General features: G+C 43.6%; 1 pseudogene; it reads left to right on the top strand.

The window, feature by feature from the left end:
• The first annotated feature begins 42,664 nt into the window (after positions 1–42,664).
• Positions 42,665–42,773, top strand: LOC137384601 (U2 spliceosomal RNA; annotated as a pseudogene).
• Positions 42,774–144,179: the final 101,406 nt, after the last annotated feature.

Raw genomic sequence — 144,179 nt, 5'->3', positions numbered from 1 at the left:
CACAAAGCAGGCCATGCCCCCAGATTGAACTAATCAACATGGTGAGTTTCCACTAATGGTGCCTCTTTGGGGTCTTTGAGGAGGCTTTTCAAATTGAGCTCAATTTTTCAGCACAAAGGCACTAGAAGGCACCTTCTTAAAAGCATTTAAATATCAAAACAATTAATGTATTAAGAACACCAATAAAACTATGGTACAGTATCATGTTTTTCAGTCATTTATTGTGATTTAAAATCATGTAATTGACAGGTGATGGACTAGATACTTTAATGAAAAATGCTTATGTTATGTGATAAACCCATTTCTGATTATAGTATTAAAACTGCTGCTGGTTATTACTCTTAAAAAATGCATCAACGAATATTTTTTAATGCAAGGGTAAAATGCAAAAACAATCAAGTTCTAAAATGCTGCCTTAAGGCACTGGTTCACACAAGATTTTATGTTTGGGGCTATGCAAATGAGTATGAGCGGAAACTTGAACTTTAGGCCAGAATTTTATGGCCACCCGCAGGAGCGGGCTGAAGGCGGGGGATGTGTTCGTAAAATTGAGTGGGAGGGAGGGGGGGTGCCGTTCCCGTCGCCTTCCCGCCCCCACTGCAATTTTACGAGGGGCGGCGTCAGCAAGAAACGGCCCACTCGCCTCAGGTTAATTAAAAGTATTTTACCAGCGGTGGACGGGCAGCTCAGGCCCTTCAGGAGGCCACCCATAAAAACCTTTCGGCCTCCTCGTGGGCTGGGGGGGCCCTGCTGATCGGGCACCCTGTGCCACATGGAGGGCCTCCTATGGCCCAATCGCCCCCATTGAAATATATTACCCCCCCCCCCCCTTTATGGCCAGTGGGTGGGGCCTCCTGCCCGATGTAAAATTCCAGCCACAGCTTCACCAGAAAACCAGTGCAATTACTCAAAACTGTGCTAGTTTTCTGAATTGAATTTTTTGCTCCAGTCTCCATGCAAACTCATTCACATATTGCTGAATGTAACATCTTCCATGAACCAGTGCAATCAAGCAATGTTTTTGAATGTAATTGTGTTTGCTTCCTTTGCTTGCATTAAAAAATTTCCTTTACATATTGAAGAGTGGTTACCTGGTGTTGGTTTAGGATAACTGAAAATGGATTTATCAAAGATGGAAACAGTTTGGATATACCTGTCTAGTCTGCTGTGATTCAGTTGGTAGCACCCTTGTGTCTGCAACCAGAACGTTGTGGGTTCAAAGTCCCACTCTAGAGACTTGATCACAAAACTCTAAATGAGCATTCCGGTGCAGTACTGAAGGAGTTGCTGCTTTTTAAATGAGACATTAAACCAAAGCGCCACCTGCTCTCTCAGGTGGATATAAAAGATCCCATGGCATTATTTTGAAGAAGAGGAGGGGAGATATCCCTGGTGTCCTGGCCAATATTTATCCTTCAATCAACACACTAAACAATCAGATTATCTGGCCATTATCACATTGCCGTTTGTGGGAGTTTGCTGTGCGCAAATTGACTGTTGTGTTTCCTACATTACAACAGTGACTACACTCCAAAAATACTTAATTTGCTGTAAAGCAGTTTGAGATGTCCTGGGGTCATAAAAGGCTCTCTATAAATGCCAGTCTTTTTTCCTTTCCCCATCTGTGACTAACCGGATTTTAAATAACTGAAAATGACTTTAAAAACTAGTTTTAGTGTTGCACAGTAGTCGATTCCATCGTCATTTTTTTAACATTTATAAGCTATAGCATCCTTACACCGAAGGGAAAATGTTTAATTTTAGGAGCCTTCTCAAAGGCCTAAAAACAGGCACAATTAGTGGAAACCCACTATGGTGGTTAATTTGATATGGGATGTGGGTAGTTTTGTGGGTGAAGCTGGCTTCCATATACCAGCCCAAAAGCTCAGTTTGTACAGAACATAATTTCCGTTTGATGTTCCTCGATCTTTTGTGAGGATTTGGCCAATTTTGGTTGAATTGCACTGATAAAACCAGCACCACCTAGTGAGAATTCTATGCCAGTATCATTTTTAATAGATATGCAATAGTGTGTGATGATTTACCCTTTGCCAACAACAAATTCAAGAGTGTTATATCTCTATAAACCTGAGGGGTAGCATTGGATGCATCGCAATCTCCCTTTAGCTGATGTTGCTGTTATAATTGCTTAATATGATGGGGCTCCTTTCACATGACATAGAGTAGATATCAAAATGAACTGTGGTGATTGGAGCAGTAACTGGAGAATACAAGCTCAAAGTGGAAAGCTGAAATGGAAACAGAGCAGAATTTTTCTTTCTCTTTCCAGATGCTATCCTATCTGCCGCGTATTTTCTGCTTATTCTGATGGACCTGCTGTGTATTTTTGGCATATTGTCCCAAAGGTATTTGTTTTTGCTTGCGTGCTTATCAAAGAAACATCAATATGTAAAAACGCTGAACAAGAAATGTATGATTCACAAAGAATTTTCCCTGTATAGTTAAATAGTTTGACATTCTTTGCAAGGCCCTGTTACTGACAATTTTTCCTTCGTGATGAATACCTAATATAGGTAACCATTTAACATTACATTCACAATGATTAAAGGTTATGGTTAATGCTTAATTGTCATCAAAGGCCTCATCCATTGGTGCATTAGTGCTGACAATGGTCCGGAATTGGATTATTTCCTCTATAAATAATGGGAATGCATTAATCTCTAAACTAACTGAGAGACACACTGAAATGATGAAATTTGATCTTATTCATTACTTATACATGCTTTTGAAGTTTACTTTTTTGTGCACTAAAAATAGCTCACAGATTTTTTGATCAAAATTTCCCTCTTGGCCTTTGTGATATTTTCCATTATTAAGATCTGTGCCACAATAGCAACTTTCAGAGTTTCGAGACAAGATGTGCTTTTTTTTGTGTAAAATTCTGTCGTGGACATCACTTATGTTCCATGGATCGGAATGCTCACAAAAATAAATTTGAAAATAAGTCTATGAGAAGACTGGGTAAGTGTAAATGTAAGGACAATTAATCTCTGTAATTTAGATAAGCTGACAAAAGTCTGTCTGATTTCAAACATCGGGATGGATTTTATTCCGACGACTGGGGCGCTGGCAGCACGCCAAAAGGTGGGGGGTAGACCCCACTTTGGCCCTCCGTCGGGCTCTCATTGCTATTTCACGGCGAGCAGCCAATTAACTGCCAGCTGTTGGAAACATCGTCCTTTCCCAAAGGAAGGTCGCCAAGTCTGCAGTATCGGCAGCGCCACCGAGAGGGGTGGCCACTGCTGCTACTGCAGGAGGCCCTGCAGTACTGAAGAATGGAGGAGACCCCAGGAGAGCTGAGTAGGGTTGGACACGCTGGGCCATTCAGGCAGGCCCTGGCGATGGGATGAGGAGGGTGTTAGTGTGGGTGTGGATGTCTTCATTGGGTGGGGGGGTGGCCATCGCTGCTGGGGGGGGGGGGTGGTTCCTACGGGGGTCCAAGGGAGACTTGGTTCCCGCTTGGAGGCTGCCAGGCCTTACTTGACGATGTCTCCACACAGCAGTGGGCCCCTCCATCTTCAATAAAACTGAAACAAAGGCAGGAAGAGGCCAATAAATGGCCACTAATTGGCTAATTAAGGGTCTCAATTGGCCTGGGGCGGGAAGGCTGTCCTCGGCCTTCCCATCCCTGGACAAAATGGCAGGGAGCCCGAGCAGCATCGGGAACAGTGCCCCCCACCCTTTGTTTGCCCCACTGCCTTCGTGCTTGTCTCCAAGGGCAGAATAAAATCCTGCCCATTGTATCTGTGTTATACATTAATATGATTACGGTACATACAGTGCCTGTAATGTTATTTGATCCATGTTAACCATATGACACACTAAGGACCAATCAGATTCCAACGCTGGTTCATACAAGCACTGAACTGTGAGACAGCCACAGAAGCACATTTTTCTACTTTAGTTCATCTGTTTCTGAGTTTATTTGGAATGCTTTTCCCTGTTAGCTCTGTCATATGGCCATGGCCAGACCCGCTGTGGCCAATTTCCCTACCACCCTCTTTTCTTTCAAGGTTTTCTCTCTGCAAATAGTTCAACACCGATAGCATTATACTTCATGTATCCTTCTGATATGGTATTATTTTATGGTCTGTTTGGGAGTTCTCATGCTTTTCTTTACATGTCAGCCATGGCTCAGTTGGTAGCACTCTCATCTCAGTCAGAAGGTTCTGGGCTCAAGCTCCACTTGGGATACTTGAGCATGTAATCTGGGCTGACAATTCAGTGCAATACTGAGGGAGTACTGCGCTGTTGGAGGTGCTGTTTAATGGAGTCATAGAGTTATACAGCACAGAAATAGGCCCTTCAGCCCATTGTGTCCATGCCAACCATCAAGCACCTATCTATTCAAATCCCATTTTCCAACACTTGGCCCATAGCCTTGCATTCTATGGCATTTCAAGTGCTCATCTAAATACTTCTTAAATGTTGTGACGGTTCCTGCATCTACCACCTCTTCAGGCAGTGCATTCCACATTCCAACCACCCTCTAGGTGAAAGAAATTTCCTCAAATCCCCTCTAAACCTCCTGCCCCTTACCTTAAATCTATGCCCCCTGGTTATTGACTTCTCCGCTAAGGGAAAAAGTTTCTTCCTATCTAACCTATCAATGCCTCTCATAATTTTGTATACCTCAATCATGTCCCCCCTCAGCCTTCTCTGCTCTAAGGAAAACAACCCTAGCCTTTTCAGTCTCTCTTCATAGCTGAAATGCTCCAGTCCAGGCAACATCCTGGTGAATCTCCTCTGCATCCTCTCCAGTGCAATCACATCCTTCCTCTCGTGTGGTGCCCAGAATTGTACACAGCACTCCAGCTGTGGCCTAACTAACGTTTTATACAGCTCCATCATAATCTCCCTGCTCTTATATTCTATGCCTCGGCTGATAAAGGCAAGTATCCCATATGCCTTCCTAACCACCTTATCTACCTGTGCTGCTGCCTTCAGTGGTCTATGGACAAGTACACAAAGGTCCCTCTGACCCTCTGTACTTCCTAGGGCCCTACCATCCATTGTATATTCCCTTTCCTTGTTAGTCCTCCCAAAATGCATCACCTCACACTTCTCAGGATTAAATTCCATTTGCCACTGCTCTGCCCATCTTACCAGCCCATCTATATCGTCCTGTAATCTCAGGCTTTCCTCCTCACTATTTATGACATCACCAATTTTCGTGTCATCTGCAAACTTACTTATCATACCTCCTATATTCACCTCTAAATCATTAATGTACACTACAAACAGCAAGGGTCCCAGCACCGATCCCTGTGGTACACCACTGGTCATAGGCTTCCACTCGCAAAAATAACCCTCGGCCATCACCCTCTGCCTCCGGTCACTAAGCCAATTTTGGATCCAATTTGCCAAATTACCCTGGATCCCAAGGGCTCTTACCTTCTTAACCAATCTCCCATACGGGACCTTATCAAAAACCTTACTGAAGTCCATGTAGACTACATCAACTGCTTTACCCTCATCTACATATCTAGTCACCTCGTCGAAAAATTCAATCAAGTTAGTTAGACACGATCTCCCCCTGACAAAGCCATGCTGACTATCCCTGATTAATCCCTGCCTCTCCAAGTGGCTAAAAATGGGTTATAAAACTGGCAAAAATGGATCAGACAAAAAGCCAATGCTCTTTTTTCCCTCTCAGTTGGATGCAAAAGATCCAATGGCATTATTCGAAGAGGAAATGAGAAGCTCTCCCAGTGAATATTCTCGTGAATATTTATCCCTCAAATAACATATCTGAAAAAAAGATTATTGGTCTTGTTGCTGTTTGTGGGATCTTGCTGTGTGTAAATCGACAGTTACATTTTCTACATTACAACAGTGACTACACTCCAAAAATACTTAATTGGCTGCAAAGTATTTTGAGACATCCTAAGGTTGTAAAAGGTGCTATATAAATGCAAGTCCTTCTTTTCGGTATTTAAAAGTTCATAATGTTGTGTTCTCTTGTTACACTTCACTCCATCTTGGATTATTAATTATTAAACTAACAAACTCTATTGAGCCAAATTCTTCACAACACTTCCGGTATTCACTGATGTGGTGAATTACTATATTTTACACCTGGCCATTTATTCATTACCATTTCAATTACAGCGAGAAAAACCTGGATTTCCTTTACCTCCACTATTTTTAGTGAGATATGAGAGCAATGTGGAGGTGCCCTCAATAGTCAAGCTCATTTTATTGTGGTGAGATCCATTTTGGCCAGTTTTCCAACCCATTTTGTATCCACTGAAATGTCTGCTCCAGGTCCCAGGTCTGTTCAGTTGAGGGGTCTGTATACTTTACCCGGCCACTCAGCAGAGCACACATTGCAGATGTTACTGATGAACTCGACAGTTCATTTGGAATAGGCTAACTAACCTTCTATTGGGATAGCTCCAACCGCTTCAACTGTCACCAACTCATTCTGCAACAAGTACCCCCATATCCTCTCTTGATTCCTTCCCATGGGGGAAGAAGAGTTCAAAGGGCCCAATTGCTCCCCTGCATGTGGGAACTCTATTCCTAAAGTGGTGAAAGTGGTGAGAGGCATACATTAGTGCTGGCATTGACAGTGATGGGCATTCTCCGCCAACATCTTCATCCTCAAAGCTGGGAGAGCCCAGCACATCAGCGCAAGAGACAAGGCTGAAAATTTTTCAGCCATCTTTGACCAGAAATGCCAAGTGGATGATCCATGTCAGCTGCCTCCTGAGGTCCACAGCATCACTGATGCCAGTCTTCAGCCAATTTGATTCACTCCATGAGACATCAAGCTGAGCACACTGGATATGGCAAAGGTTATGGGACCTGATAACATCCCAGCAATAGTACTGAAGACCTGTGTTCCAGAACTAGCCATGCCCCTAGCCAAGCTGTTCCAATACAGCTACAACACTGGCATCTACCTGACAATGTGGAAAATTGCCTGGGTATGTCCTGTACACAAAAAGCAGGGCAAATCCAATCCGGCCAATTACTGCCCCATCAGTCGACTCTCAATCACCAGCAAAGTGATGGAAGGTGTCATTGACAAAGCTATCAATCGGCACTTACACAGCAATAACCTGCTCATTGACACTCAGTTTGGGTTCCGCCAGGGCTTCTCAGCTCCTGACCTCAGTACAGCCTTGGTCCAAACATGGAAAAAAAGCAGCTGAATTCAAAAGGTGAAGTGAGAATGACATCAAGACAGTATTTGACCGAATGTGGCATCAAGGAGCCCGAGCAAAATTGAAGTCAATGATAATCAGAGGAATACTCTCCACTAGTTGAAGTCATACCTAGCACAAAGGATGATGGTTGCGGTTGTTGGAGGGCAAACATCTAAGTCCCAAGACATCACTGCAGGAGTTCCTCAGGGTAGTGTCCTAGATCCAATCATCTTCAACTGCTTCATCAATGACCTTCCCTCCATCATAAGGTTCAGAAGTGAAGATGTTCGCCAATGACTGCACAGTGACCATTCGCAACTCCTCAGATACTGAGGCAGTCCATGTCCATATGCAGCAAGACCTGGATAACATTCAGGCTTGGGCTGATAAGTGGCAAGTGACATTTATACCACATAAGGGCCAGGCAATGCAGATCTCCAACAAAAGAGAATCTAACCATCTCCCCTTGACATTCAATGACATTACCATCACTGAATTCCCTCACCATCAATATCCTGTGGGTTACCATTGACCAGAAACTGAACTGGACCATCCATAAAAATACTGTGGCTACAAAAGCAGGTCAGAGGCTGGCAATTCTGTGGTGAGTAACTCACCTTCTGACTCCCCAAAGCCTGTCCACCATCTACAAGTCAGGAGTATGATGGAATATTTGCCACTTGCCTGGATGGGTGCAGCTCCAACAACACTCAAGAATCTCAACACCATCCAGGCCAAAGCAGCCCACTTTATTGCCACCCCATCCACCACATTCAACATTCTCTCCCTCCATTGCCAGCGCACAATAGCAGCAGTGTGTACAATCTACAAGATGCACTGAAGCAACTCGCCAAGGCTCCATTGAAGGCCAAGAGCAGCAGTCACATGGGAACATCACCACCTGCAAGTTCCGATCCAAGCCACACACCATCCTGACTTGGAACTATATCACTGTTCCTTCACTGTCACTGGGTCAAAATCCTGGAACTCCCTTCCTAACAGCACTGTGGGGGTACCTACACCAGACGGACTGCAGCAGTTCAAGAAGACTGCTCACTATCACCTCCTCAAGGATAATTAGGGATGGGCAACAATGCTGGCCTTGCCAGTGACGCTCACACCACATGTAAGAATAAGAAACAGTACCGCCATTATGTTGACTAAAATCAATTGGAAGTTTCAATGAGGGGCTACTAACATGCTTTACACACTGGAGCCAATGATGCTCGGGGTACCATTGTCCTTATGTGCCAAACCTGTGACGGAACAGTGAGTACGTTCTTACAATTTTCTGCTGTTCTGTGTTAATGTGTGAGCATGTATGTGCTGGTACCCAAGTGTCTCCAGGCAGAAATTGCTGCTGAAATGTATCTTGCCTATGGCCATCAAGTTATCATATTTCTTACAGCCATGAAGTGCCATATGCGGAAAGCGGGGGAGGGAGGGGTGTTGGAAAAGGTGACATTAACAGTCAGAACCCTTCAGTTTGCTGCTGCTTCCAAGCAAGTTGCCTGCTTCCTCCAAAAAATACTTTTTCAGCTTGCCCTCAATGAAATTAGCAGATCTTCTTTGTCATTCTGCCTGACCTTCAATTTACATGAGTTATTGTCCTATCAAACTAACACTGGGGTCATCTGCAGTGTCATTCCAATTATAATTGATGAATAGGATCCAGTTTCATCATTTCAATGACTTTCTCAGTTACTCTAGAGTGCAACTCTTTCCCGTTCATTTATACAGGAAATAATAAAACTTGAACTATCATCTGCATTAATGCACCAATGGATGGGCTTTTGATGACAAGTGAACATTGCCTATAAAATTTAATCATGGTTAGAGTAATATTCAACAGTCACCCTATATACATATTAGTCATGATTAAATATTTAAACTTGTGCCTTGCATCAATTGTTTGCAAACCCAGGTCAGAGGCTTTACTGCCATTTCAAAGGTACTGATGGTGCAGCAATGCGTAAATCTTCATATATCTCTTGGCGAGTAAAGGTGGCTTGGACAGAATGATACCTTTATCCCAAAAACAGATGTTGTTGACTGATGTAATGAGCAGCCTAGAGAGTTAGCCTGGCTGGAGAAAGCATAAAAAGTAAAATTTTCAGATGAAAGCAAATATCAGCCTGGCAGATTGCAGGTCGAACAGTGCCAAGCACATCAGAATGAAATAAGGCATTCAACAAGGTGAAAAGTTACAGCAGGAGTTGCACAGAAGGGGAACGGTTTTGAGGCATTGCACTGATACTTTTGTGTAAAATATTATCTGCTTGCTAGGCAAAAAATAGGCCTAATGGGCCTTATGTACAGTGTTGGTCAATTTGGTGCAAGAAAGAGTCTTTTTTTGGTGTTCACAATGTGCTGAAGGTAGCTAGCCAATTGAATAAGAGCAGGGTGAAGTTTTTACCCTGTGGAATAGACAGGATTTCTTTTGAAAGTCAAAAATGTAGACCGACAAAACTGGATCCGAGATGATGGGATTAGCTCAAACTTTTATGCACGAAGAGAATATTCCAGAACAAATTACAAGATTACATAACCCCACCTAAATTTTGATAAGATTACATTTGCACTAATTTAACAATTCTATATAAATTTGTTAATTGACAGGCATTATCAACCACCTCTACACCAGTTCTTAAACTAATACTGTGCGTGAGTCTCAAATACAGCTACTCAAATTGCTATTATTTCCTGTTTTGGCAATGCTGTGGATTTCCTATCCCACTGACTGGCTTCCAGCTGATGACACATAATATGGTTCAGAAGGTTTTTCGCAGCTATTTTAGCCAATTTAACTGACAATGTGGAGATTTTATTTTGGATGGAAGGATACTAGCATCCTTATAAATATCTATCTCCCAGTTTTATTGTTAATGACAGATGTTTGTAGCAGTGAATGTCATTTGTAAAAATAGATTACACTCAATACTTTCATAATCACAGAAAGGTGTCACTATTGCCCAGTTTGCGAACAAACACTTTTTGCAGTACTTATTGGGCTTGTGGTTTATTTTATAGAAAATATTTGACGGGAATAGAAAGTCTCGTAATCTATTCACCATGTGAGTAAAGCCATATAGCTAATGGAGAACGCAGCTGTGAGTGGGCTGAGACAATCAGTCAAGTGGAATAAACTGAGTCTGGATAATTCTGCAACATTTCACCTGTCATATTTAAATGATGCCCAACCACAAAAACTGATCCCGCCTCCTGCTGATATCATTAGGCAGTCGGAGTGGGGCCTCCATCTGCCACTCACCCAATCTGTACCAGAGACAAAAATCGACCCCGTGGTGTTATAGAGTCATTCATAGAGTCATTCGCGGCACAGAAAGAGGCCATTCAGCCCATCGTACCTATGCCAGCTCTCCACGGAGCTCCACTCCCTGGCTCCATCCCCATAGCCCTGCAAGTCTATTTTTCTTAGGTGGCCATCCAACTTCCTCTTGAAATCACTGATTGTCTCTGCTTCCACCTCTCTTGTGGCAGTGAGTTCCAGGTCATTACATCCCGCTGCATTTAAAAGTGCCTCTTTTGCAAAAACTTTCAATCTGTGTCGCCTAGTTCTTGTACCATTTGTTAATGAGAGCAGTTTTTCCTTGTTGAACTTATCTAATCCTATCATAATCTTCTACAATTCTATTAAATCTCCCCTTAATCTCCTTGGTTCGAAGGAGAACAAACCCATCTTTTCCAACCTAACCTTGTAACTAAAAGCCTCCATCCCTGGAACCATTCTGGTAAATCTCCTCTGCATCCTCTGAAGGACCCTCACATCCTATTTCCTATGCTCGTATGTTCCTGAAGTGTGATGGTCAGAAGTGGGCGCAATACTCCAGTTGGGGCTTAACCAGAGTTTTATAAAGGTTCAGCATAACGTCCCTTCTTTTGTACTCAATGTCTCTATTTATGAAGCCCAAGATCCCATATGCTTTATGAACCACTCTCTCAATATGTCCTGCCATCTTCAAAGATCCAAGCACATGTACCCCAGGTCCCTCTGTTTCTGCACACTCTTTATTGCCATTAAGTATATATTGCCTTTCCCTGTTCTCTCTGCCAAAATGCATCACCTCGCACTTGTCAGTATTAAATTCCATCTGCCATCTCTCTGCCCATTCTGCTAGCCTATCTATGTCCTGTTGCAGGCAGTTCATATCATCCTCTCTGTTTGCTGCACCTCCATGTTTGGTGTTGTCAGAAAATGTTGAGATTCTACTCTGTATTCCAAGAACACAAGAAATAGGAGCAGGAGTAGACCATATGGCCCATCGAGCCTGCTCTGCCATTCAATACGATCATGCCCGATCTTAGGCTTCAACACCACTTTCCCAACTGCTTTGATTTCCTGAGAGACCAAAAATCTGTCTATCCCAGCCTTAAATGTATTCAACGATGGAGCAGCCACAACTCTCTGGGGTAGAGAATTCCACAGATTCACAACCATTTGAGTGAACTAATTTCTCCTCATCTCAGTCTTAAATGTTCAGTCCCTTATTTTGAGACTGTGCCCTCGTGCTATAGATTCCCTGACCAGTGGAAATAATCTCTCAGTGTCTACCCTATCCAGCCTCTTCGGAATGTTGTATGCTTCAATGGGATTGCCTCTCATTCTTCTAAATTCAGAGAATATAGGCCCAATCTATTCAGCCTCTCAACATAGGACAATTCTCTCATCTGAGGGACGTGTCGTGAATGGGAAGGCATATTGTAGATTACCTTTTTGTTATGTCAGATCCCAAGGAATGCCTCCTGTGTGTTTACATTTATTCTGAAAGGTAATAAATATCACATTTTCAAACTGTTACATTCGAGATAAACTGAGTCAGATTTATTTACAAATAACATAATTTCACAGAAGTGCAATAAAACAGCGAGATAACACTAGCATAAATACATAGAAAGCCAGGGTCCAAACTATAAGTACTGTTGGACTGAGGTATGAGTCTTGCATATACTTTCTGATGCACTACTAGTATATGGGTGAGTAAATCTCACTACCCTCCCCTCCCAACATATAATCCAACTTTGAACTCAACTGAAACAGAACTAAAGATATTGAGGGAAAAAAAGAGAATATATTCTCAGATCGCTAGGCCAATAGAAAGCCACCATTCTATCAAATTCAAAAAAGCGACGGTGCATCCTATCCCTATAATCACTTGGCAAGACATTATTTGCACCTTTTGTAATTCTTGCATTGCTGGTAATGTATTGGTCAAGTATAATAATATTATAGGGGCAGACTACCACATTCTGGTTCATCTGTAGATCAAGAAAGTTGCCCATGTCCTTGCAAACAGTTAAGCTCTGTGCTCTATTTTGTAGGAAATACTGCTTACATCTTAACTCTATTACTAAAACAGATGGGTTAACTTGAGAAATTTACCTCAGAGTATATTTAAGGAGATTTAAAAATTAGTATATCGAAAGGGCAAAGTAGTGTCAAATAGTAAGCTTAAGGTGGACCAGGATACTAAGGATTATGGTTGCTTCAGTTTTGGCTTTGTGGCAGTAAACTCACCTCTAAATCAGAAGATCATGTGTTCAAGCCTCACTGCAGATGCTTTAATGCATAATCCAGGGTGACGCTTCAGTGCCTTACTGAGGGAGTACTGCACTGTTGGAGGTGCCATGTTTCAGGTGAGATGTTAAGCCTGTGCTGTTAGGTGGCCATAAAAGATCCCATCAACTAGAGGCATATAATAATTATAAGTAATATGATACAGAGGAAAAATTGAAAAATATAAAAAATATAGAAGGGAAGCAAAAATGAGATTAGGAATTAAGAGGGAATATGAATGAAGACTGGCAGTTAACATAAAGGGTGGTAGCAAGGAATTTTATAAGCTCACAAGAAGCAAGAAAATAATCAGAGAAGGGGTGGAAATATCTAGAGTTGAAGGAGCTACTGGACTTGAGAGTTAGGGAATAGCGGGGATACTTAGTATGTATTTTAACCTGTTCTTTTCCAGATGAAGGTGCAAGTGTGATTATAGGAATGCATGAAGGGGAGAAGGAGCAAGATCTGGAAGAGCCATATCCTGCGGCGAGTAACTCACCTCCTGACTCCCCAAAGCCTGTTAACCATCTACAAGGCACAAGTCAGAAGTGTGGTGGAATACTCTCCACTTGCCTGGATGGGTACAGCTCCAACAAGAAGCTCGACACCACCCAGGACAAAGCAGCCCACTTGATTGGCACCCCATCCACAAACATTCATGTCTTCCACCACCAACGCACAGTGGCAGCAGTGTGTACCATTTACAAGTGTACCAACTAGAAGGACAAGGGCAGCAAATGCATGGGAACACCACGACCTGCAAGTTCCTGTCCAAGTCACACACCATCCTGAACTGGAACTATATCACCATTTATTTACTGTCACTGGGTCAAAATCCTGGAACTCCCTTCCTAACAGCACTGTAGGTGTACCTACCCCACATGGACTACAGCTGTTCAAGAAGACAGCTCATTACCACCTTCTCAAGGGTAATTAAGGATGGATAATAAATGCTTGCCGAGCCAGCGACACCCACATCCCTTGAATGAATAATAAAAAAAATCTGGAGGTGACTTTTCAAAAGAAAATTATCAACATTTGTGGGACTGAAAAAGTAGAAATGTGACTTGGCCTAGATGATACGCACTGCAGAACAGTGAAGGTGGTTGAGGAGGATAACAGATGCACAAACTATAATTTTCCAAAAGCCTTTGGAAACAAGAATTGTACAAAGGACTAGAGACTAGCAAATGTCATATCCCTCTTCTAGAAAGGGGAAAGCGATAAGCCAGGATATGAAAGTTCACTTAGTCTTAGCTTGGTTGTGTTTACTACTATAGGATTCCATAACAATAGACAACATTAGGGAAGACTTAAAAAGGCATGGACAGGGAAATGACAAAGTTCAGAAGCTGGGGCTCTACAATAAAGTGTCTTCTAATGGAGCTCCACAGTGAAGGAGTTAAGAACAATCAACTGGCCAAAATACCGAATTAATACTTTCACAAAACTGAAAACATATGTGTAGCAAAGTGGCTTAATTTCTGATATGGACTCTTATTGTTCTCATTATATGTTCTAGTTAGTTTACATTTTAATAGTGATTTATTTTCTTGATTTATATCTTTTTCATTGGTTTAGTGTTATAATATTACAATTACCAATAAAAGCAAAGCCATCAATCAAACTGGCATAATTGGTGGTAATTTTAATCATTCTAAAGTTTAAAAGAAATCTTTCTATATTCCAAGGAAGGGAACCCTGTCATCACTGATCCAGATTGGAAAATATATATATTGTTAACTGTGCCACATTTTAAAGATCTAATTATAACATTGTTATGGTGGTTGTTTTCATTGATGTCATAAGTACCCTCCGACATGATGTCACCTTCTGGAAAACATCCGAAGCACATATTCATTTACAGGCCACTTGGGATTGCTGTATGACTCGCAAACCCCTTTTTCCATCAGTAATATCATTCCCACATTTTCCACCAATTCAGTTGAATTCAGGCCAGCATCTCTTTTGATTCATAACATTTACACTCGAACAATAGTTACAGTATAGCAACTTCCATTTCAAGTGCTAGCAACCAATGCGTGGGTCAAAATGGAGCTGCAAACCTGATTTGAAGTGTGCACAGTGAGTTTTCTTCGACATTTTTTCATGGCTGTAAAAATAATTTTTGGACTGGATTTATTAAATGTTTGCTACTCAGCAATCTCTTTTCCACAAGTCAACCTTTGCGTAGCATTTCTTCTTCAGCTTTGTTTCCAGCTCTTGGGGTGCAGGGTCCCACAGGGAGAAAGTGATTTCCCTCGATGGGGGTGGGGAATAGTTATTATTGAGCCCCTGGTGGTCCCACAGACCTTCGACTTATGTAAAGGATGTTGTCTGACTACAGTGTTTTAGTTTGGGTGGAGGCATTTGTTTTCTTGCCGTATGTGTCTGTATTTTCCATCCATGGTTTAGAACTCCCTGATGGTCCAATGCCCTGCTTGGGGTGCTTTACAATTTTTAAATGCTGACAGCTTGCTTGACTGCTACAAATTGACAGCCAGTTTATCCCCTTCTCTGCAGCTGATGGTGTGAGCATTGCATACGTTTGGCAGTTGTGTTACTTCTAATTTAAATATTACCCGCTCCTGATTACCAGGGTTACCTTGACAACAGGTCATGCAGTCCTCGGCAATCATTTTACCTCAGCAAATAAATCCTCTACACTGCTTTCCTCCTTCTTGTTCTTTCTTTGTAAGGAACTTTCTTTATTGCTTCTCTTGTAAGTCCCACATTGGTATTATTTATTTTACCTAAACTCTTCAGTGTTGTGAAATTTTGCTATAAGATGGAGGGTCGGATCACACACACAGAAGAGAATGGGCAAGAGCACCTGCCACTTTCAATTGCTCTCTATTAGCGCAGGTGAACTAGCTCTATAAGACTTAAATAGTAAGTTGAATTATGATGACATGTGGAGACAAGAAGTAACATATGGATTAAGGTGCTGCAGTCCTCAGATCCTCAGAACTGAGGCAGAATGTATCCTTTCTTTTGGCTTCGCAAGCTCTCAAACACATGCAAAAATCCGTTAATATGTTCCAACTCAAGCAACAGAAAAGTCCACACATCTAGAGTTTCTACATGATGAGGAGCATGTGCCTCCCCAAATAGAAACAGTTAGTCCGGGGTTACTGCTGGAGTTTAACTCATTAAAAAACTTCCAGCTTACCAGCATGGATCACAGGTGAGGTTTCCATTGTTTGTCAGGCCCAGAACTACCCTACCATTTGATAATTGGTTCATAGAATTATTTGGAGCCAAGTATGAAGAATCCCAGCCTCTAGTGACAGATCTGATTCTCATTCATGAGCCAGGACAGCTGGTCAATCATCAACAGAACCGAGAACCTAATCTAAAATGGATGAATCCCAAGACAATTGTAGACAGGGAAAATACAAAACCAAAATACTGCAGATGCAGATAAAGTCCAACTTAGTTCATCCATCCAAAAAGACCCTATAGTCCCCTTCTCTTGCACTGCCTTACTCATCACACTGGATCAAAATCCTGGAACTCCCTTGCCAACATCACTGTGGGTGTACCTACATCACATGGACTGCAGCGGTTCTAGATGGCAGCTCACCACCACCTTCTCAAGGCTATTAGGAATGGTCTTCCCAGTGACTCCCACATCCCAGGAATGAACAAAAAAAGACTCATACAACTGATGTTCTGTTCTGTCATTCAAATTCCAAATCCCAGAGAGTGGCTATTCCTGTGTTCGTGCTTGCTACAAGTTGTGTGAGTGGCACTGTACACCATCAGAGCTTTCCAATACCAGTCCTACATTTGCCTTTTATTAGTTTGAAATTGTGTTCCTTTGTCCTAAGAACATAAGAAATAGGAGAAGGAGTAGGCCATACAGCCCCTTGAGCCTGGTCCACCATTAATAAAATATGGACTGATCTTCTACCCCAACTCCACTTTCCCACACTATCCCCAGCTCCCTTGAGTCCCTTAGTGTCCAAATATCTATTGATCTTAGGCTTGGATATACTCAGCGACTGGGCAAGCACTGTCCTCTATGGTCGAGAACTCCAAAGATTCACAACCATTTGAGTGAAGAAATTTCTCCTCATAGTCCTGAATAGTCTTAACTCTAGATTCTCCAACCAAGGAAAACAGCTTTTCAGAAACTATCCTGCCAAGTCCTTTAAGAATTTCATACATTTCAACAAGATATTATCACAATTTGATTCCAAGCAATAGTCTGGGATTTACCTTTTCCATACCCTTAACTATCTTGAACACCACTTTAAGGTCATCTCTCGGGTGCCTCCTTACCAGGCTCAAAAGCCCAAGTTTCTCCAGTCTTTCATCATAACTGAGACCTTTTCTGCTAAAGAACAGCTACTTGCCTCTTCTATGCACTGTCTCCAGTGCTTGAACATCTCCCTTTGGAAGAAGTACTCAAGGTATGGTCTGACCAGAGCACTGCACCACTTAATTGCAATCTCTTCTGCCTTACATTTTGATGTTTTAGCTATGTAGTTCAACATTCTGTGTGAGAAAGGAAAGGAGATTCCTAAGATCATCATGCATCCAAGTCAAAGTGCAGTACTTTAAGTGACAGTGTGTGTTTAAGCCATTTTCCACCATTCCATGTGAAGCTAGTTCATTCCGAATACACTTGCCTTGTTATCTTCCTCAATGCGTTGTCACACCAATTTGCTTTGTTGAATGGTCATTTTCTTTAATCTACTGACTGGAGATCTGAATTTATATTTTTTTAAAGACATTTAAAAGAACAGCTAAAAGGATGACTTTGCTGGCAGTTTAGGATGGCCACCTAATTTGCAACACTGTATCCTACATTGCAAGGACTGTGAGGTGGGAGATGAAATGTCTGCCCATTTCCCAGCAAGAACCAAGACCCAAGAAGGTTAATGGGAACTAACAATTTAGCAAAAAGAAATACTGCTAACTGCTTTGTTTGAATCACTGGGTGAGAGTCATGTGACAAGCTCCTCCCCATCCGTGGTCTTAAGCTTGTGTTTTTCTTCAGCAGCAAGGAGAAGCTTTTGGACTCTGGCACGTGCAGACCCAAATGGGGGTCCCTCTCTCTCCATTACAGCTTTCAAGCTTTGAACTCTGCCTGTTGACTGACCGCCTTTGCATACTCCAGCTATAATCAGAAACACCACTGGAGGAAATCATCCTGTCCTTGCTGTCTCCAAGAGACCCACTGAACCAGTCATTTACCTCTTCAAACTAAAAGCCTCAGGACCACCGAATTCAGCTAAAAGCTAGAAGAATCACCAAATGCCACAGACTGTATACCCCTTTTTGCTATGGACTCCAACTCAACCAATCTACCGTTCCCCACTCTGTAACCTATTTGTGTGTGTGTGTAAACCTCTAGTGTGTGTGTGTGTGTGTGAGTGAAAGTTGGCATGTAGTTTATTATTTCCATTAGTTCGGTTTAGATACAATAAAGTTAACCTCTTTCTTTGTTAAACTCAAGAAAACCTGTCCGATTGGTTCTTGATATGATCATAGCAAGTAAGTAATCAAACACCTACTGAATTGGCCAGTACATTCACTTTAAGAATTGTGGTCAAACAAGGAGAGTGAAAATAGGGAAGCCCTTTGACCCCTCATCACCTGACTGTATCAGTGTTAAATGTTTTGTGCATTCGTGTCAATGGCTTTCTGACATTTAAAGATATCTTCCTGCTCTGCCACCTCTTCCCAGGCAGTCCACACAGCAGGCTTTTAAATTTTCTGACCCAAAGATATGGGGCTGAATTTTTCCGGCCCATCTACGCTGTGGGTCATGGCCGGGGGGCGGGGGAGGGCCGGTAAAATTCTGCAGGGAGAAGCCCACCTCGACCCCTGCTGTCAAGAAAGACCTGCCACATATTACCGGTACGCCCCCACCCCACCCGCCGCCTGGTGGTAGGCCCTTCATTTGCATATTTAAATTAACATTGACGATATGTAAATAAACTTACCTGCAGGTGGCGGCTGTCCCACGCTAATTTTACAGCCGCCGTTCATGCTTCGCACACCTGGTGGGGAGGGAAGAGAAATAAAATTTTCAAGGCGGGAAGAGTGGGGGAGCAGGGAAATGAATTTTTATTGGTTGTGTGAATGGTGGGAAGGGGTTGAAGGGCAAATGATTGAAGGTTCAGGGGAAAGTTCGGGTAGGGTATAAAGTGTTTTTTGTTAATGAGGGCTAATTAAAAGACCATGGGGGTGGGGGGAGGGGTTGGGGAAGGGCCTCCATAACTTAAGTGTTTATTCAACAAAAATCAGCACTAATGTTGCTTTAAAAATTTAAATCTGTGTTAAGGGCTTAAAGCTCTTTAAAAATGGCGCCGGCGCCAGCGCCATGGCGCAGGACACCGTTGCCGGGGATGCGGTGGCTGCCCGCTCTATGTCATTGGGGGTGGCTGCTCTGCCCTCTCCATTTAAATGAGTCCCCTCGCATAATATTGCGGGGGCTCCTCGGCGGCACTTCCGCGTCGGAAGGCCGCTGAGTTCAAAGCGCGCTGCTGCACAGCGCGACACCTGACTAAAATTCAGCCCATGTTAACCTTCCTTTGCTGTACATCACTCAACATCACCTTTAGGGTTCTCTCGATAAAGAGACTAGTCCTCTCTTCTCCCTGGTCTCTAGCAATCTGTCGCAATGTGCTGAATTCAAATTCTATGGCACATTTTGAAACAACACATTATGTGACTGCCCCTTTAGGACATGGCAGCTCTTTACATCTGCTGCTGCACTGGATATTTTCTGATTTATTTAGTAACTAACCTTTAACATTGCCTATTTTCCTGCCCATGTGTCCTCTATCCTCCTAGTGCATGGCTGATCAATAAAAGGAGAGATGACTTAATTATTAAAGTGAATGAACCTCGAAAATTCTGCCAAGGTCTGCCTCACATATCAATGATGCAAGCATTAGCTGTGTAATTCTAGGTGGGACATCAATGTATTATACAGTGAAAAATCTGCCCTTATCTGACAGAAATCCAGGGACAATGAACTGTAATGTTGTTCCACCTGATTTCTGTCACTAGGGGAGCTAAATAATTTAACATAACCTTGCAGTCAATAAATGCAACAGTACAATACTAAGCCAGTTTGTGCACTGTCCAATTTCTGTAAGGTTCTCCTTCCCATCTGCTGTAACTTCAACAGTAGAGATGCAAAAAAACCTGCAATACATTGTCGGTAGTGTTGATGCTGTTTTCACTGGGTAAAAAGAAAGAATTTGCATTTACATAGCACCTTTCACAATTTCAGGACACCCCAAAAGACTTTGCAGCCAATGAAGTAGTTTTGAAGTGCAGTCATTATTTTAATATAGGAAACGAGCAGCCAATTCTCACACAGCAAGATCCCACATACAGCAATAAGACAATGAACAGATCATGTGTTTTAGTGATGTCGGTTGCGGGATAAATAGCTATGAATTTTCTGCCTAGGTTAAGATAGATGATTGGGAGAACCCCATGGATGTTCATCCCTTGTACCCTTGTGTAACTTTTCCTTCACTCCCCCCCCCGCAACTTCTTTATTCTCCCCCCTGCCCCGTGGCAGTATACCTCTCAGTAGTAGAGGTTGCTGAAAACTTGCCCATCATTTCAAATCAACACCCCTACGAACCTCCCAACCCTGCCCGGGAAAATCTGGTGACTTTCTGGCAGTGTCACGTGGACTGGCAGACATCCTGCTGTGTTCCCGGAGGACAGAAATAAATGAAGTCCTGTGTCTCTATACACTGATGCCACCCCACCACCCCCCCAACCTCACCACCTTTGATGATTACCCTAGTTATTTCAAGCAGCAAGGTTTGACTTGAGATGCAGCTGAATGACCTTATCAAAAGATCTGTGGCCGTATTGCAATTTGTGCAGACCTCTGACTGAAATGTTGCTCCAACATCACAAACCATGTCCCAGGAGCTGGTGTTGATGCAAGAGATTAAACTAACATCTCTCTCATGTCTGCGGGTGAAATTAAGTACTGAATTGAATTCAGTGGAGTAAATGTGAATTTTCTCCTTGAATACAGATCACACACATTGTGGGGAATTTTATGGAGCCGACAGGGGTCTCAGCTGCCGGCTGTAGAGCTGGAGAGAGACGGGTGTTGCCTCCTTTAGGGACAGCTCATCATATCAAGAGCCAATCAGGCACAGAGGCCACCAGTGAGCCTTTCCTGAGATCAAGGCCCTGGGAACAGGAAGTCCCACCCACCAAGAGCTGCCAGCCAATTAGAGGCCAGCAGCTTTTTTGTTCAGCAGTGCCATGGGAGAGTCATTGGCTGCTGCTGGAACAGCATTCAGCAGAGGCTCAAGATCGTGGAGCAACCCAAGCCACAGGTAAGTGATGGCGGGAGGGTTTCTCGGAACAGAGGTTGCGGGTGTAGGGGGGCTGGCGGCAAGGAGAGCAGTGTGGCTCCGATTGGCCCCCCCCTTCCTGATGCCAGGTCCCTCTAAATGAGTGACCCCCCCACCACCGGAGACCAAAGCAACCCTGCGCAGGTTTGCATGTCATTCTCCTTGCGTGGCCACAGGCCCATTCACCACTGGGCTACTACTAGGTGGGAAGAAGCCCTTAACTGGGCATTAATTGCTTACTTAAGGGCCTCAATTGATGGCAGGGTGGGAAGGCCTTCCTGCCATGGACTTGATCGAGCTGGACATGGGAAGGTGGCAGGGAAGAGCACAAAATACTGCCCAATGTGTAATATGACCAGGATTTCAGGACAATGGGAGGCCACAATGATTGATGTGGCTTTGGTCACAATGATGTTTGAATTGGGAATATGGGACAAACGTTCAGTCTACTAAAAATGTCTGCACCATTTATTTTCCCCTTTTTTCTGCTCCCTCTCTGAAGGTTATGCTGGAGTATAGTTCTATGTACTGGCACATCCCCGAGTGGCCATTTTTTCAGATGTGACCTTTGACCTGTGAGTGTTGGAAGGCTATTGGACCACTGGGGGGACACATCACAAAGGAGCCTGAGGCTTTCTTCACCCAATATTAATACATGAAGACTTTACAGTGCAAATCACTGGATAGCGATCAGGAGTGAGAAATATGGCTATTTCTTCCCCTTCCTGGCATAGAATCCTGCTGATTCCAGTGTGCATACCAACATTAATTTTGTACGCTTGACTTCATGTACTCCCTATCACCAGGAGTCATGTGATTAAAAAAAGTGCAAAATCAGTAACTCTATAACAACATCATGAGTGTTGGTAGTGCTGCTCCTAAATAAATCTCAGTCGAGATCAACTAGCTCAGCACTGATATAGAATCGAACTTGCTCCTTTCTATGTTCATATATCTCAGGGCCACAGTTCATGCAATTGCTAAGCCATTTCCAGGTCAAAAGGGTGGGGGTCCAGCAAAGTTTGAAAGTTATTTCTTATGGGATTGGGACCTTGGTAAATGCAGCAACTGGAAGAGGTGATTATCCAGACTTGAGCTTCTTTTGACCATTACATTCCATAGAATTCAACCAATTGACAGGTTTACCCTGGAAAGGCTGACAGTAGATTCTGGTTACCTAATTGATAGTCTAGTTAAACAGCAGACTTTATGGGCGGTTTTCATCAGCGGTCAAGACCATTTGCAGGACTCGACACTGATGATTTTTGCGGTATACACGCCTACGCGATCTTTCTGGAGGCAGCTAATTAAGAGGCCAGCCCCGGGAACCACGTCCAATAAAGGACTTTGGGCGGATTCCGCAGGTGGGAGGGCCAGTGGAAGAACCCAAGGCTCTGCGTGGCCGCAGCCCCACTGGGAGACCATGAGGGCGCAAGGTGGAGATGCCCTCTGAAGACTTCAAAACTAAACTGTGGCAGCAGCTACCATGTCATTATTGTGGAGGGAGAACCCCTCTGCAGGTCGGCCTGTGGCTGCAACTGTGGCCCTCGAGCATCCGCCGCTCCAGGAAATGGGGAAAAGTTAAAAGAAGGCCTTGCAGGCCCCCTGGTCTGCCACAGGGAGGCCGCCTAAAGTCACTTGCTGTGTTCGGCCTCAGCGGGGAGCCCTTTTGCCGCCAGTAAGATCTCGGTGGCTCACTAATATGCCCCTAACTGGGGCTGCTTCCCAACACGAGATTTTCTAAAATTTTGCCCGCTTCCTGAGCTGCCTCCTCATGGCTGATAAGATTCCACCCTATAAGAGCAGAAAATAATGCCAATCCTGAAGAAGGCTAAAATCCATACGAGCTAACACTCTGGAGTGCAATGTTCCCATTACATTGCCGCTATTGTGATTGGTCATATTTGCCATCTTGCTGCAAACTGAGAATTAAGAATGTAAGACAAACTGAATCTGAACCACAATTGTATAGTTATTATCTGTTTTAAAAGGTCAGGGAGCCAGTCAGAAGCCTGCTTTAGAAATCTCAGTACTGCAACACAAGTGGTGCCATAGTACTGTAATCAGACAGCAAAAACGTGTCAACTTTAGTCTGACAGTTTGCATGTGCTACTTGTTTTTTTTTCATTTGCAAATGAGGGGAAACAGGGGTCATTTAGTCTCTTCCTTTATGTTAGTGCAATAATATTGTGAAATACCTGATATTATTTCACCAAAATTGGAAGGGAAAAAAAAAGATGAATTTCTTGAGGTGATAATGAGTTTGACTGGAAATCTCAACTGCCTGCATTCCAAAGAAAAACACACATTGACATTTCAGTGGGAGCAGGTGAGTGGCACTTTGCACTTGTCATTCTCAATATTGATCAGGTCCTGCCGGTCAAGCCTGTGGGACCACAGAATTCCTGGCACTGAGGGAAACGGCATGTCCCATTAACATGGGCCATCAATCCAGTCAAAATGACAGATTTTTTTACTCTAGGGATCCTGTGCCGACATTTCTCGTGCTTACTCATCCTTGTCTGGATTTATGTGTCAGGAAAAACATACAAAGCAGGATGAGATTTACTTTCACAAGGGTCTAGCTCTTTGTGATTTATTTTCTTCTGTAAGCTCTTACAAAAAGGGACTGTCTACCCTACATGGGATTTTGAAAATGGGGCTATTTCTTATGATTTAGGATCAGCATCAAGTTGAAGATTCATAGAAAGCTTTTTGAATCCATTACTCCTGCCGGGCTACTATTGCGACAGAGCACAGCATTTCAAATCGAGTTCATTCAATTGTAAAGCAGGTCTGTTACACCCATAATTTTAACTTTTTGCATCATGGTGCAATGATGATGGGGGTAAGGGATTGTGTTCCAGAATGCCCAAAAGGCCTTGTGCTAAAATGGAGGCCACTCTGTGCATGAGCAGCTTATTTCGCTACTCCAGGATCACATGTTTCTTTATAATCTGCTATTTGATTTTATTTGAATAGATGACCCATGCATTCAATTCTTGTAAACTTGTCAGACTTGCTTGTAGAATGCTGAATCATGTAATATAAAAAAAAACTGTACTTAATTATGGCATCAAAACACCTCATAAGTATTTCAATGACTTACATTTCTGTGATGCTTCTTACATACAGCTTTTTGTTAGTCAAGGATATGGAACTGATGTGGATACATGAACTTAAAATATAGATCAGCTATAATCTAATTGAAAAGCAGAATAGTCTTGAGGGGCTGAATGGTCTACTCCTGTTCCTATGTTCCTTCCTATAGCTCACACCATAAAGTGATAGAGCACAGTGATCATCATTATGAAACCATGTGCAGCAACATACCTCAAACACCAATCAGCTGAGTTCATCTTTTTTTGGCGGTTTTAGTCGAGGTCCTTGATCTTGTTAGTGCCAAGAAATCCTTAACAATCACCAGAACAGACAGATGGGCCCTCAGCTCAGCATCTTGTTCAAAGGGCTGCACTTCTGATGACGTTGCACTCTTTCAACCCTTTGAGTTGGAGTGTCAGTCTAGAAAATTAAATCAAGTCCCAGAGCAGATATTGTGCAAATAACGTTCCTACTCGAATGCACAAGTGCTACTGAGTGAGACACCATCATTTTTCACTCAACTTTTGATCAAAGCTGAATAGGCACATAGGATTCCTCTCTGAGTCAAATTATTAATTGCATCAAGATCTCAAAAGATTGTATATCTCCAATTATTCTAGGCTATCTGCTTAAAAATACAAATAACAAGGCAGGTCTTGACTTTGTGCCATAGTGCAAAATGAGTGAAAGCAAATCAGCAGCCCGTTTTACATCTCTCCCAATTTTTATTTCCATTTAAGTCCTTTTCTGATCTTCTAACCTCCATAAAATACAACTGTCTAAGGCACAGCAGCCCCTATCCTGTTTTGCATTATGTCCCATTCATCCATCACCTATGTCCTTACTGACTTATATTGGCTCCTTGTCTCTGTGGTTGTGAGGTGCCAGGTGAGAGTGGAATAGCTCTGGTACAGTCTGATCTGCTTTGTATCCCTCTGTTGGGAAAATCAGTGCACCACTACTAGTTGTTGACAAATAATGGCAGTGCCACAATTGTCACAATACCTCCTGAAATTACAAGGGTGGAAATGCTGGAAAATTTCACCTTCTCAAAATGATGCCATGAGAACTGCTTTGCAGCAATGAAGTAAACCTCCCACCTGCTTCAGGTAGAGGTTTCCTGTGCCTGTGCAACCCAAAACTGTGTGTGATGCCCCGAATGGCATTATGGATCCCTACCCCACTTTCGGGTTCACCCAATTTATGCCCATTTACTGAGGGAGTCCAGCCAGAAAACCTAGGTCAGTATATACACACTCACCTTTGTTTTGCATACTCAGGTATATCTCCCGTGAAACTCAACATTATGTTCACCCTTGTGTCTGCTACTTCCTCTGCTCAGGTTGCTTAAGACACTGTTTCCTGCTTGTCTATGGGATTCTTAATCATATTCAGATATATTAAAAGTCTAATCTGTTCCTTTATCTCAATTCTTTCCAACCTGGTCTTTCTTTGCTGCATTGTCTCATGCCTGGGTCTTACTATCGGTAAGCTCTGTAATACCAGTACACTTGATTCTATATGTTTAATTTTTTTCATTGATTCCTCAATAATTGCTTTTAACTTCCACTCTTTTCCTGCGGTGCTCTGATATACACTGCTTTACTTACTGTTGCTGGGCTTTACGAGGGTAATTTTGGCTGGAATTTTATGGCCACTCAACGAGCAGACTGGTGATGGTGGTGGTGGGGGGAGGGGGTGCGTAAAATTGAGTGGGAGGCGGGGGGCTGGCTGTTCCCAACCCTCTCCCACCCCCACTGCAGTTTTATGCGCAGTGGTGGCGGTGAGTAATGTCCTGCCCGCCCCAGGCCAATCAAGGTCCTTAAATAACCTATTAACTGCCACTTAAGGGCCTCTTCCCACCACCACAGGTATTTTACCCTCGGAAGCCCGATGGCAAAGGCCTCAAGAACCCTGCCTCGTAAAACCAGGCAGCCCCCTTGCGGGCTGTGGGGGGGCCTTCCGGATTGAACACCCTGTGCTCCATGGAGGGCCACCCCCGAAGCCCCAACCATCTCCAATGCACAACACTCTCCCCACCCAACCAACCCCTCTTGCCTCACTGGGGACCGGCCCATTGTTCCTGGCAGGGCCCTAAAAACTTACCTGTGTTCTGGGGCCGTCCTTCCTGTTGCCTCCGATTGCTGAGTGTAGTCCCAGCAGTGGCCACCGCTCCCGGTAGCGCTGTTGGGACTAAGAGCTTCCAGCCTGCTGATTGGTCAGCAGCTGCATCAGGCAGAACTTCCTGGCTCAAGGAGGTGGAAATCCTGCCCGAGACCAATTAAGGGCCTGGGGAATTAAAAATCCCAGCCTGGCTCCCCAGCACCGGCGGAGGCGGGCTTGCCACCAACTTTTCGGCCGATGGGCGGGGCCTCTTACCCAGTGTAAAATTCCGGCCTTTGACTTTTTTGATACTGTATAAATGTCGATATTGATCCAACCACCTGCGATACATCTCTCTTCAATTGGAACAAAAATCGGGTGAGGTGTATAATGCGCAGCTGAATCTATTTACATTATTTCTTTCATTTTGCATTACCACCCAAACTCCAGATTACCCCCTGCTTTTGCTATTGCTGCTACGGTTGTAACAATCTTACTTACCTCAAATGTTTCCCAGGTTTTCTTCCTGTATTGATGTAACCCTTCATACTCTGTGCTCTGCAACTTGTATCGATCTGAATTCTTGTCCTAATTGTCATCTGCTGAAACCAATTGTAGATCAATACCTTAGCAATTCATTAATATTTCCAATAATGTAAAGACAGTTTAATGATGCATCTTTTTTTTATGAAAAGCATCTATAATATGGGTTTGAGTAAAAAAGGTGTTGCATACCTCAGAATAACAGATGTCTGAGTACATGTTATGCTTTAACATATTTATTGGATGTCAGAAGACATCATAAACCTGAGAGAAAATTTCTACTTTGATCATACTGATACACGTTTAATATACTTTGTAATTCATACTGTCAAGACAGGGATCAGATTTACCTGGTGGTTCTGTGCCAATCTATATATTCATTTATTGATGGCCGAATAAGGTAGATAGAGTTTCATATTTAGATATTTTTAACACTGAGAGAGGGATGTGGAGCTGGATCTTCATCCCTATGAAGTTGCAATGTGTAAAACACATGGAGTATGCTAGGTCTGATTTTCCTTGCTAATGTAAATTCTAGTGTTAAGTCTTCAGAACAATAAGGACAGGTTCAGGAATGACCACAAAGGATACTTACATTTAAATTAAGTTCACCTACAATAAACCAGGAAGGTCTGGCAGCATCTGTGGAGAGAGAAACACAGTTAATGTTTCAGGTCTGCAACCTTTCATCTGTGACCTTTATTCCACATAGATTCCAACTGAAGTTCCATCCTTCATGTTTCAAATCCACCCAGGATTACAGGTATCTCTGAGATATACAACATTCCTTGGACTGCAGTTCTCACCATATCCTGAGATCCAAACTCAGTGCCATGCACTGGCACATGTACACACTCAACCTCTCTCTCCAGCAGCACCGACACACCCTATCTCAAAGCTATCCTGCTCCGCAATTTAATTTCATCCTTCGTTTTATCAGATGCATTAAAAAAAATCCTTTTCTCTTCCTTTTGGGTGTTAAGGAATGCAAGCTCCAGCAGCTCATGGGAACCAATGCCATCTCTGACACAGTGCTGGTGAAAGATCACAGACCTGAAATGTTAACTCTGCTTCTCTCTCCACAGATGCTGCCAGATCTGCTGAGTATTTCCAGCACTTTCTGTTTTTATTTCAGATTTCCAGCATCTGCAGTGTTTTGTTTTTATTAAATTCACCTATGGAGGATTTGGCCTGTCTCAGCCTCCATTTCTTTATCTGAGAATTAAGAGTATAATTTTTCATAAAATGGGTTCAGATGAAGAAAGCACTTTCACCCATTTGCTGTCTAAAATATCAAACCTACCCATCTTCCCATTATAGCATCTTGTCATTACTTCAATGGGTCCATATTCTGACTTCAACCACACTTCAAACATCATAATTTTGGTTAACCTTGTCTCTTTACTGTTGATCTCCATTTGAGTGATCTGTTATTCACTGCACATAAATATGCCATTGGGATGAGGATGTGGATGATATGGTCTCCAGTGGTGTTTTGGAGAAATGCAAAAGACGAAATTTGGACCATACCTTGTGCCATTGTGCTGCCTCCATTCTGCCAGTTGGGCATGGAGAAATTACAAGTTTGGCATCAGCAGCACGTTCCCATTATTGGCATATGGAAAATACACTCGTCTCCTTTCTGATGAAAGCCAGATTTGTGCCGATGCAGCAAGCAGAAACTTGTTGATTTCAAAATAGTTGAACCCTGTCCTTTGAACAGCTGAATGGATTTTCATGATGTACTTACAAAAATCAATTGATACAAATATTTACTTTGCCATTTACGACCATCACTTCCTTCTCCTGTACTGTGGCACTAATAGCTCTGGAAAATATATTATTTGAGAAAGGTGGTAACAGATTTATCAAATCCCAAAGCCCCACTGAAGTCAAGTTTGAGATGAACACTAATGTGTACAATTACAAATGGAGATGAAGACAAACAAATTGGATATTCTCCCAGATACTGGACGATTTTTATATCCAACACCACCCTCCCCCACACCACCCCCAGTCATCACGTATTCCTGAGAAGTGAAGTAAATGTGTTTGGCTCCTTCAGTTATGGGGATAGATGAGAGAAGCTGAGTTTGCTCTCCTTGGGGAAGAGAAGATTAAGAGGCGATTGGATAGAGGTGTTCAAAATCATGAGGGATCTGGACAGGGAGAAACTGTTCCTGATGGCAGAAGGATCGAGAACCATAAGACACCAAATTAGGGTGACTGGCAAAAGAACCAATGGCGACATGAGGAAAAAAATGTTTATGCAGCAAGTGGTTAGGATCTGGAATGCACTGTCCGAGAGTGTGGTGGACGCAGATTCAATCATGTCCTTCAAAAGAGAATTGGATAATTACCTGAAGAGAAATAATCTACAGGGCTATGGGGAAAAGGCAGGGGAGTGGGAGTGAGTTGCTCTTGCAGACAGCCGGCACAGACACAACGGGCTACGTGGCCTCCTCCTGTGCTGTAACCATTCTAGGATCCTATTCTATTTCCAACTGAATGGCACGAAACACTTTTATACTTTTTGGGGTGAGAATGCAAGTTGAAATATTAGCTTACAAACTAACTGACACACTGGAGTGTCAGGATAACAAAGCACAATCTCATCCTCTTTGAGCTGGATGTCTCATCAGAATAAGTGACTGGGCATTTTAAGTTTGGAAGAAATAAATTGTTTCTGCTACGTAGCTATTGAAAAGCCTCATTGATGAACGTTCACAAACTCACGTATGTCTTATTATTGATGAAAGTCTAAGTGAAACAAAAAAAAAATCATTTTACATTCAGAGATAACAAGGTCACAAGGAGTTAACACTGCCTCTAGAAATTTTACAGAGTTGATTTAGGACTGAGGGAAACATTTCACCCCGACACGGTCTCCTCACCCACGCACCCGCCCCTACCCACACACCCCACAACTGAACATATTCAACACAGCCTTTCTGTCAATCAGGACTGGAGTTGCAAACCCAGATAGAACGTGTGAAAAATGTATTTGAGTCTCTCATCACACAAGCAGAGTTGTGACATAAGCAATCTCTTGGGGCTTCATCACTGGTAAAGAGCAGACACAGCAAGCAGAGCCCATCTATATTTAGGTCTGTGCAATCAGACTACTTTTCTACACCCACACCTGATTTCTTACTGCTCAAAATAGAGTTAGTGGTTGATGATGGTCCAACAAATTGCCTGTTTCTTGGCTTAGTTTGGTAATCAAACGCATAGTGCAATTGAGTGCAATCAGACTATCCTCAAATACCATATAGAAAAGTACTTCCACCATATTTGCTTAACAATTACTGCATAAAATTGTATATTTTTTTCAATTGTTCCCTGCGCTCGTCTCAGTTTTTTATTTTTGATATCCTGTGTGGTCAACTTGCTCTGATGTGCTTTTAGATGTTATTCATAGAAACATAGAAAATAGGAGCAAGAGTAGGCCATTCGGCCCTTCGAGCCTGCTCCACCATTCATTGTGATCATGGCTGATCATCCAACTCAGTAACCTGTTCTCGCTTTCCCCCCATATCCTTTGATTCCTTTCACCCCAAGAGCTATATTTAACTCCTTCTTGAAAATATACAATGTTTTGGCCTCAACTGCTTTCTGTGGTAGTGAATTCCACAGGCTCACCACTCTCTGGGTGAAGAAATTTCTCCTCATCTCAGTCCTGAAAGGTTTACCCCGTATCCTTAGACTATGACCCCTGGTTCTGGACTTTCCCACCATCGGGAACATCCTTCCTGCATCTACCTTGCCAAGCCCTGTTAGAATTTTATAGGTTTCTATGAGATCCCCCCCCTCACTCTTCTGAACTCCAGCGAATATAATCCCAACCGACTCAATCTTTCCTCATACATCAGTCCCACCATCCCAGGAATCAGTCTGGTAAATCTTCGCTGCACTCCCTCTATAGCAAGAACATCCTTCCTCAGATACTACTAAGGTACAATATGTTAATTGGCAAATAAGAAAGAAAGTTTTCCATTTATATAGCATCTTGCACAAATTCAGTGCATTCTAAAGTGCTTTACAGACACTGAATTACTTTCTGAATTGTAGTCACTGTTATAATGTAGCAGCCAATTTTGTGCACAGCAAGGTCTCACAACAGTAATGTGATAATGACAAAATAATTCTATCACTTAAGGTTGGGTAAGGGATAAATATTGACCAGGACTCCAGGGAGCACTCCCATGCTGTTCTTTGAAACAATGTCATGGGCACTTTTATGTTCACCTGAAAGAGTAGACAGGGCCTCAGTTTAACATTTCATCCAAAAGATAACACATCCAACAGTACATTAATCCCTCAGTACTTAATTGGAGGGTCAGCCTAGAACATGTGCTCAAGTCTCTGGAGTGGGGCTTGAATCAACAACCTTCTGAGTTAGAGATGAGAGTGCTACAACAGAATCATGTCTAACAGATCGCAGTGGTAGTGTCACTGAACTAGTAATCCAGACCGCCCCAAGGCTACTGCTCTGGGGACATGGGTATGAATCCCACCATGGTAGATGGTAAAATTTGAACTCAATTAATAAATCTGGAATTAAAAGCTAGTCTAATGGTGATCATTAAACCATTGTCGATTGTCGTAAAAACCCATCTGGTTCACTAATGTCCTTCAGGGAAGGAAATCTGCCATCCTTACCTGGTCTGGCCTACATGTGACTCCAAACCCACAGCAATGTGGTTGACTCTTAAATGCCCTCTGAAATGACCTAGCAAGCCACTCAGTTCAAGGGCAATTAGGGATGGGCAACAAATGCTGGCCTAGCCAGCGACACCCACATCCCATGAATGAATAAAAAAAAGACAAATCTGCATCACTTCTTTGTATCTCAGACAGTTATTGATGGGAAAGAAAGAGCATTCATCCCTCAGCCACTCTTTTTGAAAACCAGTTTAAAATGGCTCTGTTGGATGTTTGGTAGCAGGTTGCTATCAGCGACAGATGACATATAACCAGCGGAGCTCTAAGGATAAAATAAATGAGAGTGGCGGAATTAGAGGCTAAATATAAAAGTCTATATATGCAATTAAAGTCTCTGAAGTCAAGCCCACATCTATTATGCACCCATGCTTATTTAATATGCATATAAGCAATTGACTTAAATAAACTCTTGGATCGGTAATACTCTATCGTTAGAAATAGGTCTAGTAAACTGAGAGAATTTTCAAATTTATTACCTAGACATTATGATTATGCTCAATTTCTCCTGTACTATATTTTATCGATCTTGTTTAATTTCCAGCTCTTGTCTTACTGATTTAAGTACCCAGAAAAGAGCATTAGGCATTCATTTCTCAATGAGAGTACAATTTTCCATTTTGTGCCAATTTATCACCATAGCTTGAAGCCCATGTGCCAGCCTGGAAGATTTTTTGTTCTGGCACAGACTCCTGCAAAAGGTATACACACAGTGTAGCAACATTGAAAGGAAGTGCCAATCTAGCTACCAGATAGTCATTTTTCCTGACCATGACGATATAATTGTGACCAAATTTACAATCACAAAACAGTGGTAAAGCACTTGGTCACAACTTCTCAAGGTGATGATGCTCCTTTAACAGTGCTGATAAAATATTTTGGCAAACAGATCACTCAGTAACTGAAAGTTGTTATTAATTGGTGTTGAAAGCAGATTTAATAGTACGTATGCACTGTTAGCACAACGCTCTACAAGTGCTTGCTATGTTAATTTTAAATCCAGCTCCTAATGTTTACTTCGAATGTTTTCAGTGTAATTGAGTAGTACTGTCCTCAAAATAATCACAGTTTAAATCTATTTAAGATTCTAAAATTAAAGGTATTGTGATGCAGATTAAACACATCCCTGGGTGATGGAAAAAGTGTGGGCATAGTTTAGGAAAGCAAATGTGCCAGACAATTTGCCAGCTCCCACAAACAGCAATGAGATAATGACCAAGACCATCTGTTTTAGTGATGTTGGTTGAGGGATAAATGTTGGTCAGGTCTGGTTAGAACTCCCCTTCTCTTTTTAAGCACTCCTGTCTGTGTGTTGAATCCTCTTATTGGCCCAATAGATTTACAGCACATCCTACTGTTACTGAGCTCAGTATCTCGCAATAACTCACTTCTTATCATAGACGATGTTCAAAGGATTGGAGGAAATTACATCCAATAAGCAAACTGTTCTAAAAACGGTTGAAATTGTAAAGAGGCAGGGAGAACATACATACATAAAATGCATGAAATGAGAAAAGGGCTTATAATTCATCTCATAATACCCATTCTCTTCACAAACAATATACAGTTTGACCAATCATACAGCCTATCTAACCCCATCAGTCTCTCCAGAGAGTACCCCCAACGCTATCAGTCAACTTTGGAGAGTAATCATTTCAACCCAAAAAAAATGGATTGCATCAACTTGTAACTCATAAACCTGCCATATAGATTCTGTTGTATATGAAGGCGTGTGACTTGGAGCCTCTGAAATATGTTACCTTTAAGCTATATGCCATGCATGCACACTAACTGCAACAATTACATTATATAATTGAATTGAAAGAGACAACAATAAATATGGCATAAATGGAAATCGTGCTGTGCATTTTTTAAAACATATTACTTGATAACTAACTGCTTTTGTATGTGGAACATTAAAGAAATGCAGAGCAGGAGTAAAGGCATAGTCAACATGCAGAAGTACTTCAGAAAGTAAAAACACAAGACATGGTACCAGCTTGCAACATTGCCTCTACATTTCAGGCGAAGTGATGGCTTGACATGGATTTCGCCTTTTCCAATGTTAGTTCGAATCTAATGCCATGTCAAGGGATTCTCCTGGCATCCAGCAACAGTGATGACATCAAGCAGGGTAAGCAGCCAATCACATTGAAGTTTCCTCACTGACAGCAAACCACCGATTATCCTGCTTGTTTAATTACACTTTACAGAGTGAAATAAATGATTGCCACATACATATGGGATTAAGGTAGAAGCTGAAACATCATAAAGAAACTTTAAAAAATTATTTTAAAAATATGTGAATTTTTTTTATCATAATCAAGAAACTTGACATACATTTCAGGGCCAGAGAGGTTTTTTAACAGTAATTATGGAATTAGTACACTGTCAAAATGCAGTTACACTGCATTCAACAAGGTGTAACTTTTTCAAGGGTTTTCACAGTGAGGCAAAGAGTGTAAAATGGCAAGTCCTCGTCAGTTCAGTGATTTCTAATTGATTGCAGTCTGGGGGTTCTTCAAAAGTGCACCCTCTGGAGAAGTGTAGAATCACTGACAGTAACATTTGGATTTTGGCATTTAACTGTGCGTGTGCAGACTACAGAAGTTGCTGTCAGTTACAGAGGAGTAATGATGGCAAACACTAACAATTTCACTGTCATTACTACCACAAAATCCTGGGTTTTATATTGAAATAGTCATCAGTTTTCTGTTATAAATGAAAAATGGCCTGTTCACATAAATTATGAGAAAAGCAATCTTTTTCAACAAAAATAAGAATGACCGTTTTCTTTTCATTATAAATAGCATTTAATGAATATTGAAGTATGTTTTGTTGAAAGATTTTGAACACTTTGTGAAGTAGGACTGTGGGACGAGGCATTACTACTTGTATGATCAGGATGCGCTGGATTCACTCTACAATTATTTATCCAATATAGAAAATGATTGTTTTCTACCCTCACACGAATGTATTATGTAGGGTATTTTCCAAACATAGAAGCCACAACACGCAAACAGGCCATTTGGCCCAACATGTCACTGTTCACCCTCTACGCAAGCAAATAATTCTAATCACATTTACTGACCCTCTTCCTACATCTCTTCCCATTTTCCTTCACCTGACGATCCAATCCAATCTTGAATGCTGACATAGGCCGGAATTTTACTGTGGATGGATGGGAGGCGGACTCCGAAGTGAAAGTCGGTGGCGAACCCGCTTCCGCCTAGCCTGGGGATCTGTCCTGTATTTTACGGATCCCCAGGCTTTAATTGTCCTTAGGCGGGACTTCCACCCACTTGAGGGAGGAAGTCCCGCCTCAGTGAGCTGCCGGCCAATCAGCGGGCCGGCAGCTCTTAGTCCCAACAGCACCACTGGGTGCGGTGGCCACTCCTGGGACTGCAGCCAAGCCGACACCATGGATCGAAGAGGGAAGGTAAGTAGGGGCATGCCTCACCAGGGGGATCGGTCCCTCCCTGGTGAGGCTGAAGTGGCCCTTTGGGAGGAGGGGGCGTCCTGGGTCCCAGGGGTGGGTTGGGAGGCGGGAGCAGCCCTCAATCGGGCATCCTTGCTTGACTGCCATGCACCCCCTCCCCCCCCACCCTACACCGGGGCACGTAAAGACCGGCAGCTATCGCTGGGCGGCCTTTCACGTCCCCAGCACACCCGCTTGCCATGGGTAAAGTACCCGTGGAGGCGGGCAAGGGCCCTTAAGTGGCCACTTAAGGGTCTTGATTGGCTTTGGGTGGGCAGGCCGTTTCCCACCCCCCATCCCCACCCACCCCCCCCCTGCCTGACCACCATAAACTTGCCTGGAGGTGGAATCGGAGCGGCTAGGCCTCCTGGAGCCTGCCGTTCAATTTCACGTCGCCCCCATGCCACTATCCGACCCGCTGGGGCGGTGTAAAATTCCGGCCACAGTTTCTGCCTCAACCACTAACCCTGGAAGTGAATTCCACAGCCTTGTGACACAATGCTGAATTTTATCAGCCTGTCACTGGATGCTGTCACCACATGTCACGTGTGCAGCTGGCTGACCACGATCACATGGCGGCTGGCCAATTGTCATAACTGAGGCGCGAGGCCTGCCCTATTGCAAGATGCGGGCAGGCAACAAGGCATTGATAGCAGTATCAGATGATGGAAACGTAGGTGCTGGTGCCATCTTTAAAGCGCTGCCAGCCTTGCTTGTACTGCTGCCTTTCACTGATGCAGTGACTCTGGAGTGCTGCTGGACAACCGCCCCCCCGCAAACAAATCTCCCTGCCCACTGCTGCTGTTGCTGCTGGACCCTCTCATCACCACCACCCCCCCCCCCCCCCCCACCCACAACCACACCCCCACACCCTACCACACACTTCTGCAGCAGGATTGCAAAGCCAACATATGGAGCAGGAGCCAACTGGGACCATGTCCAAGGCAAGGCACCAGGTGGCCCACAGTTTAGCTATCCTCCCTGGAGATTCTCCTCCAGGCTACAAGGGATAGGAAGGAGGCTGTCTTTCCAAGGGATGGCAAAAGCCTCTCCCGCTTAACCAAAAAGCCTGTATAGAGATCGCAAAGGAAGTCAGCAGCCATGGGGTCACCCACCCCCCTCGCTCCCCCAACCCGAGAACTAGGTCCGATGCCGGAAGAGGGTCAATGACCTCCTTTGCTCCGCCAAAATGTGTCCTCCATACTCACCTTCACTTTGCGGCTTGCATGTGGCTATATGGGAGGGAATGCTACATGGGGAGGGAGTGAACACAAAGGCAATGTCAAGGGGGTGAGGCATCAGCACAACCTGTCAAATGCATGGCTACATCTCAGTGGCAGTAAGCATTCTTTCAGAGTTCACCCCCCACTATGTCTCCTGAAAGCGGACATGAGGAGGAGCCACTTAGGAGGCTATTCAGGGGATGAGGGCCCACAACTAGCATAAGTGTCCAGTTGTTCTTTGTGCGAAGTTTAACTATGTCTCTGTGCTTGCAGGAGAACTGGGCCCATAACACCAGGGAGATGTCAAGGACTGGCAGTGGGTTCCCTGATGTGCGTGTTCTAATGTTGGCAGAGAAGGAGGTTCTGGAGTTAGCGGGGGCCCAGGGTGGCCAAGCAACTGTGGATGGTGAGACTGAAATATCTGCACAAGAGAGTGAAGAGATATTGTGTTCACATGTCCTCCACCACACTTCTGGAGATTTACATTATGCATGGCTGGCATGAGGAGATCTGAACTCCTAACCCACAAATGTTTATGTTTTCTCATGCAGGTCGTGGCACTTCAGAGGTAAGCTCAGCTGCTGGGACATGCGGTCTGCCGTCAACCGCTGAGGAGGGGGAACAGTCAGAGGATATATCGTAACATTGTTCTCCTGCACCTTCCAACAGCGCAGATACTGTCACGTCGGTGGATATGAGCTCGGGCTTAGATCCAGGGTGACAAGCTGGTGACAGAACCACCCACGTGCCCGAGCAACTGATGGAAGCTGTGACAGCTGAGGCCATTGACAGTCAGAGGACTGTGGGAGGCCAGGCCCATGCTGAGCCCCAGGCTGATGATGAGCCTTTGGTATCAACAGCAGAAAACATGCTGGAGTTGCAGAGGGAGGTAAGGCTGAGCTGCCAGAGGCCTTGCGCAGCCATGAGTGGACAATGGAGGAGTCCATCCAGGTCATGTGTGCTGCCATTAGCACATGGCTTCATCCAGTGAGAGGTTGGCGACCTTCATGGAGAGCCAGATCCTGCAGGTGCTTGCAGGCCTGCACACCATTGCCTTAGCCTTGTGCTCAATACCGCAGTGGCAAGGCGAGAAAGGGATGAGGCACCTGGAGTCTCACCTGGTCCTCGTCCACCTCAGGTTAGCAGGGAGGTTCAAGTGAGCCTCAGAAGGGAGGGGGAGAGTCTGCCCTCCACATCTGGGCGCTACGAATGTGGACACCGGCTCCTCAGCCTCTCCGCCAGTGACATCAGCTCCAGTAGCCACGACAACTGAGGAGGCTCCTGCACCTATGCAGGAACCCCTCAGCCAGCTGGGGCCTTCCAGGCTTCAGGCAGCTGGAGGACATGGGCTAAAGTCATCAGGCCAAGGAGCAACCCGATCAGCAGACTTCCCCCACCTCAGCTGCCAGAGCTGGAGTCGCACCACGTAGAAGCACAGGGAAGCATATAAAGAAGAGTACCTAGATACACTAGGGGTTTTACAAATGTATTAATTTATGGCCTTGTCATTGGTGTCTCCAATCATGTGAATAAACAGAGGTTAAAATCATTACTGTAAATGGCTAATGCTTTCATTGCTACCTTGTCAGATGCAACCTTTACCCTTGTTTCCTCAATGGGCAGCCAGTGTAGGCAGAGGCCATGCTTGGTCAGTATCTCAGATGTGTCAGAGTGCATGGTGAACCTGGGTGCTAGGCACTGGAGTGCGATAGGAAGGAGACGACAGGCAGATTACAGTGAAGTGAGTCTTTATTGGGTTCATTTTGAGAGGCCATCATGGTGGCAGGAACTGGGTATATATGAAATTGTCCTGTGCCTCCCTTCCGAATTTCTCAATGGCCTGGCCTCCAGTGCAAGGGAATCAAGATCCAGTGTTGCCTGCTCAGTAGCCTCTTCTATGGATGAGGACTGGCGATCAACCATGTCCTCTTCATGCAAAGCCTCCCTAATCTGCAGTGCTAGATCTTGCAGAGCGCAGCAGACCACCATGATACAAGAGATCCTTGCTGGGGCATGCTGCATGGCTCCACTGGATTGATCCAGGCACCGGAATCTCATCTTCAGCAGCCCAATGGTCTGCTCAATGGCCGCTCGAGTGGACCGGTGTCGTGTTGTACCTCTCCTCTGCTGCAGTGTGAAGGTTCCTCAGAGGTGTGAGTAGCCATGACTTCAAAGGGTAGCCCTTGTCCCTGAAAATCCATCCCTGAAGGTGAGTGGGGGGCCTGAAAAGCTGTGGCACCTGGGACTGTCAAAGTATGCAGGTGTTGTGTTTGCTTCTCAGATAGCGGGCACACACCTGCAGAATATTCTTCTGGTGGTCGCAGACCAGTGGAACATTGATGGAAAGGAAGCTCTTCCTGTTGATGAAGGCTGCTGGCTGCTCTGTGGGAGCCTTAATGGATATATGTGTGCAGTCGATGACACCTTGCACCAGTGGGAATCCAGCAATGGCACCAAAGCCGACAGCCCTCTCTGCCTGACTGCCAGGGTCAGTTCAGTATCATACATAGTCTCTTACCTTTTTGAACATGGAATTGTCACCTCCTTGATGTAGCGATGGGATGCTGCCTGGGAGACCCCACACATTCCCAGTGGATCCCTAGAAAGAGCCAGATGCATAGAAATTGAGTGCCATGGTGATCTTCAGGGCCACGGGCATTACGTGTCCACTGAAGCCCACGCAGCATGGCGCATCCCTGGAGATCCATGTTCTTCTATGACACTGCCACTCGGACATTTGCAGGTAGCTGAGGCGAGTCCGGTACACCTTTCTGGCACGAATAGGCCCTTCTTGGCATGGCTGGCTTTTGTTACTCCCTTATTGGAGTTTCATGCGTGTGCCCTGCCAGATCCTGGCTCTCCCTCTCTCTGAGCTGCTGCTGCGCAGCACAGGTATCCACAAAGACTGGGTGTATGAGACCCCTGCCAGCTGATCTCTGCAACTCCATTGCGCTGTTCTTGGAGAGACGACCTTGCCATAGGACCTTCCTGTTGCAACTCCTTCTGAAGACACGATAATGCCCCCCCAGCACCCACCCTTGCAGAGAATTGAGAATGCGAGAGTGCGCCCACCCTTGCAGAGAGACCTGCACTGCAGGCCGACAACGACCTCAGCTCCCCCCTCTTGCCCTTTCCACCGCTGCCTTCCCACAGCGGCACTGAGGCCTCGCTTTGGTGCCGCCACCTTTAAATAGCCGAGGATCTGAAGGCCCATGATCCCTATGCACCGTTAACTAAATTTGAACCCCCCCCCCTCCTTAAAATTGCCCTCAATTCATTGCAAATGCATTCTTCATCAATTCAAATTGCAGTCTCACCATGTCATGGCAGTAACGCTGCCTTGGAGCTTTCCTGCCGCTGACAAAATCTGGAACCGACGTCACAACATCAAATTTCTGGGCAAGCGCGTGCATCCCAATTTTTTGCTCCTCCACCTCATGTCTCTACTTCCGCTCCTGCTGGCCGGATAAAATTCTGCCCACTCTGGGCAAAGAAGGTTCTCCTTCCCTCAGTTCTAAACCTTTTCTATTTAATCTTGTATCCATGGTTCCTCATTTTTGATCCCTCAATTACTGGAAAGAATCTGCTTCCATTTGTCCTCTTCCATCCTTTCATAATTTTAAACATGTCTATTATGTGCCTGACTGAATTTTTCAAGTCTTTCTTGGCATTTATATTGCATCATGCCAGGCAGTATTGTCATGAACCCTCCCTAAGCCTCAATATCTTTTCTATAGTGTGGAGCCCCGTATTACACATGAGGTCTTATTCAGGTTTTATATAAGCTCATCATTACATCTTGGGTTTTATTTTTTATACACAATACCAATTAATGTCATATAGAAATCAACATGAAAAAAACTGATAATACAATACTGGAAACACTAGCAGATTCCTATGATTTTGCCAAAGGAAAGTCAGGACAAAGAGAATTTGCCTCTGTGCATTCGTAATATTTTAATACAGGTTTGAGGATCTGCGGCTTCTGGAGCTCATGACACTCCATTCAGCTGCAGGCATGACGGTGCAGGATAGTGATGTCCAATAAGTAGTGCATGACATACATAACAAATTTAATGCTTATCGATAGATCACACAGCTTATCGGATAAAAGTATGAGCTGATATGGCACCTCGCTTTTCTTTCCACTCAGATTGCTGTGTTTTTTGTAAGAAATATGTTGGAGGATGGTTGTATTTGAAATAATCACTAATTGCACAGTACAGTTCTTCTGAGATACTGCCACTGAACACATAAGGCTTTCATAGAGTTATGCAGCACAGAAACAGGCCCTTCGGCCCATCGTGTCTGTGCCGGCCATCAAGCACCGAACTATTCTAATCCCATTTTCCAGCACTTGGCCCGTAGCCTTGTATACTATGGCATTTCAAGTGCTCATCTAAATACTTCTTAAATGTTGTGAGGGTTCCTGCCTGTACCACCTCTTCAGGCAGTGTATTCCAGATTCCAACCACCCTCTGAGTGAAATTTATTTTCCTCAAATCCCCTCTAAACCTTCTGCCCCTTACCTTAAATCTATGCCCTCTGGTTATTGACCCCTCTGCTAAGGGAAAAAGTTTTTTCCTATCTAACCTATCAATGCCCCTCATAATTTTGTATACCTCAATCATGTCCCCCCTCAGCCTTCTCTGCTCTAAAGAAAACAACCCTAGCCTTTTCAATCTTTCCTGCCTACCACCTGCCTCCTTTGAGTTACACTGTAACCATATGTTCTAGATCTGACAGGGACTTGCGCTTTCCTCAATGAGATTAATTGGATTGTGAAGATTGCTATTCCTTTCACTGACTGCTAAAATAACACCACAATGAGGCTAGAAATAACTTCAGCCAAAATTAGAGAAATGCTTGGGCCAAGGAGTACTCAGCTGGCATTTTTCAAATGCAGGACAGAGCGGAGACACCAATGATATTAATTAACATGGCCTGAATTGATGATAGCCCAGGGAAGTGCTGAATTTATTGTACCACCTACCAGCAACCATTGCCTTACTGGTCCCTCAATGGCACTCCAAGGAGCAGTGGTGTGGCCTATTCCTCATTCCAGTCCTTTCCATATGTTACCTCATTGCTATAAATTATGCCAAAATATAACAACAAAGGAAGAAGTTATAAAGGCAACATTCACTACACTAACTAGGCCCTGTTTCACCTAGAGGCACAGACCGTAACCTATAAAAAGAGCTATGGGATTCTTGCAATGAACTGCATCCAGGCAGTAAATAACTCTACTCCAAGGTAATCTGATGTCAAAACAGTTTCTTAATTTTAATTCACTAACTTAAACCTACCACTGACACTGAAGATTCAAGAACTTTTCTAATAAAGCTAACTCATCAGTGATATGTAATCTCACCACACAGAAGGAGACGCGCAAAACAAGCACAGCAATAACTTTTTTTAAAGTTGGCCTGCAGGATATGTTTCATCAAAGTTAATATAAATACTAGGGTGGCAATAAATTTTGTGTGAATTTCACCATTGGCTTCAAACCGCTTACAAAGTATCTGAGTGCCATTGCTTAAATCATTAAACAGCAGGGGATCCTGGACAAGCTTGAATATTTCCAAGAACTGCTGATATTTTAGGCAAACTTTGTAAAACGTTCAGGTATTAGGAATAAATTTGACAACTGAAGGAACACCGACTATGATCTTGTTTGAGTTTAGCGAATGTTATATGGTTCCAAAAGATTTACAGTTTCACTTTTTCTTCTTCAAACCTTTACAATTTGATTTACAATTTGTTTTATTGAATCTGTTCTAAAATCCTGTAAACTTTCTATAGAATCCTCTTGGGTATTAAACTAGGATATTCTACAATAAATGTCAGTGAGGTGGGTTGGCCAGGAATTGATTGCATTTCATAGGAGCCCAGTGCATCATGGCATTTGCAAGTTGCATTGTGGGTATCTGGTATGTTATGGGTTCAAACCACACTCAGCAAAATTATGAATGTGTTAACACAGTTGTTTGAAATTCTGCCATTTGTTGTTTTAACCTGGTTAATACTTTTTCTAAAATTGTAGATGATAGAAATTTCACACAATTGCATTGTCAGCAGTTCTACAATATCAGACAACAAACCTGTACCCATCAAAATCAATTTGTGGAGACCATATCTTGTCTGTATTGTATTTTATTTTAAATTGAGGCAACCACACATTCTCAAAGCTTTTTTTGCCAGATAGACCTTTCTTAAATTTGGGCCCTTCAAGTCAATTTTTATGGACAAGGTTTTTGTGATGTGCATTTGTCGGAAAGTGGAATGATTTTAAAGTGGTGTCAGTGAAGCCTGCTTTTTCGATTTTAACCCCCATCCCCCTACCCCCACCATTCCACCCACCCTGGCCAATGGGTAACTGCATTATTATCGCTTCTCGGCCTTTTGGCTAAGATCAAGTGTAGTATCTGTTCTTATCAGTGCTTACTTGGTTGAGGAAAGACCATGATCATTGCCTTTTGATCCTGGGGAATCTTTGAGTAAAATGGCTATAACCAATCTTCGAGCTTCGGGCCAGGGAGTGCGCAACACCGTTCGGGTGGTCGTGAAGGACAAGGAAGGAGATGCACCGGTCGATCGCACCTTCTTCATCAAGAAAATTCTCTTCGATTGTTGCAGATTTCAAGCGACGGACGTCTTCTGCCTGCAGGATTTCCCCAGCAGTGGATACTTCGACGTGACGTTCCAGAACGTGGCGGGATGCATCAAGTTCCTGAAGGCGTTCAAGGAGAAAGGGGACCAGGCGCCACTGTCGATCCTCACAGCGGAGGCGCTCTTCACGCTTCCGTCACAACGGGACCGGGTGGTGACGATTCACCTCCACAACCCCCATGTTCAGGTGGTGGATGTACTCACCTTTCTCGCCAGGTACGTCGAGGTGGCTGGCAACAGCACTGATGTCAAGGACCCCTTTGGGATTTGGACCAGCAAGCGGCAGGTCAAGGTGACCTTGAAGGTCGATCCCAGTGGAGCCATCATCCACCCTCCCTCCAGCTTCGCTATCGGGGGAAGTCGAGGCTTCTTGGTCTATGCTGGGCAGCCCAGAGTTTGCCGCACCTGTGGCAAATCTGGTCATGTGGCAGCCAACTGCAGCACGGTTGTTTGCAAGAACTGCAAGGAGGAAGGCCATCAGACCAAGGACTGTAAGCAGACTAAGTGTTGCAGCTGTGCGGTGCGGCAGGCCATCTCTACAAAACCTGCCCCAAACGCTGCCTCAGTTATGCTCAGGCGGCAAGGTCCAAGGAAAGGCCGGGAGAAGGTTTGATGAAGGCATCCGGTGTTCGAAAGGAGACCAGCAACCTTCTCTGCAGTGAGGAACTTCAACCTGAGAAGGAGAAGGAAGGGGAGGCAGCTGAAACCAACGACCCAGCACCTACCCTGCGCTCGGAAAACCTTCCTCCGCAGACAGAATCAATGGAGGAGGAGGCAGCAGATGGACAAACAGGTCAGTGGCAAGTGGTCCAGAGGAAAACCACAAAGAAAAAACATCCCAAAGCGGAACAGGCCACCACCCAAACCAATGGCAAGAGGAGGCTATCTTCTGAATCAGACTGCAACAACTCCTCTTCACTGGACGGGGGAATGCTGGAACGACAGCCCCTTCAAAAGAGGCGGCAGAACTCCAAGGAGATGGAAGATAAAGCATCCCAGCCCCCGGGCACTGGAAGCTGTGATGGGCCCGGCGTGCCCCAACCCCAAAGCGCCACACGTAACGACGTGGCCAACGCGTCTCAGCTCCGGGACACCGAGAGCAAAGACACGTCTGGCGCACCTCAGCTCCGGGAAGCCAGGAGCAGTGATGTTTTCGAGGAGGAACAGATGGAAGCAGCTGAGGACAACCCAATCCTCTCTGCCTACAAGACCCCCCCGATGTCACCACAGCGGAACAAACCCTGCATGAAAAATCAGGAGGGGTTTCTGAGCCCAACCAACGTGAAACTGCTTGCGCACACAATGGGTATGCAGGAACATCCCGAAGGACTGGGACTAGCGAGGACAAATGGTATGGGAAGCAACAACTAACTTTTAAAAATGGGTGTAAAGATTGCTTCCATTAATGTGCGTAACATTAAATCTACTACGCGATGTGTTTCAACCTTGGATTACCTTGCCAAGGTCAAAGCTGACCTACTGTTTCTGCAGGAGTGTGGAATACCACACCTCAGCACCTACAGGCAGTGGTCGCGATGGTGGTCCCATGGGCCATCGATCTGGTCGGGGGGTAATGACTGCCATTCCTCCGGCCTGGGTATTCTGCTGCAGGGAAGTAACGTCACCATCTCCGAAGTTAAGGAGGTGGTGGGCGGCCGCCTCCTCGTAGCAGATGTGATGTACAACAACGCTCCGCTCCGGTTGATCAACGTGTACGCCCCGGTACAACGCAGCGAGCGGCTGACCGTCTTCCAGCAGCTCCCACTGCTGCTGGCGACGTCCAGGCCGGTCATTCTAGGCGGTGACTTCAACTGCATCATCGATGCGGCTGGACGATCCGGCAGTGACGACAGCAAACTGGACGCTACGTCCAGATTCCTAATAGAAACAGTTAAAGATGCCAAACTGCACGACGTCTTCAGCAAACCTGCCGACAGAGTGCAGCGCAGCGCAGATACACCTGGTCAAGATCGGACGGGTCTGCCCGTTCCAGGATTGACTTCCTGTTTTTGTCCCATGCTGTCACGGTCAGATCCACCGACGTCAAGCCGGTGTTCTTCTCCGACCACTGCCTCTTACTGGCCGACTGTCACTTACAGGACGACCAGCGGGTTGGCAGAGGGACGTGGAAGCTCAATGCTACACTGCTGACCCCAGAGAACGTTGAGTAACTCAAAAGGGATTACAAAGGATGGAGGACCGTGAAACCCCTCTTTGAGTCTCCAGTTCACTGGTGGGAAGCGATCAAGGAGAACATCAAGAGGTTCTTCATCCACAAAGGTGTTCAGAGGGCGAGAGAGAGACAGAGGGAAATGTCCCGACTCCAGAAAAGTATGCAAAATCTGCTCCAACTGCAGTCAATGTGGGTCGAGGTCAAGGAGGACTTCCAAGAGGTGAAGAGCCAGCAGGCCTCGCTCTTTGCCAAGGAGGCCTCCAAGATCATCTTCTGGTCCAGAGTCCGCTCCATCGAGCAGGATGAGACGTGCTCGCGTTACTTCTTCCAAAAGGTACACAGAGAGAGCTCTGTTATCAGCAGCCTGAAGGAAGAAGATGGCTCGGTAACGTCTTCGCAGTCCGACATACTAAGGATCAACAAATCCTTTTATGCTGGGCTGTATGACGCGAAGCCCACAGACAGCAGAGCCTCCCAGTCCTTCCTGTCATCTATCACAGAGGTCTTAGATGACAGCAGGAGGGAGAGACTGGATAAGCCGCGAACTCTGGACGAGCTGACAAAGGCCGTCGAGTCCTTTGAGACGAGTAAAACTCCCGGAAGCAACTACTTACCGGTCGAGTTGTACTCGGCCCTGTGGGACTGGGTCGGCCCGGACCTGCTGGAAGTATACGAGAGTATGCTCCTGGCCGGCAGCATGTCAGAATCCATGAGGAAAGGCATCATCACCCTCATTTACAAGCGGAAGGGGGAGAGGGCAGAAATCAGAAATTGGCGGCCCATCTCACTGCTTAATGTTGACTACAAGATTCTGTCCAATGTCATCGCCAGTCGAATCAAGTCTGCTCTGGCGTTGGTGATCCACCCCGACCAGACCTGTACTGTACCTGGCAGGAAGATCTCTGATAGTCTCGCGCTGCTCAGGGATACGATCGCCTATGTACGGGACAGGAGGGTGGACACCTGCCTCATCAGCCTGGACCAGGAGAAGGCTTTTGACAGGATATCGCACACCTACATGATGGACGTGCTTTCCAAAATGGGGTTTGGGGAGGGAATCTGCAATTGAATCCAACTGCTCTACACAAACATCAGTAGCGCAGTCTCAATAAACGGGTGGGAATCGGAAAGTTTCCCAATCAAATCTGGAGTCAGACAGGGCTGTCCTCTCTCCCCGGTCTTGTTTGTTTGCTGTATTGAACCCTTTGCTGAGTCTATTAGGAAGGATGTGAGCATAAGAGGGGTGACAATCCTAGGCAGCGGAGGCACTCAGGTTAAAACCTCCCTGTACATGGATGACGTCGCCGTCTTCTGCTCGGATCCGCTGTCCGTGCGCAGACTGATCCGCATCTGCGACCAGTTTGAACTGGCCTCGGGAGCCAAAGTTAACCACGGCAAGAGCGAGGCCATGTTCTTTGGGAACTGGGCTGACCGATCCTTTGTCCCCTTTACCGTCAGGTCAGATTACCTGAAGGTGCTGGGGATATAGTTCGGAAGGGCCGGGGCGTGCACCAAAACCTGGGAGGAGCGAGTAGCCAAGGTATGACAAAAGTTGGGCATGTGGGGGCAGCGATCTCTCTCCATTGTGGGTAAGAACCTGGTCATCAGGTGCGAGGCGCTCACGTTGTTGCTGTACGTGGCGCAGGTCTGGCCCATACCCCACTCTTGCGCTGTGGCAGTCACCCGAGCCATTTTCCACTTCATCTGGGGATCTAAAATGGACCGGGTCCAGATGGACACGATGTTCAAATCTCTGGACAAGGGCGGGAAAAATGTACCCAACGTTGCCCTCATCCTGATGACCACCTTCGTGTGCGGCTGCATCAAGCTGTGTGTAGATCTCCAGTACGCAAACTCCAAGTGTCACTACGTGCTGAGGTTCTATCTGTCCCCGGTGTTGCGAAGGATGGGCCTGGTCACATTGTCGCGGAACGCTCCATGCAGTTGGACTGTGCCATACCACCTATCCTTCGTGGAGCAGTTTCTGCAGGAAAACACCTTTGACCACCGGTCCATCAGGCAGTGGTCTGCACGGAATGTCCTCAAGGCCCTACGGGAAAAGGAGACAGTGGATCCTGTCGGATGGTTCCCCGAGCAGACCGCCAAAGTCATTTGGCGGAATGCCTCATCACCAGAACTTTCAAATAAGCACCAAGTTGTAGCTTGGCTGGTGGTGAGAAGGGCCCTCCCCGTCAGATCCTTCATGCTCGCCCGAAGTCTCGCCCCCTCTGCACAATGCCCCTGCGGTGGCTGTGGTGGGGAAGAGACGGTTGCCCACCTCCTTCTGGAATGTGTCTTTGCAAAGCAGGTGTGGAAAGAGATGCAGTGGTTTTTGTCGAGGTTCATCCCAAGCAGCTCTGTAACACAGGAGTCTGTGCTCTACGGGCTGTTCCTAGGGACGCACTCCGAGACAAACATCAACTGCTGCTGGAGGACTATCAATTCGGTGAAAGACGCCCTTTGGTCTGCCCGAAACTTGCTGGTCTTCCAGCGCAAAGAGTTGTCCACGACCGAATGTTGCAGACTGGCACATTCCAAGGTCCAGGACTACGTGCTGAGGGACACACTAAAGCTTGGGGCAGCCACAGCAAAGGCTCAATGGGGAAAGACCACAGTGTAAGGTTCCCCCCACCAAGCTGAATTGAGGGGCTGGATTCATGGGAAACCTCTCGAACTGTATCGGGAAAATTTTGTGTGCTGTAAAATGTAAAAATGTATATGGCGTGACAATGAAATGAAAGGGTTGTGAGGCAACTCATAATTGTATAGAAGGAAACTGATCACCTTTGCACTGTTTGTATTTTTTGACTTGATGCTGTTTTAAACTGTTTGGGAATGTAATTTTTTACAGATTTTTATGAATAAAGTATATTTTGGAAATAAAAAAAAACTGTATTATTATAATGAGCTGGCAGTGTCATGTGAATAGTGACATGCTCCCTGTCTGCCATCCATGGGTGCAATTCAATTTGCAGGCCAATAGGCTTCAGGATGGCATTAAGTACTAACTGAAGTTGAATAGTTACTTTTACTTTTTGTGTAATCAGGTTTCATAGTTGTACTGTTCGATGAGGAATCTAAACATGAAACGGATGAATCCAATGAAGGTTTGAAAGCTGCCCCGATCCCTAATCAAGTGTTTGCAATGTGAAAGTTTGTAATCAAACTTCTTTATTGCACGTCTGAAAATGTTTAGATTATCAGACCTTTCAATTATATATCTGAGATTAGTCGGGTCTGTTTACCGACTGACAGCATTATCAATTACCATGGTATTGATCATGTTAATTACTACAAACAAAACTTTGACCCCTGACAATTTGACTGTCGCAGAAATTTTCAGATTGAGCAGCTCCTCACTTTGGGAGACATTGTGATTGCTGCCTAAGTGTGAGCTCCTTCTTTGTGGCCAAGCAAACCCCTCCTCCATAGACAAGAAACTATATTGTCCTCTTTAGGAGATGATAGTGGTGACTAGCACTAAGTGCTACTGCCCAAAAGAAAGTGTTCTTTGTGTCATTACCATGCAGCAGTGGCTGAATCTAACTTTGCATATTTGATTAGGACACAATCTCTTGGCAGCATGTTTAAAGCCACCATTTTGCCAACAAAAAGCAGCACAGTATAGTGGAAGGTTACAAGGTTGTGTTCCTCTTTTCCACTTGCATTATCTTGGGTTGTAGCACCCAAAAAAATACTGATTTTGCAAAATCAGTGCTGTGTTCACCCGTGGTGTGGGTGTACCTGTTTGGGGAGGTGTGAAGAGCTGGCCTCGCTTGATTTAGCAAAGCTCCTTGTAATAGCAAGCTGCGCGAGAAAGTCAGGTGGCGTGAGCCTACCCAGCTGTGCCATCTGGTGAGGCAACAGCATTTAAAGGTCTGTTGCTCGCATTTACTGAGTTGAAGTTTTGCAGTTCCAAATTTTTGCCTCACTGAATAACTGACTCCCAGATCTGGGATGAAGCTGTTAAGCTTCCTGCTGTGGAAAATACAGCAAAGGAAGGTGGGTTCTCTTTGTAAAGGAGCAGCCACACATCTGCCTGCAACAAGTTGCTTAGATGGAGGCAGCAGGATGAAAGCATTAAATATTTCAGCTGCAGAGTGTCAGAATAAATGAGTAAGAAAATCATTGGTATCTATCCATTATTGCTGCCGGGCAAAGTAAGGATGGTGAAAATATAAATGGCGGACTGCCTCAGTGACAAAACACGCAACAGTAAGTAGATAACCTTTTCTGCTTGTTTCTTCACGTTCTTCTATTTCGCAAAAGGTGTAGGCACACACATGGCTCACACTGATACACTTAAGTATTCAAAAGTTACACTCTGAACCAGTATTGCCATCAGAACTGGGATGCATGCTGTTTTGCAATATTTTCACACAGGAAGGGATCTGGCCAAGCTATGGATCAGAATTGCCTCAAACGGCAAGCAAGATACAACAAAATATTCTGCCAAAAGTTATGTCAATCTTGCTGTCATTACCTTGCACTGAAATTTTCTGAGAATCATATTAGCGTATTCTAGAAGGTCGAAACTGGTTTAAAACGAATGAAAATCATCGCAAACAGTTGACGGTAAAGGAATGCTCAGAACTTCCCTCACTTTCCTTCTAAGTCCAACTTTATGGATGAAAACAAAAATTTGAAGCCATTAAACCATGAAATTATATGCACACTAGGCACAGCGTGTTTAAAAACTGCAGTTGGAAGCTTTTCAATTTTTAATGCCTTGCATTTTCATGACATAAAATGCATTCAGAGATATAGAAACTATATTGTCGGTCTCAGTGGGGAGAAATAAAAAAATTATTTCAAACTTTTTCCATAGAAAATCAGAAATCTGACTTTCGAACCTTATTTTACATTTTAATTTTACATTAAATTGACAGCCCGTTCAGAACTGGGGAAGCTGCAGGAACCTTATGTTCTCTGTTTTTTGCATCAGCCAAAGCTACATGATTGAATGACAGAGGATTTAGCTGAAGGTTTTGTTGAATTGGTCAAAAAATATAGGAAACTCAGGCACCTACGTCCGAGCTCCTGTAATCATTTGCACCGAAAATCAGCATTGCATTGTACTTGCACCATTTTTCAGTGCAACTTTTAAAGAAATTTTGGACCAATACATTGGGGAAAATCTGTCACATGGAAAAAGTTTTCTGTGTCTTTCAGCTGCTGTCTTCATTCTGCAGGGAAAGTTATAAAGGTATTCTCCTTGACAAACATGCAATCTTGTCAGTTGCTTTATGTAGCTATGGACAGTGGATGACTGATCTGGAAGATATCTCCTGCAGTGGGTGGAAAATATCCCGTAGCACAGAAGATTAATGCTGTTGTGATCTTCACAGCTACTGGATGAATCATCTCAATTTTTTGAAGTTATCTGTAGGTTGGATTGGATTAGATGGCATAACCCTGGCACAGCCTCTCAAATGAAGTGCAGATAAATGAAGGTTACATAAGATTACATAGACTAACCAGCACAGAAACAAGCCACTTAGCCCAATGACTCCACGCTGCTGTTTATGCTCCACTCGAGCCTCCTCCCATCTTTCCTTATCTAACTCAGCATAAGCCTCGATTCCCTTCTCCCAAATTTGCTTGCCAAGCCTCCCCTTAAATGCATCCAAACTATTCACTTCAACCACTCCCAGATTCTCACCACTCTCTGGTAAAGAGGCTTCTTCTGAATTCCCTATTTGATTTTTTAGAGACTATGTTATGGCTCCTTGTTTTGCTCTCTCCCCGCACCCCCAGAAAAATAATCGATCTGTGTTACTTCATCAAAACCTTTCATAATTTTAAAGATCTCTATTAAGACATCCCTCAGCCTTCTCTTTCCAAGAGTAATGAGACTTTTTTTATCCTAAAATATACTTTATTCATAAAAATCTGGAAAAAATACATTACCAAACAGCTCCAAGTTGACATTCCAGAAAGTACAAAAGAAATCAGTTTTCTTCAATACAGAACGTGGGTTTCTTCACAACCCTTCCATTCCATTTTACATGCAATGTACATTTGCATTACACAGCAAAACCATATTTTGGTGCATACAGCCCGAGTGGTTTTACACAGATTCCAGCTCCTCGGTTCACGATGTACGTACAGGAGTTCCACACACAGTTTGATGCAGCCGCACACAAAGGTGGCCATCAGGATGAGGGCAACGTTGGGTATGTCTTTTCCCCCTTAATCCAGAGATTTGAACACCATGTCCCTCCGGACACGGTCCATTTTGGATCTCCGGTAAAGCGGAAAAAGGCTCGGGTGACTGTCACAGAACAGGAGTGGGGTATGGGCCAAACCTGCATCATGTACAGCAACAACGTGAGTGCCTCACACCTGATGACCAGGTTCTGACCCACAATGGAGAGAGAATGCTGCTCCCACATGCTCAGTTTATGGTGTACCATAGCTAGTCGCTCCTTCCAGGTTTTGACACACGTCCCGGCCCCTCCAAACCAAATCTCCAGCACCATCAGGTAGTCTGACCTGACGGTGAAGGAGACAAAGGATCGGTCGGCCCAGTTCCCAAAGAACATGTCCTCACTCTTGCTACCATTTACTGTGGCTCCAGAGGCCAGTTTGAACTGGGAGCAGATGCTCATCAGTTTGCGAACAGACGGCAGACCCGAGCAGAAGACGGCAACATCGTCCATGTACAGGAAGGCTTTGACCTGAGTGCCTCCACTGCCTGGGATTGTCACCCCTCTTATGCTCGCATCCTTCCTAATGGACTCAGCAAAAGGTTCGATACAGCAAACAAACAAGACAGGGGAGAAAGGACATCGCCCTGCCTGACTCTAGATTTGATCGAGAAACTTTCTGTTTCTCGCCCATTGATTGAGACTGTGCTACTGATGTTTGTGTAGAGCAGCGGATTCCCTCCCCAAACCCCACTTTGGAGAGCACGTGCATCATGTAGGTGTGCGATATCCTGTCAAAAGCCTTCTCCTGGTCCAAGCTGATGAGACAGGTGTCCACCCCCCTGTCCCGTACATAGGCGATCATATCCCTGAGCAGCGCGAGACTATCAGAGATCTTCCTGCCAGGTACAGTACTGGTCTGATCAGGGTGAATCACCAACTCCAGAGCAGATTTGACTCGACTGGCTATGACGTTGGACAGAATCTTGTAGTCTACATTATGCAGTCAGATGGGCTGCCAATTTCTGATTTCTGCCCTCTCCCCCTTCTGCTTGTAGATGAGGGTGATGATGCCTTTCCTTATGGATTCTGACATGCTGCCCGCCAGAAGCACACTCTCGTACATTTCCAGCAGGTCTGGGCTGATCCAATCCCACAGAGCCGAATACAACTCAACTGGCAATCCATCGCCTCCGGGAGTTTTACTCATCTCGAAGGACCAGACGGCCTTTGTCAGCTCGTCCAGAGTAGCGGTTTGTCCAGACTCTCCCGCATGCTGTCACATAAGACCTCTCTGATAGATGACAGGAAGGACTGGGAGGCTCTGCTGTCTGTGGGCTTCGCGTCATACAGCCCAGCATAAAAGGATTTGCTGATCCTTAGTATGTCGGACTGCGAAGATGTTACTGAGCCATCCTCTTCCTTCAGGCTGCTGATCACAGAGCTCTCTCTGTGTGCCTTTTGGAAGAGGAAACACAAGCACATCTCATCCTGCTCAACAGAGTGGCCTCTAGATCTGAAGATGATCTTGGAGGCCTCCATGGCAAAGAGTGAGGCCTGCTGGCTCCTCACCTCTTGGAGATCCTTCTTGACCTCGACCCCCATTGACTGCAGTTGGAGCAGATTTTGCATTCTTTTCTGGAGCCTGGACATTTCCCTCTGTCTTTCTCTTGCTCTCTGAACACCTTTGAAGATATTCACCTTGATCACCTCCCACCTGTGCACCAGAGACTCGAAGAGGGGTTCCATGGTTCTCCAACCTTTGTAATCCCTTTTGAGTTCCTCAATGTTCTCTGGGGTCAGCAGTGTAGCATTGAGCTTCCATGTACCCCTGCCAACCCGCTGGTCGTCCTGTAAGTGACAGTCGGCCAGTAAGAGGCAGTGGTCAGAGAAGAACACCGGCTTGACATCGGTGGATCTGACTGTGAAAGCACAGGACACAAACAGGAAGTCAATCCTGGAATGGGCAGACCCATCCGATCTTGATCAGGTGTATCGATACTGCGCTCCGTCTGCAGGTTTGCTGAAGACATCGTGCAGCTTGGCATCTTTTACTGTTTCCATTAGGAATCAGGACGTAGCGTCCAGTTTTCTGTCATCACTGCCAGATTGGCCAGCTGCATCGATGATACAGTTGAAGTCACTGCCCAGAATGACCGGCCTGGATGTCGCCAGCAGCAGTGGGAGCTGCTGGAGGGCGGTCAGCCGCTCACTGTGTTGAACCGGGGCATACACGTTGATCAACCGGAACGAAGCATTGTTGTACATTACATCTGCTACGAGGATGCGACCGCCCACCACCTCCTTAACTTCGGAGATGGTGAAGTCGCCTCCCCGCAGCAGAATACCCAGGCCGGAGGAATGGGAATCATTTCCCCTGGACCAGACCGATGCCCCGTGGGACCACCATCATGACCATTGCCTGTAAGTGTTGAGGTGTGGGATTCCACGCTCCTGCAGAAACAACTGGTCGGCTTTCGCCTTGGCGAGGTCAAAATACATTGCATAGTGAATTTAACGCTACGCATGTTAATCAAATCAATCTTTATACCCATTTTAAAGTTGGGTGTTGCTTACTATACCAGGTATCCTTGCTAGTCCCAGTCCTTGGGTATGTTCCTGCATACCCCTAGTGTACACAAGCTGTTTCACATCCGTTGGGCTCAGAAACCCCTCCTGGTTACTCAAGGGGGTTTTGTTCCGCTGGGGTGACATCGGGGGCGGGGTCCTGTAGGCAGCAAGGCTTGGGCTGTCCTCTGCTGGTGGTGTCTTTCCCCTCTGTCCCTCTTCAAAGACATCACTGCTCCCGGCTTCCTGAAGCTGGAGTGTGCCAGACGCTTTGCTGCTCTTGGTTTCCTGGAGCTGGGGTGTGCTGGGCATCTCACTGGGTTCGGCACTTTAGGTTGGGGCGCGCTGGGCCCGTCACATCTTCCAGTGCCCTGAAGCGGGGTGGAGGGGAGGCGGGGGGGAGCTTTATCTTCCAGCTCCTTTGAGTTCTGCCGCTTCTTTTGCAGGTGCCGTCTTTCTGGCCCTTCCTCATCCAATGAGGAGGAGCTGCCGTTGTCTGTCTCAGACAGTAGCCTCTGGTTTGGGTGGTGACCTGTTCCTTTTTGTGAGGCTTCTTCTTTGTGGTTTTCCTTTTTACCAATTGCCATTGACCAGTTTGTCCATCTGCTGCCTCATCCTCCATTGATTCTGTCTGTAGAGGAGGAGTTTCCAGGCACGGGGTAGGTGTTGGGTCACTGGTTGCAGCTGCCTCCCTTTTCTTCTCCTTCTCAGATAGACTTTCCTCGCTGCAGAGAGGGTTGCTTGTCTCCCTCCCAGCACCAGACGCGTTCACCGTTCCTTCTCCCAGCCTTTCCTTGGACCTTGCCGCCTGTACATAATTGAGGCAGTGTTTGGGGCAGGTTTTGTAGAGGTGGCCTGCCCCACCGTACAGGTTGCAGCACTTACTCTGTTCACAGTCCTTGGTCTGATGACCTTCCTTCTTGCAGACGACTGTGCTGCAGTTGGCTGCCATATGACCAGATTTGCCACAGGTATGACAAACTCTGGGCTGCCCCACATAGACCAAGAAGCTTGGACTTCCCCCGATAGCGAAGATGGAGGGAGGATGGATGATGGCTCCGTTGGCATTGACCTTCAAGGTCACCTTGACCTGCCACTTGCTGGTCCAAATCCCAAATGGGTCCTTGACGTCAGTGCTGCTGCCAGCCCCCTTGACATACTTGGCGAGGAAGGTGAGTACATCCACTACAGGAACATGGGGGTTGTAGAGGTGGATTGTCACCACCCGGTCGCATTGCGATAGCAGTGTGAAGAGTGGCTCCACTGTGAGGATGGGCAGCGGTGCCTGGTTTCCCTTCTCCTTCTGGAACTTGATGCATCCCGCCACATTCTAGAACGTCACGTCGAAATATCCACTGCTGAGGAAGTCCTGCAGGCAGAATATGTCTGCAGCTTGGAATTCACAGCAATCGATAAAGATTTTCTTAATGAAGAAGGTATGGTCAACACGTGCACCTCCTCCTTTATCCTTCACCACCACCCGAACGGTGTTACGCACTCCCTGGCCTGAAGCTCTAGAATTGTTTACAGTCATTTAACTCAAAACCTACCTGGAACAGGATCAAAGGCTACTGATCATGGTCTCTCCCCTGCCATTTTTTCCCCAAACATATACATTATTCATAAAAATCTGTACAAAATGCATTACAAAACAGTTCAAAACAGCACCAAGTTGACATTCCAAAAAGTGCAAAGGAAATCAGTTTTCTTCAATACAGGAGTGAGTTGCCTCACAACCCTTCCATTCCATTTTACATGCCATTTACATTTTACAGCAAACACATATTTTGTGTATATAGCCCAAGGGGTTTCCCATGGGTCCAGCCCCTCAGTTCACTTTGGTGGAAGGACCTTACACAGTGGTCTTTCCCCATTGAGCCTTTGCAGCGGCTACTCCAACCTTTAGTGCGTCCCTCAGCACGTAGGCCTATACCTTGGAATGTGGCAGTCTGCAACACTTGTTCGAGGACAACACTTTGTGCTGGAAGACCAGCAAGTTTCGGGCAGAACAAAGAGCATCCTTCACCGAATTGATAGTCCTCAAGCAGCAGTTGATGATTATCTCAGTGTACGTCCCTGGGAACAGCCAATAGAGCACGGACTCCTGTGTTACAGCTGCTTGGGATGAACCTTGACAAAAACCACTGCATCTCATTGCACACCTGCTTTGCAAAGACACATTCCAGAAGGAGGTGGGCAACTGTCTCTTCTCCACCACAGCCATCTCGAGGGCAGTGTGTGGAGGGGGCAAGACTCTGGGCGTGCAGGAAAGATCTGACAGGGATACATCTTGGTGCTTGTTTGAAAGTTCTGGTGATGAGGCATTCTGCCAAATGACTTTGGCAGTCTGCTCGGGGAACCATCTGACAGGATCCACCATCTCCTTGTCCCGTTGGGCCTTGAGGACATTCCGTGCAGATCACTGCCTGATGGATTGGTTGTCAAAGGTGTTTTCCCACAGAAACTTTCCCACGAAGGATAGGTGGTACGGCACAGTCCAACTGAATGGAGCGTTCCACGGCAATGTAAACAGACCCATCCTTCGTAACACTGGGGACAGATAGTGCCTCAGCAGTAGTGACACTTGGTGTTTGCGTACTGGGGCTCTACGCACAGCTTTATGCAGCCGCACACGGAAGTGGTCATCAGGACGAGGGCAACGTTGGGTACATTTTTCCCGCCCTTATCCAGAGGTTTGAACATCATGTCCCTCCAGACCCAGTCTATTTTAGATCTTCAGATAAAGCGGAAAATGGCTCGGGTGACCGCCACGCGCAGGAGTGGGATATGGGCCAGACGTGCGCCACATACAGCAACAACATGCGCGCCTCACACCTGATGACCAGGTTTTTACCCACACTGGAGAGAGATCGCTTCTCCCACATGCTCAGTTTATGGTGTACCCTGGCTACCCCCTCCTTCCAGGTTTTGGCGCATGCCCCAGCCCTTCTGAACCAAGAGTAATAAGACTTTTACTGAAAGGAATAGTCCGCATTTCTGATACCATCCTTGTAAACCTTTTTTTGGCACCTTCTCACTATATCACTTTTATAATATGGTGACCAGAATTGTATGCAGTACTCCAGGTGTGGTCAACCAAAGTTCAATATAAATTGAGCATAATGTCTTTGCTTTTCAATTCTGTCTAGTGCTTGGTTTAGTTTGCTCCTCTCATCTATTTAGATTCTTATTTTCTAAGTAACAAATGGCCTTCTTATTTTTCTTGCCAAAATGTAATCCCTTAGATTTATCTATGTTGAAATTCTTTTGCCAATTATATGCCCATTCTGCAAGTTTGTTAATATCTTCTTATATTTTGTTGCAAATGGTTGGCATCATTCCATCTATGAAAGATGATGGACAAGCAGCTAACAATCCATTTAAGTGGGTGTCTTCTCTTGGTGTACCTTTGCTGATGGCTGTGAAGGCCAATCCTTGAGAGGCAGGTTCTGCTACAAGTGCTGCACATGAAGCTTCCAAATGACGCTGTGAGTTGTTGTTTTTGATATTCGTGCCTGTTGTCAAGCTCCTGGAGCAACTGGTCATCGTGGTAGTGCACACCAGTCCACAGGATGTGTCTCCATTTCCCTCTTTTGCCAGCTAATGACTCCCAGGTGCGATAGTCAACATTTCGGGCCTTCATGTCACGCTTGCAATCATCCTTGAAGTGGAGCTTTGGGCTCCCCACTGGTCATCTGGCCCCGGCTACCTCCACCATACAGATCGTCCTTGGGTATGTGATCGTCTTCCATCCTGCGGACATGTTCTATCCACCGAAGCCTCCGCTGTTTGATTAGTGCCAATACACTTGAGAACTCTGCCTTTGAGAGGACTGCCACATTTGTGATTTTGTCCTGCCAGGACATACCCATTATTGTTGCTGCAGTCTTACTTAGTATTGACTGTCCCACCCAATTTGATGTCATCTGCAAATTTAGAAATTCTGTTTTTGATTCCAAAGTCTAAATCGTTAGAGTAAATTGTGAACATTAAGTTACCATTCTAGACTTGCTGAGGTATAATTGTCAAGATATATAAATAGGAATGACAGACATGTACTTATTGTGCCAATAGAAAGGCAGTGTACGCAAGTGCTGAGGCTCATGAGAGAACAGAAAGTATATAGAGTGTGAGGTAGGGAAGAATAAGGTTAGTTGTTCCAGGTCTGGAAAGCGAGAGGCAGATAAACCTCCAGCAGGTGTTATGGAAGAATCTTTGGTTTTGTAGCTTTCCTGGGCTTCTGTGGAAATTGATCTGGGAAATTGTTAGGATAACTTTATCATGGAGTAAAAAGAATCAAACACTGGAAATGCTAAACAAAGGGGAAAAGATAGACCTGCGTCTATACTTAATCAACTAGAAAACTGAGACATATAACAACAGGCACAAAAAATGTTAATGCATAGATATGAAGGATGGTAAATTCTCTGCTTAATCCATGATTCTAAATCCCAGCTCAATATCCTGCAAGGTCATGCTCCTTTGGGAATAAATCTTGATGGCAAAGAGGCAACCACCAAAGATTTTTTTTAAAATCTCTCCGTATCATGTAATTTCTCTGGGGATTATAAACAGCAATCCAATCTGTCAGGGTTTATGAGCCTGACTGAACCCCTCGATCAGATTACTACCTCATAATCCACACCTAGATATTTAGCACGCTCAATCTTTATCACCAGCGGGACTTTGGTTGTGCAAGAAATAGCTGCAAAGTAAGGTTGGGAGCTGGTGTTTTAAAATTGAAGCCCAAGTTTTAATCTTTATTTGAACATAGGCTTTATGCTAAATAGTTTTGAATGACCCAGCAGGCGCAATGCTCTGAGCTGAACTCCCAGTCAGCGGCTACTGACATTTACTCATTTTTGCTTCTCCCATTCCTTGATGAGAATAACTTGTCTCATAGCTGATACAACTTCAAAGCCTTTCTGTAGCTTGTGAAACTCAGTGAATATTTATTTACCGGAAACAATCCTGGAGGAAATGGATGTTATTGCAAAGAAATACTTCAAGTCCGTTTCTTTGTAGATGGTTATAACCAAGTTAATTCAGTTTATCTCAGTCTAGTATTGGTGCACTCCTTGACATGGATACAGCATGGCTATGGCACCCATTGTGTTTTAAATCAAAAGTTGAGCTGTTATATAAGAGATGACAGGGTATTTCCATATAGTTTTGCTGCTGGTCATCAATGTAAATAGAATTGTATTTGAATTTCAAACAAGATTACTTCAACTACTGCACCATAAGTGATGGCAAGATGTAGACATGCAAGGGCATAGTTGGTGAAGTATATAAAAGAATTTACTAACACATTCATCAAATCACACAGCACAGAAGGAGGCCATTCAGCCCACTGTGGAGCTATCCAGTTCGTCCCATTCCCCTGATCTTTCTCCAGAGCCTTGCATTTTTTTCCCTTTTCAAATATATATTCCATTCTCTTCAGTCCCATTCAGTCAGTGCATTCCAGATCATAACAACTCGCTGCATTAAAAAATTCTTCTCATCTTTGCCACTGGTTTTTTTGCCAATTGCCTTAAATCTGTGACCGACCTGCCAGTGAAAACGGCTTCTTTTTATTTACCCCATCAAAATCCTTCATCATTTTGAACATCTCTCTTAAATCTTGAAATTGCACTCTTTCGATGAAGCAAACTTACTTGATCTTTTTGCTCAAATGTGTACGATAGTATTAATATTTGCAAAGAAAATTCTCTTTCCAATGTCCAAATGTTAAAGATACAGTCCATCACTGAAAACAACAGTGCTTCTTACATGCTTTTTATATAAGGTCAAGCTATGTGTTAAACCAAATGAGGGAACATTTCCACAGAAACAAAATTTTTGCATTGGCTATTTCTTGTGAAATTGTAAACATTTTCTTTCAGTTATGCTCAAACAGCCAACATTCGAAATCTTCCACTATGCTTGTAGTATTGCTATGCATGGCAACCAGAGGAAACCTTTCCCATGAGATTCCCATTTTTCAGCTATGCATTGACTCAATTTATACAACCACGACGTCTACTAGTGTCCTCCATATTGGATGACCAGGGATTGTACCGATGGACCACTGCCATGAGGTAACATTCAGCCTCTGCACTGGGCTACCAAAAAAACAGGTGAATATACCACGAGGAGCTCTTACCCAACCAGTACCATTTGGCATTCCCTACATAAATGGAGCCAGTACTGGATAAATATGGAAACAAGGGTTTGAGTTGTTTTTATCACATTTCTAAGTCTGTCTTTGACAAAAGAATTTTTAAACTTTGCAATCTCATTATCTACAAGGTCAGAATTTGCTGTCAAAATAATGGTGAGGCTAATGGCACTAGTCGTCATTTATGGGTAAATGGTGCAGCAACCTCAGGCAAGGAGAGAAATGTGTTAAATGTGAATATTCTAAAGTTACTGTCTGAGCTTCACTGCTCCGCAAGTTAGCTTCATGTAAACAGCATCTCTTTTCTTCCTCACCACTGAAATGCATTAAATGGCGTGAAGTTGCTGTATTTGCACGTTAGATACACACTAAACTCACTGCAGATACTTAGAGCTAGTAATTAGTAGCATAAGTACCTTTTGACGATGTGATGATTGTTAATTACTGTCAATCAACCTTCCTGGCACAGAACATTGACTATTACAAATGTGGAGTCTCAATCCACGAGGTTTTGAATTTTTGCGGGAGCTTTTAAAAATGCGACATTTTAAACGTAATTTTTCTCTTACTTTCCCTTTCTGTCCCTTCATTCCCTCTTCTAATCCAATCTGTCCATTCCTCTCTTTATTTCTTTTTTTGTATCTAATTTGACATTGAATTCTCCCCCTTTAATTTCCCCTCCTTCATAATCTCTTTGCTATTTATTTCCCAATCCTTAAATCTCACCTTTTTGGTTGCCCTGCTCACTCAGGTCCCAGATACCTCATTCCCCTCACTGTGCCATTATCAGCTCGCACCTTTAGCAAGTTTGTGAGCAAAAATGTTTTGGGCTGAAGAGTACAGAGACAAGTCTAACTGATAGCAGACACCCTGCTACAGCACATTCTCGCCCAATGTTCTTGTGTTGGTTTTACTTTGCATTCTGTAGGATTTTACCATAACATGGAAATGTTGCAGAAAGTTAGGACTTAAATCACTCACAAATCTGTAGGACAGAGATGGAGATTAAACTAGCTGCAACTGTTGACCTAGGATCTGGGTGCTTTTTTCATATTTAATGCACCCTTCACAGCCTGGAGGCCAAACAGCAAGTCCAGCAGCAGGGATACAATACATTTTAGGAACAGCTCCCAGAAATGAGTTCTTATGCACAACATCCATTATAGCAGACTGAGACAGTCAGAAGGGATTTGTCACAAAGCCAAATCCTGGAAGGGTTTGAATATAGGAAACTTCCACTCACTCTGACATTGACTGCACTATAGCCATAGGCCCCTTGAGGACCTGCTGTAGGCACACATATGTTGAAAATTGGTCACAGGCTCAAAAAATGTAGTAGGAACAATTTTCAGCATAATTGCAAACTGCAAATAGGTTGGCGGAGTAGCAAACACACTGAAAATCAGCCCCTTTGTTTTGTTGTTTTTTTTATTCTTTTATCTGCAAAAAGATCTACTCAACCAAGCCAAATCTCTGTTAGTCCTAGCCTTTGAGTCAAGGGGCAGCCACAAAGATCTTTCTGTCTGAAAACAACTGTTGCTCAGCCAAGTCCATTAGCCTATGATTGGTGGTACAGGTATTTAGATTTTTTTTCTGGAAAAAGGAAAACTCCAACTAACCAAGCAAACGTGAATCACTCCCAATGGAGTGTGGTAGTGGAGACTGTGAATATGCTATTTGAGAAGACTGATTCTGAGACAAGTTCTCTGAACCAGGCCATCAACAGTCCTTTGTTGTCACGCAAAGAGATATTTCAATTCAAAGAGAAACTGAACTTGATCTGTTTTCACGAAGTGTCAGCACTGCGTACAGTTACACAGGTCCAATTAAACAGTGTAGCTGAGAGATTTGGCCATGCAGCGTCTGTTTTATGGGGGATAAACAGCCTCCTAAGCCTCCAATATGGCAGGCAGGAAGCGTCTGCTCATTACAAGCCGGTTGTGCATCAACCACCGTATAGGTAAAAACTAAAACGTGTATGCTAAGCGCATGCCTGAAACGAGTGTTAGACCTTTTGAATGTACAAGTAAGAGGCCTAACACCTGTTTGAGGCCCCCAGTCCATTGTTGGTGTTGCACTGAGGAAAATTAGGCTTACATGTGGCCTAATAGTCAGTCTGTAATGGGGCCACTGTTAGGCTGCAACCAACAAGTTATGTGTTTAAAGTATGCTTACCTGAATCTCGAGCCTGGAGGACCAGGAGTGTTCCTCCCGACTCCACAGTTAAAGAACTTGGACTTCTACCCACTGCTCCCCCGCATCGCCCCATCACTGCTCCCTCCTGATACGATCACCTCCACCTCTCCTCCATCCCCCTCTAACCCCAACCTTGGTTGTGTCACTCCCCCCAACCCCCTTCCTCACTTGGCTGAGGGCTGGTGCGATTCCAACAGCAGCACAATCTTCAATTTGACTTTACAATGAGGTGCCTGCTACTCTCTGCAGCTCACTGGCTCGATGGAAAAATGAAATGTGAGGCCCAATATCAGGAGACCCTCTGGCATCACTATTCTAGTGCAGGGATCGACCCCTGCACCTCCGCCCCCTCCACCCCATGTGCTGAAAGATTGGCATGCCCAAACATTACAATTTGATGTAGATTCCAATGCCAATCAATGCCATTGCTACCAATCTTAACACTGCATCTTGGTAGATTGGCTGAGCAAGTTAAGGGTACATTTATTTTTAAATGCTTTTTATGAGTCCACTGTTAACTGACATTTGGTTAGCAAATCTGAATGCTTAACAAGCTATATAAGTCTTAATGAATTATGCATTCCCTTTAAATTGAATACATTTTTACTGTAGCTGGCTGATTGAGTCCTGTACATGATACATTGCCAGGTTAGAAACTAAAGGTATAGTTGGCAATGAGGTGGCAAACTATGTTGTGCATAGATAATATAATGCTGGCAGGATCAATCCATCATCTATATCAGTTTAACTATTTCAATTAAGTAATAAAAGATGCTGTGGGCCATGCGCCAAAATGGCTACATGACTGAATGCTAACCTTGTCCTCAGTTTTGGCAGAGACTACATTAAAGAACCCAGATTGTTGCTTTTCAATCATAATGTACTTTAACTATTTATACTTTTTAATTCCTTAGTTTTAACTTGATTACCAAATGCTGAGTTGATTATGCAAGCCCGTTGGGAGCTTCCCTCTGCCACATGATTTAGTTGGTACTGAGCCATAGGGATCAGGAAGGTCGCAGGTTCCATACTCAGTCTGTGTTAAGTTACTTGATCTCTGCTGGGAGAAGAAATTGGCTTCAACATCCTTGATTTAAGGAGGGAGAAACAAATCAGCCAGGTTCCCACTCCTCATCGTCATTCAGTGACTCATACCAGTACATGTATGTGTTTACAGGTGAGACTGCAATGCTCCTCTAGCTAAATAATTTACCAAAGCTTATCTTCTAGAATTATACAAAGAGCGACAAGTTAATGACCTACCAGGGGAATCTTGCCCCAGACTGAGAAAGTGCTTTAGAGAGAGATGACTCAAAATATAATGCTAGTAAATAGTTACTTGCTTTCTTTGTGCTATTTTATTCGATTATGTATTCAATTTAAAGGGAATGAATAATTCATTAAGACTTATATGGCTTGTTAAGCATTCAGATTTGCTAACCAAATGTGAGGTGCGTGTGACTGCCCTTGATATCAAGGTAGTATTTGACCAAGTATGGCATCAAGGAGCCATACTTAGCACAAAGGAAGATGGTTGTGATTGTTGGAGGTCAATCATCTCAGCTCCAGGACATCACTGCAGGAGTTCCTCAGGATAATGTCCTAGGCTCAACCATCTTCAACTGCTTTATCAATGACCTTCCTTCAATCATAAGGTCAGAAGTGAGGATGTTCGCTGATGGTTGCACAATGTTCAGCACCATTCATGACTCCTCAGGTACTGAAACAGTCTGTGTAGAAATGCAGCAAGACCTGGACAATATCCAGGCTTTGGCTAATAAGTGGCAAATAACATTCACGCCATACAAGTGCTAGACAATGACTATCTCCAACAAGAGAGAATCTAAGCATCTCCCCTTGACATTCAATGGCATTACGATTGCTGAATCCCTCACTATCAACATCCTGGGGGTTATCATTGACCAGAAATTGAACTGGAATAGCCATATAAATACTGTGGCTACAAGAGCAGGTCAGAGGCTAGGAATCCTGCGGCAAGTAACTCACCTCCTGACTCCCCAAAGCCTGTCCACCATCTGCAAGGCACAATTCAGGAGTGTGATGGAATATTCTCCACTTGCGGGATGGGTGCAGCTCCAACAACACTCAAGAAGATCAACACCATCCAGGATAAAGCAGCCCGCTTGATTGGCAACGCATCCACAACATTCACTCCCTCCGCCACCGACGCACAGTGGCACTGCAGCAACACACCAAGGCTCCTTAGACAGTACCTTTCAACCCCGCGACCTCTACCACCTAGAAGAACAAGGGCAGCAAATGCATGGGAACACCACCACCTGCAAGTTCCCCTCCAAGCCACACACCATCCTGACTTAGAACTACATCACCATTACTTCACTTTCACTGGGGCAAAGTCCTGGAACTCCCTTTCTAACAGCACTGTGGGTGTACCTACCTCATATGGACTGCAGTAGTTCAAGAAGGCCGCTCAACACCACCTTCGCAAGGGCAATTAGAGATGGGCGATAAATGCTGGCCTAACCAGTGGTGCCGCATCCCATGAACGAACAAAAAAAAATTTGATCGTGGAATTGCTGTCGTTAATTTGACATTAGAAGGGGGAACATACAAGCCCTTAAGTCTTTGAATGCAATTGCACTCTCCTCATTACAAACTACTAATTATAAAGGTGGAGCTTTCAATGTCTTCTATCATGAGCCAACAGACCAGTCAGTTGGAGCCTTTGTAAAACAGGTTACCTTCAGTGTTGGCTGGCCAACTATCGTCGTAGCTGAGTAATTACACACCGATGCTACTCATACTGGGACAGTTACAGTAACAGAGAAAGATATCAAATAGAAGCCATTCATTCAGTAAATCAATAATTAACTGGCAGAGTTTTAAATCATGGCAGTGATAGGTGGATCTCATTTGTAGCATCCTGAGTTGTCATTACTCTTTGAAGTGGCAATGTTAGAAGTTTGATTTGTTTGAATTTTTCAAAGGCAATGTGCTGCTTAGAAATAAATAAATTAATTTATTAATTAATTAATAATAAGTGCACAGTGGCGCAGTGGTTAGCACCGCAGCCTCACAGCTCCAGGGACCCGGGTTCAATTCTGGGTACTGCCTCTGTGGAGTTTGCAAGTTCTCCCTGTGACCATGTGGGTTTTCGCCAGGTGCTCTGGTTTCCTCCCACAGCCAATTGGCAGTTGTAAATAGGTAGGTGTAGGTAGGTGGTAGGGAATATGGGATTATTGTAGGGTTAGTATAAATGGGCGGTTGTTGGTTGGCACAGACTCAGTGGGCTGAAGGGCCTGTTTCAGTGCTGTATCTCTAAATCAGTAAAAAAAAAGACTTGCATGCAGGCCTTTTATTCTTGCCAATTTTTTCCCTCCCCGAAGGTGTTGACTCCTAGCTGGTGTCATAAAAATGTGCTAGGTCGAATGATGACTTTTAAATCCACTGCTGGAAACCTGAATATTAAACTGGTGGAGACGATCCACTCAAACCTTGCAAGCTTCGAACTCTGCCTGCTGGCTGCGAGCACTGAAACATATTCCCCGCTGCAGACTGCAGTATTCAGTGGTTAAATGATCTATGTTTGATCGTGTCAGTTTGGTCACTGATTGACGCTCATTGTGCTTAATTACTTAAGCCTGAGGGGGGAGCTACTGAGAGTAGAGAAGTCTCCGGAAAGCACAGTCAGAGAACCCTCTCGAAGGAAATCAGCCAGTCTGCTGCCTCCTGGACAATCACTGATTTAGCGTCCACAGTTTCAAACGGGAAACCTCAGGACCACCAAAGGAAATTCGCACGACCACCGAATTCAGTGTGAAGCCAGCTGAGTCACCAACATTCACAGACTGTCTACCCCTTTTATTTCTCAGGGCTCTAATTCAACCAATTTATCCTTCGCCACTCTGTAATCTATTTGTGTGTGTGCGTGTGTGTGAAAGTTGGAGCGTATTTTATTATTTTTGCTGAGATTTTTATTAAGTACAATAAAGTTAGCCTCTTTCTTTGTTAAATGTGAGAAAACCTGTTTATAATCATGGCACGTGAACAGTTATGGCAAGTATATCCATTTCAAAAAGAAATAAACCTATTGTGGTCAAATAAGGAGAGTGAAAAGAGGGGAGTCCTTCGACCCCTCCTCACCTGATTGTAACACTGGATACCATCACTGTTTGTTATCTTACCTAAATGGTCATTCATCATGTGTGAGCTGTGATCATTGGGGGAATCACACCTGAGAGCATTCCTGTCCTCACCTGACATCCACCCACACATGCGTCCATCAGGTGGGAAAGATTTATGCGACTCAGTGACTCAAGCAGCAAAGAGTTCTACCACGTGATCAAATTCCTCAAGTCGTGAAGCCATTTGCAACTTGAATTTTCATCGCTGTATTGTGATCAGAAGTGTAAATGATTTTTATTTTGTCATCAGCTAACCCAGCAAGGATTGAAAATCAAACCTGGGAGCTTCATGTCGTGCTGTGTCAGCCCTGGGTCAGTGCTAGTACTCTTACCTCTGAGTCAGAGGTTGTGGGATCACATCCCAATCCAGATACTTGAGCACATAATCTTGGTTGACCCTTCAGGAGAGTACTGTACTGGTGGAGGTGCCCTCAAACTGAGGCTACATCTACCCTCCCAAGTGAATGTAAAATATCCCATTCTACAATTGGAAGAAGAGCAGAGAAGTTCTCATGGTTTTGTGACCAACATTTATCCCTCAACTGCCACCTAAAACAAGTGATTTGATGACTTAGTTCATTGCTGTGTGCAAATTGGCTGCCCCTTTTCCTACATTACAGCAGTGATTATACTTCCAAAGTACTTCTTTGGCTGTAAAATGTTTTGTGATATCATAAGTTTGTAAAAGGTGCTATATAAATGCTAGTCTTTCTTAAGAATATCTGCTCCTCCTGTCTGGTACCTTGATGATTGAGAAAGACATCAATCCTACAGGTATTGCTCCTCCTGCTTACATGCTGGATCACCATAAAACCTAAAATAGTCTCATCATGAGCAAGGTTCTGAATTCCTCCAACTAAATTCCCTGTTACTTCAAAATAAAACTTGCATTTACCTTCCTAAGCCTGTATTTTGATCCCTATGTTTCAATGATCTATTAAATAAACTCACCTACCTCTATTATTCTTTTAATTGCTGCCTTTGTGGCATCTCTATTTACTTTTCTTTAGTGAGAGAATAGTACTTAGAGTAGCATGCCACAATCCTGTAAATTTAGGCAAAAGGACAGATAATATAGTGAGCCTATTCCTATATATGGGTTACTAGGGAAATAGGACTCCGGGTACCTAACAAAGGAACTTCTTATAGTGCCTCAGCCCTGATACTTTGTGCAATTTTGGAATTCAAAATCTTTAGTTGCCTTTGGTGCATTTTCTCAGAATAAAGTATAGGCTATCACCAAATTGTTGGTGGTAGAGTTTCTGTATTTGGATTTGTACCATTAACTTTGTTTTTGGCGGGACTGCACCATTACAAAGTTGTAGGTCTGGTGATTTTAAGTTTATCTATTGAAAAGAAACCTGGAAATACTACAAAGTAGGTTCTAATGTAGTGAAAAGGTCACTGCTCCCAATGTTAAAACAGACTGATAGCCAAGACAGAGACCTCAAAGGACTTGGACCCAAAGGGACACATAAGGATAAACATGTTTCATTGATCTATCGTCTGCACAGTACACAGAAATAAATATGAAGGAGAATTGTACAACAGGTTCATGACTGAGCTGAGGTTATCTGCAACTCAGCTCCATTGGACAAATCTGTTCATCTTTCTATCTTTGTGCAATTTCCTTCAGTTCAGAATTCCCAGAGGCAGTTGGAGTCTGCAAAGCTCTTTCTGCAACATCTGTCAGGTTTATTCTGGCAAACCATTCCCTGGCTGTTCCACTATTGCTGTTTCTTCGTCAGCTATTAACAGATCTTGGATTGTTCAAGGTACACATTGCCCTAATCAGGTGAAAATATCTTAAAAAACTGATGTGACTTTCTCTTGTTCGCGTTTTGTGCCTGCGAGGCATTTGCTTTTCTCTCTCAAGTACATTTTAATTTCACTTCTTCAAGCTTTGCAGGCTAGAAGCACAGTGTCTTAAAACATCTGAGGCCTACAGTTCATACAGAAGCCCACAGGAAGTGCCCTGTGCTTGTGTGGTGATGTAACTGTCAAATCAACACAGGAACATTTCTGTTGATATTAGACTGGCTAATCATTTAACTAATTGGACAGCCATTTGAGCCTCAATACAAAGACAGATCAGTTTTCACTTTAACTGCTTACACAGATGATGTTTGACTTGAATGTAATACTTTATATCAACAGACAGAAATGACTGTAAAAATAATACCACATGTGCTGGTGCCAGCCTTTAATATGTGTCTTCCTCAATTTTCTGTGGTGCATTAGACACTCCAATATAAGCCCTAATTGCTGGAATTGTTTCAGCACTTTGTGTATCCACTTGATGAATTAGCCTCAGGAAGTCATTGGCATTATTATTTATCATAAATTGCTCAAAGAGGTAGTTATAAAGATTTGGAAAATGTAAAAACTGTAGCAAAAAAAAAGTTGTGTAAAAATCCAAAAACAATGAAGGAGTTTAATTTCCCCTGTTTGCTATTTTAGTGTTCCCATTATGCATTTGCATAGATTCCTGTCTGCGCTGTTGTAATGAAGAAGTTCTCCATTTAAAATAAGCAAGATAATTCAATTCAATTCAATTTCAATTTATTGTCCATACAGAAATTCATGTCAGGTGCATTGCTCATTCATTAATATATTACATATGAATAATAACAAAAATATTACCCCATCACAAATAGTCTAATTCCAGTACATTAAAATAATCAGCCAATGAGCCCCATCATGAGTGCCTATCCTCATCCATTCATCAAACTTCTGTTAAAAATTCTTATAGAGAAAGTTGCAAATGAGTTCAAGAACCGATTTGTCCTACATCCAAGGGATTGTAGCCTTTTCCCTGAATGCATCCAACAGTAACCTTCGTTTCATCCGCAAATTTACTAACCCACCCTTCTACACCATCTTCCAGGTCATTTATAAAAACAAGGGGTGATTCTTATTGTTCATAACACTCTTCACTTTTGTCAAAATTCTTCGAGAGCAGATTTTGTCAAGAAAGATCTGCTCGCCAAATACCCTTCTTGCCTGGTTCAACAATCTCTGTACCCTTAAAGAATCTCCATTCCTAAGACAACAGTACTAGGAGAGACATTCAAAAAGGATAGCACTCTCAACTACAGCTGTGTCAAAGCTTTTCATGATTGTGAGATCTGCTTGAAAGGATTTTAACTTTGTGAGGTAGTATAATCGTATATGTCCCTTGGCCACCACATCGCCATTAAAAGAGTGCAGGTTGTATTAATGGGTACTCTAAACTTATTGCACAAATAAAGCTATGTTCTTTTAATTCCCTTTGAAAGAACATATAATGGTTAGAAAGATAAATAGCAGGGCTATATCTGCAATGCTGTGCTCCGGATATGGACAGGGCTGATCACTGCAGGAGTTCTCAAAGTGCATGGTGTCATTGATGGCCTCTTGGGAGAAGGCAATGGCTTTCATGAACAGAAAGGACTTCAGCTCAATCAATGTACAGCTGACCAATGATGTATCATGCAGGTGAATGTCTATTTCCTTGGCCACGGGCACAATGCCTCCATTTTAAAACAATTTGTGCCAGGCGAATTTGAAGGCAGGAGAATGCTGCTAAGATACTTCTTCAACCCTCTCTAATGATACCCTTGCAACAATCATGAAAAGAAGCAAAGGATGGACATGAGAGCCATGCAAGCATAGGATCATTATGGAGCATGTCACTAGCATCTTGAAGTAGTGTTCACAAAGCTCAACTGGTCAACTGGTGTCTTACATTGCAGTCCCACCACAGTCTGTGGGATCATTGTTTTCTATTGCACATGCCACAACTTTCCAAATCTTAGACGTCTGACCTTGGAGAGGAAGCAGCAGGGAGGAGGGATGGTCAACCTGCAATCAAGGTTAGAACTGGATACAAACGCTTACCTGGAAGTTGTCACTGCACACATCAGTACCACCAGCAAAACTAGTGCCACAAGTGCTTATCCAAAGATAGTCAGCTAAGTGTCTGGCCTGTTCCCTGAAGCAATGTTGGTGTCAACACGACACAGAGAAAGTGGATCTGGGCAACCTCTGCAACAATGTCCTCTGTAATTCCTCTATCAATAGCAATGCCCACTCATTTGCTGTGCAGTTATCTACTGCGTAAATAGAAGGGAATTCTCCAGAAAAAAAATCAAATACAGTGCAAGCAATGTATTCTTTTCCCCTAGATTTTCTAAATGACTTTCAGTGGCAGGATTAGGTATACTGACTGGTGATATTACTTGCTGCTTTGTATGGCAGTGTCATTACTGGAGAAACCATCCTGAACTGGACTCCTCATAAGAATTCATGATATAACATTCTTTATTTATGATTCCCAAGATTAGCATCAGACTAATTATAGTCTAGCTGTCCTTCTACTTTTTCTAAATATGGTCTATTTTCTCCTACTTTTCACACAAATTTTCTCCCTTCCTCTCCTGAAGATGTTGACTTCTTGCTGGGTTACAGTTTCCCAGCTGAGAATCACCTTCAGCAATCTTATCCAAGTGCCCATTCTCACTGTGTTGGATAAGATGGTCAGTATTGGAGAATATTTGATTGTGGGGGATTGCACTGTCAAGCCTGATTGTACCTTGATCTGATACCCAAATGGGTGCACTTTTAGCTGGAGTCAATGTAAAGCAGGGTGTCTGTTCCCCTCCTTACCCCAAAAGCATTGTCCCTAGTTTTAGCACCCCCACTGTAGCCTCTGGTAAGACTTTTGAAACAGCACAGAACTGGCATCAACCCAGGCTATTTCCAGTCTGTGGGAATCATCTGCTCATTGCCTTAGCCAGTATAGCCAGTGAGAGAGCTGCTTTTACTTTGGAAATGATTGTACTTTTACTTTAAATCTGAATACTGAATAAATATACCATTGAATTTCAAACAATAATTTTTTTTATGCGTTCAAGGGATGTGGGCATCGCTGGCGAGGACAGCATTTATTGCCCATTCCTAATTGTCTTTGAGAAGGTGGTGGTGAGCTGCCTTCTTGAACTGTTGCAGTCCTTGGGGTGTCGGTACCAACAACGCTGTGAGGAAGGGAGTTCCAGGATTTTGACCCAGCGACAGTGAAGGAATGGCGATATAGTTCCAAGTCAGGGTAGTATGTGGCTTGGAGGGGAACTTGCAGGGTGGTGGTGTTCCCATGCATCTGCCAACCGTGTCCTTCTAAATGGTAGTGGTCGCGCGTTTTCAAGGTGCTGTCGAATGAGCCTTGGTGAATTGGTGCAGTACATCTTGTAAATGGTACACACTGCTGCAACTGTGCGTCTGTGATAGACGGAGTGAGTGTTAAAGGTGGTGGATAGGGTGCCAGTCAAGCGGGCTGTTTTGTCTGGGATGCTGTCGACGTCTTGAGTGTTGTTGGAGCTGCACCCATCCAGGCAAGTGGACAGTATTCCATCACACTCCTGACTTGTGCCTTGTAGATGGTGGACAGACATTGGGGAGTCAGCAGTTACTTGCTGCAGAATTTCCAGCCTCTGACCTGCTGTTGAAGCTGGTCCAGTTCAGTTTCTGGTCAATGGTGACCCCCAGAATGTTAATAATGAGGGATTCAGCAATGTTAATTCCATTGAATGTCAAGGGGAGGTTAGATTCTCTCTTATTTGAGATGGTCATTGCCTGGCACTTGTGTGGCGCGTATGTTATTTGCCACTTATCAGCCCAAGCCTGGATGTCACTCAGGGCTTGCTGCATCTGGACACGGGCTGCTTCAGTATCTGAGGAGTCCCAAATGGTGCTGAACATTGTGCAATTATCAGCAAATATCCTCACTTCTGACCTTCACCACCTTAACCATTCATTCCTTCCACCACCAGTGCACCGTGGCTGCAGTCTGTACAAGATGCACTGCAGGGACTCGCTAAGATTTCTTTGGCAGCACCTTCCAAACCCATGACCTCTACCACTTTGAAAGGCAAGGGCAGCAGGTGCATGGGAACACCACCACCTGCACATTCCCCTCCAAGTCACATTCCATCCTGACTTGGAACTATATATTTTTTCCTTCATCATTGCTGCATCAAAATCCTGGAAACCCCTCTCTAACAGCATTGTGGATGTACTTACACCACATGGACTGCAGTGGTTCAAGAAGGCAACTCACCACCACCTTAGTTTAGTTTAGAGATACAGCACTGAAACAGGCCCTTCGGCCCATCGAGTCTGTGCCGACCATCAACCACCCATTTATACTAATCTTCTGAAGCGCAATTAGGGATGGGCAATAAATGCTGGCCTTGCCAGCGATGCTCACTTCCCATGAACAAATTTTTTAAAAAATTCCCTTTTGCTTATCATCCCATTTTTCAAGGTGAATGGAGCGGTATTGGGGCAAAAAGGGAATTAAATTCTGTACCGGTTGCAGTCCCAAGGCCTGCCCGATGCAGTTTTCATGTAGCCCTGGATTTAGGTGGCTAGCACTCCCACCAAGTACAGGTGTAAATGAAAGTCCTACATCCTCCATTGGTTTTAGGACCCAGATGTAATTATGGTTGCCATGTGCATTGCTACCTCTGTTCCTCAACCTGCCCACAAACCATGGGAAGGACTGGTCAGGAAACAGAGAAGCAGTGAGTTCTTGGAGGGATTTAATACAGAATTTTAAATTTAAGACACTGGGGGCCCAAGAGCCAATGTCGGTCAGCGAGGGACAAACGTTGATTAGCGAGTGGGACTTGGTGTAGGATTGGATATGGCAGACAGAGTTTGGATGAGCTTAATTTTATGAAGGTTGGGGAATGGGAGGCTGGCCAGGAGAGCATTGGAACAGTCGAGTCTGGGGGTGACAAAGGCATGAATAAGGAGTTCAGTGGCAGATGGGTTGAGGAAGGGACACAGGTGAGCGATGTTATGGAGGCGGAAGTAGGTGGTCCTTATGGTGGAGAGGATATGGGGTCAGAAGCTCAGGGTCGAAAAGGATGCTGAGATTGCAAACCTAGGTGAGCCCAGTGCCTCCTGTTGTGTGCGAGTTTGCCCAACAGGAAGAATGCCAGTGGGTTGGCATCTGTGCCCTATTAACAGATTGTGAAGCTATGTGAGGCAGCGTAGTGCAGTGTGCATGCTGAGAGGAAGTAACAACAGGTGTGGGAAAGAGGTGGAGATAGTTGTGAGGATGGTAGCAGGACCTGAGTGTGCAAGTGCAAACACAAGGAAGCGCAGTGAATTGTTCTGTTGTGGCTGTTGGAGTGGCATGGGAAGCAGGGAGAGAAGGATTGCTTATGCTGGAACCTAATTAGAATGGCGTAGGTGCCATGCAGAGAGTAAGAGGGATATGAAAGGTCACCAAAGAAGTGATTTTCTTTGGATAAGCCCAGTTTTTTTTCATCATGCCAGTGGTAAACTTTAGTGACAAAAGTGCAAATCAAATAATACACATAGGAACATGAGTAAGCCATTCAGCCCCTTGAGCCTGTTCCACCATTCAAATGCTAAATCTTTTAATAAGTTCACGATCCCCTCTTCTTATGAGTTTCACATAAAAAGATAGGTTAATTCCTGTCTTACTGAGGACACTGACTCACAGCTTTTCAGGGTTGTTGCTGTGCAGTGTAGTGAAAGAATGATGCTGTTCAGCATTAGTCTGTGCTGTGTGTTATAGAGAGCTTTGAAAGTGTGGAATTACTTCTGAGCCACGGGACACATGAGTGTCTGGAAGTGGGATCTGTCTGTACTGCAGTTGGGAATTGGGAAGAACTGGTCATTTGGAGGATTTGAGCTATGGCCACAGACTTCAATCTCTGCAGGTAACAATTCATAATTACTTGTGTAGGGATCAGGCTGCATTCAGAGGTCAGATTGATAACAAAATTGTGAATATTACCTTTCAAATAAATTTCTTCATTTAAAGCCAGACAGGGCTTCAGGCCTGTTCAACTGCTGACAGACTTGAGACAAAATAATGTCCCTCACACCATCTGGCACCATCGCTCTTGCTGCTTATTTTTTTGATTAACCAGATGTCTGACACATTTAAAAACCTGTCGCCAGGCTTAAGTCTCCAAACTAAGTTATTGAGAATTCCACGTCAGCTGCCTGGCGTATTATGCACACCCTCTTAGCCATAGAGACACACCCCACTTACCTGTGTCTAGAGGGCTCAGGAGCAGATTGGCAAGAGCCAAGGTTGAGAACCCAAGTGTGTAGAGATGTACTGCTCGGCTTTAACCAGATAAAACTGTGTGGCTTATCAGTAAAAGAATTCTGTTGCTGATCCATCCTACCCTTTACAGCAGTGGCTTGTTGGGTTACCTGGCCCAGTCCCCAACCAGATTTCATCACCTGACCGAAATATTGCATGGTGCCTCCAGGCCACCTAATATATATCTAGGTTAACACTCTGGGAGATTGCAGCACTGTCAGAGGTGCCAGCTTTTGGGTGAAACATTAAACTGTGACCCATCTGCTCTCTTGGGTAGATGTAAAAGAACTCATGGCACTATTTTAATGAAGAACAGGGAGTTCAGGTGAGAAGACACTGGGGTGCCATGCCCAATATTTATCCCTGAACCAAGATAATTAAAAACAGGTTATCTGATCATTACTACATTGCTGCTTGAGGAACCTTGCTGTATGCAAATTAGCTGCTGTATTTCTTGCATTACAATAGTGATTACATCTCAAAAAGTACTCCATTAGCTGTAAAATGCTTGCAGTGTACTGAGTTCATGAAAGGTGCAATACAAAAGCAAGAGTTTTTTTTGCCTTTATTTCTTTTTAACTGTTGCTGTTGTTAAGCCAATGTGTTTTGTTGAATGATAATTTTCTTTAATTCACTAAATGGAGAACTGAATTTATATTTTTTAAAATGTATTTAAAAATAAAGCTAAAAGGATGATTTTGATGGCAGCTTAAGTTGGCTACATAGTTTGCAAGGTACTGTGAGGAGGGAGACAAAATGTCTGTGCATTTCCTAGAAAGAACCAAGACCCAGGAAGTTTAAAGGAGCTAACTGTTCTCTCAGCAAGCAAAGAAATACTGCTAACTTTTATGTTTGGATCATTGAGTGACTGTCATGTGACAAACCCCTCCCTTGACAGGGTGAATGTGGAAAGGATGTTCCCCTTGTAGGAGAGTCTCGAACTAGGGATCACTGTTTAAAAACTAGGGGTCACCTATTTAAGTCAGCGATGAGGAGACATTTTTTCTCTCAGAAGTTCATGAGTCTTCGGAATTCTCTTTCTCAAAAGGCGGGAGAAGCAGAGTCTTTGAATATTTTTAAGGCAGAGGTAGATAGATTTTTGATAAGCAAGGGGTGAAAGGTTATCAGAGGTAGGTGGAAATGTGGAGTAATCAGCTCAGCCTGAACTTATTGAATGGTGGAGCAGTCTCGAGGGGCCGAGTGGCCTACTCCTGCTCCTAATTCGTATGTTCGTATGTCCCCATCTGTGGTTTTAAACTGCTGTTTTCTCTGCAACAGAGGAGAAGCAACTGGACTCAGACATAAGCAGACCCTTAATGGGAAACCCCGCCCCCCCGCCACCTCTCTTTCTCTCTCTCTCTCTCCATTCCAGCTTGAAAGCTTTCAAATTCTGCTTGTTGACTGTCCACCTCTGCATACTCCAGCTACAATCAGAAACCCTGTTGGAGGAAGTCATGCACATCTCTATCTCCAAGAGACTCACCAAACCAGTCATCTGCCTCTTCAAACTAAAAACCTTAGGACCACTGAATTCAGCTAGAAACCAGCCAAATCACCAAACTCCACAGACTGTATATCTTTTTAATGGACTCTAACTCAATCAATCTACCTTTCCCCACTCTGTAACGTATTTATACGTGTGTAAACCTCTACCGTGTGTGTGTGAGAGTGAAAGTTGGTGCATTGTTTATTATTTTATTAGTTCGGTTTAGGTACAATAATGTTAGCCTCTTTCTTTGTTAAACTCAAGAAAACCTATCCGATTGGTTCAGGTTATGATCACAGTAATCAAACACCTACTGAATTGACCAGTACAAACACTTTAAAAAAGAATTAAGCCTGTTGCGTTCAAACAAGGAGAGGGAAATGAGGGAAGGTCTTCGATTCCCCCTCACTTGACAGTAACACTGTGCAGTATCTTCTAGTGTCCAAGTCCCTCTTTGTAGTTGGCTCCCCTTAGGGGGTGCACTTCCTCCCTTAATGAAAGATAGGACAATGCCTGTGTTTCCTTTCCTCGAACAAAGTCACATTTAATAGCTGCAGTTCCCTGCAAATTTGTTAGCTGGTCTTTGATTTCAGAGATGAAGCAGGTATTTTTCGCTAATAGAAGAATTTCAGGCCCAAGTTGTCTTGGTTTACAATAGAAGAGTTATTTGCTGCGTCCCCGTCTATCAAATCTCATCTGCATGCAAGCCGATGACACCAGGATCACAGCTGGGGAAACGGGAGAACTATGTCACTAAAGTCACCAGATACCACTCTGCTGCTCAAAAGGACAAATTCAATGTGTTTATGCTTTATGCTATTTATGAATAGAGTGAATTATAGGCTGCAATGGAGTATAACTTTAATATCACTCAAAATCTTAACCACTGGTCATCCTCCCAAACCACATAATTAGTATTAATTTGTAATGCCACCTGCCCTGTATCTAATATTAGTCAAAATCTACAAAATCAAGAAAGATAACAGTTCATAAAGTTGCTAGAATTTGTTGGAGAGAATTACATCTTTTGGAGGATGGTGGAGTCTAAATTTAACATTGTTGCGCCCGTTTTATGTAAATGAGGTGGAAGGATAAGCAATTTAGCAGTGCAGGGGCCCATGCATGATCTACATTACAGTTAGGGCCATTGCTAAGTTGATCAGGAATTTTTATTAGGCAGAAGTATGAGCATGGGCCTCATTTCAATATTGAACACTTATCCCACTGTTCCTATGGCAGGTGCAGGATTGCCAAGACCCAGCTATCTAAAGGGACAAAACTCCCTCTCTTGTAAACACATGAAAGAAGGTAAGGAACGGAGCATTAGAGGCATGATACTCGTTTTGTGCTGCAAGCCCTTGAAATTTATTCCAGAAGCGGGGCTCCCAGCTAAGTAATAATTCATTTGGGTTCATGATCCTGTTTATATTATACCGCTGTGCAAGATCATAGAAAAAGATTGTATATTGCCATGTACATGGAAATTGGGCTTTGCAGGAAACTGAAAAAAGTGAGTCTGCTAAATGAGATTTAGTACTCAACTCTATTAAAGCCTGTGGCCTGTTTCTTGCTGTTTCAGTTCATTGCAGATTTTGGTTTATTTTTAACCGTCTAAAGGAGAAATGTCCCAGCCTTAGTGACAAGTGAAAGAATCCCCGTTTTTCTCTCACTCAACGGTTGAATCGCAGGTTCCCAAATTGCATGTTCCAAAACTGCGAGTTCCCACAACTTCATCGAGTTGTTAATCACAGGTTTTTATTAGTTATAACAAGAGACTCAGTATCGAATGTTTACCATAAATGTTTGGTGGGCCTGGGCTTGGTTTTACAGTTTATGGTGGCAAAGCGGTGCTGGAGTAGATTGGTAATTGAATCCATCGAGGCAGCGGCAAATATTTTGGCAAACCCCCTGTCATGTTTGTACTGTAAAAAGAAAATCCTTCTCCGAAGATTCTGCACATTTTGGGGCGACGTGGTTCTTATTCTGCCTGTGCTCAGCTCTTATTTCATTACTTCCTTGCCATTTAGCCTGTGCTTTGAGCCACTATAAAACTGCCTTCCACTCCGTTTTCTCTGGCACCATGGTAATAATGCAAATGTTCCAAGCATGGGATTAACATCTAATTTACATATGCATAATATGCAAAGCAGCTGGCCAAGACAGCAGCTTCAGTCCAGTCTTTGAGAATAGTGCTTTCTGCTTAAACCAGTGTCTGAAATGCAGTTCCCTGCAGACTGAGGAAAATGTGGAACAATGTGAAACTTTAAGAAATGGCCTCTTGGCTATAAATTTTTAAAAAAGACACTGAACACTCCCATTATTCAGAGGGAAGCCATCAGTTTGAAAACAATACGCTGTCCTTGTCGCGTCCTGACTGCCTTTCCTCCTTCCTTGTTCCTACACTCATTATCCCCGTTTCCTGCAGGGGGCAGTGGTGCTTCACTCAAGCCACTCTCCTTGCAATGGGAGTATCCTGGTCAATTGCATGATTCCTGCTTGTACATATATCTTCCAACAGTGGCTTTAACCCCCAATGGGAATTCTGTTCTAACACGTCCAGCTCAGGAAAAAGAAGATCATTATACATAATTAAAGACTATTGACACCATATGTACTGTTGGTGTTTATGATTAATGGAAAAATTGCAGGGCTTGTGTGGATAGACTGAAACTAAAGGGAAAGAACACCTTAACTATTAAATCACCACTTAGTTAACAATTTAACAAGGCTCTACTTCCGCCCTGGTCTCCTGACATCGCTGATATCTTTCATCCACAACAAGAAATGTCACCATTTATTTTGCAATAGTGTCATGCAGAAGTGCAAAGCCTTTTAGCTCTGCATAAAGCTCAGGCTCAGTGATGGAAATAGCGCTCATACATATTCAAAAACGTTCACGCCTGCAAATGACATTGTGTGATATTAACATGATACAAAGTGGGATTAAGAAAAACAGCAAAAGTAATATGCCAATGCGTCAATGGCTGATAACTTTTTTTGAGATTTGTCGGGTCTAAATGGTACTTCAGAGTGCAGACATTTCAGATAGGGCTTCATATCTTTCTAACATTTATAACCCCATCTACAAGTCTGCAGCTTGAGTTGGAGGCTCATTTGCATTGCTAATGCTGTCATCATTAAGTAAAGTTACTCAGAACGTACAGAGTGACAAGCTCGGTATATTATAGAACAGGGCATTCTTTCAGCTTTTTTTTTTGTTTGTGAAAACCGCAGTCCAACAAAGGAGATCTGTTCATTTAAATAAAGAGCCCACCGCTACCAAAATAAACATTGAACTATAATAGCTGTTACAAAAAGGAACTGAGCGTTATCACTTAGCCCAATCTTTGGCAGGAGAAGTTCGTAAGAGTCTGAAGGAAATATTAATGTAAATGTTTGCAAATGAATTCCAGTAGTCGAATAAATGAAATCGGGATGCTTAGGGACAATGAAAAAGACAGCATTTGGACAGTGAAAAGTAAAGTGCATGGGCTGTTAGATTCAGTAAATTCCTGTATGATTTCATCTGAATGAGTCCCATTTTAATTCTGCTATCCCTAAAGAGAATCTATTTTTATTTGGAGGTAAATGCTTTTTACAGGAACAGTATATATTTATCCCTTTGTGGATTACAGTAGTATTCCTGTACCACATCCAAAAATGATACAACTCAAAAGGTTCTGTTTTCCTTGGAGCCTAACTTATATACTTGATTGTCTGTTCTTTAATGGTCTGAATTATGGTGAAAAAGAAAATGTCATTGGCGAATAAATATGCTTTGCGAAAACAAGACTTTCGGTCCTCAGAGAGTTAAATAAATCATCAGCTTGATAGCAGTTTTATTGCAGCTAATCCAGCTCAGTGAGATTTCTTGTAACATTGCCCCATTTTAAACTTATCGAAAAGCCTCTGCCTTCTCCCTGAAGTTCCACTGGTGTGGGGACAATGAAGTTACAGCTGTTGTGCTGATATTACATTGTTGCCATAAAGGCTAATTCACAGAAGAATCCACTTGGTGAGCTGTCATAAATGGAACAGATGATAGATACTGCACAACAAAACAAAATGCTTTGCATTAAATTTAGTGTTCTGAGTTCAGTGAGTTTGTATTATGAACCACGAGTTGGTTTCAGGTACATGCTACATACACCATAGTGACAGACAACAAGAGATTTGGGATCATCAGAAATATATATCTCTTGCAGCAAAAGCTTCTTTTTATTTTGCACAGTGAGCAATTTCTAAATACTGCTGTCGAAACCCTTCCAAATTCTGAAAAAGAACCAGATGCTGTCATCTGTATTTTAATTGTAAATTGGTTACGACAGGGGCTAAGTGCTATCAGGAAGTACTATGGACGACTGCTGATGTCACTGTCACCTCCAGGGAAAATTAGGTCACTCAGGCAGTTTCCAGGGCGATAAGCCTCCCGTAAAGTAAACAGAACTACCACATTATTACTCGAGTCTGAAGAAAGATGATTCTGGCTTGTTATTCACAAAACCCACAGTGGTTCTTTCAACTACTAACTTCTAACAGTGACTGTAGCAATAAAGATCAAGAATAACTACATTAAAATGGTCTCACTTATTTGTGATTTATTTGTTTCACTGCTTATTTTGTTGTGGCTTTATTTTTCCATTTGAGCCAGAAAATGTAGCTGAACTGAGTCCATGTCAAATCTGTGGGATTTGTGCCAACTCAGACCGAACATGCAATTCAGAAAGATTTGTCACAGTGCCCATAATACAAGCTAAACTGACCTAGTGTGTCTGTGGCGTGTGCGCCTGTGTGTGAGTTTCTGTACAGATTTTATGCTTTCCAATGCTTGGAACTTCTGGAATTGTTTTTTTTACATAAAATACATGTGCTATGTAGGCCCTGATAATACAGTTTTAAAACAGCCTAAGCTAAGTTAGTTAGCTAAGTTATGTAACCATTTGAACATCATGTGCATTTGTAAGGTGCAATCCTTTTTGAAGCTGATACTAATTACCTTTCTTATTAATTTCACTAAGCTAGTAATAACATTATATTATTCGAACAACAACAACTTGTATGTATAAAGCACCTTTTATGTAATAAAATGCCCCAAGGCACATCACAGAAGCATTGGATGCAAAATTTGACACCAAGTCACAGAGGGCAGATGGCCAAAAGCTTGTTCAAAGAGGTAGGTTTCAAGGTTAGTCTTAAAAGAGGAAAGGGAGGTAGACAGGCGGAGAGTTTTGGTCGGGGGTGGAAATTCCAAAGCTTAGGGCCTCGACATCTGAAGGCACAACCGTCAATGGTGGAGCGATTAAAATCGGGGATGCTCAAGAGGCCAGAATTAGAGGAGCGCAGATATCTTGGACGGTTGTGGGGCTGGAGAAGATTACAAGAGATAGGGAGGGGCTAGGCCATGGAATGATGTGAAAACAACAATGAGATTTTTAAAATCGAGGCGTTGCTTACCCGGGACCCAATGTAGGTCATTGAGCACATGGATGATGGGACTTGGTGCGAGTAAGGACACAGGCAGTAGAGTTTAGGGAGGCCTCAAGTGATGCCTGAGTGGTTCAAACAAGTTTTGCTAATGCAATGACAATACTGCATGACATTTATAATGTTAATGCCAGTTACCATGGTAATACTCGATGCTAGATGACACCCACCACCCCACGTTCCCATCCTTATTATCTTGGACTGGGTGCTCACATTAAAAATAGGTAGTATTATTTTCAGCTGTGGCTCGTATCTTCATACCATGGTCTCCACAGGGAAAGATACTATGGGTTGAATTTTCCTAGCTCTGTGGAGGCAGTGGGGCTGAGAAAATAGTGGGCAGCTGAAACAGGATGGGTCCATGATGCACTCCGCCTCCAGAGAAACTTCCCAGGGGCTGGCAGGGAAAAAAGTCGGCAGCCCACTCCAACGAAGCGGGCAGCTAATTCCACCACTAACGGGCCCAATTAGGGGTCATTTTCTGATGGAGACAGGATCTTCCCGTCATCGGACAGGCACCCCCCCCCCCTCCCCGCTATGTGTGGAGGCCACCAGCTCTCCAGAGGCGAGCTCCCGGCAGCAGGCCAGTGGGCCAACAGAGCCAGAGGCAAAACAAGATCAAAGGGCCACGGTCATGGCCAAACCCACTCCTGTGAAGGGGTTCCTTCTCCAGACCAATAGCCCTGCCTGCTGTGGGCCTCTTCAATCTAACATTTGCAGAAGGTGTCGGAGAGCGCATCCATGTTGAGGCACTCTCACACTCATTTACCTGCTGCAGCAGCGCACACCTCCCCCCCAGTGGGGCTGCTAGCCAGACGTCGTTGTGGACCTCCCGGTTGATTGGGCTGATTGGGCCTCCCGGTTCACTGGTCTGCCCGCCGTCCTTAATTGGAATGGGCTTCCGGAGGCAGCTTCTTAATTGGCCACCTCGGGGAAAATGGCATCCAATGTCCCGCCACGCACACCTCTGGGTTCCTGACCGGGAATTGAGGCCATTGTCAGATTTGCCACCCAACTGGGAAAATCCAGCCCTTTGTTTTGCTTACCAAGAAATCTTGCCCACAGCAGGTCACAGAGGTGAGTCGAAACCTCCTGGTAGCAAAAAACAAAATCGAAGACCCTGTGGGAGGGACAGGGAGAAACTTCCAACAGAAAATGTTTTACTTGTCCTTCTCAGTTAGAACTTGTCAGCAGAGTTTAGTAAAAAGCAAAATTCTGCACAGGCTGGAATGTGTAACTGAATACAGAAAATGCTGGAAGAGCACTCAGCTGGTCGGGCAGCATCCATGGAAAGAGGGAACGAACAGTTAATGAGGCAGCTCAATGACCTTTTGTCAGAAGTTAACCAAAGCCCCCTCCAATTTTTTTTTTGTGCCCAGCCTGTTCACTTAAATGTGCGATACCTTTAAATCTTTTTGCACGGCCGTGCACCCACATTACCTTAACGGAGATAACTTGTGAGCTTCCTGCGTGGTACCTTGCGGGTTTCTGTGTGGCCGCCCGCACGTGCAGATTACAGAGGGCATTGAAGTCAACCCCGATTTTAGCTCAGGGCACATTTGGGATTGAAGGTAGGGAACCCCCTCGAGGACCCCTTGGCATGAGGCCCAACCTCATTTAAATAGTTCAGCTCGGTCTCCTGCCTAAAATCAGTGGGAGCGACCTCATGGCTGATGGGACGAAGCAGGAATCGTGCTGAGAGGCAGATGCCACCAGGGATCCGAAGGAAATCATCACCAAGTTCCACCATGCAGGAACATGGTTCTGGGCCAATTGTGACTCGAGGGTGGTTATTCATGCAACTTGAGTTTAAATTGGCATGGGGGTTCTGCATGAATTCATCAGACTCTTAGCATTTCAGTATTTGCGAGGCTCCTGCCTGCCTGTGGTCTCTGCCCACCCCAAAAAAATATCCGGTGTTAAAATGGTGAGATATGGAAATGCTGTGGCTTCTGCCTGGTTGCCATTTTATCCCCCTGCCCACACCGTTCCTGCTGGGCTGGTAGGGTTAATATTGAGGCTAGAGTTTTACTGCAGCATTCAGATGCTTCCCAGCCTCACACTACAGTCCATGTAGCTTCTACAGTCCGAGCTAATATTTTTATAACAGCTAGCTAAAGTTAGACTGAGCCAATGTTATATTCATACAGCCTAGAATAAGCCACAGGGACAAACAGGGGCCATCAGAGAGTTCCAACTGACACTATTGGCTACTTGTTAATAGGTTCCCTGTTATCAGCTGAGTGGCACGAATGTGAAAAGTTTTCTCAAGATTTTGAGGGTAGTGAGTTTGGGGAACAGGAATGCTCCACTCGGGGAAGAGGCAGATGTGCTAGTGTCAGGACAAAGTACAAGTAGTCATGCTGTGCATTTGACCTGTGTTATACCTGACATGTTATACATGCTTGATCCCGTCTCTGTTGTTCCTCGCTTTGATTAGTACTTTAGTACCGTGAGAATTAAAACCTGCAAATTCAGGCGTCTAAATATATGGTTCAAAACTCACACTTCTACAATCCTACTTTCGTGTCAGACCTTGTCTGTTAGATTATGTTTTGCACCCTTCTCATTCAGTTTTAAAACAGAAGGCAGACACAGCTGTTGCAACAGCTGTCTGGAGATCGCAGCTCTTGTCTGAATGCAAGCTGACAGCACCCCTGAGTCCCAGCTTCTCCTCAGCTATTGCAGAGCAGAACATCCAATTATTGGTGTCTGTCTATTAAATGCAGCTGTTGCACACCAGTTGAAGTAATAGAAAGTGGGCCAACTTTTCAGATTGTGCTCTTTGCATGGGGCATATATCTTCTTACTGTGCCCCTGCCTTGTTATCAGCCCATGTTCTGACAATCCACTTAGGTGCAGAGGTGTCACTGTCGACTCTTAATACTTGGCAGTAAGAGTTTGCAGGTGTGTGCAAGTTTCAAGAGGGCAGGCCTATGATGCAATAGGAGGCGGCTTTTGGCTTCTGTTGAGGCAATAAAAGTGGGCCGAAGGTGCAATTAATGGCTGGGAGCAGCTGGAAGTAATTCTGAAATCATGTACAGTAAAGAGTGTTATAAACCACTGTTTTCAATGTGTTCGAAGTGCTGCTAGCAATTTAACTCCCACACATCTCAAGGATGCCAAGATTATTTGACCAAACAATTGAATGCAATCTTAGACGTATTATTCTATTTTTAAATAAAATAATGAAAAAGCTGGTTTTCCACTAGTTTAAACTAAATTATGAGAATATCAATCAATTCTGCTAAAAAGAAGGATTATTATCATGGTACCATTCATTTTTCTTCCTATTTGTCCACGGATTCAAAGATTATTGTCATATTTAATAGGATTGCTCAGAGGCAATCCTCTCCGTCACAAATATCGGAACCTTATAAGAAGGGAATTGGGAATGATGACGTTCATCTATAGCCATTTGGACTGAGATGTCTAATAGCCCTGGAGAATTTGGCACAAATTTCATTTTTTGAGCTTCAATTAGGACTAAACTAGGGAATGCCCAGTAAAGTCAATCTGAGGATCTGATCAGTTGTAATCCTGTTTATTTCCACATTCACCAGAATTTCTACCAAATAATCTCATATGAGCACTGTGCTATGTCCACATTTTCAAAATGCACATGATTTGCATCACTATTGCAACCTTGCCAGTGGAGATTCCAAACTTTTGTTTATGAAAGGTAAGATTCTCTTTCATTGGCCTGAACCACAGTTTGAGCCATAGGTCAATTATGGTCCATTGTATACAAACTAACCTAAAATTGGAGGGTCAACTGGACACTTAAGGCAAAAATTACAGAAGACCTCATGTTCCCTTGACATGGTAAATTAGGTAAAGCAAGACAGACTATAGCTTTGGATTTCCAGAAATGATACTTAAAGGTGAACATTGTTACTTAGCACAGTTTTCTGTATTGTTACTTTCCCTTTCAGCCTTTAGAAAGAGAAAAAGAAAAAAAGAAAGATTTGCATTTGTCTAGTGCCATTCATAACCTGAGGATGTCCTAAAGCCAATGCATTTATGCAAATGCACAATGTGGTGAATAAGGTTAGTGAGCTACAAACACAAATAACAGTTTAGTAACATGATATAATGGCAATAATGGAAATGTGGCTTAAAAATGGTGAGGACTGGGTGCTTAATATATAAGGATATAAAGTGTTCAGAAAAGATAGAGAAGGAAAAAAGGGAGGTTTGGTGGCAGTGCTGATTAGGGAAGACGTTATAGTGTCGGAAAGAGGGGATGTCCTTGACAGGTCAAGGATAGAATCTATTTGGTTAGAGTTGAGAAGCAAAAAGGGTATGATCATGCTACTAGGGATATTCTATAGGCCTCCAAATAGTGAGAGAGAGAGAGAGAGATAGAGGAGCAAATCTTCAGGGAAATCGCAGAGATGTGCAAGAGCTATAGAGTGGTGATAGTGGGGGATTTTAATGACCCAAATATCGATTGGAAAGATGTTAGAGTAAAGGGAAAGGAGAGGGAGGAATTTCTGAAATGTGTTCAGGAGAGCTTCCTTGATCAGTATGTTCTTGGTACTGGATCTGGTGCTGGGAAATGAGGTGGGCCAAGTGCACCAAGTGTCTGCAGGGGAGCACTTGGAGAACAATGATCATCGTATCATAAGGTTGAGACTCGAACTGAAGAAAAGCAAGGAACAATATAAGGTAGAAAGGCTAGATTGGAAGACAGCTAATTTCAATGCGATGAGAAGGGGTCTGGCCAGGCTAAAATGGAACCAAAGACTCTTAGGAAAAACTGTAACGGAACAATGGATTATCTTTAAGATTATCTTCAGGTACAGGCTGGGTACGTTACAATAAAGGTGAAAGGTAGGGGAGCCAAAAACAGGGCTGCTTGGATGATGAGAGAAATAGAGATTATGATGAAACAAAAAAAGAGGGTATATGATGCATGTCAGATGCATTCTACAAGTGAGAACCAGGCCATATACAGTAAGTTGAGAGGGAAGGTGAAGAGGAAAATAAGACAAGCAAAGAGAGAATATGAGAACAGAATGGCATAAAAGGGAACTCAAAAATCTTCTTCTGGCATGTAAATACTAAGTGGGTAGTAAGAGGTGGAGTGGAGCCTATTAGGGACAAAGAAGGTGTTGTATGCTTAGAGGCACAGCGCAAGGCTAGAATACTTAATGAGTATTTTGTATCGATGTTTACTAAGGAAGGGGAATCTGATAAAATATCGGTAGAAGCAGAGAGAGTAGAAGCAATGGATAGGGTAAAAGTTGCGAGGTAGGAAGTGGCACTGGAAAGGCTGGTTATGCTGAGGGTAGATATGTCACCTGCTCCGGATGGTTTGCATCCCAGGTTGCGAAAGGAAGTGGGAGTGAAGATAGCAGCAGGTCTTGCCATAATCTTCCAATCTTCCTTAGATATGGGGGACGTGCCTGAAGATTGAAGAGTGGCGAATATGACACCCTTATTCAAGAAAGGGTGCAAGGACAGTCCTAGCAACTACAGGCCAGTTAGTTTAATATCAGTAGTGGGTAAGGTTTTAGATACAATAATCAGGGAAAAAATCAGCAGGTACTTGGAGAGGTTTGAGTTAATTATGGATAGCCAGCACGGATTTGTAAAAGGCAGATCATGTTTGACTAATCTAATTGAAATTTTTGATGAAGTAACAGAGAAGGTTGGTGAAGGTAATGCAGTAGCTGTTTTTTAGTTTAGTTTAGTTTAGAGATACAGCACTGAAACAGGCCCTTCGGCCCACTGAGTCTGTGCCGACCATCAACCACCCATTTATACTAATCCTACACTAATTCCATATTCCTACCTCATCCCCACCTGTCCCTATATTTCCCTACCACCTACCTATACTAGGGGCAATTGCTAATGGCCAATTTACCTATCAACCTGCAAGTCTTTGGCATGTGGGAGGAAACCGGAGCACCCGGAGGAAACCCACGCAGACACAGGGAGAACTTGCAAACTCCACACAGGAGTCTATTTGGATTTTAAGAAAGTGTTTGACAAAGTACCACATAAAAAGCTGGTTAACAAAATTGAGGTTCATGGAAAAGGAGGGTCGGTGTCCAATTGGATAAAAAAAATTGGCTTAAGGACAGAAAACAGTGAGTCGTGGTAAATGGTTGTTTTTCATACTGGAGGATGGTAGACAGTGGTGTTCACCAAGGGTCAATACTAGGACCGCTGAATTTTTCGCTATATCTAAATGACTTGGATCTTGGAATACAGAGTAGAATCTCAAAATTTGCCAGTGACACCAAACTTGGAGGAGTGGCAAACAGTGAGGATGATATGAATCACCTGCAACAGGACATAAATAAGCTAGCAGAATAGGCAGACAAGTGGCAGATAGAATTTAATACAGACAAGTGTGAGGTGATGCATTTTGGCAGAAGAACATAGGAAATAGGAGCAGGAGTAGGACATTTGGCCCCTTGAGCCTGCTCCACCATTCAACTGGATCATGGCTGATCTTCTACTTCAATGCCATTTTCCTGCACTATCCCCATATCCCTTGATATCTTTAATATCTAGAAATCTATCAATCTCTGTCTTGAGCATACTCAATGACTGAGCTCCACAGCCCTCTGGGGTAGAGAATTCCACAGATTCACCACCCTCTGAGTGAAGAAATTCCTCCTCATCTCAGTCCTAAGTGGCCTACCTCTTATTCTGGTTCTAGAGCTCACAGCCAGGGGAAACATCTTCCCTGCATCAACCCTGTCGAGCCCTGTAAGAATTTTGTATGCTTCAATGAGATCACCTCTCGTTCTTCTAAACTATAGAGAATGTAGGCCCAGTTTCCGCAATCTCTCCTCAGGACAATCCCGCCATGCCAGGAATCAGTCTGATGAACCTTCATTGCACTCCCTCTATGCATTATATCCTTCCTTAGGTAAGGAGAGCAAAACTCCAGGTGCAGTCTCAACAAGGCTTTATACAATTGCAGCAAGACTTCTTTACTCCTGTACTCAAATCCTCTTGCAATAAAGGTCAACATTTCATTCGCCTTCCTCATTGCTTGCTGCACCTGCATGTTAGCTTTCAGTGACTTATGAACAAGGACACCCTTTGGACATCAACAGTTCCCAATCTCTCACCATTTAAGAAATACTCTGCATTTCTGTTTTTCCTACCAAAGTGGATGACTTCACATTTTTCCACATCATATTCCATCTGCCATGTTTTTGCCCACTCACTTATCCTGTGTAAATCCCCGTGAAGCCTATTTGCATCCTCACAACTCACATTCCCACCTAGTTTTGTGTCATTAGCAAACTTGGAAATATTTGGTCCCCACATTCAAATCATTGATATATGTTGCGAATAGCTGGGGCCCAAGCACGGATACTTGTGGTACCCCACTAGTCACAGCCTGCCAACACGGGAATGACCCATTTATTCCTACTCTCTGTTTTCTGCCTACTAATCAATTCTCAATCCATGTCAGTATTTTACCCCCAATCCTATGTGGTCTAATTTTACTTACTAACCTCTTGAGTGGGACCTTATTGAAAGCCTTCTGAAAATCCAAATACACCACATCCACTGGTTTTCCCCTTATCTGTTCTTATAGTTACATCCTCAAAAAATCAAACATGATCTCCCTTTCATAAATCAATGTTGACTCTGCCCAATCCTTCCATTATTTTCTAAGTGTCCAGTTATAACATCCTTTATATAAGATTGCAGCATTTTCCTGACTACTGATGTTAGACTAAAAGGTCTGTATTTCCCCATTTACTCGCTGCCTCCTTTCTTAAAAAGTGAGGTTACATTTGCTACCTTCCAATCTGCAGGAACCGTTCCACAATCTATAGAATTTTTGAAGATGATCACCAACGCATCCATTGGGCTGAATTTTACCAGACCCCTGACTTCGGGGTTCATGGCAAGGGGGGACTGGAAAATGGCTCCAGGAGAGGCCCTACACGCCGAGAAGGCCCCACCCCAAATTGCCGGTGGAGGCGAGGCCTCAAGGTGCCCCTCACGCCGCGTGGCGACGGGACCGCCATTTAAATATGTTAATAAATTTAAATGAATGAATTAATTAATTACCTGGCCCCGCCGGCTGTCCTGCTCCAATATTGCGGTCAGTGGCCGGCACTCCCACGCCCTCGAATCTCTGATCAGTGATGTAAGGTGGAACACTGGTGAGAGGGGGGAGCAGGTAAATTCCTCGATGCGGGGTGGGGGTAGTGGGATCAAACTATTTTAATTGGTGTAGGGGGTGGTGGGCAGAAGTAAAGATTAATATTTGTGACCTTTGGGGGGTGGGGGGAAGGTCAGATGCATAAGGTAAGTATTTTTTTGGGGGGCAGAGGGCAAAGAATGAAATGTTTGGTCATGGGGGATGGTGGGAGAGGTGCTTGAAACTTTCATTAATTTTTTTTCAATCAAGTGTAAGTCTCTATTCCTTTAAAAATTTAAACTAAATTTAAGGGCTGGAAGCCCTTTAAAAATAGTGTCAGTGCCTGTGCAATGGTGTCAGATGCCATTACCCAGGACGGAGTGCCCGGCCCCTCCACGTCATGGGGGAGGCAGTCTGCCCCGGCCATGTAAATGAGCCGCAACGGAGTAAATCCTGTGCATGCACGTCACCATCGGCAGCAAGCTGGTAAAATTTAGCCCACAATCTCTATAGCCACCACTTTCAACACTCTGGGATGTAGATCATCAGGCCCAAGGGATTTATTAACTTTCAGTCCCATTAACTTCTCCAGTACTACTTTTTTACTAATGCTAATTTCTTTCAGTTCTTCTTTCTTGCTAGTCCCTTGGTTCTGTAGCATTTCTGGGTTTTTTTTGTAATCTTCCTCCGTGAAGACTGCCATTTCCTTATTCCCCATTATAAATTCCCCTGTCTCTGCCTGTAATGGGCCCACATTTGTCTTTGCTAATCTTTTCCTTTTTACATACTTATAGAAGCTTTTACAGTCTGTTTTTGTGTTTCTCACTAGTTTACTTTCCTAGAAGTGATAGCGTAAGGCAATATAGACTTAATGACACAGTTCAAAAGAGTGCAGGAACAGAGGGACTTGGGCGTGCATGTGCATCGATCTTTGAAGGTGGCAGGATATATTAAGAGAGTGGCTAGCAAAACATATTGGATCTTGGGCTTAATAAATAGAGGTATAGAGGACAAAAGCAGGGAAGTTACCTGAACCTTTATAAAGTTCTGGTTAGGCCACAACTAGAGTATTGCGTCCAGTTCTGGTCACCACACTTTATGAAGTGAGGATCCTTGAGAGGCTGCAGAGGAGATTTGCCAGAATGGTTGCAGGGATGGGGGTTTTAGTTACAAGGTTAAGTTGGAAAAGCTGGAAAAGTTCTCCCTGGAGCAAAGGAGATTGAGGGGAAATTTGATAGATTATGACAGGCTTAGATAAATTAGACAAGGAAAAACTGTTACCATTAACTGATTGGATGAGGATTAAGGGTCACAGAGTGAAGGTTTTGAGCAAGAGATGCAGGGGGAATGTGAGGAAAAACTCTTTTATGCAGCGAGTGGTAATGACCTGGAATTCGCTGCCCACGAGGGTGGTGGAAGCAGAGACGATCAATGATTTCAAAAGGAAATTGGATGGGCACTTGAAGGAAATAAACTTGCAGAGCTAGGGAATGAGTGGGGGAGTGAGACTGATTGGATTACTTTGCAGACAGCCAGCATGGATCCTATGGACAAATGATTCGATGACTCCATGTTATTTGTGAAGGGTAGTCGCTGCTGTAATGTAAGGAAATCCTTGCTTTATAAGACTCAGCCCTGGAACTGCTCCATCAGAACTGCTGTTGGATTTCCTGAAGATTTCCATATTCTATCCCAAAGAATTTCACTGATAGTTTGGACCTACATCTTACAATTATTTCCAGTTGAACATCATCATTCTATCAGTTACAATGATTCCACTACAACTGCTCGTAAACATTGAAATGATGGGCTGGATTTTAAGAGCCCGCCAACCGATCACAGCAGTGAGTTCAGAAGATGGCGGCCCACGTGTACGGGTGGCACGCCGAAGAGCCGCCGCAATCTCAAATGCGGTGCCTCACTTAAATAGCTGGGTCGTCCAGCCCTCACCCCCACAATCTCGTGGAGGGGGCGGGCTGTTCGTCCCCGGCAATGGTGTCAGCTGCCTGAGCGCAGGTGCTGGCGCCTTTTTTTAAAGGACAGCCAGCCCTGCCGCCTAATTTAAATTTTTGAACACATACCTCCCCAAAATTAAATGAATAAATTTCAATCTGCTTTCCCACCATCTCCCCCAATAATGATTACATTAACTATTTGCCCTTCCCCCCCCTTACCTTTTACATCTGACCTTGCCTCCCCAAACTGCACATAGTTTGTTCAACCCTTCCCACTATCTCCTACACCCATTATGTGCATTTGACCCCATCCGTAGTACCCCCCCACCGAACTGAAAATATGACCTCCTCCCCCCCCCCCCCCCCCGCCCACCAGTGTCACGCCGCCTTTCCCCGGACGGGGATTTGAAGGCATGGGAATGCTGGCTGCTGTGTCGCAAATGGCGGTGGGCCCTCGAGAGTGCAGGTAAATCGATGTTAATTCATTCATTTTATTCATTTGAATATTTTAATTGAGGTCCCGTCGCCCAGTGGCGGGGGAACCGCCACGGAGCCTCGCCGTAGCTTGGAGGATCGGGCCTGGCCCTCCCTGTGGCGAGGTCTGTGGTGGGCCTCATCTGGCCCCATCTCCCCCGCCATGGACCCGACGCTGGGGAGCAACAAGATCCAGCCCGATATGTATGCTCACCCAACTTATGTCTACCTTTTGTTTTAAGGCTATGTCGGAAAATTAATTTGGTAACTAAAGAAAACTGGCAAAATTGTCCAATACACGACATTCAAAATACTACTGAAAATTTGCAATGAAAATACGAATTGAGAACCGGACATGGGATGCACTATCAGATAATTATCGAAAATGGCTTCTTGCCAGTCCCAGATGTATTCATGCACAGTTGAACAGATCTATGCTTGAAGGTGTTTAGACAGGAGCAGCCCTTTCAGACCTTCTACTTGCTTACATCAGGGCTGAGGTCAGTCCTAAGGAGAATATGGAAAGGCTATTTGACTGAATGCCTTTGAACTCATTTTTGAAGATCTCTCATGTTTAGTGTGTGGCAGTTTGAAAAAGAGACATTCATGTAATTTTCTGACAACAGTTACTGTGAGATTCATTCATTTTTTTTTCATGAAACCCTTCAGAATTTGATATAAAAGCAAAATACTGCAGATGTTGGAAATCTGAAATAAAAACAGAAAATGCTGGAAATACTCAGTAGGTCCGGCAGCATCTATGGAGAGAGAAACAGAGTTTCGGGTCAGTGAGGTGGTGTTCCTCGAGCTCACGTCAAGCTTCATTGGAACACTGCAGGAGACCGAGGACAGAGAGGTCAGCGCGAGAACAAGGTGGAGATTTAAAATGACAGGCAAACAGAAGCTCAGGGTCATGCTTGCAGACTGAGCAGAGGTGCTCTGCAAAGCGGTCATTCAATCTGCATTTGCTGACTGAAAGGTTACAGGCTCCAAATCAAAGGCTGACAGCCTCTTCTTTTTTTTAAGATTGTTTTGCATCTGTAATGAAGTGATATTTATTGTGTGGCATTGAATATATTGAGTGTGTCAGACATGTGCTACATGGGATGTATGTAGTGATATAGTGCACTACCAAATTTCACAAGGTATTTTTCACAGTAAGTTTTATAAGGTAGCAATGCTATATCATGAAATGCAGAGTGTATTCTGCTGATGCCAAGGTACCTTTAAGGTCTAAGTAAACACTGGATAAGGTCATTGAAAATCCACTGTATTCAGGCTGCAGATTGCAACCCTTTTGATTTTAAATATGATCGGTCAGTTCATGCAGAGACTACAGACGTTCTGACTCTTGTATCTACAATTAGCTTTGTATGCACATCTTTTTGGAGTGTGGTACAGAAATATGAGCACTTAAAACAAAAAGACGGATAAACCCAGGATTATGATGTGATTGTGCAAACAATCAGCCAACACTTTTTACTACTTTTAGATGCTGGACTATCTTATGCTACCATAAAATCTCACTCAGTCTTCAAAAGTGGTAGAGCATCTGATAAGACTGCATTCCTCCAATTCTGATCTCTTGTACATTGCCAATTTTAATCACTCCATCATTGGCTGCAATGCTTTCAGCTGCCTAGGCCCTAAGCTCTGGAATGACCTCCCTTTATCTCTCCACCTCTCTACAACTCCCTCCTCCTATGTCACTCCTTTAAATCTACCTCTCTGACCAACATTTGCTCACCTAATATCCTAATATCTCCTCATGTGTATTGGTGTTATGGTTTGTCTGATAATGCTGCTGAGAAGCACCTTGAGATTCTTTACTGTTTTAATGTTGCTATATAAATGCAAGTTATCTAAAATATAAAGTGAATCACTGAGCAAGGGAATAATCTAAGTGATATAAAATGGTTATATATTTACATCAAGTGCCCTTGATCTAACTCTGCATGAAATAATAAAAGATTGCAGCTGTGCAATTCAGTCGAGTCCCACCCACCTCCTACGATTTCCAGGAGTTTCCTGATCTTGTTCTGTATTTGGCAGAACTTCTACCTGTCCCTTTCAAGACAACTGGCAGTCAGTGGGAGTACCCAGTCCTGAGGCATATTTGGGCTTTGGTGTTTACATGGCAACCAGTATGCCAAGTGAGGTGAGGTGAGGTTCACTGGCCCTCACAATGGGCACCGCTGATGGATCTTTCAATCTGATTGGTTAATCAGTTTACCTGCTGCCTGGGCTGCTCACAGGTATCCCAACAAATCCCCTGTAGGAGGCGGCAAATTCAAATTGACATTAGAAAAGAGGAAGTCTCAGTAAAACTTTGTGAGCAACTTTTCTCAAAGTCAACAGTGAGCACCGTTTCTTCGTGCTGGGCTCAAAATCTGGATATTTATGCAGATTGGCATCCTTACTCAAGGGAAATCCCCCGCCCTTGCTCCAATTGGAAAGGCATGTATGCAACACCGAGGGCTGGATTCTGTTCTCTCCCAGGTGTCGGGGTGCATGACAGGGCGGAGTGAGGGGGCCTGAAGATGCCAACGGGAGAGGGCTACCACACACCCCGACGTCGGGAGGGCCTGGCCCGATATTACCAGCAGCAGCGAGGCCTCGGCGACGGGACCCTCATTTGAATATTTAAATAAATTAAAATGAATGCATTAGTGATACTCACATTGTCGCCTGATGTCCCGCTGTGATCTTCAGTTCCAGTGACCGGCACTGCCGCGACTTTGGATCCCCGTCGGGGGGAGCGAGGTACCAAACTGGTGGGGAGGGGGGAGGAAGTAAGTTTATCAGTGTGTGGGGGTGGGGAATGGGGTCAAAGCAATGTCATGGGTGTAGGGGATGGTGGGAAGGGTTAGAGTTTAAAGTTTGTGCAATTTGGGAAAGGTCAGATGGACAAGGTAAGTGTTTTGGTGGGGGTAGGGAAAATAATTAATTTTATTGTTATTGGTGGGGTGGGAGAGGGGCAGGAGAAATGCCTGTATTTCTTTTCACTTACTTTTACTTTAAATATTTAAATTTCCCGGTAGGGCTCAAAACCCTTTCAAAATGGCATCAGCACCAGCGCACAGGCAGCAGACACCATTGTTGGAGACGGACAGCCAGCCCTCTCCATGTGATCGGGGTGGGGTGGGTGGCAGTGGCAGCCTGCTCTGACTATTTAAATGAGCTGCCACACAGAAGATTGCGGCAGTTCCGTGACATGCATCCCACACGGGTAGACCGCTGTTCTTATCGCCCGCCACCAACATCGGCAGTGGACACAGAAGATTCAGCCCCAAATCTCTGCCCTGTAAATATCTAAATATATATTTTAATCTCCTTCCGTTGAGCTTTGATTTTGGGGTGGAATTATCTTCAGTCCCATGGGTAATGATTGCATGCTACTAGAAGCTGAACGAGTTTTACTCTCCGTTTCTGATAATGGGTGAGTCGGAGGAAGAAGTAAACAACCAGGGATGACTAATTTTGTATTTCGTCGCAGAGCATTGCAGGTGTACCTACACCACATGGACAACAGCAGTTCTGGAAGGTGGCTAACCACCACCTTCTCAAGGACAATTAGGGGTGGATAATAAATGCTAGCCTTGCCAGTGATGCCCACATACCATGAATGCAAACATTTTTTATTGTTCTGAATGTGGGAGGATAATTGGCATCAACACCAACAACTACAAGGAGCCCAATTTATTTTGAAATGTTACTTATGACAAGGTATTTATTTGAGCTCCCTTGTCTTTCTCTCCTCCTTAGTGAAGAGGTATAAAAAGAGTGCAGAAGGTAAGATATAAAGGTATGGCCCAAGGGCCTCATGCTACGTAATAGAATTACCATTGTGGATCAATGCCTTTTCACAGCAGTATGCCAGTAATAAGATCCAGACCTCATGTATGGTGGTGGAGACTGAATCGTCCCTACATTGGTTTCCAGGAATTTGCCATCCAGGAAACACTAGTCTGACTGCGAGTGAAAAGGTTTCTACAGTCAGAGTAGAAGGCCTGATCAGTATGTATAGTTTTTCTTTTAAAAGGCCATATTTTCATAGCTGGAGATCTTCTCTCAGCTGCATGTGTTTATTAAGTTTGTTCCAGTTTTTCTCACCTCCACCACCCCCGTACAGAGTGTGGTGTACACGAGGACCACAGGACAGCTGCTCCAATCACTCATAAACACAAAAATGTCAATTCCAACTGTGTTTGTGGAGAAAGACAGACAGAAACTAACTGAATAAAATATTACCAGTTGTAATGTTCTGAAAGTTGTCAAGCAACACAAGATTTTGTTGTTGATGAACTTGTTTTTTTTATTGAAGTTTATTTTGATGTTCTTGATGAGGATATGGTGGTGAGTGTCAGTACACTGGTAGCATTCTTGTCTCTGCGTCAGAAGGTTGTGTGGGTTTGAGTTCCACTCCAGAAATTTGAGCACAATGTCTAGTACTGGTCAGAAGTGCCATCTTTCAGATAAAACATGAAACCAAGGCCCTATCTGCCCTTTCAGGTGGATGTAAATGATCCTATGGCACTATTTCAAAGAAGAGTAGGGAAATTGTCTCCAGTATCCTGGCCAATATTTGTCCCTTAACCAACCTCAGTAAAAACTGATTATCTGGTCATTATCACATTGCTGTTTGGAGGCCCTTGCTGTGTGTAAGTGGGTTCCTGCATTACAACAGTGACTACACTTCAAAAGTACTTCATTGGCTGTAAAGTGTTTTGGAACACCCTGAGGTTGTGGGGGGAAAAAAATCTTTTTATACAAAATTTATATTTTGGCCCATCAAATTAAGCGGTTGTCGGATCAATCTCACCAGTCCAGTAGAATAGCATGTAAAGAATGGCCAGGTGTCTTCAGAACATTTAGATCTCAATGATAAAATCTCAGCTGTGCTGTATTGCATTTTGCAGCTTGTGAGTTTTTTTGTCAGTTGACTATCAAACACATGTGGAAACCCATCGCCATATTTAAGTGCCCCCAAAATAAGCTTTTGACCAATCTACACCTTTAGAGTTTCTGTCTGCCTGATATAGGGTGTACACTCCCTCCCCATAGTGATACACTCCACTTAATTATGTCCAGGACTCAACTGCAAGTTGGCAGAGGGAATGTTTAGGTAACTTCAGTGAGAGAACAGTCATTACTGGAACCTTAACTAGCTAAAGTACAGATCATTGGCAAGCCTCCCTCTGTTTGTCAACCTAGGAACACCACTACCCATTAAGGCATGGTTACCAGGAGCCAAGGGACAAGAAGTCAACCCCGTGACAGCTGTACCCCTTCAGGTTCTATTGGTAAGTCAGGCTGGGAGGGTAATCATCAACAGTATCTTCATGCACTGTTGATCTGCTCAACTGAGGTATCACATTGTCACTAGCTGTGTCTGCATAGAAGGGTAGCTCGATTCAATCTTCCAGCAACAGATATGTCAGCTTTGAGCTTCCTTAACCCCAAAGGGAGACTAATTATCATGCCCATATTCAGTAGGTTAACCACTAATTGATCTTTAGATAACTGATAAGCATGCATTTAGTCCCTTGCTTATTGGACAGTCGGTAACAGGAGCTCCTCATGAGCAACAAGCTGGGTAGCACATTTGACAATAAATTGTGTGAACACGTCATGTTCCCTGGAATGATGGTACTACCAGTTGGAGGTGTGGAACTTCAGCAGCAACTCATGGCAGGTAGTGAGACCTGGGTATATGTTCTCATACCCTAGCCTCCAGTTAACGCCTTTTATCATCTACATCTCAGACTTTCCTCAGCTATATGATAGACATCTACATTCAGCGTGATGGAAGGACCCACCTTGATGTTCTCGACACCCATGCCCAGTAGCATCTTTTTGCTCTTCGTGAGGAGGGCTTTAGTAAAGTAGCATGATCGTTGTAAATCCAACTCCCAAAAAAAGCAGTGACAAGTCTATAAAGGCCAGAGACTTCCCTTCCTGAAGCTACTTCCCCTTTTTGCCACAGGGTCACCTTACAACTTGGAATTGGATATCTCACACAAGCCAAAGGAAGTTCTTCTGTACTCTTCACCCAACTTGGTAGATTTGATCAGGGCTGACAGCTAGTAACTCAGCATGGATTTCTTGCAAAATGATTACTGTGTTCAAAGTATGTTACCCTGGAACTGGAGCCAGTTATCATCTGCCTGGAAGAGTATGAATCAGTCATTCAGATCCCGGCTTGCGTTTAATGGTCTGAGGTCCGTACTGAACTTTCTGAACTAGCATGAACTTATTATTCTATTATGGGCAGGTTTTCAAAGTGGAGATCTCTTCCTGTTCTTTCTTTAACTTTTTTCACTTTGGAACTGGCCATCGGGAGCTTTTCTGTCATATTTGTTTCAAAGATTAGACTAGGAGACAAGAAAACCTTTAACTTTGAATACAAGCACTAAAACAAAATCTTTAAGAAATCTGGTCCCTCTTCATATACAAATGTCCCCCAAATTCCTCTGGGGAACTTTTGGAGGTGGAACTTCCGCCCATCTCACACACGTGGTTCTGACCCCATCTGAAAGCTGTGGGTCATGGGCAGTAGCATATTTTGGATGGGAGATTAATTGTTATTTGGAAATTTAACTGGCCCAACATCTGCCAGGATCAGGTCAAAGCAAGGAAGTGTTTTTGGTTCATGCAGACATTGCAAATGGGGCAAATGAGGCAGATGGGTGAGAATTCCAGTGGGCGGCATTATCTCTTACTGTAACATCAGCCTAGACTAGAGACAAAAGCAAGAAGTCTCTGCCCCCACTATTGGCAGTATTTGGAAACCTAGGAGTAAAGGGGCAGAAACCTGTCATTATCATGTGTTGCCCCAATTTCCACTGTCACCCACCCAGACAGTGGCACCAATGCTACTAAGTCATGCCAATGGCAACAGGGAAGAATTAGGCCCTAGTTTTGAGCAGAACATTCATATATGAACAGGGAATAGCTATAGGCTTTATTTCTGATGGCCAATCAGATTGATTATTTATCTAAATTGAGGGCCTGATGGACAGTTTCCAGTATGAGTAGCATATTCTCATGTTAGCCCATTTGTTTTTATATTCTCTCTGATTGCAATTCCAGAGCCACTAATAATCTCCACATGGTAAAAGCATTATTTACGCTGATGGTTATCATATGAGACTGGAAGTCATTGGTTAGTATATTGATGTTCGCTACATTCAGTATGTAGTGCTTTAAATGTTTAAAATTCAGAAGCCCAGTTCTCACTTCTGTGGCCTATTAATTTTGAGCCCAGCATATGCACTCAATTCAGGAAAATATCATTGTATGTTTTTGGAAGCAAAGGGGACATATAACCAAAAAACTGCAAAAGAGAAAGGGTAAAGGAAAAACTGAATGCAGGGCTCAAGGCTAAGATTGATCAGGTGACATTTTCCCTTCTGTTTACAATAGACTCCTTCGTGCTCAGCCCTAAAACAGGCCTTCACTATATCCCCATTAATGCAGGTTCTACTGGGTGCTACATCCATGGACCTTCCCATAAATCAGCAAAGGAAATTTTCTAGGCTACTCGTTGGCTTTGACATTCTGGGAACAAGTCCCATTTTCTTACCATTCAGTGCTGATAGTCAGCTGTCTGTGTTCAGATGAAATGTAAATAAAAATAGAGACTTGCTAATGAAGACTAGCTAGGTGATGACAAGACTGTATAACCAATATTCCACATGCAATAGTTATGGAATTACTTTTGCCTTTATTCCAGGAACTGGTCGATATATAAATCATACATGAGAACAGTTAACTTATTCACCACCACATGTTTCACTGTTTTATGGCTCCCTTTCCATCAGAAATGATTAGAAATAATTCTAAATGTGTTCTATTTTCCTTCAAAGAGGATTTTAAATCTACAGTCAATGGAAATATTTTACAAAATGCCTGCACTTTACTTTTGCTGGCAATATATAGATATGTTAAACTCCAATTTAAGCTGCAATGCCATTCATCTCAATCTGTAAACTTAAATATCAGGGACACTTTATCATACTATGCATTGCATAATAATTACTCAAATAACTTAATGGGTCAAATTCTCCTGTTAGAGTGTTAACAACATAAGCTGTTATTAAAGTGCAAAGCAGCCAACATGTTCAGGCGATGAAGAGATACACCACACATAGCAAATCTCCTTAACTTGCTGATCAATTTTAGCCACTCTGCCATTTATTTTGCGCAAATGACATCTCACCCTTCACCTTTTTTTTAGGAATTAGCTGCATTTGTACATTAATTGCCCATTAAACCACAAAAATTTAGGGTTCATATTAACAGCACAAGTACCCTTTTAACCAAGTGATAATCGTTAATACTGACATGCAGGCCCCCACCTGCCAAGAATGAGGCATATTAATTTTGTCATATGAACATTGATTTTAAACTGTTGCTGGAGTGAAGAAAGGACTTGTTAATAAATCACCAGACACTTGGCTGGAAGGACATTTGCATACTAACAGACAGTGCTTGTGGAGACAAAGGGCTATCCCCTGGTCCACTTGACCCACAATGGATTTTCATCACCAGGCATTGAATGTTTAATGAAGAGCATTCCAGAGACTGCTATGGTGATACAATCCACAAAAACAAGGACTGGTTAAACCAGCTGGTCACATGACTAACTGGCTGGTCCAGGAATTTTTGAACTAGCCACAGAGAGTTTGAACTCAGAGAGACTGTTTGCTCCTAGACTGAGAAGATCTCTCCTGTCTGCTCACATCTCTTTCCAACAAGCCTCTGGACCCACTGAGGACACGTGAACCTCAAGAGAGAAAAGTCTCCTACATCGAACAATGTTTAAGAAGAATACTGGGCCCCAACAAAAAGAAAGATCTACCTACAATCAAGGACTTTACACCGAGCTCGAAGAACAGTAACCAAAACCATTTTCCACTTTATTTCCTCTGCTCTTTTCTGTCTCTATCTGCATGTGTGTATCAAATATGCGTGTTAGCATGAATGTATCGTGTATCTGTAGGTATTGCCCAAATTAGAGTTTAAGTTTAATGAATTTCAACCTTTCTTCTTTAAATCTAAGAAAACCTGTTTGGCTGGTTTCTTTGCCTTATAATTGGAAAGCAGTGAACAAGGATTCACCAAGAGGGAGCTAAAAACATGGTGTGTTTAAAATTAAACCCTGCTACAGTAAAACCTGGTGAAGGCTGAGAGGGAACCATAGACCACTTTCTTACCTGATCATAACAATACGATGCCAATCAATCTCTCCAGCCTAGAAGGGGAACAATTTAAACAGTTGATTCACATTTTGCATACAGTAAATTCTTCTTAGAGATTTTTTTAAAAACTGTCTCTTTTATTTCTCTCTCTCTTAATCCAATCTTTCTTTCCCTTGTGATTTCTCTTGTTTTGCCTGATTTTATTACTTTCTTCTCCACCATTCCTCTGTTTTCTTTCTCAATCATTAAATCTCATTGGTTAAGCAGATCACTAAGGTTCTAGATGCCCCATTGCCCTCACTGCACAATTGTCAGTTCATACTCCTAGCATCTTGTAGTGCAAACTATATGCCAGCTGAAGATTGCAGAAAAAAAGTCTAATGCTATAAGCCATGCTATACCTTACTCCAGCAAAATTTTCAATTTTTGTACTATTATTTTGTCTGCCTCTTGTCAAGAAACATGCTGTGTTGAATGAGGACTTTTTAATTCATCATTTGGAAACCTACATTAAACTTTTAAAAAGGAAAGCTGGAATTCTACATTTAACTTTTAAAAAGCTGGCAGCCAAGATGGCCACCACACTTTGCATTGAAATACCTCATATTCCAGGACATTGAATTGGAGACACATGTCTAATGAGGTCCCATCCGGGACAATGGCTTGGATAGCTGAGTAAATTGTCCAGTATTACCCTCATTAGCAGGACATTCAAAGCCAATCCTGAAGCATTCACTATTGGAGACGTACCTCCAGGGGGTAAACACTAACAGTACAATCTGGGAGAGATTTGGGTTTTAGACTTTGGACCTCATTAAAAAAGGGGGGGGGGGATTGAGAGAACCATGTGACAGCCTCCCCAGGTTGTGTTAAACTTGGAATTTTGTTACACACAGCAGACAAGCATTGAGTTCTAACCAGACAGGACCCCCAGTGGGGCTGTGTGTCTCTCTGTTTCTATCTCTGTTTCTCTCTCTCTAGATAATATCACAAGTTCGAAATCTGTCTGCCTGTGGAACATCCAAGTCTACCATTGCTACAGCCAGAGACCCTGGGGAAGAAAGCCACCTCCATCACTCTTTCCAAGAAAAACCTGAACCAGGTGGGCCAGCTGCAGAGTGCACTTCTACCAGCCAGAAACATCAGAGCCACAACTTGAGTCAGAAGACAACTGAATAACCAGAACCCACAGACTATATTATTTTTACTTGTTCTGGACTCTAATCAAACCAAATGATTCCTCATCATTCTGTAACCTATTTGTGTGTGTGTGTTTGTGTGTTTGTGTGTGTGTGTATGTGTGTGTGTGTGGAAGTTGGAGCGTAGTTTTATTATTTTACGTAGATCGGGTTTAGATTTTAAGTACAATAAACTAACCTCTTTCTTGTTTAAACTGTCCGATTGGTTATTTTATGATCACAACAGAGGTAAAGAATTAAACACCCACTGAATTGATAAGCACAACCACTGTTTAAAAAGGAATAAACCCTGTTGCGATCAAACAAGGGGAAGAACACGAGGGGAGCCTTATGGCCCCCTCCTCACCTGATCGTAACACTCTAATAAGGACAATTGTTGTACCTAACTGCTGTCCATCTAGCTTACCACAGACTGGGCTTTAACCTAAGCCTCTCTGATCTATTTTGCTTAGTACCACATAAACTGTACACTTATCTGATAAACGATTGGAGACAACACAAAAGATTTCTCCCAAGATGGTAGATCATGAAAAGGTGCATAAATGTGCAACTTCATGTATTTTTTGTCTTATGGACCTTAAGAATTTTGAGATGTTACGTAAATTGAGAATTAAATGAATCAATTTTCCCCTCTTTGATTTCCAATTCTGTTCCAAAGATCCATCTCCTTTACAGGTTGTTCTAGATAGCAATGGTGGTGTTAAAACTATTGGAATTACACAGTGCATAATCTAGCATTCCAGCTCCGTTTGCAAACCATCTAAAATGAAATATTTCACAGTGCATTCATTTGCATTGCTTATCAGTGTCAGCTGTGGCTTAGTTAATAGCACTCTTGCCTCTGAGTTGGAAGGCTTTGGGATCCAGACCCACTCCAGGATTTGGAACACAAAAAAATCAAGGCTTGACTCTCTCATGCAGTCCTAAGAGAGTGTAACATTGTCACAGAAGCTGTCTTTTGGTTGAGATGTTAAACCAAGGCCCTGTCTGCTCTCTCAGGTGGACATAAAAGTGATGAAAGGAGCCATTGACAGTGCTATCAAGAGACTCAGTGCTCACTAATAACCTGCTCACTGAAGCTCAGTTTGGGTTTCGCCAGGACCACTCAGCTCCTGACCTCATTACAGCCTTTGTCCAAACATGGACAAAAGAGCTGAACTCCAGGGGTCAGGTGAAAGTGACTGCCCTTGACATCAAGGCAACATTTGACCGAGTATGGCATCAAGGAGCCGTAGCAAACATACGAACATGCAAATTAAGAGCAGGAGTAGGCCACCCAGCCCTTTGAGCCATTCAATAAGTTTATGGCTGAACTGATTACTCCACATTTCCACCTACCCCTGATAACCTTCCATCCCCTAGCAAAACTGGAGTCAATGGAATCAGAGGGAAAACTCTCTGCTGTTTGGAGTCATACCTAGCACAAAGAAAGATGGTTGTGGTTGTTGGAGGTCAATTGCCTCCATCCAAGGACATCGCTGCAGGAGTTCCTCAGGATAGTGTCCTAGGGCCAACCATCTTCAGCTGCTTCATCAATGACCTTCTCTCCATCATGAGGTCAGAACTGGGGATTTTCACTGATAATTGCACAATGTTCAGCACCATTTGTGACTCCTCAGATACTGAAACAGCCATTGTCCCTATGCAGCAAGACCTTGACAACATCCAGGCTTGGGCTAATAAGTGGCAAGTAACATTTGCGCCACACAAGTGCCAGGCAATGACCATCTCAAACAAGAGAGAATCTAACCATCTCCCCTTATCATTCAAGAACACAAGAAATAAGAGCAGGAGTAGATCGTATGGCCCATCGAGCCTGCTCCACCATTAAAAATGATAATGGCTGATCTTAGGATTCAACTCCACTTTCCTGCCCACTCGCCATACCCCTTGATTCCCTGAGAGACCAAATATTCAATGACAATACCATCGTTGAATCCCCCACTATCAACATCCTGGAGCTTACCATTGACCAGAAACTGAACTGGAGTAGCCGTATAAACACTGTGGCTACTAGAACAGGTCAGACGCGAGGAATTCTGCAGAGAGCAATTCACCTCCTGAGTCCCCAATGCTTGTCCACCATCTACAAGGCACAAGTCAAGAGTGTGGTGGAATACTCTCCATTTGCCTGGATGGGTGCAGCTCCAACAACACTCAAGAAGCTTGACACCATCCAGGACAAAGCAGCCCATTTGATTGGCACCCCATCCACCACCTTCAACATTCACACCCTTCACCACCGACACACAGTGGCAGCAGTGCATGCCATCTACAAGATGCACTGTAGCAACTCACCAAGGCTCCTTCGACAGCACCTTCCAAACCTGTGACCTCTACCACCTAGAAGGACAAGGGAAGTAGATACATGGGAACACCACCACCTGCAAGTTCCCCTCCAAGCCACACACCATCCTGACTTGGAACTATATCGCCGTTCCTTCACTGTCGCTGGGTCATAATTCTGGAACTCCCTTCCTAACAGCACTGTGGGTGTACCTACACCCTAAGGACTGCATCAGTTCAAGAAGGCAGCTCACCACCACCTTCTCAAAGTCAATGAGGGATGGCAATAAATGTTGGCCTAGCCAGCAATGCCCACATCCCATGAACAAATAATAAAAAAAATCCCATGGCACTGTTTTGAAGAAGAACAGGGGAGTTATCCCTGGTGGCCTGGCCAACATGTATCCCTCATTCGACATCACAAAGATCAATAATCTGGTTATTATCACATTGGTGTTTGTGGGAGCTTGTTGTGTGCATATTGGCTGCTGTTTGTCTTACAATACAACAGTGGCTACACTTCTTTGTTTAGTTTAGAGATACAGCACTGAAACAGGCCCTTCGGCCCACCGAGTCTGTGCCGACCATCAACCACCCATTTATACTAATCCTACACTAATCCCATATTCCTATCACATCCCCACCTGTCCCTATATATTTCCCTACCACCTACCTATACTAGGGGCAATTTATAATGGCCAATTTACCTATCAACCTGCAAGTCTTTGGCATGTGGGAGGAAACCGGAGCACCCGGAGGAAACCCACGCAGACACAGGGAGAACTTGCAAACTCCGCACAGGCAGTACCCGGAATCGAACCCGGGTCCCTGGAGCTGTGAGGCTGCGGTGCTAACCACTGCGCCACTGTGCCGCCTAAAGTACATCATTGGCTGTAAAGCATTTCGATACATAAGGTGGTTGTGAAAGGGGTGATATAAATGTAAGTATTTATTTACTTTTTCTTTTCTTAATTAGATTTGAGCTAAAACTTAGAAACGTTTCTCATGCTGATGTTGTAATAAAGCATATGATAAGCATCGATGGCTCAATAGATAAATAAACCATTTATGTTGTCTTTAATCATACTGTTAAGGAGTTACCAAGTTTGATCTCTGGTCTATGTTGAGTCAGTTAATTTCAGTGCTACTAGTCATAGGTAGTCGCTAAAGTTGGCCTTAGTGTCTTTTAGGCGAGGAAAGGTGATAATCATTCAAACTTCCTTCTGCTGCAATGGAATAAAAACAGAAAATGCTGGTAATACTCAGGTCAGACGGCACTTGTGGAGAGTAAAACAGAGTTTGCGGCCCTGATTCTTGTGGGGAGGTGGGGAGACAGGTGGGGAGGGCTTGTCCTGTCTTCGGGAAACTGGAAGAATGGGTTTCCCTTGTAATTCTGCTGAAATTAATGGCAGGACATGGTTAACATTTTTTGTCTCTGTTTCTTGGCTTCAGCTAGCCAGCTTGTAAGGTTGTCAGTGGCTGTTGGGTGGGTCAGCCTTCAGTACCAGGCCATAGCCGGGGAGCGGAGATGAGGGAGGAATTGAGGGTTCGATAGACTGAGGGTGGATTGGGGGTGGGGGGTGGCGGGGGCATGATTGGAGGTCAGAGAGGTGAAAGAGATTGGAGATTGCGGGGGACAGAGTGGGGGAGATTAGAAGGATCGGGTTGGTGGGATATCACAGCTTGGGGAGCATTGTGGCTTGGAGGGGGAGCTTGGATCGCAGAAACGTGTCTGATTATGGGGGAGGTGCAGGGGCAGGAACAGCCGATTGCGGAGGGAGGGAAGCAAATTAGCTTGGTGGGCCAGGGAGAAGCACTCCTGCTCCTCCTTTCCTCCCCCCACCCCCACACGCCATGCTGGAAAGGCAATTACCTGCTGAATCCAGTAGTTCTTCAGCTACTGGCTTTCCTGAGGCCCCGGATTTCAAATTTAAAATGCAGGTAAAATCTGAGGCACAAAGCCTCATTCAAATATTTAAGTGGGTGAACCTCTTCCTGAGTTGTTTGCCCACTCCCCGCCCCATCACCACCACCCCCACCCCCTTCCCCACTGCACAACCCCCAAACCAGCATCCATTACATCTGGAATTGAGCGGGTTCACAGCAGGTTGGGTTTGGGTTTGAGATGTTTGAAATTTTACATCATACCTGAGCTAAACCCATCTTTTCTTGGGGATTAAAATTACCCTCAGTATTTCAGATCAATTCTAAATGTGCTCCATCAATACATTTTAATGCCTTGTCTATAGGCTTGTACTTCATGATTATGGCTATTTAATATAAACAATGTATTTGATTTGTTCATTGTTGATCCCCACTTAGTCATGACAATGAATGGAAGAGTCTCCTGTGTCACCCAGATGCCTTTATGTAAGCAGCAGGGGTCTCACCACTGGGCCCGACAGCGGGCGGTGACCCCACTTCGGTGGGCAGCGGGACCCGGGGCCACATTTTGCTCGTGGCAGCCAATTAAGTGGCTACTGCCTGAGCTACCGTCTGGGCTACCATCCCTATTGAGGATGAAAGCCCACCCCCAAGAGATGTCAGCCCAATCAGAGAGCCAGCAACTCAGCACCCTCACCTGAGGAAGAGCCGTGTGCCTCCAAAGCCAGGTAAGTGGGAGATGCCGGGGTTAGTCAGGCAGGCGCCAGGGTCAGTCAGGCAGGCCTTGGCAAGAGGGTGTTGGTTGTGGAGGGCAGGCAGTGCTATTGCTGTAGGGGTGGACATTGCCACTGGGGGGACCTCTCTGTGGGATACAGCATTCTCAAAAAGGAATGTTCCCCATCCTGGAGCCTGCTGGGATGCCACGAGGGTTTACCTGGCAGTCTCCCCACATGGTGGCGGGGCACCCCAGCAGCTGGTAAAATGCCAGCAGAGGCGGGAAGAGGCCCTTAATTGGCAACTTAGGGGACTCAATTGGAGTCTGGGTGGGCGAGCCGTCTGCCACCTTCCCACCACTGGCAAAATGGCATGGTGGTGGGGAAACAACAGGCACGCCACCCGACGCTTTCCCACACCATTATGCCAGCCTTCCCGCCTCCCAGCCCATCCCCAAAGAGCAAGTAAAACTCAGCTCTCATATTCTCTTCACCATAGACCTATGTAAATTTTTATGTAATATACAACATTCATTTTTATTATCTGCAATTCAGTAACTGATATGAACAAGGTTCAAGGCTAAGTTATGAAATTCTGTGTCAAGGGGGATGTCTAATAACACTGACGCATAGAATTCTCTGTGGTCTAAGCAGCGGTTTCAGTAAAGAACTTTATAGACTGAATGATATATTGCATAAGGAGTCCCATGTACTAAATGAATTGTGTAAGACAGTTTCATATTTTGAAGTTTGCATTGTGCTAAGAGCTTCACAGAGTGAATAGTGAATTGTGCTTTCGATTGAAGAGAGTATTGCAGAGAGAAATCCTATGAAACAAAATAATTTTTGTATAGGAAGCTACATGCATTCGACAGTACAAGAGAAGCTCAACCAAATTAGTAGAGTTGAGTCAAATTCTACGAACTGCACTCTGCTTTACTAAAGAAAGTTGTAATGTGCTTCATAGAGAATAATTTCACGGAAGGCAATAAAATTTTACAGGAGGATCGAGCTGGACCACAAACAGCATTATGAAAAGAAATTCGAGGAGGTTAACTTTATCTCGATCTTATAAACATTGAGTCACCCTAATCACACCAACAGCTGTGTAAGGCTTTCTCCTTGTTTCACAGATTTAGTGTAAATATTTTTTGATAAACATTTTCCCGCCTCAAGCAGATGAAGTCCGATTTTCAGCTGTTTCTACAAAGCCGCAGACAGGGCAGAGCTTCCGAACCACACAGGGCTGAATATTTATTTATTTTTTCTTTTCATGATCAGAATTGTTTAAAATTTCGTTGCTCTGGAACAAAAGAAATGACTGTCAGATGTGCGAGGGAAGAACATTTTGTTTACCAGCGTACAAGGCGAGAGCGTTTGTCCTCGATAGTCTTGTGTGGCAATGTGTCAACCAAGAGATGCAAAAGCACAACTTCTTCCTGCATAGAATGCCAAAGAATTAGCAAAATACAGTGCAGACCGCAGCATAAAATGTTCATAGTTTAACTCTTCAATGTACAGGGACTTACTATGAAAAGGTGTTGCTTGCTAGCAGAACAGTCTTCCTCACCATGTAGGACAGGTGCTGGAACAGGAATTCTAAAATGATTGAAGCTTATCAAACAGAGAAGCTCACGGGATTTTTTAAATATTCTTTCATGAGATGAGGGCGTCGTTGGCTAGTGCCCATCCCTAATTGCCCTTGAACTGAGTGGCTTGCGAGGTCATTTCAGAGGGCATTTAAGAGTCAGCCACATTGCGGTGGGTCTGGAGTCACATGTAGGCCAGACCAGGAAAGGATGGCAGATTTCCTTCCCTAAAGGACATTAGTGAACCGTAGGGTTTTTACAACAATCGAATATGGATTAATGGTCACTATTGGACTAGCTTTAAATCCTATCTGCTTTGCTCATATAAACAGGCCTTTTTTTGTATTCTGAGGGTTTTTTTTAAATGCAAAAGCGTACACTTTGTTGTTGTTTTCCATTGAACCATTATTTTGTTTTTGTGACCGTGGGGGTGAAATTCATCTTGGACGCGCATAAAAAACAAGAGTGAAACAGTATCCCATTCCATCAATTGCAAACAATATCAGGTATGGTGTAAAGCAGGCTGCTAATTCACTATTATCTGTTTTATGCTACCGTCCAAGATTAATCTCACCCCTATTTTTCAACAGAGCTCCCTTTGTTTTTAATCTGATCAACTAAATACAGGGTAATGTTCTCTTCCCTTCCCCAACCCTTCCCCTTTTGAAGAAGTGGATTCAAGCTAAGGTACAACTCCACAGACAACCCTCCCTGAGATTGGTAGATTTTTCTTGTCCAAAGGTATTAAGCGATATGGGCCAAAAGCAGGTTATATGGAGTTAGGTTACAGATCAGCCATGATCTCATTGAATGTCACAGCAGGTTTGAGCAGTTAAAACACCTCCTTCTGTTCCTGTGTTCCTACATTCCCTCTCACTTGTCCAACTGGATATTCTTCATCTAAATACAGATAGAGTATGTCCACAGGGTATTCAACTGTGAAGGCATCATAGCTAAGCTGACACAGACCTTTTTCAAAACCCTCACTCATTAAGGTTCAGGAGCCACTGTATAGCGCTTTCCATACATGCCCTGTCCCAGCGATAATTCTTTGCAAGCCTGATCCCAGGGATATTCCTGTACAAGACCCATTTTAGGAATATTCCTGTACAAGCCCTGTCCCAAGGATATTCCTGTACAAGACTTACCCCAGGGATATTTCTATGCAAGACTCATCTCAGGGATAGTCCTGTCTAAGACCTATCCCAGGGATATTCCTGTATGAGCCTTATCCCAGGGATATTCCTGTATAAGACTCAATCCAGAGATATTCCTATGCAAGCCCTGTCCTAGGACATTCTTATTATAAGCCTTGGTTGATTTTTCCCATCCCTTTTCCAAATTCACTGAGGCTAATTTTAGCACTCGATTGTTGCCCTACCTGAGAACAGCTAATTCAGCAGAGACCACAGATTGTACCTGGGGCCTTCCTTATACTCTCTGGCTTAGTTTCACATCAGGCAATGCAGCTATAAACTGGGACTTCAGGGAACCATGCAGCAGCTCATTGTCCAACCTCCTAATTATCGCATTTTAACACGTTTTGCTGCACAATTCACACTGTAGAGTTATTTTCTTGTCACTTCAGATTAACCACTCATCTGGCAACACCAGTAGTAATTTGGACAGGAGGTTTCCACTTCTTAGTTCTGATTAATTACACATAACTGATGGTTTTAAGACCTGACAACTTTTTAGGACAGATGTAAATTTATTTTATTAAAGAGTGTAGGTGATCTGAGACTAATTCTGTATTTTCTTCATTAGTCCACAGTTCTACAGTTCTTTAGCAGCATAACAAGATGAATCATACTTAAGTTTATAGCTCTCTGAAGATTACTGTTCCGCTTAACTTGGCAGTCTAACACTTAGAAAACCTTAGTGAGAGCAGGCTCAGCTTTAGTCAAATAATTATCATACTGCTGTTTTTACATAGTGTTTGTTGAGTGTTTACCACCATGTTTGAGATGTAGCTCAATTAGTGTATTAATTGTAGTGTTTCATACAGTGTTTGAAATTATAGCTTGATCAGTGTTTTAGTTATTGCACTGTAATTTATATAGTGGAGCTGAGTTTTATGTTCACCCACTACCCCAGCAGAAGTTACTCAGTGCGTTGTTTACATGTACCCTACTGGATGTTCACTGAATCCCATTGTATTCTAGGTTCAGCTCATTTGCAAGAAGTTGAGCAAGCATCAGGCACAATTCATACCTCTGATGTGGTGTCAGTCATGGATCAGTTGGTAGCACGTCTCGCCTCTGAGTCAGAAGGTTCTCAGGTCAAATTCCACTCCAGGACTTGAGCATAAAAATTCAAGGCTTACATTCCAGTGCAGTATTTGAGGGAGTGCTGCATTGTTGGAGGTGCTGTCTTTTGGGTGAGACATTAAATCAAAGTCCCAACTGCATAAAAGATCCCATTGCCCTATTTTGAAGAAGAACAGGAGAGTTATTCCTGGTGTCCTGGCCAAGATTTATCCCTCAAATAACATCACAGAAACAGATTATCTGGTCATCACATTGTTGTCTGTGGGAGCTTGCTATATGCAAATTGGCTGTCATGTTTCCTAAATTATCACAATGACTACACTTCAGAGGTACTTAATTGACTGTAAAGCACTTTGGGGGCATTCTATGGTCATGAAAGGCGCTATACAAACAAAGGTCTTTCTTTTTTGGTGATTGCAAATTAGGTGCTGGAATTTGTGTGCTATTGCCAGTCTTAAAAAGCAATGTGTTTCATTTCTGAAGGAATAGAATTGAAAATCAGAGAAGTTATTTTAAACTTGTATAAACCCTGGGTTAGATCACACATAGAGTACTCCGGACAGCTCTGGTCTCCATATCATAAAAATCATAAAGAGTGTTATGACTGGGTGAGGAAGGGATCTCAGGCTCCCCTCTTGCCCCTTTCCTGGTTTGGCCTTAATGGTTTATCTTTGAAAACACAGTATTTTTAGCTTAAAACTTCAATGTGTCCTTGCTCACTACTCTCTAGTTGTAATTGCAAATGAACAACTAGACAGGTTTTTTCAGATTTAAACAAGAAAGATGTAAGTTTATTAATCTTAACACTCTAACTCGATTAAAATTACTAAACTATGCGACGCAACCATGCTAGCATGCATAAAAGATAAACACACACACAAATAGATACAGAAAGGAGAAAGAATTAAAAGGGGAGGTTTAGGTAGGGTTGGCAATAAATAGAATTCAGTTGTTGTCTTTTGATTTAGATGTAAAGTCCTTGGTTGGAGTTGAGGTCTTGCAGTTCTTGCTGGGGCCCAATGCATGGGGCGGCACAGTGGCGCAGTGGTTAGCACCGCAGCCTCACAGCTCCAGGGACCCGGGTTCGATTCCGGGTACTGCCTGTGTGGAGTTTGCAAGTTCTCCCTGTGTCTGCGTGGGTTTTCTCCGGGTGCTCCGGTTTCCTCCCACAAGCCAAAAGACTTGCAGGTTGATAGGTAAATTGGCCATTATAAATTGTCACTAGTATAGGTAGGTGGTAGGGAAATATAGGGACAGGTGGGGATGTTTGGTAGGAATATGGAATTAGTGTAGGATTAGTATAAATGGGTGGTTGATGTTCGGCACAGACTCGGTGGGCCGCAGGGCCTGTTTCAGTGCTGTATCTCTAATCAAATCTAATCACACTTTCAAACTTGCTTCTCTGGTACCAGAAGGCTGAAGAGGTCCTCTAATCAAATCTAATCACACTTTCAAACTTGCTTCTCTGGTACCAGAAGGCTGAAGAGGTCCTCTGTCTTGAGGCTTAACCTGCTTCCGTGGGTCCCTGGGATTTTGCTTGAGAGAGGGACATAGAGAGGAGAGGCACCTTCCTTCTCTTTGGTCTTCAAATTGCAGTCTGCTCAAAACCTTTCTGTGAGGCCCAATTCAAACAGTTCCCAGTCTGGCCAACAGGTAAGTCATGTGACCAGCTCTTTGAAACAGCATCTCCTGCGAGGGTTATGGATTCTCAAAGTTCTCCAGTCACCGTTAGTGGGGGTGTGCAGCTCTGGCTCTTACACAGTAAAAGAAGGTTGATTATTATGACCAATCTTGTTAATTGAATCATTGAGCACTTCTATTGTCTCTCCATTCAACTGTTACACAGAATGCAAATGTGCAGCCATGTTTCAGCTGGCCAACTCTGTGGTCTTTTTTAAACAAGTTCTGTGCAATGTTCAGTAAAAAAAAAGTTCAAGTAGTGTCCCATATGACAAAATTAATATGCTTCTATTTGGCTGGTGTGATTTCCATCACAAGAGGTACTGGAGATAACGCAAAAAAGGATTTAGAAGGAAAATACCAGAACTGAGAGGGTAAAATTATCAGGAAAGACTGCACGGGCTTGGGCTCTTTTCTCTAGGAAAGTAAAGATCGAGAGGTAATCTGATGGAGGCCTTTAAAATTATGAAGGGTTTTCGATGAGGTAGACATAGTGAAGGATATTTTCATTTGCGGGGGATCCAAATCTTAGGGGCCATAAATATAAGATAGTCACTAATAAATCCAATAAGGAATTCAGGAGAAATGTCTTTACTCAGAGAGTGGTGATAATGTACAACTTGCTACCACACAGACTGGCTGAGGCCAATAGCATAGCTGCATTTAAGAGGAAGTTAGGTAAGTACATGAGGGAGAAAGGAAAAGAAGGATAGGTCAATAAGGTGAGATGAAGTAAGGTGGGAGGAGGCTCGTGTGGAGCATAAACACTTGCCGATGGCTTGTTTTTGTGCGACAATGTCTATGTAATTCTATGTAAAGGAATTCAACAGCTTTAAGGACAATAGTATTTTTAGTGTCCACAGTATTTTGTTTTTGTATTAGTACTTTTCTGCAATTTACTGCTTATACCCTTGTACCCTGCTTATAGAACAAATATCTGTGTGAAAGTGTGGCAGCAGCAGATTGTCAGTTTGAAGATGGGTTCATGGTAATTGTGTTGCAGCAAGTGCAGTGCAGGAGAAATATCAGAGACTAAATTGGATAGTTAAATGAAATGTGTATTGCTGATAAAAGAGACATGCTGTTGAAGCTTCTCATTTTGCACTCATCAGGACCAATGCGAAAATGCCAAATTTCGAAGGGAGCATCAATTTATACTGCATGAGAAAAAGGTGCTGATTGTTTGGAAGTCAACTCTGATTGGTTGAGGTGTTGCCATGGAGAATGCACCAGGGAACTGTTGTTTAATTCAAAAAAGGCGCAACGCCTGGACAAGTTCCTTTTGCCTGTAGAGGACAGGTTCCTGCGTATGAATATATGTAGCTTCCAACAAGTGTAAGTGAGCCACATTGCGAGCCCAACTGATATTCTTAAATTGGTTGTTAGTGTAATTCTTAGCACACTTGGGATTGTTCAGTAAGTGCTGTCCAATCATGGAATCACATCTAACATTAGGCATTATGTTTGGCAAGTACAGCTGGTTGAGCCAAAGGGACGCTAGTCATTGGGACATACGGCCTACGCACTTGGCATCGCATCGGCATTGGAATGCCTATACCACATTACTCATTTGTGTGGTAGGCAAAGCGTCTTTTTGGCTTGACAGCAGCATCCTGTTAGTGGAACATATCACTTGTGTTGCTACTGCATAGTAGCAGTGTGAAACGGGTAGCTTCACCAGTTGCTCACATTTTTGAGATACCTTACACTTCCAGGGAAATTTGAGGCAGACTGGGCACTTTTCAGGTTGGAAAGTGGAAGCCTTAGGCTCATTCGCAAGTATGAAATAATCTGATCGGGGTAGACATCATCCCACAGGATAGCTTTGATGCGCCTTATTTCAGTGTCAAGCTTGCATGGTGAGCAAATGTATCAAGCCCTATTTAAGAGATTGCAAATAAGGCCAATCTTATAGCACATGGAGCAGTAGGAATCCCAGCACGTGCATTGACCAATGAAGGTAGGCTTGTGATAAACAGTAGTGGAGAACCCATTAGCGGATTTCTCAACTAGTGGGTCGAGGAAAGGGAGCTCATTAAACTGCTCCATTTCAAGCTGTATATCCCCGCGACTGACGGATCATATCAAACAGCATATCCCTTCAGCTGTTCACAATAGGCAGAGTACTGACCATACTCAACCAGCCATACTTGCAAAACTCAGGACACAATGTCGACCATTAGATGTGATTCTGCGATTGGACAGAACTTACTGAACAATCTCGAGTGTGCTAAGAATTGCACAACAACCAATTTATGATTATCAGTTGGGCTCCCAATGTATGCTTACTAAAAGCTACATATATTCATATGCAGAGACCTGTTGTCTACAGGCAAAAGGAACATATCCAGGCGTTGCGCCTTTTTATAATGAAACAAAGCATGGGGGACAATAGTTTCCTGGTGCATTCTCCATGGCAACACCTCAACAACTCAGAGTCAACCTGACAACCAACCAGCACCCTTGTCTCATGCAATATAAATTGTTGCTCCCTTTGAAATTTGGCATTCTTGCATCTGTCCTGATGAGTGCAAGTTGAAAAGCTTAAACAGCATGTCTCTTTTTTCAGCAATGCTAAATGAAAAGTAATTGATGCTCCTTGAATAAAGACCTTGGTGACCTCCCTTATGCAACAGTGATGGCAAACTGCGAGATGTTACTAATATCTCCAGCCTCAGCCTGAAAGGAGACAGATATAAACCATCACTTCCAGAGATACTGACAATGTGTCTTTGCAGCAAGGACATCCTCTCTGAAGCACAGACATCTCACACATTGGTCCGGATTTTGTTCTTCCTGACATTGGGTTTCGTGGTGGGGAGGAAGGGGGGTGGGGGGTGGTGGCTGGAGAATTGGAGCAGCAGAGGCCGCCGTGAAACCCAACTCTGGGACTGTTGGTTCCGATCTTCGGGGGTGGCGAATCTCCATGGCGGTACTTCAGCTGCTCTGCGACAGGATCCTACTTTAAATATGTTAAGTATCTTTTTGCATCCAATGGAATATAATTCGCTGTGATTTTACCATCCATTCCCAATCTTGAGCTCGACATGCGGCACTTAGGCACCTTCACTTTCCTGTCCATGAGAAGCTAGCACAACTGGCACAGGGAAGGGGAGTCAGCTCTGCATTGTGTATATGGATAAGTGGGGGAAGGAGTCAACTCTGCATTATTTTATGGATATGAGGAGAAGGGGTCAACTCTGCATTTGGATACACTGTTTGCCGGGCTGGCAGCCTTTTAAAGAGGCATTAGCACCTGCTCCTGCATCAGGTAGCGCTGTTCACAGTGTCGTCAATGCCGCACCCGCCACATGATTGGGGGTGGTGGTGGCTATCGTCATTATGGTAAGTGACCACCCGCCATGTAATCATGGAGGTGCGGCAGCGTGGGTCATGTGCGGGACAGCTGCCGTGTTCCACTCTTGGCAGTGGGACTACAAAATCCAGCCCATTGTTTCTCACAGAGGTTCAGGTATGAAAATTGCTCCTGAACTTTCTGGAATGATGAGGTCTCCTGCTGAGGGCACCTTTCGTTCTCGTCCTCCTCCCTCTTCCAGCAGCTCATCCTGCTCTGCATGGCCTCTGCTCATTCTCCCAGTCATGATCTATTCCAAGGAGAATGCCTACTAGTGCACCCATATCTGACAGCATCTGGTTTGTGCAGAAGTCTTGAAGTCAGCAAAATGCCCTTCAGTACCTGCCACATGTGCCAGTAGATATTTGCAACTTGAAGCAACTATAGAAAGTGCCAAACACTTGTAGACTTGTACCAACAGCCTGAAAAAACAAATTAACCAACAATTAACCTGTAAGTAGTTGATGATTCCTTTAAATACCTCTGTTTGGGGTGGGGGGGAGGGGTGGGTCCTTCCTGATGCTGATGCAAGTGCAACTGTATGTGGCTAAGAGAAACTGTTGGCTCGCGTATTGAGCTCCAAAATGGCAGTTTTGGTGTCAAATCAGCATTGCATGCTGATTGATATCATAATTTTCCTGCTCTGCATGGTTCTGGTGGATGTTAGCTGCACATGCGTTAACACCTTCACCAAGGTGGCATGTGGTGCCTTTCACAGTAGAAGTGTGTGCTCCCACAGCGAACGCCATTTTGACACCCAAGCGCTGCTGAGACAACTTTGCGCCCATTCCTTTTTTCCCTCTGAAGGACGTCTGGTCTGCTGAAGAGTGGGCCAGGGAACTTGGCATGAGGTGTGTAAGATGGCATAGGGTGACACATGTGCAATCAGTGATCCCATGGTCATCAGAGAATCCAGCTCTTTCACAAATCCCAAGGTATCTCTCTCATGCTGATGTTGATCATCCCTGGTGATGAAGCTGCTTACTCTTGCAAGTAACACGTTAGTCACCTAGTTAATGCCACTGTGCGCTGCAGGCTGACTGATGTTACTCTGATAGCCTGGAGAGAAGGGGAGCTGGAAAAATCAGAACTTTCGCAGTCACTGGCAGTGCCATACCTACCCTAAAGTTTTGCTGGAGGTCATCTTGAAGCATACAGCACAAGTCCATCATTGCCCTTTTTGTGCACCTAAGTCATCAGATGTACTGTTACCTAGATGAGCTCAGATAAGTCAGTGCTGATGGATGCAGTTGGAATGGGTAATGACTAGGAGCTCTTGTCCTTTAACGTTAACCTGGCTTCCCTTGAATCATTGTGCTTCTTCTCCTTTGTCTTGTTATGATCCCCGTGGAGACCACCAACAAACAAAAAGAATTGCATCCACTGAATGATCCCAATTTTGTCAACTAAACCAAATGGACAAGATTTCACTTTTATAAATTCTACTTCAACACTCCAACCAAAATCAACATAAGTTAAACATGAAGTAACAGACAGATCACAGTCAATATATATATTACAAACTACACCTTAGCTATCAGATACAACAGAGATGGCACTCATGATTTCAGTGGGCAGTCTACCCAGCATGTACAACAATAGCGACAGTCACACAGTTCTTCACAACTCTGAAGTTCCTCAGGTAGATTTTCAGCTCCTTTCTTCAAGGATTTAGTCACTGTTCTTCCTCTGACAGCATTTTCCTCTCAATCCGAACTTCATGTGAGCATTCTTCACCTGAAGGCACACTTCAACAGAACCTCCCCAGTTCTGCTCATGACAGTCTTGATGGGGTGGATTTAGCAGTCTTCCCTTTATCCGAGTCTTCAATGACAATCTGTGCACTGTATAGCCACGGCTGGTTAGTCACCTACTTTAAGTAAAAGAAACAGCTCCTGAATTCAGTCTTCACTTTCTTGTTCTTGCCGGCGGCGCTCCACTCCTGTCTGATCTGCCTGATCTGGAGAGGACTGTCTCCTTTTATCTGGTTCTAACCAGTGTCAGTTTCCCCAGAAAACTGAAGTCGTTTTTACAGGTTCTATTTCAGCTTTGGTTTCCATTTCTGTTTCAATTCTAGTTTCCCTCTCAGTTAGGGTCTTAAAAAAGCAAGCTTTGCAACCACAGATTCCATCACAGTCTCTTCTCCCATCAAGTTACACAGATAAAGTCAGATTGCCTTAGGGACGGCCATTGTGTGAAATGTTGTGGTGAAGATAGCTCACCCCAATGCTTCCCTACAAAGTCCCATGACTCACAGTTGAAGAAAATGGTCAGAAAAACACAATGCAGTTCAAGAATCACATTCAAAGTTGCAGTTGATGATTGCCTCTTGAACAAAGTATGCAAAGGCACAGTCCAGCAATGGTTAACATCAAAAATAAGCAGGTGAGACTATAAGGTGGCATTGCACTGACATAATGGCCAGAGACAACCTATAAAAGGACATTACCAGCACAAAAATCAGCCATGGTGTTTCCTAGTCTGCTGAGTAATAGCTAGATCAGCATATTCATTATCACACGGTAATTTATAATTTAGTTGCATTTACACTGTGTGATACTAACACATTTGGATGATTTTCCTTTCTCTGTTATTTTAACTAAGGCTTTAACCATTCGCACATTCGTTAAAATATACTGGATAGAGGAATTTTATGCAAATGCATTTGCTAATCACATCACAAAGTGCAATTTCAGCAACCACAGTGTTTATTGTTGCAGTTCCTCATTGAGTGGCAGGTACACTACAGCTTAGCATCGCTCAATACTGATTGCTTGCTGGCATTTTGTTAACTGGCTTATTAGAACTGGGACTTTCCGCATTGCAGACTTATTCAAGATGCATCAGTGGAGCTATGGTGGTAGCAAGACATCCTAAGGAGTGCCTGTGGATTAATGAGATAACATTCATAGAAAGGAATTCTGAGGAGCCTGTCAAAAATGTCTACACAGGCCAGACAGGATAACCACAACCTTCAAAATAAACCAGGGAAAACCCATTGATCAATCTTTCCATACCACCCACAGGCAATTTTATACGTAGTGTTAAAAGGAATTCTAGCATTTGTGGTATTATTTCCCCAATGTGTTTCACATAATGGCAGCAAATTTCTATAAGACTCTCTCCTGATAGTTCCAGCTGAGCTGTGCAATGGTATCAAAATACAAACATTTGTTTACATGAAGTTATGAGACAGAAGTTTGATTCTAATGCTGTATTTTCAGCTACTGCAACCAGCATCAGAATCCCTGGATTAAGGATAGAACAAGAATCAGCCAGAGTTCCAGTCCAGTTCATAACAGACTTGTGGAACACGTTGCCTGCTCATGCTGATTCCTTCAAGGAAAAACTGTAGCTCCCTCTGGCTGGGGTGGAGATCACCTTGTTCAAGAGAAAGGTGCCCTGCAGTATAAGTCAGGGTCAATGTGATCACCTGCACTAGTTTCGATCACCTGAAGCTGTTGGAGAGAAATTTTCCAGATTTGGTTTGCCCCTAATTGGCCTGGGCTATCATCATTTTCTTTGCCCTTCACAGGAGATCACCAGGTGTTCTGGGTGGGTTGACAAGTGTCTGTATTGTCATGCATAAGGCATCATAACTGTTTGGGGCAAGCTAGAAGGGCCAGCAGATCTTTTCCAGTCTAACATCTCCATAGGTTCTGATCCCCTGATTGTGCATGTGTAAAATAGTCTATCAGCTCTCATTGCCAGGGAAGAATGGTAACTTAGGCAAAGTAATGGGTGATTGAGGCCTGTGGATCAGTAGCTCAGCAAGGGAACAGAGTCACGCTTACTAAGGGAGCAGTGATGAAATATGAAATGAACTGGAGGAATTATGAAATAAAAGTCAACTGTTGAACTGAACTACAAAAAAAGTACACATTTGTGCTATAAGCAAGATGGAGTAGAGGTCAGGTGACCCCTCCTGTACTGTCAAGAAACATGTTTGTCTGTTGAAGACAAAACCCATTATCCAGTTCTGAATTAGCTTTGGGTAAAATGCATTGAAATGGAAAACAGCCCATTCCATAATAACAGTTCCTTTCTGCAGGAATGGGGCTAACAAAGACTTTTGCAGACAGACTGACTCTGAAGCCAAGGCCAAAAATAATAGGTGTAAAATAATACCTGTTTATCAAAATGGACCATATTCAGATGCCATCATGTAACAATGGCTTCCATATTCTGGAACATTTTATGAATCACTCCAGAGGAGAGAGCCCTTAGTCACCTGACTGACACCTCAGCCTGACAAGTTTCTACCTTAACAGGTATCTCTCTGGTGAGAGAGAGAGAGGCAGAACAGCCGGAGAAGATCTTTCTCCAGCCAGAACAGCTGTGAGACAGTTCCAGCTAAGCGGGTGCCCTGCTGACAGCACCTTTTAACTACTGTAACAGGGGAATTGCAAAAGTGAACAAGAATTTCCACCATCGACTTTGGATTGTAGCTTAACCACAAGGAGCCTGTGGTACTTCATCCTTTTCAAGGCAATGAACATTCAGCCCTCCACCACTGGAAGATTTCTTCCCAAAATGCATCTAAAGTTTTTTTTAAGCAACAAACTCTTTTACAACAATTGGACTCTAATAGCATGCTACCCCTCTACTCTCAATCTGTGTGTGTGTGTGTGTGTGTGTGAATACGTGAGTGGGTGAAGTTGCAAATATTTTTTGGTTATTGTGGAAAATAAATATTTATCTTTCTTTTTTAACCTATGAGAAAGACTGTCATTTGTTTATTTATTTGACCCTTAAAAGACTCATTGACAAAAACACTGGGCTAGATTTTATAGGTCCCCCAATGTCGGGTTTGTGGCGGGGCGGGGCCAGAAATTGCCTCCGGGAGAGGGACGCTACGCACCCCAACGCTGGGAGGGCCTAGCCCAATATTTCTGGCAGTGGCGAGGCCTCATGTCTTCCCCCCACCGCTCGGCAATGGGATCCTCATTTGAATATGTAAATAAATTGAAATGAATGCATTAATTATACTTACGCCGCTGCAATCTTTGGATCCCTGTCTGGGGAAATGAGGTGGAACACTTGTGGGGAGGGGACAAGAGGTAAGTTTTTCAGTGTAGGCAGTGGGGAGCGGGGTCAAAGTCACATCATTGGCGTAGGGGATGGTGTGAAGGGTTTTAGGTTAAAATTTATGCACTTTGGAGGGGGAAGGTCAGGTGTGTAAGGTAAGAGTTTTGGAGGGGGCGCGGTGAAGGCAAGTAATTAATTTAATTGTTATTGGGGGGATGGGGGAGGGGCAAAATAAATGTATTTAATATTTTTTATTCAGTGAATATTTAAATATTGAACTTAAATGGTAGGGCTCAAAGCCTTTCATAAATGGTGTCAGTGCCTGCGCACAGACAGCTAATGCCAATGCCGGGGATGGACAACCTAATCCACTCCGGGGCAGCCCGCCCTAGCTATTTAAATGAGGACTGCGGAGGCTCTGCAATGGCTTATAAATTTCAGCCTACTATTTTTAAAACACTATCTGTGGTCAGCTGTTGTCTGTAACAACAGGAAGAGGAGAAGTTGGGGGATAAAAAATGTAAGTCTGCAGAGCTGCAGACAGGCTGACAAAAGAGCTCAGATTTTCTGGAACTACCACGCGAGAAAGGGAAAGTCCCCAGAGGTGCACTATGGAATTAGGAAAGATGTAATTACCTTGCACAGAATAAAATAGAAATAAACTGCCACGCTTTCTGGAAAATCACACCATTCCATTTGTAGGCCCTGACGGTGATATTTTGATTTTAATTGATCTCTCATGACTTACCACCAATGTGTAAAGAAACTATTAATTTTCTCAACAATCTTGCCAGAGGACTGCCGATGAAAATAGCTCCCTTGCTAATAGAAAAATCTGTTCCCAGAGAGTCAAATAACTTTTAAATGGGGCCTGAACTCGTGTGTCTCTAGGGCTAATTCCTTTGCAACTGTTTTCATCAACTAATTACAAATGGCTCTGTGATTCTGACAGTGGAAAGGTGTGCTGCCATAGTGATGTTTGAGAAGAGCTGTGTTCCCATATAACATGTAATGGCATATTTTGTACCATTTGAAGACAACTATGAAGAAAATCCTTTGTTTATATATTACCTTATCATATAATCACCTCTGATTAAGTAAAATATTAGCATTTGTTCTTGATATATACATCGATTGTAAAATTTTCATGCTTGTTTTCAAATCCCTCATCTTCCCCCATCCAGCCCCATTTCTGCAGTCTCCTCCAGCCCTACAACCCTCTGAGATATCTGTGCTCCTCCAATTCTGGCTTCCTTGCGCATTCCCAATTTTCTTTGTTCCATCGTTGGTGGCTGTGCCTTCAACTGTCAAGGCTCTAAGCTCTGGATTTCCCTACCTAAACCTCTCTGCCTCTCTACCACTCTCTCCTCCTCTAAGATGCTCATTAAAGTCTACCACTTCGATCAAGCTTTTTGGTCACTTAATATCACTTTATATGGCTCAGTGTCAAATTTTGTTTGATGACCACTCCTATCAATTTTTTTTTTTCATTCATTCATGGGATGTGGGCATCACTGGCTAGCCCAGCAGTATGTGCCCATCCCTAATTGACCTTGAGAAGGAGGTGGTGAGCTGCCTTCCTGAACTGCTGCAGGCCTTGGGGTGTAGGTACACCCACAGAGCTGTTAGGAAGGGAGTTCCAGGTTTTTGACCCAGCAACAGTGAAGGAATGGTGATGTAGTTGCAAGTCACGATGGTGTGTGGCTTGGAGGGAAAATTGCAGGTGGTGGTGTTCCCATGCATCTGCTGCCCTTGTCCTTCTATGTGGTAGAGGTTGCGGGTTTGGAAGGTGCTGTCGAAGGAGTCTTGGTAAGTTGTTGCACTGCATCTTGCAGATGGTACACACTGCTGCCACTGTGCGTCACTGGCGAAGGGAGTGAATGTTGAAGGTGGTGGATGGGATACCGATCAAGCGGGTTGCTTTATCCTGGATGATGTTGAGCTTCTTGAGTGTTGTTGGAGCTTCACCCATCCAGGCAAGTGGAGAGTATTTCATCACACTCTTGACTTGTGCCTTGTAGATGGAGAGTGAGGAGGTGAGTTACTCACTACAGAATTCCCAGCTCATGACCTGCTCTTGTAGCTACTGTATTTATGTGGCTGGTCCAGTTCAGTTTCTGGTCAATGATAAGCCCCATGATGTTGATAGTGGGGGATTCAGCAATGATAATGCTATTGAACATCAAGGGGAGATGGTAGATTCTCTCTTGTTGAGATGGTCACTGCCTGGCACTTGTGTGGTGCAAATGTTACTTGCCACTTATCAGCCCAAGCCTGGATGTTGTCTGGACATGGGCTGCTTCATTATCTGAGGAGTTGCGAATGGTGCTGAACATAGTGCAATCATCAGCGAACATCCCCACTCCTGTCTTTAGGAGGGAGGGAAGGTCATTGATGAAGCAGCTGAAGATGGTTGGGTCTAGGACACTACCCTGAGGAACTCCTGCAGTGATGTCCTGGGACTGTGACGATTGACCTCCAACAACCACAACCATCTTCCTTTATGCTAGGTATGACTCCAATCAGTGGAGAGTTTTCCCCCTGATTCCCAGTGACTCCAGTTTTGTTGGGACGTCTTGATGTCATACTCAGTCAAATGCTGCCTTGATGTCAAAGGCAGTCACTCTCACCTCACCAGTTCAGTTTATTTATTTTATTTTTATTTATTTAGAGATACAGCACTGAAACAGGCCCTTCAGCCCACCGAGTCTGTGCCGACCATCAACCTCCCATTTATACTAATCCGACACTAATCCCATATTCCTACCACATCCCCACCTGTCCCTACATTCCCCTACCACCTACCTATACTAGGGGCAATTGAAAATGGCCAATTTACCTATCAGCCTGCAAGTCTTTTGGTGGTGGGAGGAAACCGGAGTACCCGACGAAAACCCACGCAGACACAGGGAGAACTTGCAAACTCCACACAGGCAGTACCCAGAATTGAACCCGGGTCGCTGGAGCTGCGAGGCTGCGGTGCTAACCACTGCGCCACTGTGCCGCCTGAAGTTCTTTTATCCATGATTGGACAAAGGCTGTAATCAGGTCAGAAGCTGAGTGGCCCTGGCAGAACTTAAACTGTGCATAGTGAGCAGGTTATTGCTGAGCAAGTTCCCACTTGATAGCACTGTCAATGATCCCTTCCATCACTTTGTTGATGATCGAGAGTAGACTGATAGGACGGTAATTGGCCAGGTTGGATTTGTCCTACTTTTTGTGTACAGGACATACTTGGGCAATTTCCACATTGTCGGGTAGATGCCAGTGTTGTAGCTGTACTGGAACAGCTTGGCTAGGGGTGCAACTAGTCCTGGAGCACAAGTCTTCAGTCCTATTGCCGGAATGTTGTCAGGCCCCATAGCCTTTGCATCATCTAGTGCCTTCAACTGTTTCTGGATATCACGTGGAGTGAATTGAATTGGCTGAAGACTGTCATCTGTGATGTGGGGGACCTCAGGAGGACCACATCTGGCTGAAAATGATGCAAATGCTTCAGCCTTGTCTTTTGCACTGATGTGCTGGGCTCCCCCATCATTGAGGATGGGGATATTTGTGGAGCCTCCTCCTCTAGTTAGTTGTTTATTTGTCCACCACCATTAACCACTGGATGTGGCAGGATTACAGAGCTTAGAACTGATCCATTTGTTGTGGGATCACTTAGCCCTGTCTATTACATGCTGCTTCCGCTGTTTGGCATGCAAGTAGTCCTGGGTTGTAGCTTCACCAGGTTGACACCCCATTTTGAGGTATGCTTAATGCTGCTCCTGGCATGCCCTCCTGCACTCTTCATTGAACCCAGGGTTGGTCTCCTGGCTTGAAGGAAATGGTAGAGTGGGGGATATGCCAGACCATGAGGTTCCAGATTGTGTTTAAATACAATCTTGCTGCTGATGATGGTCCATAGCCTCAAGGATGCCCAGTTTTGAGTTGCTAGATCTGTTTGAAATCTATCCCATTTAGCACGGTGATAGTGCCACACAACACGATGGTGGGCATCCTCAATGTGAAGTCAGGACTTTGTCTCCACAAGGACTGTGTGGTGGTCACTCCTACCAATACTGTCATGGACAGATGCATCTGTGACAGACAGATTAGTGAGGCTGAGGTCAAGTAGGTTTTTTATCTTGTTGGTTCCCTCACCATCTGCCACAGACCCAGTCCAGCAGCAATGTCCTTCAGGACTTGGCCAGCTTAGTCAGTAGCGATGCTACCAAGCCACTCTTGGTGATGGACATTGAAGTCCCCTACCCAGAGTACATTCTGTGCCCTTCTTCCAATTGGTGTTCAACATGAAGGAGTACTGATTCATCAGCCAAGGGGGATCGGTAGGTGGCAATCAGCAGGCAGTTTCCTTGCCCATGAGATGCCATGAGACTTCATGCAGTCCGGAGTCAATGTTGAGGACTCCCAGGGCAATTCCCTCCCGACTGTATACCACTGTGCCTTGGGATGTTTTTGCTCTGTTAAAGGCATTACATAAATGCAAGTTTTTGTTTTTGATACTTGCCTTCTTGGTGCAATCATTTTTAAACCCATTCCAAATTTGAATATTTAAAATGTTTCTGTTTTCACACAAAAATTTGAAGAAGAAAGTAAGGATCTTAAGGGTAGAGTTTCTGTTTTGGGTGCGATTGGCAATCTGGGCGCAAACTGCATTCATATTACACTAGTTTTCCACAGTGAAGTTCTGATTCAAGTGTCTACTCCAGAATCAATTGCATAACCACAAATGTAAAATCCTCCATGAACCAACACAGTCGCATAGTGTTTTAGTATGTTTTTTTTTCCCCTTGCATGAAAAAATATTCCTTGACATATATTTAAGAATGGTAACCTCGTGCAGTTTTACTAATATAGCTGAAATGGGTTTATCACAAAATAAAGCCTTTTTAATGAGATTGTCAACCACGATTTTAAAGAACTGAAAATGACTTTAAAAAATTATACAGAACCATTTATTCGTTACATTGGTATACACTAGTCAGTTTCTTGGTGAATTAAATAATTTGTAATATTTAAAATGTTTTCAAAAGTGCCCAGGAAAGCTTAATTTTAATCGCCTCCTCAAACCGTCACAAATAGGCGTAATAAGCAGAAACTTGTTTTGGTGATTTGTGGCGAGCTTTGTGGGCGGGTCACGCTTCCAACACCATGTTTTCTAAATCACTGCAAAAGATTGCTCAGTTTGGGTTGAATATAATTTGTGCTTGAAATTCCTTAATCATTTGCGCTGGTTTGGCTGATTTCTAGCTAATTGCACACCAGTGTGAATGAACAGAAACTCTATCCCCTTATTACTTAGCAAAGTACACTTCCAGAATTATAGAGACCAAAGTACTACATGATATAAAACAACTTTAATTTTTTTTTTATCTGACATGCTGTTCTCCCTTCGTCAGATACAGGAGAAATGCCGTGAACAACAGATGCCCCTCTACATTGCTTTCATTGATCTCACCAAAGCCTTTGACCTCGTCAGCAGACGTGGTCTCTTCAGACTACTAGAAAAGATCGGATGTCCACCAAAGCTACTAAGTATCATCACCTCATTCCATGACAATATGAAAGGCACAATTCAACATGGTGGCTCCTCATCAGAGCCCTTTCCTATCCTGAGTGGTGTGAAACAGGGCTGTGTTCTCGCACCCACACTTTTTGGGATTTTCTTCTCCCTGCTGCTTTCACATGCGTTCAAATCCTCTGAAGAAGGAATTTTCCTCCACACAAGATCAGGGGGCAGGTTGTTCAACCTTGCCCGTCTAAGAGCGAAGTCCAAAGTACGGAAAGTCCTCATCAGAGAACTCCTCTTTGCTGACGATGCTGCTTTAACATCTCACACTGAAGAATGCCTGCAGAGTCTCATCGACAGGTTTGCGTCTGCCTGCAATGAATTTGGCCTAACCATCAGCCTCAAGAAAACGAACATCATGGGGCAGGATGTCAGAAATGCTCCATCCATCAATATTGGCGACCACGCTCTGGAAGTGGTTCAAGAGTTCACCTACCTAGGCTCAACTATCACCAGTAACCTGTCTCTAGATGCAGAAATCAACAAGCGCATGGGTAAGGCTTCCACTGCTATGTTCAGACTGGCCAAGAGAGTGTGGGAAAATGGCGCACTGACACGGAACACAAAAGTCCGAGTGTATCAGGCCTGTGTCCTCAGTACCTTGCTCTACGGCAGCGAGGCCTGGACAACGTATGCCAGCCAAGAGCGACGTCTCAATTCATTCCATCTTCGCTGCCTTCGGAGAATACTTGGCATCAGGTGGCAGGACTATATCTCCAACACAGAAGTCCTTGAAGCGGCCAACATCCCCAGCTTATACACACTACTGAGTCAGCGGCGCTTGAGATGGCTTGGCCATGTGAGCCGCATGGAAGATGGCAGGATCCCCAAAGACACATTGTACAGCGAGCTCGCCACTGGTATCAGACCCACCGGCCGTCCATGTCTCCGTTATAAAGACGTCTGCAAACGCGACATGAAATCGTGTGACATTGATCACAAGTCGTGGGAGTCAGTTGCCAGCATTCGCCAGAGCTGGCGGGCAGCCATAAAGACAGGGCTAAATTGTGGCGAGTCGAAGAGACTTAGTAGTTGGCAGGAAAAAAGACAGAGGCGCAAGGGGAGAGCCAACTGTGCAACAGCCCCAACAAACAAATTTCTCTGCAGCACCTGTGGAAGAGCCTGTCACTCCAGAATTGGCCTTTATAGCCACTCCAGGCGCTGCTTCACAAACCACTGACCACCTCCAGGCGCGTATCCATTGTCTCTCGAGATAAGGAGGCCCAAAAGAAAAGAATTTTTATCTACCAGACAAATCAGACAGCCAGGCTGTTTCGAGTCTAACAACATTGCTCTGAACTAGCCTTTAGGAATGGTGCAGAAATTCACTGAAATTGAGTTTTCATAACATAAAAATGTAGGAGAAGACAATCAACCTTTGCAACTCACTCCATTATTCAGGCCTAATTTCAGGAACAAAACTGTCTGTTTCAATTTGTCCTTCCTCCCTCTTGGGAAACATTTTACCGGTGGAATGGTATGTCCCAGTAGCATCTGCTGTGATCAGAAACACACATGGGAGCACTTGCATTCTCCAACTCATTGACTCATCACATCAGTGGGTTAAGCACCTGTGCAACTAGAAACAGCCTGCAAGTAACATCCTACCAGTCTATAACATGGAAAGAATGAGCTGGCCTGGAGTGTTGTAACTACTGTTGTTCAAACCCTGTCACTAAACTCCAAATTTGATCTTGCTTTGCTATTTTATAATTAGTCTCTTTCCAGGTTGTATTTCATTTTGCCCTTAATCTGCTGCGTATACCCTAACTCGCACAAGCCCCATTCATCCAACATTCCTGGGCTTGCTGACCTACATTGGCTCAAGACCCATCAAGAGGGCCTTAATTTTAAAATTCTCATCCTTGCTGTCATAACTCTCTGTGGCCTGTCTCCTGCTTATCTCTTTAATCTGCTCTATAACAACCCTCCGAGATCTCTGTCTTTCTCCAATTCTGGCCTCTTGTGCATCCCCGATTTTCATCGCTCCACCATTGGTGGCCATGCCTCAGCTAGCACAGCCCTAAGCTCAGGAATCCCCATGCTAAATCTCTCTGCCTCCCTACTTCTCCTCCTTTAAGACACTCCTTAAAACCCACTTCTTTGACCAGGCTTTTTCTCACCTGTCCTCAGATCTCCATTTGTGTCCCAATGTCAAATTTTGTTTGAAAACTCCCCTGTGAAGTTCCTTGGAATGTTTTAGTATGTAAAGGTGCCATATAAATGCAACTTGTTGTCGTTGTTAATCGCTTCTGTAATTACACTCGACCATGGCCTGTAGCCTTGAAAATCCAAGTATCCTCTTCCCCTTCAACAAGCTGTAAATGTATTGACCTTTTCTTAGATTTCAAATCACACTGAGCATGTTGAGACACCCAGAAGGTCATGTGTTTAAATCTAAAACTTACTATGGTCTGACATCGATCATTTTCATTGAGGCTTATTTTATCACCTTCAGGCAACCTGCTGGGTGTAGCTCTGTGATTAAGCAGAATGCTCCATTTGAGCAGGAAAGAAAATAAAACATTGATTGAACCAGGCCCCTTCCACAGAAATAGACCTTTTAACTACCAATAGTTGTGAGTATATTTCCAAATTCTTCTTCTTTGGCCCCCTTGTCTCGAGAGACAATGGGTAAGCGCCCAGAGGTGGTCAGTAGTTTGTGGAGCAGCGCCTGGAGTGGCTATAAAGGCCAATTCTAGAGTGACAGACTAATTCCAAATAAGACTACAATAAACAACCGAAAGATAAATCCATGAACGTTCAAACACTGGTCGGGGGCTGCGGTTTGAGGGGGGAGATGGAGCGGGTTCCAAAACAGATGTAAAAGTTCAGCTGGCACAGTTTATCCCTTCTCTCATCCTTCACTTGTCCACTAACCTACTCTCCATCTCCCAGAGCTGCACTTTTAAAGGGAAGAGAGCCTTCACATCTGTTTGTGCATGTCTTTGTTGACCCAAACATCATCACTCTGTCTCCTATTATGCAAAGGAGGCATGTGAGTGCAGAAGGGTAAATCTAAAGAGTTTTTTTAAGCACATCCTATATTTTAATAATCTCTCGACACATCCCATACAATGTAACAAAGCTTGTGCTTTACTGGAGGATTTTTTTAGTTATATATCCTACAGGGTTTTACAGTGGGAGGTGGAGGATATAAAGTAAAATTATAAAAGTAAAAAACAAAAATAAAACTAAGAAAATATTAAAATAATAAAACTACAGACTTATGCAGCCTAATAACAGAGCAAATTAATCACCACAGCAAAAGCAGAAAATGGCACATTATACTTTAAAAATAGGCCACAGGTGATTTAGACATCCAACAGTAATGAAAATAAAAAGGGCATAAATTGTTAAAGTCTGCCCAGTTGTTATTATAGAGAAATATGTTTGAAATTTTGCTCTTAAATTTAAGGACCCTCCTGCTCAGTCACTTAGGTTTAGCTACAGGAGGTCTAAATAACTACGTCAATGAAGAGCTATACTTTTACAGCTGTTTAAATTTGTGTAAGCCCAGATTGACTAGCATATATCATTCTAATTTCATTCTAGACAAATGATAAATTGGTGGATTGTGAAAAAACAGCAGAGAGGACCTACTGACTGAAGCAGCTAATCCTTCAAGTTCCTAATTTTATTTGCACCTTGGAACATAATTATGAAGTAAGTCCAATGATGTGTAAGAATAAAGAAGGATTCTAATTGGCTGTGACCCACTATGGAAGCCCACGAGACTCATAGGGTTGTACCAGCCTCAGAGGCCTTTATTGTTCTGCATTAAAAATACACCAGACATTGGCTCAGCAGGAAAATGCAGCAGTACAGTCAACACTGCTTCCACCTCCCCAAGTCGGTCTCCATGATCATTCATACTGTTCTCTAGATTGTTCCGTACCATATACATTGTATCTTGAACACGGTATACTGTAAGCATGATGTGCATTTATTTATGTGTTGGCAGCAAAAGCCATTTCAGTAAACTTTTCAAGTGGTATTAAGAACTCACAACAGGAACGGAAGGTGAATGTGAACATTTTGTTTCAAAATAAATATAACTATCCATAGCCATGATGAACCCAAAGAGAGACTTGTTCATTCTGGTTTGATTATTCCATCAAAACCCTACATAAACATTGAGTATTGCCTAATTTTCATAGCAATGTGGAGTTTGGGATGTGGTTTGTTTTTGGGAACAGACTTTTCGGTGTTGGGCCAGTTTTGCACTGTAATTCTTCAGGGATTGTTCTCATGACTACCAGAGGCATTACCACATAACATGCTTATTCAATATTTGCACTTAAACCAATTATGAATACCCCCATCATTCTTGTACATCATCTCCTTCAATATTGTTGCCCATCTTTACACCGCAAGTCCTTTAAACCAGAAGTTGTTGGGTTGTTTATAGTTACGATCAGTTCTGGAAACAGCACATGAAAATTTGTCCTTGTTTGCCACCAGTGTTGCCCTGTGTCCAACAGGTCAGAAGTAGGCAAAAAATAGTACCAATTAAGCCGTGATTTAAAGGTGACGTGTAAGAGTTCCAACTTGCTTTGTCCTGCATTTTTAATGTGTTTTCCTTTTCTTTAAACTCTCTTTAAGGCTGCCGTACTCTCTTCCTCATCATGCAGTTTCCTGGTTTGCACAGGAGAGAGTGGCAGTAGAGCAGGATTAGAGCAGTAAGTTGACCACCTTGCTTTTAACTCTGCTACCATCCAACAGGCAAAGCATTCACCACCATTTCAACTCTGGCCTACCCGTGGGTAGCCCAGGCATCTGCCTGCATCAGATGGGAGCCTCATTAATCTATACAATCCTATAAGATACATAGATTCATGATGCTGTTTTGAGGATCTTGGATACTGTTCAATCTAAGACCTAGTGTTTAAGAGGAAGAGGGCCCAAAAATGAAAGACTAAAATTACTTTTTTGGGGGCCAGGAGGAGCAGGAGATTACAGCAGCCTTAAAATCACCAGTATTGTGTAAGATGTTCATGCATTGATGGGATGGCTAACAATACAAAGTGGGACCAAGAATTTGTGATTTTCCTCATTTACCCCATCCCCAGGGATCCAAAAATATAATTTATAGCAATAATTATTTCAAGTCCCTTTGTGCGCTCAAACATATAATTCAAGAGGAGTCTTTGTGTTATTTAGTCTTATTTGTGCCAGTCACTACACAGACAGAAAAAGTAGTTCCAATTCCAATTCATATGGAGCCTTGTTATTCTTTGCTGTTATTACCGGAAGGCCAAGTGATTTATAGCGAGAATGTGGCTGCAGATTCCAGTGACGCTTTTTCCATTCTGCCAATAAAAAGTAAAGGATTTCCCGAAATACAGGTACGGTTCATCAACTGGGAAATGATGCTGAGCTGTTTTTACTGTAATTATTGGATGGTACAGTACAACCACTGTTAGGATAGACCACCACCCCCACGCACCACCCCCTCCCCCCACCACCACCCGTCTTTTTGTCTAACTTCAGTTAAACCACTCATGGGGAAACATATTGAGAATGAATGATCCAAAATGCTTACTGGGTTCCACCTCATTATTAAGTCGTGATAATGTTTAACAACTGTGGGTGTATTGCCAGTTCTGTGCGCTCTGCTGTCCCAGGAGCGTCATCATGTTGGAGAGTTACTGTAACCTCCAGCTCCTTCCCAGAGTCCTTACTTTCTGCCACTGCCAGGTGCTCAACATTTATCAGCCTCGACTGTGCTACCTCTCACAGCTGTAATGCTGTACAGCTGGAGCAGAATCTTAATCATCTTTGAAACATGGTAAATGTCTCCTGTTTTTCTCAAATATTTCCTCTGGAGCTCTGGAGTCTATTTATATGTGTTTCCCCCTATGATGGCAAATATATAAATGTCAGGAAATCTTGGGCCAGATTATCTATAATGCACAAGGCTGCAGCATTATCTGAAACCCATTGTAGTCAGAAGATGTTTAAGAAGATAAAAGATACATTGGATTATGTTTCATGGAGAATAATGGATACCTGGGAGAGCTGGCAAAGAACTCTCATTAAGAGCCTATAAATCACTAAGTATGCACTATTTTATTGTACTATGATGCTTCTGAATGGTTTTATTCAGTCTTGGTATCTAACTGCTTCAGTGATGCTTTAACAGTCACAATACTCTGTCTGTACACTCCTTGGGCTGGATTGTAAGGAGTTCTCGATGTGGTGTGGTGCCCTGAAGGTGGCCCTGGATGAGGCCCGCCACGGACCTCAATGCTGGCAGGGACCGGCCCAATCCTCCCAGCGGCGGAGAGGCAACGTGGCGGCCTCCCCGCCACTGGGCAACGGGACCGCAAATTGAACATTTAAATCAATTAAAATAATTAATTTATATAAACTTACGCTGCCTCCTGATGTCCCGCTGCGATCTTCCACCCAGTGGCCCACCCGGGGAACTGAGGCGCAACACTGGTGGGGAGGGAGTTTATCAGTGCAGGGGGTTGGGGGTCGGGGTCAAATTAGCGTCATGGTTGTAGGGAATGGTGAGAAGGGTTGTACTTTGAAGTTTATGCAGTTTGTTGTGTGGCGGGGGGTGGTCAGATGGTAAAAGTAAGTGTTTTTGGGGGGGAGGGCAAATAATTAATTTAATTGTTATTGGGGGGGTTGGGAGAAGGGCAAAAGAAATATTTTTACTTAATTTAATTCACTCTATCTTTAGGGTAGGGCTAACAGCCCTTTAAAAGTAGTGTCAGCGCCTGTGCACAGGCAGCTGATGCCATTGCCACATGATCGGGGGCAGGGGGCGACCTGCTACAGCTATTTAAATGAGCTTCCGTGCTTGGAATCACGGCGGCTCTTTGGCTTGCGGCCTGCATGGGCGGGCTGCCAGTTTTAAAGCTCGCCGCCGAGATCAATAACTGATGTGTGATGACAGCTGAAAATGATGGCAACCTAATAACTGCAGGTTTAACAGTTGATATAGGTACTTGGAAGTAACCTGCCATATAGAACAAAGGTCGCATGTGGAAAGTTTCAAATGATGTTATAAAGTATAAGAGCAAAATTCAAAATTCTTGACTCTCAGATGTTTCAAAATTCATTTCCATTTTTAAAATCTCATAAAACTGGGCCTAGTCAAGGATATCAGCCATAAGGAATTTCTCCAAAACTGTCGACATTGAACAAATTGTTAATACATTAAGTAGCACCTCCCCCACTTATTTAACAGTCATAGATCCATTCAATCACAGAAATCTCAGCACAAAGGAAGCCATTTGGCCCATTTTGTTGGTGCTAGCTTCACATTGCACCTAGCTATCCTTATTCCCTTTCTCCAGACAATTTAATGGTTTCTTTCTTCAAATGTTTTTATAATTTCTGATTAAATGTAATTTGTTGTACTACTTCCCATAGAACTATGGAAACATGATGGTTTGTAGGACAGAAGATCATTTGAAAAATCATTGTGTCAGCCTTTTGCTGGAGCAATCCAAAACTACTCTCACTATCCTACTGCCTCCCCATAAACCTATGAGTCATAGAATCATTTCCTCAGCTTCAAATGTCCATCTGCTCTTCCTGTTAAAAGATTACAATGATCTGTCTCAGTTATTACTTATGGAAAAGAATTCCACGTTCCAACAACTTTCCACATAAAGAAATTTCTCTTACCCCCTTCTCCTCACTGTCAGTGGCAATTTTAAATAGATGACCCCTTGTCACTGACCCACAACCAATGGAAATAGTAACCTTGAAATTCGGGTATGTCCATTGTTGGGCACACGGGTGAGACAGAGAATGATGCCTGAATGGTGAGGCCTGAGGTGGACCTGATGTTGGACCTTGAGCCTCTATTCTATTGAGGCTGTGAGCTGCAGACAGTTATAGACAGCCATCGGCAAAGCAGGATACAAGATCTGGCTGCTGACATGTCAGCAGCAGCTGTCAGGTAGGTAATGAAGATGGTTGGGGTAAATGGTGGGTGCAGGCATGACTGGAAAACCTGGTGACTAGGTTAGCAATGGCCATGTGGGAGGTAGTGGTAGTGATCAGGGTGGGAGTTGGTGGGGGAGGTGGCTGTGGTAATCCTGTGAAGTGCTTTGGTACGTTTTACTACATTAAAAGTGCTATATAAATGCAATTATTGCATGTAGTCCTGGTCTCCCTCGGTGCAGACCCTTATTTACATATTCAAGGGGCCATTTTCCACTTATGAAATCCAGATGGAAGAAAAGTCATGCAAGCCTAAGGTCAGAGGTGCTGACCTCCATTCTGAATTCCTGTTGCCAAAGCTCTGTGCTGTGGATGCTAAATGATCAAATTTATTGTAATGTTCCATCATTACTGTCATAGCGCAACGTTTGTTGACTTTACAGTTGCTAGTGACTGTGGATCTGAATTCTATATTTGGCACTGTACTGATTTTAATCTGTTTGTCATTGCTCTAACTTGGTGTGTCTCAGTTGGGTTCAATGAGTACACTGATGACAGCAAAGCACTGAGGAATGTCAGGACACTGAATGACTGGTACAAAATCCAAGATGAGTATCTTCATGGACTGGTGGATCGAGTTAAGAAATACCAAGGTCAAATTTGTGGTCCAAGTTGTCAACTACAATTTAATTAGAAGAGTTTTGAAACTCAACGAATAATTTTTGGCCTCCTATCTCTCTTTATAGCTTTGTCTTATATCTCAATATAGGATATTGGCCTCTTACCCTTTCCAATATGTGCTGGACCATTGCTGTATTTGAGAGCCTTTGGAATAATAATGGGCAAACAAAATAGAATAAATATTTCATTTACCAACATTCACAGTTCTAATCCTGATGAACACAAAAATGTAATTTCACCCAATAAAATTGTAAAAAAAACATCCTTGACCTTGCAATTCATGATGTGGCATGGATCTGTAATGGGTAATATCAGGGCAGCCATTACAAGAGTAAGACATCAATAAAGTTGATTGATTCCAATGTTGGAGTTCTGTCCACTCTTCGGGAAATAGAACATGTGTTACTTCCCTATCCAAAGAATTGATACTCCATATGGATACATTCTAGGATTGGACAGAAACGCCAGCCACAGACACCTCACCTCTCCACTATATATCCAGACATATAACAGAATAAAGGGTATACATTGCCATGTCAATGCCAGGGGTTAAATGCATCTCTCATTAGACCATCGGATTGACTGTTTTGAGCTCATAGCGTAATGATGATGCAATAACACTTGTATCAATGGACCAGTTGAGCAAACAAACATCACAATAAGTACAGAATTCCTCACTGTACTGGTTACTAGATATTCTTGCTCATGAAATCCAACTGTGCATGGAAAGATTTTTTTGCATAGTACTGCCAGACAATGTAGGATACCAATCTATTGTGTCAAAAATAAATGAACGCTATTTGAATATTTTGCAATTTTGTTCTCACCTTTTTTTCTAACTGTAGTTTTATTCAGATGCGAATGGGGAAATTTGTTGCTCAGTTGGTGGAATTTACTGTTCTGCTGTTGTAATGATGGCAATGATAAATGTGGGTGGTGTGACTTGTTGATGTTAATCTCAGCCGATTAATTTTTTTTAAAGTTTTCTGTTTGGTATATTATTCAGATGCAATTCATACAATTATAGAATATTCCAGAGGATTAACCAGAACTGCACCAAAGAATATTCTGAGCAAATTCATTAAAGGAAAGGCAATTTAATCTGTCATTTTGGAATAATGTTTTTAATTCAGTGTAAAGTCGAGTACTAAGAATATAATTTGAATTTTGAACTACTGTGTGTAAAAGAAAAAGCTGTCTCTTTAAATCCCTGCGAAATAAAAAAAAGTTCAACTCGAATTTTGAGAATTGCGAGGTGATGTATTGAGTGCACTTTTCACTTAAAGTACAAGCCATTTATTAAACCAGCCAAGGACATGTTTGTTTGAACAATTGTGGCCTGAAACAGGCTTCATCATAAAACACCATTCCAATGATACATATATTGCCGCCAAATGCTTCCTTGATTGCTTGCTTAAAGAACATAAAACAAACCAAGAGCAGTAACCCAGGCTTTTGTCTGGGGAAATATCTCAATGATTTCCTGAGTGTAATAAGCTTTTGTTGGAAAATTTTCATCCACATCTTTAATTATTTCCTAACGAAAACAAGGCTAGCGATCTAGGACAGCATAGGAAACAACAGAGGAAGAGCAATGTTTTCTGAAGCTCTCGCACCATGTGGCTATTGCTTGTCTTTGTCTAGCAGGCTTCCTTTGTTCTTACAAAGGTTTCCGTTTTCTAATCAGTTTGGCCAAAAAAGAAGCTTTAACACCTCTCATTGCCTATTTGTTATTCAATGAGTTATGACCAGGTGAGAAAGAGGTCTTGATTCCCTTTCAGCCTTCACCTGGTCTTACTGTAATAGGGTTTTAAGCACTCTGTTTTTTAACTTCCCCCTTTGATGAATCCTTGTTCACCGCTTTCCAATTATAATGCAAAGAAACCAGCACAAACAGGCTTTCTTAAGTTTAAAGAAGAAAAGTTGAAATTTATTAAACTTAAACTCTAATTCGGTTAACGCCTACGGATACATCACGCGCCCACGCTGGCATGCATACGCAATACACACATGCAGATAGAGACAGAACAGAGCAGAAGAAATAAAGTGGAAAAGTTTGAGGCAATATCTGAAGAGTTGTTGTGACGGTTCTTCAAGCTCACTCTAGAGTCCTTGATTATTGATAGATCTTGCCTTTTGTTGCAGCACAGTATTCTTCTTAAACCTTGTTCGCTGTAGGAGATTTTTCTCTCTTGGGGTCTATGTGTCTTCAGTGGATTCAATAGCTTGTGAGAAAGGGATGGGAGCAGGCAGGCAGACAGGAGGTCTTCTTCAGTCCAGGAGCATTCTGCTTTCTGCAGGCTCAGTTTGTACAAATTCAAAAAACTCAGGTTGCCCAGCAGATTAGACATGTGACTAGCTGGTTTGACCATGTCTGTTTGTGCATTTGGCAATCTTCGCAGTCAACCTGGAATGCGAGCTCCCCCACCTTCAACGTCTGATGATCAGAAGTCCATTGTGGGTTGAATGTCAGGGAGTGGCTGCTTTGTCCTTCCAAACACTGTCTGTTAATATGCAAATATCTTTTCCAGCCACTGATGATCTGTTGAACAAGTCCTTTCTTCACTCCAATAACAGTTTAAAATCAATGTTCATGACAAAATTAATGTGCCTTATTATTGGAAGGTGGGGGCCTAGCATGGCAAATGTGTCACCAGCCTAATGAACAGTGTTCATATGCAAAACTATGATGTTCTGTATTCTCTCAGAGGTCAAGAAGTATTATTGCAATACAATATTGTACCATGTTCCTTTGTGAATCTTATTGGAACTGAACTGCAGAAATCACACAGCCCTGCATTGCACAGCCCAATTCAGCACAATACTGAGCTCTCGATCCAATTCTCGTTTAGGTTCAAAAGCTTGGAATGGTGTCTGCTTTCAAGTGATTTACTTCTTTCAATACTCTGTAGGGTCAGCCAGAATAATTATATCTTTGTCTGTATACACTGAATGCTGTTATGATCTGTATTCGTTCCAATTTGAAACGCAGCCCATAGAGTCATAGAGTTATACAGCACAGAAACAGACCTTTTGGCCCATTGTGTCTGTGCCGGCCATCAAGCACCTAACTATTCTAATCCCATTTTCCAGCACTTGGCCCGTAGCCTTGTATGCTATGACGTTTCAAGTGTTCATCTAAATACTTCTGAAATGTTGTGAGGGTTCCTGCCTCTACCACCCCTTCAGGCAGTGCGTTCCAGATTCCAATCACCCTCTGGGTGAAAATTTATTTCCTCAAATCCCCTCTAAACCCCCTTCCCCTTACCTTAAATCTATGCCCCCTGGTTATTGACCCCTCCGCTAAGGGAAAAAGTCTCATCCTATCTAACCTATCAATGCCCCTCATAATTTTGTATACTTCAATCATGTCCCCCCTCAGCCTTCTCTGCTCTAAGGAAAACAACCCTACCCTTTTCAGTCTCTCTTCATAGCTGAAATGCTCCAGCCCAAGCAACATCCTGGTGAATCTCCTCTGCACCCTCTCCAGTGCAATCACATCCTTCCTATAGTGTGGTGCCCAGAATTCTACACAGTACTGCAGCTGTGGCCTAACTAGTGTTTTATACAGCTCCATCATAAGCTCCCTGCTCTTATATTCTATGCCTCGGCTAATAAAGTCAAGTATTCCATATGCCTTCCTAACCACCTTATCTACCTGTGCCGCTGCCTTCCGTGATCTATGGACAAGTACACCAAGGTCCCTCTGACCCTCTGTACTTCCTAGGGTCCTACCATCCATTGTATATTCCCTTGCCTTGTTAGTCCTCCCAAAATGCATCACCACACACTTCTCAGGATTAAATTCCATTTGCCACTGCGCCGCCCATCTTACCAGCCCATCTATAACGTCCTATAATCTAAGGCTTTCCTCCTCACTATTTACGACACCACCAATTTTCGTGTCATCTGCGAACTTACTGATCATACCTCCTATATTCACATCTATATCATTAATGTACATGACAAACAGCAAGGGTCCCAGCACCAATCCCTGTGGTGCACCACTGCTCACAGGCTTCCACTCGCAAAAACAACCCTCAACCATTACCCTCTGTTTCCTGCCACGAAGTCAATTTTGAATCCAATTTGCCAAATTGCCCTGGATCCCACGGGCTCTTACCTTCTTAACCAATCTCCCATGTGGGATCTTATCAAAAGCCTTACTGAAGTCCATGTAGACTACATCAACTGCTTAACCCTCATCTACATATCTAGTCACCTCCTCGAAAAATTCAATCAAGTTAGTTAGACACGATCTCCCCCTGACAAAGCCATGCTGACAATCCCTGATTAATCCCTGCCTCTCCAAGTGGAGTTTAATCTAGTCCCTCAGAATTTTTCCAATAGTTTCCCAACCACTGATGTTAGACTCACCAGCCTAGAATTACCTGGTCGATCCCTGCTAACCTTCGTGAATAACGGTATCACATCCGCGGTCCTCCAGTCCTCTGGCACCTCTCCTGTGGCCAGAGAGGATCTGAAAATTTGTGTCAGAGCCCCTTCTATCTCCTCCCTTGTCTCACATAACAGGCTGGGATACATCTCATCTGGGCCTGGGGAATTATCTACTTTTAAGCCTACTAAAACATCTAATACTTCCTCTCTTTCAATGCTAATATGTTCAAGGATATCACAATCCCCCTCCCTGATCTCTACACCAACATCATCTTTCTCCATAGTGAACACAGATGAAAAGTAATAATTTAAAACCTCACCTATGTCCTCCGGCTCCATGCACAGATTGCCACTTTGGTCCCTAATAGGCCCTACTCTTTCTCTGCTTATCCTCTGCCCTTAATATACTTATAATACGCCTTAGGATTTTCCTTTATCTTGCCCGCCAATGTCTTTTCATGTCCCCTCTTCGCTCTCCTAATTACTTTTTAAAGTAGCCCCCTACATTTTCTATACTCCTCTAGTGCCTCCGCTGTTTTCAGTGCTCTGTATCTGCCATAAGCCTTTTTTTCCTGATCCAATACTCTATATACCTTGATATCCAGGGTTCCCTGGACTTGTTGAATAAAGATAAAATGGGGATGCAATGCAAAAGCTCATCCATTTGGCTGAAGATGCTGCATCTCATTTATCCCACACTAGTCAGCTACTCATTTTTTTAAGCTTACTCTTTATTCCACCAGAACTCATTGCTACTGCTGCACCCGAGTGAGCATATTTCATAACCGAACAGGCAGCAAATAATAAAGGAAATAGAGATGAACTCCAACAAAAATTCTTGTCATAAACTAGAGGTGGGTTCATTGTATTGTATATATGATGCATTTTGCTCTTCTCATTCCTCTGAAAACATGCTTCCAAAGGCATTTTTCATTCATTTTAAATTGTTGAAATAGTCCATGGTTTCTGCCATGTGCCAATAGCTGTTCTGAAACACCATCTCATGTAAAACTGCTAAAAGAGTACAGTATTTGTTTTAAGTAGGTATTAAATTAAACTAATCTATACAATGGATCCATGAGGGAGACAGCCCAGTAACAGCTGATGTACCTGGTCCACTGTCTCATGGAGTGTTAGCAGATGCTTTCAACAGGGCTGTCAGGAGGAGAAGGGAGAGGAAGGGAGTATAGAGTCATAGACTCATAGAGTTATACAGCACAGAAACAGACCTTTTGGCCCATCATGTGGCGGCCATCAAGCACCTAACTATTCTAATCCCATTTTCCAGCACTTGGCCCGTAGCCTTGTATGCTATGACGTTTCAAGTGCCCATCTAAATACTTCTTAAATGTTGTGAGGGTTCCTGCCTCTACCACCCCTTTCAGGCTCTGCATTCCAGATTCCAACCACCCTCTGGGTGAAAATCTTTTTCCTCAAATCCCCTCTTAACCTTCTGCCCCTTACCTTAAATCTATCCCCCCTGGTTATTGACCCCTCCGCTGAGGGAAAAATTCTCGTCCTATCTAACCTATAATGCTCCTCATAATTTTGTATACCTCAATCATGTCCCCCCTCAGCCTTCTCTGCTCTAAGGAAAACAAGCCTTGCCTATCCAGTCTCTCTTCATAGCTGAAATGCTCCAGCCCAGGTAACATCCTGGTGAATCGCCTCTGCACCCTCTCCAGTGCAATCACATCCTTCCTATAGTGTGGTGCCCAGAACTGTACACAATATTCCAGCTGTGGCCTAACTAGTGTTTTATACAGCTCCATCATAACCTCCCTGCTCTTATATTCTGTGCCTCGGCTAATAAAGGTAAGTATCCCATATGCCTTCATAACCACCTTATCTACCTGTGCTGCTGCCTTCAGTGATCTATGGACAAGTACACCAAGGCTCTGACCTTCTGTACTTCCTAGGGCCCTACCATCCATTGTATATTCCCTTTCCTTGTTAGTCCTCCCAAAATGCATCACCTCACACTTCTCAGGATTAAATTCCATTTGCCACTGCTCCCCCCATCTCACCAGCCCATCTATATCGTCCTGTAATCTAAGGCTTTCCTCCTCACTATTTACAACACCACCAATTTTTGCGTCATCTGCGAACTTATTTATCATGCCTCCTATATTCATGTTTCAATCATTAATGTACGCAATGCAATGCAACCTGGACTTCTGTCTTAAACTAATCAGACAGTTGAATCGTATTTTAGGAAAACATGGAAACATCTGCCCATCCTGTTGGTTGTGGAATTGTTTCTAAAGTGTTAAAGTGGGGAAGGAATCTAAAGAGGGGCACTAAATAATTAAAAGGAAATACCTTTTCATAATCTATGATGCATGACATCTTCAAATAATGTTCAACAATAACAATTTGTTTACAACTTGTATAGCGCCTTTAACATAATAAAACATCCCAAGACACTTCACAGGAGTGTTTGAAACATAATTTGACAATGAGACACATAAGGAGATATTAAGGCAGATGACCAAAAGCTTGGTCAAAGAGGTAGGTGTTAAGAAGCATAGAGAGAAGGAGAGGTTAGGGAGGGAATTCCAGAGTTTAGGACCTAGGCAGCTGAAGGCATGGCCACCAAGGGTGGAGCAGTTAAAATCAGAGATGCTTAAGAGGTGCAAATTAGAAGAGTAAAGATATTTCAAAGGTTTGTGGGGCCAGAGGAGATGAAGAGATTGGGAGCGATGAGGCTATGGAGGGATTCGAAAACAAAGATGAGAATTTTAATGTCAAAGCTTTGCTTAACTGGGAGCCGATGCAGGTCAGTGAGCACAGGGATGATAAGTGAACAGGTGCGAGTTGGTATAGGGCAGCAGAACTTTGGATGGCCTCAAGTTTACTTCAAGTTTAAGGCATTCAGACAGGTGTAACAAGGGTTTTATTTTTGTCATAAAATCTTAGAATTCTGTGTGTTTTAAAAAACTGAAAAAAGGACTTTTCAGCAGACATGGACACCTGCAAATAGCTGAAATGCTTGGATGACTTTGTATACAAGAATAGTAAAACAAGCAGTTTCAGGGAAGCCAGCCAGCCAGCCAGGGGTTTTGATCTCCTCAGAGCAACATTTTGAATGACAGGGGAGATGCTATGGCTGGTCATGTGATCAGCTCAGGAAGGTTTAATTTCACTTTGGACCCTTTTAAAAACCAGAGAGTTGGACAAAGAGCAGGCATTTGAAATTTGATTTTTGACCTGCCTGGAGATCAAAGTGGAAGACCCAGAAAAGACCTCTCTCTGTAAAGGAAACTTGCATCTCTTGAAAAAGAAACCCTGTATTTGAAAGGTGGCAGATTCCTATTGTCTCCTGTCTCTGAAGAATTCATGCATCCAGTGTGGTTCCTGTTGCTTCCTGTGTTTTGGGAAATCCTGGAACCTGAAGAAAGCTTCTACTGCTATACTGCTGCTGTGAGTCCTAAGCAGACCTGTTGCTACACCCCTGCTGAAAGACCTATGTGATGCCTGCTGTAGTCAAATTTCCTTGAATGCCTACCCATCACAGACTGTTCATCAACCTCACCTGAAGAGACTTCGAGTGGCATCTGACTGTTTGACTCTGGGCCACCTCACCCAACCAAAGAATTTCCTACCAGAAAGTGACAAACTGAATTATTTTTATTATTCCTTTTATTCCTATGAAACAACTGTAAACCCAAAAATCCTTTTTCCATGGTTAACTGGTTCCTTTTTGAATGCATGTGTCTGTGCATGAGGGCTAGGGAAATAGGGAGTTTTTCATATGTACAGATTTATCTCATTAGTGGTTAAGTCTTATTTTTCTAAATAAATAGTTAATGTTATTGTTGCTTAAAGAAACCTGGTTGGTGTGCTTTATTCTGGGGGACAAATAGAATTTCTAATTGGCTATGCTTCGGTAGGTGGGAAAATTTATTGATATGCTGTGAGCCGTGGAGAGGTGGAACTGAATTAACAGCACATTTCTCCCGCATTGGTCATAACACAGGTTAGCTGAATAAATTCAAACATGCAAATAAATAGGTTTTGTCCCAGTACGTTTCAATGTAGACGTATATAGAAGAAAAGTGTGTTTTACGATATTTACATTTCTATACATATATTTCAATTCCTTAAAGGAATGTCGGGTTTCCTGAGCCCTGGGAACCCCAGCCAGAATTTGTTGTTTGATAGCCTTAAGAATGATGTGCCTTTATGATCTCTGTATAATAATGAGCGTGTCTACCCTGAGGCACAGTGTGGCTTCCAAGCAGAGAGATCCACCATTGAAATGCTGTTCTCCCTTTGCCAGCTACAGGAGAAATGCCGCGAACAACAGATACCCTTCTACGTTGCTTTCATAGATCTCACCAAAGCCTTTGACCTTGTCAGCAGATGTGATCTCTTCAGACTACTAGAAAAGATCGGA

The sequence above is a fragment of the Heterodontus francisci genome, chromosome 26, assembly GCF_036365525.1.
Source record: "Heterodontus francisci isolate sHetFra1 chromosome 26, sHetFra1.hap1, whole genome shotgun sequence".
Classification (NCBI taxonomy): domain Eukaryota; kingdom Metazoa; phylum Chordata; class Chondrichthyes; order Heterodontiformes; family Heterodontidae; genus Heterodontus; species Heterodontus francisci.
This window is presented reverse-complemented; position numbering and strand designations above follow the sequence as displayed.